Here is a 127,427-nt window from a genome sequence, read left to right on the forward strand (position 1 = left end):
CTGTCTGCCAGGGGATAACAAGAGGACTGTCTACCAGGGAATAGCTGCCGGGGGACTGTCTACTGGGGCGCTGTCTGCCGGGGGCTGTCTACCAGGGGCTGTCTACCAGGGAATAGCTACCAGGGACTGTCTACCAGGGAATAGCTACCAGGGACTGTCTACCAGGGAATAGCTATCAGGGACTGTCTACCAGGGAATAGCTACCAGGGACTGTCTGCCAGGGAATAGCTACCAGGGACTGTCTACCAGGGAATAGCTATCAGGGACTGTCTGCCAGGGAATAGCTACCAGGACTGTCTACCAGGGAATAGCTATCAGGGACTGTCTACCAGGGAATAGCTATCAGGGACTGTCTACCAGGGAATAGCTATCAGGGACTGTCTACCAGGGAATAGCTATCAGGGACTGTCTACCAGGGAATAGCTATCAGGGACTGTCTACCAGGGAATAGCTATCAGGGACTGTCTACCAGGGAATAGCTATCAGGGACTGTCTACCAGGGAATAGCTATCAGGGACTGTCTACCAGGGAATAGCTATCAGGGACTGTCTACCAGGGAATAGCTATCAGGGACTGTCTACCAGGGAATAGCTACCAGGACTGTCTACCAGGGAATAGCTACCAGGGGCTGTCTACCAGGGAATAGCTACCGGGGGACTGTCTGCCAGGGGATAACAAGAGGACTGTCTGCCAGGGACTGTCTACCGGGGACTGTCTACCAGGGGATAACAAGAGGACTGTCTACCAGGGAATAGCTGCCGGGGGACTGTCTACTGGGGCGCTGTCTGCCGGGGGCTGTCTGCCAGGGGATAACAAGAGGACTGTCTACTGGGGCGCTGTCTGCCGGGGGCTGTCTACCAGGGGGCTGTCTACCAGGGAATAGCTACCAGGGGGCTGTCTACCAGGGAATAGCTACCAGGGGCTGTCTACTGGGGCGCTGTCTGCCGGGGGCTGTCTACCAGGGGCTGTCTACCAGGGAATAGCTACCAGGGACTGTCTATCAGGGACTGTCTGCCAGGGAATAGCTACCAGGGACTGTCTACCGGGGGGCTGTCTGCCAGGGACTGTCTACCGGGAGACTGTCTACCAGGGGGCTGTCTGCCAGGGAATATCTACCAGGGACTGTCTACCGGGGGACTGTCTGCCAGGGAATAGCTACCAGGGACTGTCTGCCGGGGGCTGTCTGCCAGGGACTGTCTACCAGGGAATAGCTACCAGGGACTGTCTACCGGGGGACTGTCTACTGGGGCGCTGTCTGCCAGGGAATAGCTACCGGGGGGCTGTCTGCCAGGGACTGTCTACCGGGGGACTGTCTGCCAGGGAATAGCTACCAGGGACTGTCTACTGGGGCGCTGTCGGCCAGGGAATAGCTACCAGGCACTGTCTGCCAGGGAATAGCTACCAGGCACTGTCTACTGGGGCGCTGTCTGCCAGGGAATAGCTACCAGGGACTGTCTACTGGGGCGCTGTCTGCCAGGGAATAGCTACGGGGGGCTGTCTACCGGGGGGCTGTCTACTGGGGCGCTGTCTGCCAGGGAATAGCTACCAGGGACTGTCTACCAGGGGACTGTCTACTGGGGCGCTGTCTGCCAGGGAATAGCTACCGGGGGCTGTCTACCGGGGGGCTGTCTGCCAGGGACTGTCTGCCAGGGAATAGCTACCGGGGGACTGTCTACCGGGGGCTGTCTGCCAGGGAATAGCTACCGGGGGACTGTCTACCGGGGGCTGTCTGCCAGGGAATAGCTACCGGGGGACTGTCTACCGGGGGCTGTCTGCCAGGGAATAGCTACCGGGGGACTGTCTACCGGGGGCTGTCTGCCAGGGAATAGCTACCGGGGGCTGTCTACCGGGGGACTGTCTGCCAGGGAATAACTACCGGGGGCTGTCTACCGGGGGACTGTCTGCCAGGGAATAACTACCGGGGGCTGTCTGCCGGGGGACTGTCTGCCAGGGAATAACTACCGGGGGCTGTCTACCGGGGGACTGTCTGCCAGGGAATAGCTACCGGGGGACTGTCTGCCAGGGAATAGCTACCGGGGGACTGTCTGCCAGGGAATAGCTACCGGGGGACTGTCTACCGGGGGACTGTCTGCCAGGGAATAGCTACCGGGGGACTGTCTACCGGGGGACTGTCTGCCAGGGAATAGCTACCGGGGGACTGTCTACCGGGGGACTGTCTGCCAGGGAATAGCTACCGGGGGACTGTCTACCGGGGGACTGTCTGCCAGGGAATAGCTACCGGGGGACTGTCTACCGGGGGACTGTCTGCCAGGGAATAGCTACCGGGGGACTGTGTGCCAGGGAATAGCTACCGGGGGACTGTCTACCGGGGGGACTGTCTGCCAGGGAATAGCTACCGGGGGACTGTCTACCGGGGCACTGTCTGCCAGGGAATAGCTACCAGGCACTGTCTGCCGGGGGCTGTCTGCCGGGGGCTGTCTGCCGGGGGCTGTCTGCCGGGGGCTGTCTACCGGGGGACTGTCTACCAGGGGGTGTCTACCGGGGCACTGTCTACCAGGGAATAGCTACCAGGGACTGTCTACTGGGGCACACCGATCATGGATCCAGTGTCATTTCACTGGACTTCTCACTGGAACTTGCACTCCTTTTTTTTTTTCCTTCTAGTGGTTTTAGAATAAGTTTTTGGCAGAAACTGCGCCCCCTCTTGTCCATTGGCGGTGCCTGGTATTGCAGATTGGTGGCAAGATTGGGCACAACCCGTAGACACACAGCAGTATGTTATAAGAAAGTGATTCCTTGTACATGATTTCTATCAGCCACCAAGTGGGAATTTAAGAGACCCCCAGAAAGAACCTGACATGCCCATACACCTCCAGTCGCCCCGCATTACATGAACGCGCAGCTCGGACGAGTGCTGGATTTTTCCGATTGGCAGAGGGGAATAAGCTGACGCCGGACACTTCTGGGGAGCATTTTTCTCACCGATGGGACATGCTGAAATACAACATGCCCGATCCTTTCTCCCCATCATTATCATCCACAAGTAGAATGACAGTTATTGTAGGCTTTTCCCAAACTGATGGATCTATATATAATGGGGCAGTCCAGAAGCTGAGAGCGCTGGGTTGTAACGTCGGCCATGTTGGCTGTCACCCAGCTTTCCCAGCACCAGATATAACTTGGAGGTGACAGAAAAACATTTTTACCAGCTATTACTATTCTTACTCCTCTCCCGGTAACATTTCCTAAATACTATTGCACCACATAAAATGAAACTTGTGTTATACTGACCACACCCGAAACTTACTGGTTTCAAATTGCATAGATTTTCCTTGTTTTTTTGAATACCTGATTTTTAGTCATTTTCTTGCACTTCTGTCTATCACTTGTAAAATCTTAAGCAATAGGCAAAAAAAAAGTTAGTAGAAAACTGGATATTCGTGTTCCACTGACATGACTTGGAGAATATATCTGCCTGTATTATACTCACTATTCTGCTGGTGCAGTCACTGTGTACATACATTACATTACTGATCCTGAGTTACACCATGTATTATACCCCAGAGCTGCTCTCACTAATCTGCTGGTGCAGTCACTGTGTACATACATTACATTACTGATCCTGAGTTACATCCTGTATTATACTCCAGAGCTGCACTCACTATTCTGCTGGTGCAGTCACTGTGTACATATATTACATTACTGATCCTGAGTTACATCCTGTATTATACTCCAGAGCTGCACTCCCTATTCTGCTGGTGCAGTCACTGTGTACATACATTACATTACTGATCCTGAGTTACATCCTGTATTATACTCCAGAGCTGCTCTCACTATTCTGCTGGTGCAGTCACTGTGTACATACATTACTGATCCTGAGTTACATCCTGTATTATACTCCAGAGCTGCACTCCCTATTCTGCTGGTGCAGTCACTGTGTACATACATTACATTACTGATCCTGAGTTACATCCTGTATTATACTCCAGAGCTGCACTCACTATTCTGCTGGTGCAGTCTTTATTTTTTATTTATTTATTTATTTTTTTTAATGAAGCTTAAAATAAAGCCTAGTGAAAACACAAAAAACCTGCAGGTCAGTTCTTATAAGCGAATCCTGGAGGAAATGTTTCCAAATTAGACACTATAGAATCAAAAGGCTGCAGAGCACACCTCAGGAAAATAACTCTTAAAAGTTTCTTCAGCAAAGAAATATTATGTTCACCCAGCTGTAGTTTACTGTACATGTATTAACCCAATAAATGAAAAACGTGCAGTCCCCCCCCTTTTTTTTTTTTTTTATAACCAGCAAAGGTAAAGTAGACAGCTGTGAGCAATATTATCAGGCTGGGAAGGTCCATGGTTATTGGGCAATTCCCATCCTAAAAATACCAGCACCAGCCCGCAGCCGCCCCAAAAGTAGTGCATGACACTTCGCCTCAGCTCTTGGAGCAGTGGCAATTTGGGTAATGGTAGTTCGAGTTAATAACAGCTGTGGTTTGTCAAAATTCCCAGCTGCCATCAACCCCTGGGGTTAGTGATAGGGAGGTGTCTATGAGACACCCCCATTACTAACCCAGTAATTAAATGAAAAAAACACATAGGAAAAAATAGCGGTCACGTTCCTGCTATTCGCAGACGCTGGAGGCAACGCGGAACGTAGACTGTATCGGACTTGGGTGGAAACATTTTGGGTAATAATTTGGCGAACAAGGGATTGTCTCCTTTTTTATTTTTTTTTTAGTTTTCCATTTCTTTACTACTTTGCATTCGTTGGATTATGGCAGACCTGCATAGGATTTTTTTTTTTTTTCAATAAATTGGTGATAGAGGGATTTTTCTGTGTATATGTGTTATTACCAGGTTAGTAATGGGGGTGTCTGATGGACACCTCTCAATTAATAACGCAAGGGCTTGATCACAGCTGTCAACAACCCCAACTACCATTACCGCGATCGCCACCGCATCAGGGCAAACAGGAAGAGCTAGGCAAAATGCAGGAATTGGCGCATCGAATGTGACGTGCCAATTCTGGGGTGGCTGGGATGGGTCCAACAACCAGAGATCTTCCCAACCTGATATTAGCCTGTAGCTGTCTGCTTTACCTGTACTGGTTATTAAAAAAAAAAAAAACGGGGGGACTCAATGTCGTTTTTTTAAAATATTTATTAGGTTAAATCGGGCTAAACAAGACACCTGATTTAAACGCCCTCATAGCACATGTACTTTTTTCGCAGTGGCAAAAAAAAAACTACAGTAGGCATGAGATTTCAATTACCGATAATCCCATTCACATATACTGTACGATGCAGTGAAAATACGCTTTGTCCAGAATGCTAGTATTCCTGATCCTGGGCATGCAGCCTTAGATGCCGACCGTAACTTGAAGACACGTCGGGAAACCGGTGGTGTGTGTTTTTTGTTTTTGTTTTTTTTGTTTATTTTTTTTATTGTATTGTCTTTTGCAGTAACTTTTTTGTTTTATACATTTCATATATAACATAATGGTGGTTTCAGGCTAAAGAATGGAAAGGTCATTTCTTTTAGCCTCTTCACGGCTGAAAGAAGTGACAAAAGAGGAATCATGTGTATATCAAAGTCGTTAGGACATTACAGTATATTTGCTCGTTCTTTTTCTGGTGTGTTGTAGGCGGAATCTGTTTGAAAAATACACCGGAAAAAAATAGGTAAAAAACTTAGAATTTTGGGAAGAGTTTCCCAAACCTATTTAGGAGCATTTTGGACTGATTCTGCTCTATAACAAGTAAAAAAGAAAAACTGTCCCAAAAAAACCCCAATGTGAACATAGCTAAAAGCTCTCCAAAAACTTCCCCCTCCACTTCCCCAAATCAAAGGTTCACAAAAGAAAAAAATCCATATGCAACATCTTGGTTGCATCGGGTTTGTATGGGTACGTTGCAGGTATTACCCTAGGGAGCTGTATTTCATTGTGTAACATTATAAACTATTGATGTATAAAATCGGATTTCATGTGGACACACGGGTGAAAATCGTCCTCGTTTTCTGGATGAAAATCTAATGATTTTTTTAATAGGCTCGTCGTGACTCTGGACAAAGGCGATTCCATTTGGAAAAACACCTCGTTTTTAAAATTTTCATAAAAAAAAAAAGCTCAGTGTGAACATAGCCAAAGACATCACACATCATCTGGCAGCCTCCGAGAGGAGAAACTGTCCCCTCAAAATCTGATTTCCCAGATGCCTGTTTGCACTCATTCGGAATCGTTGATGCTGTCTATTAAGCTCCGAGGGTCGCCCCGATCCGGCAGACTATTCTTCTTATATCTGTGGGCTGTAAATACGCAGGTTTGTCCCAGAAATCAGGGTGCGTTCCTGTAAAGGATTTTTATTTATTCATTTTTTTTTTTAGTAGACGCTCCTCTTTGCCCAGTTCCATGGAGCTGCCAAAAAAACAGAACTTTTCTGCAGCCGCCTTAACCCTTTCCATGCAGAATTCTCCCCCGCGGCCTCGCGCTTGGCTACCAGAACGGACAGATTTGCGGAGTCCGCTCCTGACAATACTAATCGGTCTTAACTCGGCATTAATATTAATACCCCTCCAGCCCCCGCTGATGGCTGCTGTCGCCTTATAGAGAACATCTGTGTATGCGATTTCACCCGAAAAGTGGGAAGATTACAGCAGCGGTGTCGTTACAGTGGGATTATTTCATTCTCTGGGTCCCTGATTGGTGGAACCCATAGGGTAGGCTACGACGGGGCGCCGATAACCCTAATCCTACACAATTACAGGAATTAGGGCTCCATGAAATGGTTAAAAAAATGGGGGTTTGGTAGAGGGAGCTGCAATATTTTAACATTTTCATAAACTATTAATGGCGGTGATGCGGTCTGCGATACTTAAGATTTGGCGCCATCTTTCACAGCATTGAAAAGTATCCACCAAGTCTTAGGTTTTACAAGGGACTGCCTGCTGTAGGACTACAACTCCCAGCATTGGCAGCAGCACAAATCTCCTCTTCTTGCGGTTTGCTACAATGTGTCAGTCTGTAGTCTTTCTTAGTTTTGCCCTTATGTAGCAAACATTCAGGATATGACTTGGGCTGTGTGCACACATGTAGTATTTGCAGCAGATTTTTCTGCACCAAAAGCCAGACTACTGGCAAAAAGTGTCTCGGTGCCATGCTCCCATCCCCATAACTATGATCGCGGATGGTAAGGACATGCTGAGAGTTGTAGTTCTACAAGCACTGGAGAGGCACAGTTTTGAGACCACCGGTGTAACGATAAACTACAGACCTCCATGTCCCTCTCCCCCCACAGATGGAGGCATGTAGAGAGCTCAGCAGCTGGGAGCGGCCAGGTCTCTCGGCGCTGGGTGTGCCGTGTATGGAGCCAGCATATGCTCCACATGTGACCAACACATAAATGTTACAAGATGCCGATGTTTACTCGGCGCTGTAAAACTTTCGCAGATGGTTAAAGTTTGGGAGTTCTCATGAAAAACACAGCACCAAATATCATGTAAATTGTAGTATACATAGATCTGCATTGGAGCTGTATACACAAAACAGTATATATATATATATTTTTATTTTTTTTGTAATATTGGAAAGTTGCACACTTTTTTTTTTTTATTATTTCCTTCTGTTTCAGATACTTGATAAATATATTTATTTTCCTTTTTGTCACGTTTTGAGAATTTCATATGCAATGGGGAAAATAGCATTGCAAGTTTGCCCAGAACGAGAGGTGCATTTCTTCGCTGGCGTCCCTAGTATATCTGATCATGGGAAAAACATGGCTGTTTTCTTGCCAAATCAGGGACATGGGTCCACAGGTTGTCAAGTATTGCAGATTTATTTCTTGGAACTGCAATACCATGCACAACCTGCAGTAAAGGGTGGCGCCATTTCTGGAATGTTGAATTTTTAATCCTAAGTAACCGTGTTCATGATATTGGTAAAGTGATGATCCATGTGAGGGTGAATATTCGCCTCCAGAGGAAAGGTAATTTCTCCTCCTTCTAGTAAATGCTGTATCGTACAGTGTTTTATATGTTGCACTTTGATCCGCTCTCTAATAAATGTGGATTATAGCAGTGTCCTTCTGTTCTCTGCATCTACTGGCTAGTGCCTCTAGAAACTACTTATGCCATATTATCTATAGTCTTACCAGTCTACTTTTTAAATCTAGTCTAAAGGGTGACATGCCAGTGTAAGGAGACTTTAAGGCCATGCAATGCTCATCTGTGGGGAAAAATGTGCAACTTGCCTCTTCACAGAGCTCAAATTGACTTTTAGGATAGCTTCTTCCATCCAGGAGGTGTCAGTAGAGTACAAATCCTCTTCCCCTTTATATTACCCTTTAAATGGTGTAACCAGTAGTCTTGCCAAATCCTTTGGGGGCAGCAGCAGAGTCATCAGAATCCTAAAACCTCAGGCAAAAGGGATTTGGCAAATGCCTTTAGGTGATGCCAGTCAGCTTCTTCAGTATAGGTTCTGGTGGGGTATATTGGTTTACTCAAGGGTGTGCAGATAGCACTAATTGAAGAGCACCAGAAATCAATTCAGGGGTATTGAGTGCAGCCTGCAGTCCTTCTGGAAAGGACAGGTGGGTGGAGCTTCTGGAATAGAGCCCTGTCAGTCATTGGCTTCCCTCCAATCAAGGCTCACATGGTTCTTCCCCCTGAAGTGCTGCTGACATGTCCTTTTCAGAAGGACTCAAACCTTTATTCAGGAATTTCTTACAAGTGACAGCCATGTATAAATGGTGATGCAATTAGTCCCCCCAAAGAAAGTGGTGCCCCACAGTCAGTTGATTGCAGGGGAAAGTATGTGTTACACAGCCGTTATTGGGAAAAATGGGACAGTCACTCATTCCAGTACCTCTTCTCTGGGGGTACTGAATGGTCCACCGAACTAACATCAATTTCTTTTGGCTCAGATGGACAACTATGAAATTTTCTTTATCTATCTTCTTGCCAAATTTGGCAGAAAAATCCCAAAAGTAGGAACATTGGGTACAAGAGTGACCTTAGCGTTCATGTCGGATACAAAAACGCTGTTGTGAAACCAGGGCTGTGGAGTCGGTAAGCCAAACCTGCGACTCCGACTCCTCAATTTCCCTTACACCGACTCCAACTCCGACTCCACGACTCCGACTCCGACTCCACGACTCCGACTCCGACTCCCACACATATTGCTTATATTTAAGTGAAAAATTTATTGTAGTACAATGTGAACCTCAGACATTTAATCATTTTTATGATCCAATAATCAAGATATTTAGATAGAACAGAATATATATTGTGTACTACCTGGTTTTCATTCTTTTTGGTACAGATACGATATGGATAGACAGATATGGATAAATGGATAGACCAGATTTCTAATCTGCTTTTGCTATTGAAAACATTATCTATGAGCTCAAAAACCTTTCAGGAGATGCAGTTTTTTAAAAAGATGATCAACTTTTGCAGCTGAAAAACGTATCCTGAAAAAACACAGGAAAAACGCTGTGTGTGAATGTAGCCTTAGATCAGGAATAGAACAGTCATTTATAGGACATTTCATAACTTTCCCAAACTTCTATGAAAAAATATTCAGCACATCCTGCATTGAATTACTGTACCCAATTTATTATATATTTTAGGAGTCGGTCCATTTTATACCGACTCCAACTCCGACTCCGACTCCACCAAAATGAGCACCGACTCCACGACTCCGACTCCTACTCCACAGCCCTGTGTGAAACTACAACCTCCAACATTTAGGGTCAAGACATGCTGTGAGTTGTAGTTCCACAACAGCTGGAGCCCACTGATAAACAATGCCACTGCCTCCCTCGTCACCCAGCTGTGGACCCCAATCTCCTCCTCCTTCTGGAGTCAGGTTATGCTGGGACTTGTAGTTTCACAACAGCTGGAGCCCACTGATAAACAATGCCACTGCCTCCCTCATCACCCAGCTATGGACCCCAATCTCCTCCTCCTTCTAGAGTCAGGTTATGCTGGGACTTGTAGTTTCACAACAGATGGAAATCCACAGACTGTCGATGATAAACAATCAATGCTCTGGGTCACCCACCTTTATCAATATCCAGCTTTTCAGGAGTTTTTGGAAAGCTGAGTGGTGCCTTAAATGGGGGTCCATCACCCAACTTTCCATGAAACAGATTTTTAGCAAGAATGGCTGTGGAATACAGCGACTTATCTTGGCTGCACATGACCGTTCTATCCTTAGCGGCTGCTGGTATTGGAGCGAGACCCTTCGGTGCCCCCCTTTCCCCTTGTCTGCGCCTCTCCATTTATAACACCATGCGATCCCTCTCTCCCTTATATGGAGACTCTCCCTAATCCTCCCTTATTCTGCAGCAAGCCATATAATCTGCAGTGAGATAGCAGCTTCAGACCAGATTAACCCCTGATGTCCCCGAGGAGCGAACCGGGCTGGCAGAGGCGTGGGGGGGATGTAAGACGCCTGGCAGCCTCCATCAGTTTGGCATCATTCTTTCACGCTATATTTATTCTGGGGACCCCATTTAAGAGAAAATTGTGAAGTTTTTCTTAAGCCTTTTTTTTTCCTCCCCCCGCTTTGTCGCATTACTCGCATCTTATGCAACATCCAGGAACAATTTCATTGTGAAATCCATAACATCAGCAGTCATAGAAAATATGAGTCATTAAGGTGATAAAAATGTTCCAATAAGTGTAAGTGACCTCAATTACAGCTTTAACCAATGTTGTCACCAAGCTTTTCCAGGATCCTGAATGGCAATGTAATTGCTGTATGCATGCGCCATATTAACCCTCTAATTCTCCAACCTTCTCTTCTCCACAGTGCGTTTCCTGCAGGACGTGTCCCCCTATATTCGGAAGGCGTCCCTGGTGGGTGATCTTCCCTGGGACAGTGGTGACCTCCGCAGTCCAGCGCACAGCGATGCATCTGGTTCCCCCAAACATGGTCCCAGGGATTGCAAGGTCATTCCCTTAAAAATGTGTTACGCTGCGAGAAATCTGAGCATGTACGATCCCGAGGGACGGTCAGTGACACTGTGTGCGTGGCTCCAATGTTCCTGTTTGTCTCCGTAGGAGGTACATGTAGCGGTGTGCCTCGCGCCTCTGCTCCGTGCCTCTTATGTCTACATCTCTTCCAGGCTGGTAGAGCTGCGCTCGCCGGATGGATGTCACTCTCTGGTGCTCCGCTGCAGGGATTCGGCTTCCGCTCTGTCATGGTCACAGGCCTTGCACAATAACATCACAGCTCTGCTGCCGCAGGTCCTGGCGGAGACCCAGTGCATGCTGGGAGCTGCGACCGATGAACTCAGATATTTAGGCTGGGTGGCTGAGCAGGTGCGTATATGGTCTAATATGTACTCCATACATGATCGCCGAGGAACTGACGGCCGAGACCCCCTCCGATATTGAGAACAGTGTCCACGCTGACCACCACTCCATTCACTTATATGGGAAAGATGGCGACCATCGATCCTGTACACAGTGAGTGGAGCAATAGTTACGCATATATGCTCTGTTTGTTCACACAGCGGACTTTGGGGTCCGTTTTCTCAGGATTGGTGGGGGTCCTAGCAATTATATGTTTATCATATATTCTGTAGCTATATTAATGCAACAACCCCTTTAAAATGATATTGATAAATTTTGCATATTTCTAGTCAGTGTTATATTTCACCATTATGAAGAACTCTGCCTGCTGTCAGTAAATGAGGACGATTTACAGATCTAGCACTTCTCACAACTGAGAAGCCCTCACATATACCCTATATACATTGAGTCCCACAAAGCCCCCAATATACATTGTGAGCCCCACATAGCCTCCTATATACAGTGTGAGCCCCCATATAGCCTCCTATATACAGTCTGAGCCCCTACATAGCTCAATATATTCAGTATGAGGCCCCACATAGTGTTCTATATACATTGTGAGCCCCCACATAGCCTCCAATATACAGTGTGAGCCCCTATGTATAGTATGATCCCTGACATAGCCTCCTATATACATTGCAAGCATGCATTTGCCTCCTATCTACACTGTGAGGGAGCACATTGTCCTAAAATACAGTATGAACTCTGACATGGCCTCTTATATACATGCATATATCCCATACATGGATAAAAAAAAGAACAAAACACATACTCGCCTCGCTCCCGTTCCTCCAGCGCTCTGCTCCTTTGCACTGACTCTTCGCACAGTAGACACAATGTAATGACGTCATCACATCTGCTGCCTCAGTGATCGGTAGAAGGAGCCGGCCGCTCTCCTCCACCAATGTATTCACCGTTGTCTGCATCCTGAGGATGGGGGTAATATCGGGACATGGGCCATTGTAAGCGTGGACATGATGCGGCCCATGGGTCACTGTTTTCAGCCCTTTGGTTGTCTCAGTCCGCGGCCTGCATCAGCCAGAGGACCAGATGTGACCCACCGTCCTCACTTTGTCCAGGTCTGTTCTAAACTGAATGCATTAATGCAAACTCCAGGCTATGATAACTATTGCAGTATTTTCGCTTTTGACTAAAGTGGCTGATAACCGAGGCCTGTGTACTGACCCTCATTATTTTCCACCCCAGATCTCTCAGGACGATGGACGGGCTTTATGGCATGCCATGCTTGCCGTTGTTTCCCAGAAGGATTTTCTTCTCTTTGAGGCAATGCCCAAGACTCGGGAAGAGTGGGCGCACCCCAAGCACAAGCTGCCGCTTATCTCCACAAGGTAATAGTCATGAAAATGTAGCTTTGGAAACCCACGGAATTCATTATCTTAATGCTCTACTTATCTTTTATGTTTGCCCACTGATTGGAGTGTATAAGGACGGGGACTGTCATGTTCTTGGGTGTCCGATGGAATTAACATAAAGGGGTTGTCCACTACCAGAAAATTCCCTAATAATGACCCTAGGCAGGTGAAAAATATAGAAAAAAAAATTTAAACTCTCCTCCCGCACCAGCGCTGCTAGTTCGTCTGCCGGGTCCAATATCCAGCATGTGAGTAATGCAGACTCTCAGCGGGAGGGTGACTTTAACAAAAAAAATTTGTTTTTTTTTTTTCCACTTTTTTTTTTTTTTTCCCCCACTTCCTTTGGCCTAATAATAAGGGTTTCCAGTTGTGGACAACCCCTTTGATATAAAATCTTCTGCTGTCTTTTTTAGAGGTGAAATTTGCTTAGATTTCTGCAGCAAGATCTGCACGATTTTGCTACAGACCTTCCCACAATTTGGAATCTTGATTGTTGCTTTTGGCAATATCTGTAATTTTCCCAGAAATGGCACCACTCTTTGTTTAAATCTGTCACTTTTTTTTTCTTTTGACTCTCAGCTGCCGCCACTGACATCAGGGGCTTATCTACAGCATTCTGTAATGCTGTAGATAAGCCCCCGATGTAACCTGAAAGAGAAGAAAAACACGTTAGATTATACTCACCGGGGTGGGGGGGCAGTCCGGTCCGATGGGTGTCGCGGTCCGGTCCGACACCTCCCACCTTCATACAATGCAGTCCTCTTCTTCCCTTCCTGTAGTGGCTTTCCCTGTTGAGGGCAGAGCAGTGTCCTGCAGTGTGCAGGCGTCGGGAGAGGTCTGGCGCCTGCGCATTGCAGTATTGTGCTCTGCCCTCAACAGGGCAGAGCAGTGCGCCTGCGCCGGAGCCACTACAGGAAGGGAAGAACAGGACGGCATCGCATGAAGATGGGGGAAGCCGGGCCGTGACACCCATTGGACCGGACCTCCCCCTCCGGTGAGTATAATCTAGCGTGTTTTTCTTCTCTTTGAGGTTACATCGGGGGCTTATCTACAGCATTACAGAATGCTGTAGATAAGCCACTGATGTCAGTGGAGGCAGCTGAGAGTCAAAAAAAGGGTGACAGATTCCCTTTAAAGCCTGGTATTACAGCTCAGGCCGGGCAGTAATTCCAAACTCAGCCCGTAGACCAGAATGGTGCTATGGTCACATCTTTCACTACCTAGTATATTGTATCGTTGTGTTATTGTGCCATGTATCGCTTTGTCTTTCTCAGGTTGGTGCACTCGGGACTCGGGCAGAACTCGCCTTCTCTCGGGCCACATCTAACATTCGCCACTCGTACAGGGTATCCTCAGGGAATCGATATGCGCGTTTTCCGCGTGGAGAATCAACGGGATCTTTCCGCCTGGACGAGAGCGCTGGTGCAGGGGTGTCACACGTCGGCTGAACTCACGAGAGAGGTCACAGTTAGTAAGTGTTTTTTTTCGGTTGTACATAACTGTGCTTGCTGTCAATAAATGAGAAAATTCATGTTTACGTGCACATGGTGATTAGGGTCTGAGTTTTCCAGGGTGTTTAATTTATAGAGAATCATCTACAATAGGTGCAATTGTAGCAAACTCTCAGCTGTGAGAAGTATCATCTAATGGGGAGTGTCTTTTCTGTTTCTTGTATATATTCTAGTAGACCCCTTAAATTTAGGCCAGCCTGAATTATAAATGCTCACTGCTAATACATATACCAGTGCACATACTTCTTGACGATCTTTGGGCAAGATTCCTTAGTCCTGCTAAGGATTCAGGAATACTGTCGGAGTTCCCAGCATTCTGTCATCACCCCATATATAACATTGGGAGGATTTGGCTATGAAACCATTTACATGAGAGAAATTGTGGGTCCCCTTGAAGACACATGGTGCGTGGTATTGGCCTTCATATCCTTTTAGCCTCTTGAATTATAGAAAATTTAATTTACAGATGGATAAAACAATCTCCAGTATTCCATGTATTCCTCATGTCCTAATGTATCACCATAACACATTGCTATTCTACCTATCACCAGGCTGCTCTTTACGCGGGGAATCAGTCTCTCTCTCCATCCATTATGACACCGGATTCACATTGTGCCGGGGAGGCCCTTCTGGTCCCGTCATGTACAGATACCCGTTCGAGAAGCTTCGTATGTCAGCTGATGATGGGACCAAAAATCTTTATCTGGACTTTGGTGGACCAGAAGGAGAACTGGTAAGAGATGAGTGTATTAATATAATTAATATTTAGTGTATAACATACTGATGGAGCATCTGTACCTGACACCCATAGACAAATGCATATGTAGCCGTGCTGCTTATGGCGCCTCTGGTCCACAGGCTCTGCCCCCTGATTGCACTGGCTGCTGACCCCCAGACGCTACTCCTGATTGTGCTGGCTGCCAGTCTCTACCCCCTGATTGCACTGGCTGCTGACCCCCAGGCTCTGCCCCTTGACTGTGCTGGCTGCCAGGCTCTGCCCCCTGATTGCGCTGGCTGCTGACCCCCAGGCTCTGCCTCCTGATTGTGCTGGCTGCTGGCCGCCAGGCTCTACCCCCTGATTTCACTGGTTTCTGGCCCCCAGGCTCTACCCCCTAATTGCACTGGCTGCTGTCCCGATTGTGCTGGCTGCTGGCCGCCAGGCTCTACCCCCTGATTTTGCTGGTTGCTGGCCCCCAGGCACTGCCCCCTGATTGCGCTAGCTGCTGGCCCCCAGGCTCTGCCCCCTGTGATGGCCGCTGGTGCCTAGTCTCTGCCCCCCTGATCATTTGGGCAGTTTCGCCCAGGCTGTGCACACTGATCGTGCCAGCCACTGGACCCCAGAATCTGGACACTGATTGTGCTGGCTGCTGACCCCCAGGCTCTGCCCCCTGTGATGGCCGCTGGTGCCTAGTCTATGCCCCCCTGATCATTTGGGCAGTTTCGCCCAGGCTGTGCACACTGATCGTGCCAGCCACTGGACCCCAGAATCTGGACACTGATTGTGCTGGCTGCTGGTTCCCAGGCTCTGCCCCCTGATCGTGACCACTGATACGCCTTCCTCTAGCTATATTGAACTTCAATCATATAGTAGTTATATCACTTCTGTAGTAATAATTTTTTTTCCCCAACTTTTTAGGCTCTGGATTTGCACACGTGTCCGAAACCAGTTGTTTTCCTGTTACACACATTCCTTTCTGCTAAGGTCACCCGGATGGGTCTGCTGGTGTGACCCTAGAGTGCCCTCTGCAATCTCTGCCTTTCAGCGACAATCACAACACGTAATGAAGGACCACGCAGAGCTATCGCTCATACCAAATGTATTATGACCTGGGAGCCATACTGTCTTACGAGAGCGCTGATCCACAGGACCCCCTCCTCCCAAAGATGTGAGCGCACTAGCTACAACCAGAATTTACCGTTATACTGAGACTTTTGCTGTTCGTTTTGTCTGGCGAGGTCCGCCTTACCCTAGAACTACGGTGTTCGTCCCCTTTTTTCACTACAATGACTGAAGTTTTCCTCTGGGAATATGAAGCCATATTGTTTTTATGACCAAAGTGCCTTTTATGTTATTGCTGCCTTAAATTTTTATTACGCACAAATCATATTTATAGAGGATATAGATATATATATACATACGTATAGATCTACACACATTCCTGCACCACTACATAACACATATACAATATCTAGACGCAGGTTCCCCGCGAGCAGCCATGAGACACCATTTTAGGATTCTTTGGCCGCCTCCGGGTCTCTGTTTAGACCAAAGATTATACTGAGCAGGAATATCTGTTATGTATTGTGCAAAAGATGACTTGCTTCAACAAAAAATATACAAAATATACATCATTTTAAAGGATTTATTTTGTCTCTCATTTTTCCATAACTCTTCAACAATTACGCATACAGTGGGTACCGAAAGTATTCAGACCCCTCTAAGTTTTTCACTCTTTCATTGCAGCTATTTGGTAAATTCAAAAAAGTTCATTTTTTTTCTCATTAGTGTACACTCTGCACCCCATCTTGACTGGAAAAAAAAACAAATATAGAAATTTTTGCAAATTTATTAACCCCTTAAGCCCCAAGGGTGGTTTGCACGTTAATGACCAGGCCAATTTTTTCAATTCTGACCACTGTCCCTTTATAAGGTAATAACTCTGAAACGCTTCCATGGATCCCGGTGATTCTGGCATTGTTTTCTCGTGACATATTGTACTTCATGTTAGTGGTAAAATTTCATTCAAATAACTTGCGTTTATTTGTGAAAAAAATGGAAATTTGGCGAAAATTTAGAAAAAAAAAAAAAAATCAAATCTAAAAGTGAATAATTTGCGCTAGCAGGATACCATTCAGAGGTTTCAAAGAAATATCTACAGTAAAGCTGGTTCACAAAGTATATGTGCCGATACCTTTGTTCAGATGAATGAGGAACTGGTCGAAGGATGCTTCCTCAAGCAGGGTCCCGGTGCCAAGATGACGCTGAAAGCAGTAGTGATGCTGATGAAAATGAGCTTGAAAGCGTTAGAGTTCCGTTGGTGAATGCAGGTATTGGACGCTGCTCCGGCCGGTAGCAAGCGTCCTTCTAATGGCGTGACCGCCGCCGACACCCGGCGAGTATAACGGCACGAGTAAAATCAAAAAGCCGGCAAGGTAGCAAAAACGTGCAGGACCTTGCGTGACGTCACGGTCACGTGGAACACCACGTGACTGGCTAGTGAGCACGAAAACGACCAAAAAGCTGTCTTACGCGTTTCGGAATCACCGGATTCCTTCTTCAGAGATGGTCCATGGTGCTCAATTACGTTCATATATACCCGCGGTCTCCAAACTCCATGTTTATTGATTAAAGGCAAACAATTCAATCTCGCTGTTTAGCCCATTAGGAACAAGTGTATTCATTTCAAAAATCAGTCTACTTTCTTCTCTGGACATTTGTTGAATAAAGTTCCCCTTCCGCCAGCTTTTTTTAACCACTTTAATACCCGTAACTTTAACATTTTTAATAGAGCCTCCATGCTGATTAGCAAAATGGTGTGATAGAGGGTGACCCATAAATCTTTTTCTAATATTGCGCAAATGCTCTGCTAACCGGACATGCAATGGGCGTTTTGTGCGTCCTATGTATAGTTTCCCACAGGGGCATGTAATACCATATATAACCCCTGTGGTGTCGCAGGTAATAAAATCTTTAATTTTTACCTCCGCAAATTTGTTAGTAATCCCTCCCTGTTTTTTAGAGGTCAGTTTTTTACAGGGGCCACACTTTCCACACGGAAAAAAACCCCCTGGTAATTTGTCCGGATTTGAATTGATACTACTTAGTGGTTTAGAAATAGAGGGGGCTATAAGATTTCCCAAATTTTGTGCCTTCTTAAAAATAAACCTCGGGTATGTCGGTAAAGATTCCCCTATAACCTTATCATTTCTCAGGATATTCCAATGTCTCCTGACAATTTTTTTAAAAATAATACTATTAGAGTTATATTGTGAAATTATGGGGATGTCTTCCATAAGAGCATTGGCATTTTTTCTCATACGTTGTTCCAATAATTGATCCCTTGGAATTTTTTCCACTAGTTTTTTTGTTTTCACTAAAGATGTTGGATCATAGCCCTTACTGGAAAACTTTTTCATCATTGCTTCTGCCTCTCTATCAAAATCCTCCCTTTTCGAACAGTTGCGATGAGCTCTAATTAATTGGCTTTTTGGAACATTCAATAGCCAGCTAGGTAAATGGCAACTGTCGAGTGAAATAAAATTATTAGAGTCTGTAGGCTTATGGTATAGTCGTGAGCCAATGGCATTGTTTTCTACAAAAATTTCTAAATCTAAAAAGTTAACTTCTTTGGAACTCGTGGTCATAGAAAATTTTAAAAAGTAGGAATTTTTATTTAGTGAATTAAAAAATTGTTCCAATAACAAAGGACCACCAGACCATATAAAAACAATATCATCTATAAATCGATGCCATAGCACGAGGTTCGCTAGTAATCTGCCGTCGGGATATATGGTTTCCTGTTCCCATTTTCCAACGTACAGATTTGCATAACTAGGTGCGAACCTCGTGCCCATAGCTGTACCCCACTGCTGGGAGTAGTAGTCCATCCCATATCGAAAAAAATTGTGAGTTAAAATAAAATTTATACACTCAAGAAGATATTCAATTTGGTCAAGCGGCAGTGAACCATCCTTCCTCAGGAAATGTTCCACTGCTTCGCATCCCTTTTTATGCTGAATAACTGTATACAAGGAAGTAATGTCCAGTGTGCCCAAGATATAATGATCACACCATTGTATCTTCTTTAAAATACCTAAAATATGGGTGCTGTCCCTAAGATACGCCGGGAGATCCGGTATCAATCTTTGTAAATGACAATCAACAAATTTGGATAGATTTGATGTTAAACCCCCAATAGCAGAGATAATCGGTCTCCCGGGTGGTTGGCTCATGTTTTTATGCACCTTAGGTAAATAATAAAAGTACGGCACTCTAGGGTGAGGTGTATTAATAAAATCAATTTCTTTTTTATTTAAAATACCCTTTTCAAAGCCCTTGTTTAGCAATTCCCGCATCTCTACCAAATAATCATTAGAAGGATCATGGGTTAGTAATTTATAAGTTTGTCTGTCGTCCAAAATCCGCAGTGCTTCTTTCTCATGATCCAACGTGTTTAGTATTACTATACCGCCCCCTTTATCTGCTGGTCTGATAGTAATCTCCCTATTCTCCTTAAGTTGCTTAATGGCTATTCTTTCATTATGTGATAAATTGTGTTTAAATTTGTTACATCGCTTGTCAGAAATTTTTCTAATTTCGAGTATAACATTATTTTGAAAAGCTTCAAATGCCTCCGAATACTCCTGTATAGGATTAAAGTTAGATTTTTTCTTTAGACCAGTGTGTATATATAGATCAGGAGTATTCATGGGGTCATCAGTATTGCTACTAATTTTCTTTTTCATATAGTGTTTCTTCAGGGCTAGTTTCCTCATGAACAATTTTACACCCACAAAAGCCTGAAATTTATCAAATTTAACACTGGGAGCGTACTTAAGACCTTTATTTAATAAACGGGTTTCATTGTCTTGTAGGGGATATTGACTTAGATTGAATATTTTTTGTGGTTCAGGGGCTGATATTTGATCTATCTTTGATGGGGATTGTTGTATGTTCTTTTTTTTGGTAGATTCCCCGCCCCTACACCCCCTTTTTCGTTTCTTTTTTGGCCTAACTGAAAAAAAGAAAGATGACTCTGCTTTGTTTTAGGTTGTGATTTTCTCTGTTGTGGTTCCCTCGGACCAACCTTCTCTTTTCTACTATCTACTGTAGGCTTGTCTTTATATTTATCGCTCCCAATAGAAGGAATATTTTCTATGTTTTCTATAACCGTAAATCGGTTATGAGTACTAATGGAGGGTAATGGTGTGGAAATGGCTGGTAGTTCTGCACCCTGTACCTCAGTAATGACCCCACTATTAGCTCTTTCCATGTGTGTAAGATTTTCCATATCAGAGGTCAGATGAATAGAAAATCTTTCACTTGATGTAGGGAGAGAAGTCTCCTCTCCATGTATCTCATCTAGAGTCAACAATGGACCTGAAGATTTAGGAGAGTGTTGTTCTTCATATTGATGTGCAACTTCGCCTCTGGTTATTTGGCTATCCCCATGGTTAGATGTTATAGATATTAAATTTTTATTAGTAGTAAAAACCGAGTCCCTCCCAAACTTTCTACGTTTTTTCTCTACTATTTCCTTTTCTTTATTACGTATCCTCTTTTTAATGTTACCAGAAAGGTATATAATTTCAGGGTGGAGCTCGTAAGGTTTGATCTCTTCAAATAAATTCATAATTTCTCTGCGTATCCTCAATAGTTCACTCCTCCTCTTCTCAATAATGAAGGATACAGTTCTTTTAGAAAATTCCTTAAACATGACATCCCATTCAGCTAATGTTTCTGGGTCCCCAATATCACCCATCAGGGGTTTGTACACCATTAACCCCTTTGGTATACAATCAGAGGCTAAATATCTTTCCAGTGTGGATATCTCCCACAAGTCTCTCATTTCTTTCAATAAGTATTGCTCCAACGTTTTGAGTGATTTAATCGTCTGAGATATTTCCACCTTATTGGGGTTAGCCACAGATGCATGCTGTTCGAAATTGAAAAATCTCTGGATATTATATATCCTTTCTTTCCTATCAGACCATAAAGTGGCCATAGTATGCAGACAACCTACAAATTTAATATAAACAAATAGCTTAATTAATTTAGAATAAGGATGAACAACGCTGCCTCTGTGAGCGGTGGTGAAACCTTTTTTAAAACCATAAAAACATAAGCACAAAGGCGCAAGTTCCTATATGATACCGCCTGCAGCTGCAAATAAGGACAACAACCACCCAATTTGTCCAACAATAAAAGCCCCTGTAAAAAACTGACCTCTAAAAAACAGGGAGGGATTACTAACAAATTTGCGGAGGTAAAAATTAAAGATTTTATTACCTGCGACACCACAGGGGTTATATATGGTATTACATGCCCCTGTGGGAAACTATACATAGGACGCACAAAACGCCCATTGCATGTCCGGTTAGCAGAGCATTTGCGCAATATTAGAAAAAGATTTATGGGTCACCCTCTATCACACCATTTTGCTAATCAGCATGGAGGCTCTATTAAAAATGTTAAAGTTACGGGTATTAAAGTGGTTAAAAAAAGCTGGCGGAAGGGGAACTTTATTCAACAAATGTCCAGAGAAGAAAGTAGACTGATTTTTGAAATGAATACACTTGTTCCTAATGGGCTAAACAGCGAGATTGAATTGTTTGCCTTTAATCAATAAACATGGAGTTTGGAGACCGCGGGTATATATGAACGTAATTGAGCACCATGGACCATCTCTGAAGAAGGAATCCGGTGATTCCGAAACGCGTAAGACAGCTTTTTGGTCGTTTTCGTGCTCACTAGCCAGTCACGTGGTGTTCCACGTGACCGTGACGTCACGCAAGGTCCTGCACGTTTTTGCTACCTTGCCGGCTTTTTGATTTTACTCGTGCCGTTATACTCGCCGGGTGTCGGCGGCGGTCACGCCATTAGAAGGACGCTTGCTACCGGCCGGAGCAGCGTCCAATACCTGCATTCACCAACGGAACTCTAACGCTTTCAAGCTCATTTTCATCAGCATCACTACTGCTTTCAGCGTCATCTTGGCACCGGGACCCTGCTTGAGGAAGCATCCTTCGACCAGTTCCTCATTCATCTGAACAAAGGTATCGGCACATATACTTTGTGAACCAGCTTTACTGTAGATATTTCTTTGAAACCTCTGAATGGTATCCTGCTAGCGCAAATTATTCACTTTTAGATTTGACTTTTATTGTTGGACAAATTGGGTGGTTGTTGTCCTTATTTGCAGCTGCAGGCGGTATCATATAGGAACTTGCGCCTTTGTGCTTATGTTTTTATGGTTTTAAAAAAGGTTTCACCACCGCTCACAGAGGCAGCGTTGTTCATCCTTATTCTAAATTAATTAAGCTATTTGTTTATATTAAATTTGTAGGTTGTCTGCATACTATGGCCACTTTATGGTCTGATAGGAAAGAAAGGATATATAATATCCAGAGATTTTTCAATTTCGAACAGCATGCATCTGTGGCTAACCCCAATAAGGTGGAAATATCTCAGACGATTAAATCACTCAAAACGTTGGAGCAATACTTATTGAAAGAAATGAGAGACTTGTGGGAGATATCCACACTGGAAAGATATTTAGCCTCTGATTGTATACCAAAGGGGTTAATGGTGTACAAACCCCTGATGGGTGATATTGGGGACCCAGAAACATTAGCTGAATGGGATGTCATGTTTAAGGAATTTTCTAAAAGAACTGTATCCTTCATTATTGAGAAGAGGAGGAGTGAACTATTGAGGATACGCAGAGAAATTATGAATTTATTTGAAGAGATCAAACCTTACGAGCTCCACCCTGAAATTATATACCTTTCTGGTAACATTAAAAAGAGGATACGTAATAAAGAAAAGGAAATAGTAGAGAAAAAACGTAGAAAGTTTGGGAGGGACTCGGTTTTTACTACTAATAAAAATTTAATATCTATAACATCTAACCATGGGGATAGCCAAATAACCAGAGGCGAAGTTGCACATCAATATGAAGAACAACACTCTCCTAAATCTTCAGGTCCATTGTTGACTCTAGATGAGATACATGGAGAGGAGACTTCTCTCCCTACATCAAGTGAAAGATTTTCTATTCATCTGACCTCTGATATGGAAAATCTTACACACATGGAAAGAGCTAATAGTGGGGTCATTACTGAGGTACAGGGTGCAGAACTACCAGCCATTTCCACACCATTACCCTCCATTAGTACTCATAACCGATTTACGGTTATAGAAAACATAGAAAATATTCCTTCTATTGGGAGCGATAAATATAAAGACAAGCCTACAGTAGATAGTAGAAAAGAGAAGGTTGGTCCGAGGGAACCACAACAGAGAAAATCACAACCTAAAACAAAGCAGAGTCATCTTTCTTTTTTTCAGTTAGGCCAAAAAAGAAACGAAAAAGGGGGTGTAGGGGCGGGGAATCTACCAAAAAAAAGAACATACAACAATCCCCATCAAAGATAGATCAAATATCAGCCCCTGAACCACAAAAAATATTCAATCTAAGTCAATATCCCCTACAAGACAATGAAACCCGTTTATTAAATAAAGGTCTTAAGTACGCTCCCAGTGTTAAATTTGATAAATTTCAGGCTTTTGTGGGTGTAAAATTGTTCATGAGGAAACTAGCCCTGAAGAAACACTATATGAAAAAGAAAATTAGTAGCAATACTGATGACCCCATGAATACTCCTGATCTATATATACACACTGGTCTAAAGAAAAAATCTAACTTTAATCCTATACAGGAGTATTCGGAGGCATTTGAAGCTTTTCAAAATAATGTTATACTCGAAATTAGAAAAATTTCTGACAAGCGATGTAACAAATTTAAACACAATTTATCACATAATGAAAGAATAGCCATTAAGCAACTTAAGGAGAATAGGGAGATTACTATCAGACCAGCAGATAAAGGGGGCGGTATAGTAATACTAAACACGTTGGATTATGAGAAAGAAGCACTGCGGATTTTGGACGACAGACAAACTTATAAATTACTAACCCATGATCCTTCTAATGATTATTTGGTAGAGATGCGGGAATTGCTAAACAAGGGCTTTGAAAAGGGTATTTTAAATAAAAAAGAAATTGATTTTATTAATACACCTCACCCTAGAGTGCCGTACTTTTATTATTTACCTAAGGTGCATAAAAACATGAGCCAACCACCCGGGAGACCGATTATCTCTGCTATTGGGGGTTTAACATCAAATCTATCCAAATTTGTTGATTGTCATTTACAAAGATTGATACCGGATCTCCCGGCGTATCTCAGGGACAGCACCCATATTTTAGGTATTTTAAAGAAGATACAATGGTGTGATCATTATATCTTGGGCACACTGGACATTACTTCCTTGTATACAGTTATTCAGCATAAAAAGGGATGCGAAGCAGTGGAACATTTCCTGAGGAAGGATGGTTCACTGCCGCTTGACCAAATTGAATATCTTCTTGAGTGTATAAATTTTATTTTAACTCACAATTTTTTTCGATATGGGATGGACTACTACTCCCAGCAGTGGGGTACAGCTATGGGCACGAGGTTCGCACCTAGTTATGCAAATCTGTACGTTGGAAAATGGGAACAGGAAACCATATATCCCGACGGCAGATTACTAGCGAACCTCGTGCTATGGCATCGATTTATAGATGATATTGTTTTTATATGGTCTGGTGGTCCTTTGTTATTGGAACAATTTTTTAATTCACTAAATAAAAATTCCTACTTTTTAAAATTTTCTATGACCACGAGTTCCAAAGAAGTTAACTTTTTAGATTTAGAAATTTTTGTAGAAAACAATGCCATTGGCTCACGACTATACCATAAGCCTACAGACTCTAATAATTTTATTTCACTCGACAGTTGCCATTTACCTAGCTGGCTATTGAATGTTCCAAAAAGCCAATTAATTAGAGCTCATCGCAACTGTTCGAAAAGGGAGGATTTTGATAGAGAGGCAGAAGCAATGATGAAAAAGTTTTCCAGTAAGGGCTATGATCCAACATCTTTAGTGAAAACAAAAAAACTAGTGGAAAAAATTCCAAGGGATCAATTATTGGAACAACGTATGAGAAAAAATGCCAATGCTCTTATGGAAGACATCCCCATAATTTCACAATATAACTCTAATAGTATTATTTTTAAAAAAATTGTCAGGAGACATTGGAATATCCTGAGAAATGATAAGGTTATAGGGGAATCTTTACCGACATACCCGAGGTTTATTTTTAAGAAGGCACAAAATTTGGGAAATCTTATAGCCCCCTCTATTTCTAAACCACTAAGTAGTATCAATTCAAATCCGGACAAATTACCAGGGGGTTTTTTTCCGTGTGGAAAGTGTGGCCCCTGTAAAAAACTGACCTCTAAAAAACAGGGAGGGATTACTAACAAATTTGCGGAGGTAAAAATTAAAGATTTTATTACCTGCGACACCACAGGGGTTATATATGGTATTACATGCCCCTGTGGGAAACTATACATAGGACGCACAAAACGCCCATTGCATGTCCGGTTAGCAGAGCATTTGCGCAATATTAGAAAAAGATTTATGGGTCACCCTCTATCACACCATTTTGCTAATCAGCATGGAGGCTCTATTAAAAATGTTAAAGTTACGGGTATTAAAGTGGTTAAAAAAAGCTGGCGGAAGGGGAACTTTATTCAACAAATGTCCAGAGAAGAAAGTAGACTGATTTTTGAAATGAATACACTTGTTCCTAATGGGCTAAACAGCGAGATTGAATTGTTTGCCTTTAATCAATAAACATGGAGTTTGGAGACCGCGGGTATATATGAACGTAATTGAGCACCATGGACCATCTCTGAAGAAGGAATCCGGTGATTCCGAAACGCGTAAGACAGCTTTTTGGTCGTTTTCGTGCTCACTAGCCAGTCACGTGGTGTTCCACGTGACCGTGACGTCACGCAAGGTCCTGCACGTTTTTGCTACCTTGCCGGCTTTTTGATTTTACTCGTGCCGTTATACTCGCCGGGTGTCGGCGGCGGTCACGCCATTAGAAGGACGCTTGCTACCGGCCGGAGCAGCGTCCAATACCTGCATTCACCAACGGAACTCTAACGCTTTCAAGCTCATTTTCATCAGCATCACTACTGCTTTCAGCGTCATCTTGGCACCGGGACCCTGCTTGAGGAAGCATCCTTCGACCAGTTCCTCATTCATCTGAACAAAGGTATCGGCACATATACTTTGTGAACCAGCTTTACTGTAGATATTTCTTTGAAACCTCTGAATGGTATCCTGCTAGCGCAAATTATTCACTTTTAGATTTGACTTTTATTGTTGGACAAATTGGGTGGTTGTTGTCCTTATTTGCAGCTGCAGGCGGTATCATATAGGAACTTGCGCCTTTGTGCTTATGTTTTTATGAAAATTTAGAAAATTTCGCAATTTTCCAACTTTGAATTTTTATGCCCTTAAATCACAGAGATGGGGCACACAAAAAACTTAATAAGTAACATTTCCCACATGTTTACTTTACATCAGCACAATTTTGGAACCAAAATTTTTTTTTTGTTAGGAAGTTATAAGGGTTAAAAATTGACCAGCGATTTCTCATTTTTGCAACACCATTTTATTTTTACGGACCACATCACATTTGAAGCCACTTTGAGGGGTCTATATGATAGAATATACCCAAAAGTAACACCATTCTAAAAACTGCACCCCTTAAGGTGCTCAAAACCACATTCAATAAGTTTATTAACCCTTTAGGTGCGTCACAGGAATTTTTTGAATATGTAAAAAAAAAAAATGAACATTTAACTTTTTTTCACAAAAAAAATACTTCAGGTTCAATTTTTGTTATTTTACCAAGGGTAACAGGAGAAATTGGACTGCAAAAGTTATTGTGCAATTTGTCCTGAGTACGCTGATACCTGATATGTGGGGGGGAACGACTGTTTCGGCGCATGGCAGAGCTCAGAATGGAAGGAGCGCCGTTTGACTTTTTCAATGCAAAATTGGCTGGAATTCAGATCGGACGCCATGTCACGTTTGGAGAGTCCCTGATGTACCTAAACAGTGGAAACCCCCTACAAGTGACCCCATTTTGGAAACTAGACCCCCCAAGGAACTTATCTAGATATGTGGTGAGAACTTTGAACCCACAAGGGCTTTACAGAAGTTTATAACGTACAGCGGTACAACTAAAAAATCATATTTTTTCCACAAAAATGATCTTTTCACCCCCAATTTTTATTTTTCCAAGGGTAACAGGACCCTAAAAGTTATTGTGCAATTTGTCCTGAGTACGCTGATACCCCATATGTGGGTGTAAATGACTATTTGGGAGCATGGCAGAGCTCGGAAGGGAAGCAGCGCCATTTGACGTTTTTGGCTGGAATTGAGATCGGACACCATGTCGCGTTTGGAAAGCCCCTGATGTACCAAAACAGTGGAAACCCCCCACAAATGACACCATTTTGGAAACTAGACCCCCCCAAGGAACTTATCTAGATGTGTGGTGAGCACTTTGAACCCCCCCAGTGCTTCACAGAAGTTTATAACGCCCAGGCGTGAAAATAAAAAAATCGTATTTTTTCCACAAACATGATCTTTTAGTCACCAATTTTTTCATTTTCCCAAGGGTACCAGGAGAAATTGGACCCCAAAAGTTGTTGTCCAATTTGTCCTGAGTACGCTGATACCTCATATGTGGGAGAAAACTACTGTATGAGCACACCTCGGGGCTCGGAAGGGAGGGTAGTGACGTTTTGGAATGCAGACTTTGATGGATTGGTCTACGGGTGTAATGTTGCATTTGGAGAGCCCCTAATGTAGCTAAACAGTGGAAACCCCCAACAAATGACCCCATTTTGGAAACTAGACCCCCCACGGAACTTATCTAGATGTGTGGTGAGCACTTTGAACCCCCCCAGTGCTTCACAGAAGTTTATAACGCCCAGGCGTGAATAAAAAAATCGTATTTTTTCCACAAACATGATCTTTTAGTCACCAATTTTTTCATTTTCCCAAGGGTACAAGGAGAAATTGGACCCCAAAAGTTGTAGTCCAATTTGTCCTGAGTACGCTGATACCTCATATGTGGGAGAAAACTACTGTATGAGCACACCTCGGGGTTCGGAAGGGAAGTAGTGACGTTTTGGAATGCAGACTTTGATGGATTGGTCTACGGGTGTAATGTTGCATTTGGAGAGCCCCTAATGTAGCTAAACAGTGGAAACCCCCAACAAATGACCCCATTTTGGAAACTAGACCCCCCACGGAACTTATCTAGATGTGTGGTGAGCACTTTGAACCCCCAAGTGCTTCACAGAAGTTTATAACGCTTGGGCGTGAAAATAAAAAAATCATTTTTTTTCCACAAAAATGATATTTTTGCACCCAATTTTTTATTTTCCTAAGGGTAACAGGAGAAATTGGAGCCCAAAAGTTGTTTTGCAATTTGTCCTGAGTATGCTGATACCCTATATGTGGGGGTAAATCACTGTTTGGGCGCATGGCAGAGCTTGGAAGGGAAGGAGCACCATTTGACTTTTTCAACGCAGAATTGGCTGGAATTGAGATCAGACGCCATGTTGTGTTTGGAGAGCCCCTGATGTGCCCAAACAGTGGAAACCCCCCAATTATAACACCAAGCCTAACCTCAACACACCCCTAGCCCTAACCCTTAATGGGAAAATGGAAATAAATACATATTTTTATTTTATTATTTTTCCCTAACTAAAGGGGTGATAACGGGGGTTTGATTTACTATTTATGGCGGTTTTTATATTTGGCAGCTGTCGCACGCTAAAAGACGCTTTTTATTGTAAAAATAGTTTTTGCATCACCACATATTGAGAGCTATAATTTTTCCATATTTTGACCCACCGAGTCATGTGAGGTCTTATTCTTTGCGGGACGAGTTGACGTTTTTATTGGTACCATTTTTGGGCACGTGACATTTTTTGATCGCTTTTTATTCCGATTTTTGGGATGCAGAATGAACAAAAACCAGCGTTTCATGAATTTCTTTTGGGGGGGTGCGTTTACACCGTTCCGTGTGCGGTAAAATTGATTAGGCGGTTTTATTCTTCGGGTCAGTACGGTTACAGCAATACCTCATTTATGTCTTTTATGTTTTGTTGGTTTTTTGCAATGAAAACCATTTTATATAAAAAATTATTTTTGCATTGTTTTATTCTGCGAGCTATAACTTTATTTTTTTGCGGATGATGCTGTATGGCGGCTCGTTTTTTGCGGGACAAGATGACGTTTTCAGCGGTACCATGGATATTTATATGCGTCTTTTTGATCGCGCGTTATTGCACTTTTTGTTCAGTGGTATGATAATAAATCATTATTTTTTGCTTCGTTTTTATTTTTATTTTTTAAGGGGTTCGCTAAAGGGGTTAACTAATGGGACAGTTTTATAGGGCGGGTCGCTACGGACACTGCGATACCAAATATGTGTACTTTCATTGTTTTTTTTTATTTTCAAAAAATGAATTTGTTGGGGAATATTTTTTTTTTTTCTAATTAGCGATTTTTTTAAAATTATTTTTACACTTTTTTTTTTTTCTTTTTTTTTTTTACTTTATTACATAGTCCCAGGTGGGACATCACTATCCTGTGACAGATCAGCAATCTGTCACAGGCAGTTCTGCAGACTTCCTCATGGAAGTCAGCTCCCTACAGGCCCCCGTTGCCATCTTGGATCCGGGGGCCTGTAGGAAAGGAGTCCCCCGCAGCAGCGCTGCACATTGCGCTGCCGTGGGGGGCTCAGGGAAGCACGGAGGGAGCCCCCTCCCTGCTGATGCTTCCCTTTAACCCCCGGTGCACCGCGATCGTGTTTGATCGCGGTGTACAAGGGGTTAACATGTCGGGGGCGGTCCGTGACCGCCCCTGACACATTGTGCCGGGTGTCAGGTGATTATCACAGCTGACACCCAGCCGCAATCAGCGGCGCTTACCACGTGGGCGCACACCTGTCTATATGAGACCCCACAGCTCACAGTGCATGTCAGACCAAATGAGAATCATGAGGTCAAAGGAACTGGCCAAGGAGCTCAGAGACAGAATTGTGGCAAGGCACAGATCAGGTCAAGGTTACAAAATAATTTCTGCAGTACTTGACCCTCCGTCAGGAGCAATATTCGCACTAACTCATAATGGAACAATGTGCCTGTCAAGCGCAGGCTAGAAAAATGCCTAGAATATCTAATTTTCTCAATTTCAGTGATCTAAAAGTGATCAGAGACCTTAATAGGGATGTAATAAAAGAGACTACACATTATCAGGTGCAAAACAAACCCATTTACTCAACATAAAAGTAATAACTTTGATATACACAAATTTCAAAACTCCTGAGAAGTACACTTTCATTTGTAAGAAAATCTGCCTTATTTATATGAAATATCCACAAACCTTTCTCTATCAATTCATAAAACAAGCTAAATAAACAATAGTAATGACTAAAAACATTACATACCATCCTTATAAAGTGTGATGTGTGCGGGACCAATGAGCCTGAGAAGCCAGCACAGCTATATCTTTCTTCCTGAAGCTCTGCAGACCAACTGTGGTATCAGGTTTCACACAGCAGCTAGAGCCAGGAGACTAGAGGGAGGGGGTTTCCTGAAAATCTGGTGAGAAGGGAGAAATGAAAGTAGAAGAGATCCATTGTTCCTGACGGAGGGTTCCTAAGAGCACAGTGGCCTCTATAATCCTTAAATGGAAGAAGTTTGGGACCACCAGATGTCTTCCTAGACCTGGCTGTCCAGCCAAACTGAGCACTTGTGGGAGAAGAGCCTTGGTGAGAGAGGTAAAGAAGATCCCCAAGATCACTGACTGAGCTCCACAGATGCAGTAGGGAGATGGGAGAAAGTTCCACAAAGTCAACTATGACTGCAGCCCTCCACTAGCCGGGCCTTTATGGCAGAGTGACCCGATGGAAGCCTCCCCTCAGTGCCAGACATATGAAAGCCCACATAGAGTTTGCTAAAAAAAAAAAGGACTCCCAGACTATGAGAAATAAGATTCTCTGGTCTGATGAGACGAAAATAGAACTTTTTGGTGATAATTCTAAGCGATATGTGTGGAGAAAACCAGGCACTGCTCATCACCTGCCCAATACAATCCCAACAGTGAAACATGATGGTGGCAGCATCATGCTATGAGGGTGTGTTTTAGCTGCAGGAACAGGACGACTGGTTGCCATGGAAGGAAACACGAATGCGGCCAAGTACAGAGATATCCTGGATGAAAACCTCTCCCAGAGTGCTCTGGATCTCAGACTTGGCCGAAGGTTCACCTTCCAACAAGACAATGACCCTAAGTACACAGCTAAAATAACAAAGGAGTGGCTTCAGAACAACTCTGTGACCATTCTTGACTGGCCCAGCCAGAGCCCTGACCTAAACCCAATTGAGCATCTCTGGAAAGACCTGAAAATGGCTGTCCACCAACGATCACCATCCGACCTGACGGAACTGGAGAGGATCTGCAAGGAAGAATGGCGGAGGATCCCCAAATCCAGGGGTGAAACACTTGTTGCATCATTCCCAAGAAGACCCATGGCTGTACTAGCTTAAAAGAGTACTTCTGCTCAATACTGAGCAAAGGGGCTGAATACTTATGACCATGCAATATTTCAGTTTTTCTTTTTTAATTAACCCCTTACCTACAATGGACGTAATATTCCGTCCATGTGACCCTGGACCTAATTACCATGGACGGAATATTACGTCACAGCGATCAGCGGCGCCCACGTGCTGATTATCACAGCTGACACCCGGCACAATGTGTCAGGGGCGGTGACGGACCGCCCCCGACACGTTAACCCCTTGCATACCGCGATCAAACACGATCGCGGTGTACCGGGGGTTAAAGGGAAGCATCGGCAGGGAGGGGGCTTCCCTGAGCCCCCCACGGCAGCGCAATGTGCAGCGCTGCTGCGGGGGGCTCCTTTCCTGCAGGTCCCCGGATCCAATATGGCGACGGGGACCTCCGGGGGCCTGCAGGAAGCTGGCTTCCTCAGTGCCTGCAAAGCGCAGGCATGAGGAAGCCTGTGCAGTGCCTGTGACAGATCGCTGATCTGTCACAGTGATCTGTGATGTGACAGATCAGCGATCTGTCACAGGACAGATATGTCCCCCCTGGGACATTGTAATAAAGTAAAAAAAAAAAAAGTGTAAAAATAATTTTTAAAAAATCGCTAAATAGATAAAAAAATAAATAAATAAAAATTCCCCAATAAATTCATTTTTTGGAAATAAAAAAAAACAAAACAATAAAAGTACACATATTTGGTATCGCCGCGTCCGTAACGACCCGCCCTATAAAACTGTCCCAATAGTTAACCCCTTAAGCGAACCCCTTAAAAAATAAAAAACGAAGCAAAAAATGATTTATCATACCGCCGAACAAAAAGTGCAATAACGCGCGATCAAAAAGACGCATATAAATATCCATGGTACCACTGAAAACGTCATCTTGTCCCTCAAAAAAAACGAGCCGCTACACAGCATCATCAGCGAAAAAATAAAAAAGTTATATCTCGCAGAATAAAGTGATGCAAAAATAATTATTTTTTATATAAAATTGTTTTCATAGCATAAAACCGCCAAAACATAAAAAAAGACATAAATGAGGTATCGCTGTAACCGTACAGACCCGAAGAATAAAAGCGCCTTATAAATTTTACCGCACCCGGAACGGCGTGAACGCACCACCCAAAAGAAATTCATGAAACGCTGGTTTTTGTAAATTCTGCGTCCCAAAAAACAAAATAAAAAGCGAACAAAAAATGTCACGTGCCCGAAAATGGTACCAATAAAAACGTCAACTCGTCCCGCAAAAAATAAGACCTCACATGACTCGGTAGGTCAAAATATGGAAAAATTATAGCTCTCAATATGTGGTGATGCAAAAACTATTTTTACAATAAAAAGTGTCTTTTAGCGTGTGACAGCCGCCAAACATAAAAACCGCCATAAATAGTAAATCAAACCCCCGTTATCACCCCCTTAGTTAGGGAAAAATTATAAAATTAAAAGAAAATGTATTTATTTCCATTTTCCCATTAGGGCTAGGGTTAGGGCTGAGATTAGGGTTAGGGGTGTGTTGGGGTTAGGGTTGGAGTTAGAATTAGGGGTTTCCACTGTTTGGGCACATCAGGTGCTCTCCAAAAGCAACATGACACCCGCAGACCATTCCATCAAAGTCTGCATTCCAAGACGTCACTACTTCCCTTCCGAGCCCCGACGTGTGCCCATACAGTAGTTTTCTCCCACATATGGGGTGTCAGCGTACTCAGGACAAATTGGACAACAACTTTTGGGGTCCAATTTCTCCTGGTACCCTTGGGAAAATAAAAAATTGGTGACTAAAAGATCATGTTTGTGGAAAAAATACGATTTTTTTATTTTCACGCCCAGGCATTATAAACTTCTGTGAAGCACTGGGGGGTTCAAAGTTCTCACCACACATCTAGATAAGTTCCTTGGGGGGTCTAGTTTCCAAAATGGTGTCATTTGTGGGGGGTTTCCACTGTTTTGGTACATCAGGGGTTTTCCAAACGCGACATGGTGTCCGATCTCAATTCCAGCCAAAAACGTCAAATGGCGCTGCTTCCCTTCCGAGCTCTGCCTTGCGCCCAAATAGTGGTTTACCCCCACATGTGGGGTATTAGCGCACTCAGGACAAATTGCACAATAACTTTTAGGGTCCTGTTACCCTTGGTAAAATGAAAATTGGGGGTGAAAAGATCATTTTTGTGGAAAAAATGATTTTTTTAATTGTACCGCTGTACGTTATAAACTGTGAAGCCCTTGTGGGTTCAAAGTTCTCACCACATATCTAGATAAGTTCCTTGGGGGGTCTAGTTTCCAAAATGGGGTCACTTGTGGGGGGTTTCCACTGTTTAGGTACATCAGGGGCTCTCCAAACGTGACATGGCGTCCGATCTGAATTCCAGCCACTTTTGCATTGAAAAAGTCAAACGGCGCTCCTTCCCTTCTGAGCTCTGCCATGCGCCGAAACAGTCGTTCCCCCCCACAAATCAGGTATCAGCGTACTCCAGACAAATTGCACAATAACTTTTGCAGTACAATTTCTCCTGTTACCCTTGGTAAAATAAAAAAAATGAACCTGAAGTATTTTTTTTGTGAAAAAGTTAAATGTTAATTTTTTTTTTAAATATTCAAAAAATTTCTGTGACGCACCTAATCGGTTAATAAACTTCTTGTATGTGGTTTTGAGCACCTTAAAGGGGTGCAGTTTTTAGAATGGTGTCACTTTTGGGTATTTTCTATCATATAGACCCCGCAAAGTGGCTTCAAATGTGATGTGGTCCGTAAAAATAAAATGGTGTTGCAAAAATGAGAAATCGCTGGTCAATTTTTAACCCTTATAACTTCCTAACAAAAAAAAATTTTGGTTCGAAAATTGTGCTGATGTAAACATGTGGGAAATGTTACTTATCAAGTTTTTTGTGTGCCGTATCTCTGTGATTTAAGGGCATAAAAATTCAAATTTGGAATATTGCGAAATTTTAAAAATTTTCGCCAGATTTCCATTTTTTTCAGAAATAAACGCAAGTTATTTGAATGAAATTTTACCACTAACATGAAGTACAATATGTCACGAGAAAACAGTGTCAGAATCACCGGGATCCATGGAAGCGTTTCAAAGTTATTACCTCATAATGGGACAGTGGTCAGAATTGTAAAAATTGGCCCGGGAGTTAACGTGCAAACCACCCTTGGTGGTGAAGGGGTTAATTTGCAAAAATTTCTAAATTTGTTCTTTTTTCAGTTAAGATGGGGTGCAGAGTGTACACTAGGGTGACCTCAAAAATCGATGTCGGAATTTTGTCCGTCTGGACCCCACAAAACGATTCCCCTTTCCAGATATTGAGAGAGCCAAAATTTGAGCTCGATCAAACGACGTTAACCCGTGCCGCTCGTCGCTCAAAGTTTGAAAAAATCCAAATTGAGGTATTTTAAGATTTAGGTATTTTGCATAGTCTGTTAGACTATAAAGAATATGACAACATTGCAGAAATAGCCCTGACCAAATTTTCGAACCATTTGTGGTATTTGAATGCAGAGTTGGTGGGATTATCGTTTTTTGATCCCACCATTAATTAGAACTAGAGAAGGAAAGCAATACATGTTTTTTCTGGCTATAGAACACTCTTTTTCAACATTGGGTTAAGGATCCCCCAGAAGGAAGCGCCCTGAAATATCTTCACTCGTGCTAGAAGTAGTGAGTGTAGGGGGGCGCGCTATAATTTTTTTTTTTTTCAAGTGGTGGTGGGATTTGTAGAGTCTATAATGAGTCACAATCTCACTTAATGCATATTGAGTGAGGCCGGACACAGTCTGGTCAGATTATAGGAAGGAGACTGCATTTTGCATGCTTGCAGGCAAATGACTGTAGTTCCCGACTCTGACACTAGAGAATCCTCAGAGCGATGTTTGGGTTCACAACTCTGCCTTCACAAAGTATGTTTATTCATGATGCTTCCTCTCCATCAGTTAAGACTCTTTGAGCTGTGTTTCTTCAGCTTGAAATCCATCCAGACACATGACTAGGACATGCTGCAGTTTGAAATATGTGAAAAGGGCCATTTTATATAATATTTCCATACAAACCCTTAAAGATAATGTATACTAGTCACTTTTATTGTTTTGGGATATCCAAACACTGAATCAGCCCTTACACACGAAGAACAAAGCAGTCTGAAGGATGCGATTATCACCTGATCATTAGACGTGCTTGTCTATGACTGATGGATGAGACGGAGAGAGCGGAGAACAGAACTACCAAGTATCAATCACTGAGGCCTCACTCAGGTGTCTGATTTTCAGCATGATTGCTGTCCATGTGTTTCAGGGATAACACTCGTTCCTGTGAGTCTATGCGGCCATTCATATAGCCGTGATTTTTCAGAAACCGAGAGATCTCTGTAAAAAAAAAAATCAGACCGCACTCAATCAGTACTGAATAAAAGAGGTTTTAAAAATGTTGTTTCCATTTCTCATAATGTGCAGATCAGTAACCTGTCTATCCGTCCTGTGGTGTCCAGAATCCCAACAACTTTTTCCTTCTTGGTGACGTGTAGTTAACCTGTAAGACAAGCATTTTTGTGTCTATATGGTAGAGACCTACACAGAATAGCATCACGGGCTGCAGGCTGGCCTCCCGTGCTAGTGTTATGGAAATATATGTCTGTCTAATCAGGACAGGCCACAGTACGCACAGGGGTAAATTCACCCAACCAAAAAATCCACATCACTAGTGTATGGACTCCTAGTGGGCATGTCATATGTGTCACTTAGGGTGTGTGCAGACGCTGCGGATTAATCTGCACGGATTTTGCAAAGACCTGCGGTTTTGCCTGCGGTTTGCTCCTGCGGTTTCACCATCTCCACAATGGTGGATAGGAACCCGCTGCGGATTCCGCAGAAAGAATTGACATGTCACTTCTTTGTGTGGTTTTAAAACCGCAGCAAATCCACACGGATTTTTCCGCAACGTCTACACAGCGTTTTTTTTTTTTACCATTCATTGGAATGGTACTGTACACCGCAGCTAAAACTGCTGCGGGTCCGCAGCGGGCGGAAACGCAGCGGAATCCGCAGCATGTGCACATACCCTTATAGGTGTGTTTCACTTTCTCCCAAAGTGTGCAGAAGGCAGGAGAGCACATGGCTGGGTAACTACAGGGGTACCAGGCTCAGTCACTAATATGTGGCTACAGGGGGTGCCACACATGTTGTAAGAGAGCTTTGAGTGAGGTCCAATTTCCCACACCAGACAGCCCCCCCAGCACTACACACACTGCATGTCCCGCACCAGACACCCCCCCCCCCCAGCACTACACACACTGCATGTCCCACACCAGACACCCCCCCCAGCACTACACACACTGCATGTCCCACACCAGACACCCCCCCCCCAGCACTACACACACTGCATGTCCCACACCAGACACCCCCCCCAGCACTACACACACTGCATGTCCCACACCAGACACCCCCCCCAGCACTACACACACTGCATGTCCCACACCAGACACCCCCCCCAGCACTACACACACTGCATGTCCCACACCAGACACCCCCCCAGCACTACACACACTGCATGTCCCACACCAGACACCCCCCCCAGCACTACACACACTGCATGTCCCGCACCAGACACCCCCCCCAGCACTACACACACTGCATGTCCCGCAGCAGACACCCCCCCAGCACTACACACACTGCATGTCCCACACCAGACACCCCCCCCAGCACTACACACACTGCATGTCCCACACCAGACACCCCCCCAGCACTACACACACTGCATGTCCTGCAGCAGACACCCCCCCCAGCACTACACACACTGCATGTCCTGCAGCAGACACCCCCCCAGCACTACACACACTGCATGTCCTGCAGCAGACACCCCCCCCAGCACTACACACACTGCATGTCCTGCAGCAGACACCCCCCCCCAGCACTACACACACTGCATGTCCCGCACCAGACACCCCCCCCAGCACTACACACACTGCATGTCCCGCAGCAGACACCCCCCCCCAGCACTACACACACTGCACGTCCTGCAGCAGACACCCCCCCCCAGCACTACACACACTGCATGTCCCACACCAGACACCCCCCCCAGCACTACACACACTGCATGTCCTGCAGCAGACACCCCCCCCCAGCACTACACACACTGCATGTCCCACACCAGACACCCCCCCCAGCACTACACACACTGCATGTCCCACACCAGACACCCCCCCCAGCACTACACACACTGCATGTCCCACACCAGACACCCCCCCCAGCACTACACACACTGCATGTCCTGCAGCAGACACCCCCCCCAGCACTACACACACTGCATGTCCCACACCAGACACCCCCCCCAGCACTACACACACTGCATGTCCCACACCAGACACCCCCCCCAGCACTACACACACTGCATGTCCCACACCAGACACCCCCCCCCAGCACTACACACACTGCATGTCCTGCAGCAGACACCCCCCCCCAGCACTACACACACTGCATGTCCCACACCAGACACCCCCCCCAGCACTACACACACTGCATGTCCCACACCAGACACCCCCCCCAGCACTACACACACTGCATGTCCCACACCAGACACCCCCCCCAGCACTACACACACTGCATGTCCCACACCAGACACCCCCCCAGCACTACACACACTGCATGTCCCACACCAGACACCCCCCCAGCACTACACACACTGCATGTCCCGCACCAGACACCCCCCCCAGCACTACACACACTGCATGTCCTGCAGCAGACACCCCCCCAGCACTACACACACTGCATGTCCCGCACCAGACACCCCCCCCAGCACTACACACACTGCATGTCCTGCAGCAGACAGCCCCCCCAGCACTACACACACTGCATGTCCTGCAGCAGACAGCCCCCTACCATTACACAGTCAAAATGTAAACACAGAACTCCCCTCAGCATTGGGGATCCAACAACAGGCATGCTTCTGGCAATGTGCACCCTAGTGTCCCACCATTGCTTCCTCCACAGCATCATGCACCCCACCATTCCCCCCACACGGTTGCACCCTCTGAGCACAGCACCCTTCGCCCCTCTTCCCCGCTGCTTCTCAGGGATGCAGATGAACGAGCGCTAAACCCTGGGAGCTGCGCTGCAGTCTGGAAGAAACCAGAACACGCCCACAGCATGTGCCGGAAGTGACGTCATGCCTAAGGAGCATTCTTAGCGTCCACTGAAACGCATCACGTGATCTCAGCTACTTCCTGTTTCGATTAGACGTCTCTTCCGGTTCCGGTGAACTGACAGGCCCCGGAATCCAGAGGAAACCCCCCGAAGACACCGGGACCGGGAGATGAGATGACAACGTCAACTCTGCAGGTAATGCAAGATGTCGGGGCTGCTGGGTGTTACCTACAAGGGGTGGTGGGGGTGCACTCCGGGAGGGGCGGCTGGACCCGTAAAACCCCGGGCAGTTGAGTCGCCCCCTGCTGTTCTCTTCTTATCACCCCCATTTAGTTGTCTTGGATTAGTCCGTTCCCGGGAAAGCTGAGTGACAGTTTTCCTGAACCCCCCCCCCGGTACATCCCATGCAGGGCTGACAGGGCAGGGAAAGTGCTGGGGCCACAGGGACTGTCACCCAGCATTCCCTGACTCCTGATGGGCAGGTAAGTGATTCACTAGGACATTCCCATCGCATTGTGCGTGAATGGAGGCAGGGAAAGTTTGATAATCCCTCCGATGGAGGCTAGATTGGTTGCCACCCAGCTTTCCCAGCCTCCTGATGGGCATATCATTCAATCGGTCACTAAGACATCCCTGTGAGCTCATTAGGTTGGTGGATTTACCATTGGAAAAGCCCAGTCATTCAGGAGTCTGGGAAAGCTGCTCCTCTGAAAGCTCTGATGGCTTTATCGTTGTCACTCAGCTTTTCCACATTTCAGATAGGCAAATCTTTTAATAATCCTCAAGGACATTCCTGATGCTCTATAAGTGAACCAGTTTACCTTTTATCAGATCAAGAAGACCTGTAGTGTATGTAACACCTTTCTGAAAACTAGATTGGTGGCTGTATAGTTGTCACCCAGCTCTGCCAGACTCCTGAAAGGCAAATCTACCTAATAATTACTGATACATCTCATGCTGGTGCGATAGTACTGTAATGTAAGCCAAAAGTTTAATTTCCTATCAGGATTGTGCAAAAGCTTGGTGATTTGGGTATGGGAGCTGTCGTGGAGGTTGGAGAGGTTTTCTCCCAGCTTCCCCAGACACCAGATGGGCTTTTGAGTCTGATCACTCACTGTGACAACTGCTGCATTGTAGAAATGTTCACTTTCAGCATTGTGTAAAAGTTTGGTGATCCCTCTAATAATGGTGACCTTGTTGCTGACACCTGGCCTTCCCGGGAATAGATAAAAGATTATATTAACCTCAACAAAAGATTTTCTTATTTATTTATGTCAATATTAACCCTTCAGCCTCCATCTGTTGGTTATGCTTTGCTGATTATGATCAAAGTGCTCGAGCAGAGGTTGGCGACATTGGGGTGCAACCTCCACTATTGTGGAGATCAGTCACCCAGACCTGCCAGTCCTGATCTGGAGGACAGTGACCAGACTTCTGGGCTGGAGAGAAGGATCAGGGCTACACATGACTTGTTTACATCATTCCTATACAAGTAGTCGGGAGCAGAGGCAGGTGCAGCTTTTCCCACTCAATTCCAAGGCTTGAGATACAAGTAATGAAATCCCTTCTTTGCGTCATCTTCTAGGATCACACAAGTCTTGGTTTAATTGTAGCTGCTGCTGGGTCTGGGCAGGATCAGTCTCCTTCCTCTTCTGGCAGTTGTCATTATGGCTGTTTTTTTCTATTCACCTCTGTGGAGTGATAGGTCGGGAGAGCCACGGCCAGTCCGCGCATTGTGGTTTGGGATTAGACTGAGTGTCACAGATGTCTAAAAGAGCCCTAAAGGCCCTGTAACCTCCACCAGGACGGGTCATCTATGGGGAACTTGCCATTAGTTTTTAATGCCACCAGACTCACGGGCAGTATGAAATCTTAACAGGATACCTTACTTATTTCACTCTGAAATACTGACGCGTTTCGGATCTGTTCCATTATGCAAAAGGAAAGTGATCTGTCACTCAAGCTGGGCATGGAGAAGCTGCAGTCTTATGTGTTTCCATGGTAACAGGCTATCTATAAACCATATGTAGTCTGATCCTGCACCCTCTACTTGCACCATAAGTCTGGGTAACAGAAGAATTACTGATAAGTAGCTGACAGATGGATGGCACTGCAGGATCAGTGCTGGCAGCTATGACCGGGCGCAGGACTTGGCGAGTTTCAGAAAGGCCTGCTTTTGGCAGTAGAACAGAGGGATTGTTTTTCTCCTTAATGTCAGTGCCAGTGATTGCAAGGACAGAGACTGCACAGTGTGAGAAATTGTAAAAGCGCTATAACCAGGGATGGTAACCCAGATGTTATGAGACTACTACTCCCAGCATGCTCTGACAGTCTCAGATTGCTGACCCCCAGCACTGAGATCAGGTGACACTGATCCTTATCGCTTCCATATTTCCTGCTGTTCCTGTTGTGTCTGACCTCATAGTGATTGGGCTGCACCCAAACGTCTTGTTAAAGGTACATGTCATGTGATTGCTAAATATATCTGCGGTGACTCAGGTAGTGCTGGTGAGTACAGGCGTCACATGCTTCACTACAGCTGCGGGGAGATACATGACAGGTCCGAGCTTTCCTTGTTTTATTTCCTCATCATATACCGTAACTCATAAAAGCGCAGATCAGGGAGCCATGTAACATGCTATGTACCGCGCTGTGCCATCATTGGCCTTGTGCAGGGGCAGAGCAGGTACTACGGTTTTATGCTGATGTAGGAGGCTGCTGCCATAGACCTGTAAAATAAATATATAATCTACGTATTGCCTCCATATTACAGATATGTGTTTCTGTTGCCTCCGTTACTCCCCTGTGCAGGCAGCAAATGCCAAATCTGTCTCCCTTTGTCATACACTGGGCCGGGATGCATCAGTTTTTCTTTTGCTCTGCTGAATAGTGTAGTCTTCTGCATTCCTGTGTGAACTTCTTCGGCTATGTTCACACTGAATTTGACTAAAAGTGTTCTTGCAGCAGAAATTGAGCTGAGCTCTTGGCACTCCCCCTCGGAGCCGCCGCGCTCTGCCCCCCCTCGGTGCCGCCACACTCTGCCCCCTCCTTCCAGCCTCCGCCTGCTGCTTTCTGTTCATTGCCCACCATCTTCTTCCCCCTACTCCCTTCTTGCCATCATCTGCTCCATGGTTTTGGTTGTTTTTTCTTTGCTCCTTATCTGTTTGCTTGTTGCTTCTTTTCTGCTCCCTGCTGTCCTCCCTATCTTATTCCTTTTTGGTCCTTCTCCTCCTTCCCGCTGACTTATTCCTTCTGGTTTCTGCTCTTTGCCTCCTCTTCTCCCAGTCTCGTTTCTTCACTCTTACATCTTTACCTTTATTCCTCTGTCTCTTGCCTCTTGTTTCAGGTGTAATTTTACATTGAGCCTCCTACCCAGTGATTACTACAATTGTTTGTTTTTATGTTGAATTTATATTGATCGGAACATTTATTCTTCCTTCCAGAAAGCCATTGATTTGGTGACCAAAGCCACAGAGGAGGACAAGAACAAGAACTATGACGAGGCCCTGAGGCTTTACCAGCATGCGGTGGAGTATTTCCTGCACGCCATCAAGTGTAAGTTATGGGCTACGAGGTGGAGGTGCTGCAAGTCAGCAGGGATGGAAGTACTGTCCACACGGTGAGATACCTACCATGGATGCGTCACCAGTATGGTTACAGGCTTGATATAGAAAATGCTCATCATGGTGCCACACTGTGCAGGAAGATTTCGGAGGGGTGGTCAGATCACATTTTTGGGGCCCTGAACACCATTTTTTTTATTGTCTACAGATGAAGCTCACAGTGACAAGGCCAAGGAGAGCATCCGAGCCAAGTGCATGCAGTACCTGGACAGAGCCGAGAAGCTTAAGGATTATCTAAAAACGAAGGACAAGCAAGCCAAAAAGCCTGTGAAAGAATCCCAGAATGAGAAAGGGTGAGGTGTCTGTGTTTCTTGTGGGGGGGTCCCATTTTATAGCAGATCAGTGACAGGATTTTGTTTGTTTTTTTTTACCCTTTAAAGTGAGGCTCCATTTCTGAAAGAGATATGTCTGTAGTTCCAGGTTACTTACTTGGACTACATGTCCCAGCATACACTGCTTGCTCTGCTCAGTACTCAGCTGTGTTGTGAGCTAGTGTGCTTTTGCAATAAAAGTAATATTGCTTCACTAGCCTAAGAAAAAGACCATTCTTACTACGAGCTCACTGTGCAAATAGAAAAGTTAGGGGGCTTTATTGCAACCCCCTAGGGCTGCTATGTGTGCACTGTGGTTAGGCACAAGCTCCACTACACACACCTACAGCATCTCAGTAGAAGTGTGGGGTAGGACCCCGACCCCTGTTTACAGCGGAGACACTAGGGAAACTCAGCAAGCTCCCTTGGTCCATCAGTACGAGTCATGTGCCATAGAGGAGGGTATGGCTACCCCTGCTGCGAACCAGTGCTATGGAGTTGGAGGTTTGACTTACTGACTCCTCAGCCTTGCAGTAAACAGAATTGTTGCAAGATGCTTGTTAGGTTCGAGGAGTCCATCTGCAGCCCCCATAATAGTAAGTTGACCACCAATGCATTGGAAGATTGTATACCATATACCCAACCTCACCGCAAATCACCATTATTCTTTCCTGTTTTCACAGAAGTGACAGTGACAGCGAAGGGGAAAATCCAGAAAAAAAGAAACTACAGGAACAACTAATGGGTATATGTCCTGAGGGGTAAAGAAGATTGTCCGGGAATTAGAAGAAAAGTGGATGGTGGGAAAGGGGTATGATGGAGATCAGTGGTGTCGCAATGAGGAGGAGTGGTATGGTAACGTAAGGGTGGCTAAGGGTTAACATGACACCTTTCGTGTAGGAGGAGTGGAATTTTTATGGTTCATCCTGACAGAGATGGTATAAGCCCTGACTTAGGTCACATTGTTAGACTTGTTAAATAGGCGAGCAAAGGTAAATCTAGCCTTCGATCCTCTCCCTTCTATTGCAGCCGCTCAGTGTATCGCCACTTTTCTGCACCTTGTGGCTTATTTCTATGTTTATCTTATGATCCCATCCCCAATATCTGCAGGTGCCATCGTAATGGAGAAGCCAAATGTGCGGTGGAACGACGTTGCCGGGTTGGAAGGAGCGAAGGAAGCTTTAAAAGAGGCTGTGATTTTACCCATTAAATTTCCCCATCTCTTCACAGGTTAGTCTTTCAAAAATGGATGTGCTGCTGTGTATATTTAACTTTTTTTTTTTTCATCCATTCTGGTCATTGTTCGCAGACAACGTGCAATAATACTTAGTTACAAAAAAAACTCATCCGCTGTCTCTCCCATGGCTGTAGTTCTATATTTGGAGGGTTTTTTTCACACTGTTTTTTTTTTTTCCTTGTATTTTAAGTTGCCATGAAGTATGGAAGCATTATACTCAGCCTTTGGCGCATCTGGTTGATTTTTATTGATAGCAAATACTCAAACATCTAAAAAACAACAAATGGGTAGAAAATGGATGGTAAAAAGTCCATGAAATGTATTTGAACAGTAGATCAGAACATTTGTTGACACTGAAACGCGTTGTATGGACTATTTACCTCTTGATTTCTGCCAGTTTATTCTTTTACTACATCCCACTAGATCCTCTTTGTATTCCATCGGGATATGCCAACCAGAAGCGCCAAAGGCTCAGTACTTCATGTCAAGTTTTTTTTGTGGATGTCCAGATATCAAATATCAAATACGTTCTTGTGTGCAGTGCCATGTGAGATAATCCGTGCTTCAGCTCCCCTTATCACTTAACAAACTTTTAGATCGGTGTGCGTCCCATCTTTGGGTGTTTGTATCCCCTGTGGAACTGCAGGTCGTACATGTCATATATCTGTGATAGTCAGCAGCTAACATAGGCTTGAATGGCAGTGCACATGTACGACCATTCAAAGTTTTCTGCTCCTCCTGACACAAGTTCCCCCTCCTGGCGATTGGTAAGGGTCATAGCAGCTGGACCCACAGCGATCTAACAGTTCGCTTATTTAGTGGAATACCACCTTAACACAAGTATATATGTACTATAGTCTTGGGCAGAAGCTTAAAGAGACTTTTCATTTTTAGAAAAGTGGACCCCAGACGTTGCCAATTATGTAGTAAGAAAACCAGATAGTGCTCACTCATCCAGGGTCCAGCATCAGCACTCCTATGTTGCACTGCTCTAAAAGTTTTGGCTACAGACATGACGTCATATATCCCCCCGCCACTCATCACCATAGTACTGCATTTTTTGGACTAGAAGACAAAATTTTTGCCAAGATAAACTCTATTTTAGAAGTGTGTGCATCTTATAGTCTGGAGGCAGCTTCCTGTGATGGAGGAGCACACTGACACCGTGTCCTTCCCGATCACAGAGAGAACTGCTCTCTCCTCCAGCCGTTCACTGATCTATGAGATTTGTGCAGAGCAGGAGAGGAAGACACCAGGAATGAACAGAGGCTTCAGGAGCTGAGCAGCTGAACCACCTTCTGCACCAGTAATTCTAGGATCTTTTAAGTCACATGACTGATCATTTGACTTTGAAAGGTGCTTGAGTTAATCAAATGGTCGTCTTCTGCTGCAGCCTCCGTACATGTCCTGATCAGGAAATGCAGGATGTGGGAATCTATAGCGTGTACGTCTATATGGGCATGTAGCCTGGCTGTGTTGTGTGCATGTATGTATGTATGTAAGTAAGCAGGCTCCTTGCATCTTCCCGTCCAACCACTTGCACCAGCGACCCATTTCCGTCACATCTCCTCCAGTCCCTTTCCCCTGCTGTCACCCCTCACCTAACTAAAATATTTAACCTCTCTCTCTCCTGGTATCTTTCCCTCCTCATTTAAGCATGCCAACTTGCATCCACTACTTAAAAAACCATCCCTCGACCAAAACTGTGCCGCTATCTATAGACCTGTCTCTAATCTTCCCTTCATCTCCAAACTCCTGGAACGCCTGGTCCACTCCTGTCTGATCCGCTATCTCTTTGATAACTCTCTTCTCGACTCTCTCCAATCCAGTTTCCGCTCTTTACACTCTACTGAAACTGCCCTCACTAAAGTCTCCAATGATCTACTAACAGCTAAATCAAATGGTCGTTACTCCATGCTAATTCTCTTGGATCTCTCTGCAGCATTCTACACTGTGGATCATCAACTCCTCCTCACTATGCTCCGTTCCATTGGCCTCAAGGACACCGTTCTCTCCTGGTTCTCCTATCTCTCTGACCGCTCCTTTACTGTATCTTTTGCTGGTTCCTCCTCCTCTCACCTTCCCCTTACTGTTGGGGTTCCTCAAGGATCGGTTCTAGGCCCCCTCCTCTTCTCCTTGTACACTGCCCCTATTGGTCAAACAATCAGTAGATTTGGTTTCCAGTACCATCTCTATGCTGATGACACCCAATTATACTCTTCTTCTGACATCACGCCAGCCTTTCTAGAAAACATCGGCGATTGTCTAAACGCTGTGTCTAACATCATGTCCTCACTATATCTGAATCTGTCAAAGACTGAACTCCTGGTGTTTCCTCCCGCTACTAATGTACCTATACCCAACATTGCCATTTCTGTGTGTGGTTCCACTATTACTCCCCAGAAACAGGCCCGCTGTCTTGGGGTCATACTTGACTACGAGCTTTCCTTTGCCCCCCACATTCGATCACTGGCTCGCTCTTGTCATCTGCACCTCAAAAACATTTCTAGAATTCGACCTTTTCTTACTTTTGACTCTGCAAAAACTCTTACTGTTTCTCTTATTCATTCTCGTCTCGAATATTGTAACTCTCTTCTAATCTGTCTCCCTCTTACCAAACTCTCCCCTCTCCAATCTGTCTTGAATGCTGCAGGCAGGATCATATTCCTCGCCAATCGTTAAACCGATGCCACTACCTTGTGCCAGTCATTACACTGGCTACCCATCCACTCCAGTACAAACTTATTACCCTCACCCACAAAGCTCTCCATGGCTCAGCACCACCCTACATCTCCTCCCTTGTTTCAGTATACCACCCTACCCGCGCCCTCCGTTCTGCTGATGACCAGAGGTTAGCATCCTCAATAATCAGAATCTCCCACTCCCGTCTCCAAGACTTTACACGTGCTGCGCCAATTCTTTGGAATGCACTTCCCAGGTCAATACGACTAGTCCCCAATCCCCACAATTTTAAGCATGCCCTGAAAATGCATTTATTCAGACTGGCCTATCGCCTCAACACATTAACCTAATCTATCCCTGTGTGGTACAGCCAAAAGTTTTACCATAACCAGGTTCCCTGCATCATGTTCCCACATGCTTTATGCATCCATTAGCCCTCTGTGTCTGTACTGTTACACACTTAACATTATGGCTGGTCCAAACAATCAGGGCAATTGTTACCACCCACCTTTCGTGTCTACCTCTTTCCTCATAGACTGTAAGCTTGCGAGCAGGGCCCTCATTCCTCTTGGTAATTGTTATAATCTATGTGATTATTGTTAAGCTGTAATGTCTATTGCCTGTACAAATCCCCTCTGAAATGTAAAGTGCTGCGGAATATGTCGGCGCTATAGAAATAAAATTTATTATTTGTGTGTGTGTGTGTGTATGTGTGTGTATATATATATATATATATATATATATATATATATATATATATATATTTTACACCGTATTTTTCGCTTTATAAGACGCTCCGGATTGTAAGACGCACTACAAATTTTGAGGAGAAAAATAGGAAAAAAAAAATTTTTTTAATAAAATGGTGGTGCTTCTTATAATCCAGGCAGCTTATTGCTTACCGCTCTGTCCCCGGGTTGCTGTCGCCCACTCTGTCCCCGGGGTGCTGCCGCCACCGTGCTGGGTCCCCCGGTGCCTGCCGCCGGGCTCTGTCCTGTGCTGCGTGGGGGGCTCTGCCGTTCCATCCATGCCTGTGCGGTGGCTTGCTTCCTGGAAAATGGTCACCGCGCAAGTGCAGATGGAGATCTTGAGAGATGAGATTTCAGCGCTGAAATCTCATCTCCCGAGATTTCAATGCCGAGCTCTCTATCTGCGCTTGCGCGGCGGCCATTTTCCAGGAAGCAAGCCATCGCACAGGCATGGATGGAACGGCAGAGCCCCCCACGCAGCACAGGACAGAGCCCGGCGGCGGCAGGCATCGGGGGACACAGCACGGCAGCGGCAGCACCCGGAGGACCCAGCGCTGTGGCGGCAAGTAACGGACACCTGCAGCGGCAGCGCAATAAAAGGTATGTTTGCATTGTAAGACGCACCCCTATTTTCCCCCCAAATTTGGGGGAAAAAAAGTGCGTCTTGAAAAGCGAAAAATAGTGTGTGTGTGTGTGTGTGTGTGTGTGTGTGTGTGTGTATATATATATAATATTATGCCTATGTTAGCACTACCTCTCCACTTTACACTAGGGAAGTTTTGATTAATACAAAAAAATGTTTTTCCTAATTTCTGCTTCTAAAACTTGGGTGTTTCTTTATAGTCCGAAAAATATGGTATATTGCACAAGCCGCTGAGTTCAGTGACTGCCTGCAGCAGTGATGTGAGCTGCAAATGTGACCTCACCACTGCAGCCAAAACACTGAGCCCTCAGCAGATGTGGAGAGTTGGTGCTGGACCCAGGGAGGGTGAGTACTCTCTGATGGACCCAGGGAGGGCGAGTACTCTCTGCCTTAGTATTTTAAAATCGTTCTGCCAGTGATCATGGTGCATCCCACTCTACCTTCCTACATGATATGACCTCTGTGTTCTCTTCTAGGGAAGCGTACCCCCTGGCGCGGTATCTTGCTCTTTGGACCACCAGGAACAGGCAAATCATACCTGGCCAAAGCTGTAGCAACTGAAGCCAATAACTCCACCTTCTTCTCCGTCTCGTCCTCTGATCTGATGTCCAAGTGGTTGGGAGAGAGCGAGAAGTGAGTGATCCTCTTCACAGGTACATGCAGGTGTTTGAAGCAGACGTCATATTTTGCTTTTGATGTTTTCCAGGTTGGTTAAGAACCTATTTGAGCTAGCGCGGCAGCACAAACCTTCAATTATATTCATTGACGAGGTCGACTCGCTCTGCGGTTCAAGGAATGAGAATGAAAGCGAAGCGGCACGGAGAATCAAGACAGAATTCCTGGTGCAGATGCAAGGTACACATACAAATCACACATAGTATGGATATATTGTGCAGGCCATATTAAATTAGTGGAGCCCTAGCCTTAGGGTATTAGCAAAGTGTTTTTTATCATTCACCATCAGGTATAGGTTCTTCACACAATTATCATGTCTTCTGTAAGGGCTCATTCAAACATCCGTGCAGATCGTTCCGAGCATGGTCTGGCCACAGGTCTCCCGACCCGAGCATGACAGCCTCAAAAGAAATATATGAAGCAGTCATGTTCCGGACAGGAGAGCCACTGGCCAGTCTGTACATTGCGGTCCGAGATCTATGGACGTCTGAATGAGGCCTTAGATGGGCGGCACACACCGCCTTTTCTACATCGCTCGTTCAGGAGGCACTTGGTGCCAGATTAGCTGACTGGGTGGTTTGCTTTTCAGGTGTTGGAAATAACAATGATGGTATCCTGGTTCTGGGAGCCACCAACATACCCTGGGTGCTGGACTCTGCCATCAGGAGGAGGTGAGATTTTTGAATATTGGGGATTTGTAGCCAATTATCTTTTTTCAAACATATTAATGTTCTAGTTGCAAAAAAGTGACATTTTAGCCCCAAATCATTAATACTTAGGTTTTATTGTCCAGTCTAAATGAAGGCAGAGGAGGCATTTCTACAGAAATACCGGGGCTTGTGTAATTTATATAAAATTAATAATTTTTTAGGTGTGTAGACGCTTCATCCACTTTGGCAGAAGTAGCCAAGTACAGTCGTAAAGACTAGAGATTGTTTCCGAACATATTCGCTAATCGCCAAATCCGAATTTCCCATACTGGTACTCTGTGCAGAATTTATGTTTGATGATCGATTCTGAACATTTTCGTTCATTTCTACTCCAATTGACTCCTATGACATTTGGTAAATATTGCAAATACAATATCTACCGGCGATTGTAATCCGAACCAAATATTGAAAAATTTGCCCAACTGTAGCAAAAGTCACTAAAGTTCCGCACAGTTCCAAGTTTGACATTTCAAGATGGAACTATCCGTGTTATTTTCACACTTAGAGGAATTTCATACAAAGGTTTTGAATCATAAGACTGCTGGACATGCACCACATGTACACTTTGTTCCAAATTATTATGCAAAAAATGTTTCCTCATATTTTCTGTAAATTACCTATATGAATTGCAGTCATTGTTATTTTCCAGTCATCTAATATTCTAGTATATTATGCACAGCAGAGTTTTCAACCTTTTTATTTTGAACAAAAAAATGGTCAATTGTGAAATTAAAAGCATTATCAGCTTATTACAAAATGAAATCAACCAGTTTTCAAGTCAAAACTTTATTCTAGGTGATGTTACATTTGCACATAGGACCCCTTGTTGGAAAGAAGCTTCTGAACTCTCTCGTCCATTGAATTTGTCAGTTTTTGGATGGTTTGTGCTTCAATTGTTTTGCATGTGGACAGAATACCCTCCCAGAGCTGTTGCTTAGATGTGAACTGCCTCCCGCCATCATAGACACTCCTTTTGATGATGCTCCAGAGGTTCCCAATGGGGTGGAGGTCAGGGGAAGATGGTGGCCACACCATAAGTTTGTCCTCCCATAGCAGCCAGAGATGCAGATGTGTTATTTGCAGCACGAGACGGTGCATTATCATGCATGAAAATGATCTTGCTGCGGAAAGCACGGTTCTTCCTCTTGAACCATGGCAGGAAGTGCTGTTTTAGAAACTCCACATAGATTATGGAGCTCATCTTTACCCCTTCAGGGATCCTAAAGGGGCCGACAATCTCTCTCCCCATGATTCCAGCCCAAAACATTTCTCCACCTCCTCCTTTTTGGCGCCTTAGCCGTGTTTTCATGGGGTATCCATCAACCAGCCATCCTTCACTCCATCCATCTGGACCATCGAGCGTTGCACGGTACTCATCAGTGAAGAGAACAGTTTGGAAGTCAGTCTTCATGTATCGTTTGGCCCACTGGAGCCGTTTCTGCTTGTGTGCAGTGGATAGAGATGGTCGACAGGATGGCTTACGCACAGCTGCAAACCTCTGAAGGACCCTGCATCTTGTTGTTCGGGGGACGTTGTCTGCTGCTATGACAAGGCATTTTTGCAGCTGCTCTTTTAACCTGACGCAATTGCCTGTTGGAAAGAGTCCTCAATTTTTCCTTATCAGCACGCACATGTGTGCTGGGAATCAGCTACAGACTTCTTGATTGTGCGATGATCAGGATGAAGTGTCTTGGCAATGTTGATTGTAGTCATGCCTTGACCTAAATACTCCACAATTTGTTGCTTCTCAGCAGCCGACACATCCTTTTTCTTTCCCATTTTGGCAAAAAATGTAGGCTGCTTAATAATGTGGAACAGCCTTCTTAAGTAGTCTTGCCTTTATTTGGACACACCTGCCAAACTAATGTGCACAGGTATCTGCAATTGCTTTCAGTGATATAAAGAGCCCTGACACACATAACCATCAATGAGTGTAAATGACAAACAAAAAAATTCTAACCTTATCAGTCCTAAACTCTTTTTGCATAATAATTTGCAACACAGTTTATTAAGATATACAACGGAGAATAGCTCACCCACTGGAGTATCTGCAGGCACAAGAACTCGGAGTGCCATGAGCTGTCATAAGAAGGAAAGGATGAGAAAAATCCAGCTTCTAGGATTATGCGATAAAAGTCAAAACTGTATCATATAAAAACAGTCGCACCTGAACCACTGCAGTGAAGGAGAGTAAACGCGTTTCAGACAGTATCTTTAATCAATGCATAACACGGTGAATATATTTTTTATATAGTTAAGTCTTGGATTTTATCGGATGATCCTGGAAGCTGGATTTTGAAAAAATGTTCGCTCTCCCGAGCCAAGTGTGACAGTTTCATAGAAATATATAAGCCAACACGCTCAGGTTCGGAGAGTCGTGACAAGTCCATTCTCGATTGGTACGGGTGTCTGAGTACTAACACAGGTGTCTTGGATTGCAGGTTTGAGAAGCGGATATACATCCCTCTGCCAGAAGAGGCCGCCCGAGCTCAGATGTTCCGGCTACACTTGGGCAATACGGCTCACAGTCTGAGTGACGCAAACATCCGTGAGCTGGCCAACAAAACGGATGGATACTCAGGGGCAGATATTAGTATCATCGTCAGAGATGCGCTAATGCAGCCCGTGCGCAAGGTGCAATCAGCCACACACTTCAAAAAGGTAAAATTGCGGTGATTGAGGTGTGCCTGCATGCAGCAGAGCTGGTGTGGCGTGTGCTGAGGTTCTTGCATTTGTTTCTAGGTACGAGGTCCGTCTCGCACCAACCCCGGAGTCATCATTGACGACCTCCTAACACCTTGTTCTCCCGGAGACCCAGGAGCTATTGAGATGACCTGGATGGACGTGGCCAGTGATAAACTGCTGGAGCCTGTAGTATGCATGGTAAGTAACAGAAACGGAGCCTAAGCTTTCTATAAGATGTGTAGATCTTCTGCACTTTTTTTTTTTTCCTCCTCTCACAGTCTGATATGCTGAGATCTCAGGCTACCACCCGGCCCACTGTAAATGCGGACGACCTGCTGAAAGTAAAGAAATTTACAGAAGATTTTGGCCAGGAAGGATGAGGTGCACTGGGCACTACAATGGGAGGGGGCATCAGATTTGCTTGATTATCTCTTAAGTGCCCCCCACCAATAACATCACAGAAAAGTGCAGGCTCTGACCACCCTCTCCCATATCCAGGACTCCTACCCTCCCCTAGGGCCCTGCACTGCCTGGGAGGCACCACATACCTTCAACAAGCTTCTGTATCTGGGGTTTACATTCACCAGACCTTCAATGTGATGGCCTTCCCTATACCCTCCATCCTCTTAAACTGAGGGGGGCTCCCTCAATGCCTGACTTACAATTCAACTGACTTCTAATTGACTGTAATGTCCCTTTCCCTTCATCGCCCCATCTTGGGAGCAGTGGCAGGTTGGTGCCAAGCCCAGACCCCCTTACCAAAGTCTGTATGTTTTCCCCACTTCCCTGCCGGTCTCTGATGTGTGCATTACTGGGGATGAGTGTTCAGCTGTGTAAATATATCCTATCTCTCTTCTCTTTGAAATCACATCCTATGTCTGATGCCTATTCTTAAATAAAGCTGCTCGTACACTGCTACCAACAGCAGAGGGGCAATCCCCCAAACTCTACAGGGCCAAAATGTGAACATTTATAGCAGTACTGCTTGTCTATCATAAGGGTATCATCACTGACATAATCCTTGGTTAAATGTTCCCGGAAGAAAGTCAACACCTCTTCTCCCAGGACAGAGTAGTGCAGAGTAGACAGGACTAGTCAGTGCAGGTAAAGGAGACCTGGGAGCTGTGTCATCTTCCAACAGTAAGTGCATAGGTAAATCAAAATTCCAGGCCTGACAATGACTCATGAACCGAACTTAATGGCTCTTGGGGATATGTGATGCTTTAAGGGTAGTCTATCAGCACAAAATGACTGTCCAAACAAAGCACTGTCACTCAGAGCACCTTTGTCGTGGTCAACCAGTTCAGTGCACTTTCCCACCTATCTCCACTCAACTCTGGCTTCTGTTAAGCCAGAGCTGTCGATCAAAGAAGGCAGAGATAGGTAGGAAGATGCACTGAGCTGCTTGGCCATGACAGGTGCATCGAGCACCTGGGCTTGTTTTGTGCTTATAGACTCTCTTAAGGGCTCGTTCACACCACCGTATTTTCCATCCAAGTGCAATCTGACAAAACATCAGATCACACTAGGACCAATGTTATTCTATGGGGCCGTGAACACGTCCACTTCTTTTCCGTAGACTGAGCTGGTATGGAGAAAAAAAAAAAACTGCAGCATATCTGAGTTTGATTCGATATTTCAAGTCATTGGGTGTGTCGTAATCTGCTGGTAGCATTCGGATTCCATCTGAGTGCACTCCGATTTCCACGTTGCTGACACAATGAAGAAATGTTACATTCCATCTCATCTGAGAGAATCAGATCACACTCAGTTTCATCAGAGTGGCATTTGCATGATGGAATGTGCGTTCGTGCGCGACCCCCTCCCTCCCATAATTGGTCCGGTGATTGTGGATGCTAAATTACACATCTGTGAATCAGTCCTAAGGTCTCATTCAAATCTGAGTACATATAGTGATGCATGGGTTGGCTGCCAGTCCCCTGACTTGAATTTGACAGCCTAAGAGGTTACTATATACCTGCATCCAAACCGTGCATAATGGTCCACATTTACACCTTGCATTAAGGATGGGCGTCTGAATGAAGTTTTTGGCTAAGTTCACAAATGCAATAGCACCATTACCTGATGGACCCACTACCATAGTGATTGCAGTATGTTGTGATGGCAAATATATATATATATATTTTTTTTTTTAAATACATGCCATATCCAAACTCACTCAGTGCTCTTCTAGCGTGAATGAGACATCCCGGATTTGCATTTTTCACTACACCCCTATACGAGTTTTGTTATCTGTTTGAAGAAACCCGCTATGATGCAAAATAAAGCAAAACAAAAAAAGTTGCACCCTTCCGGGTCACAGCTTTGATGCGCCGTTTTCTTTTGGTGTAGAAACTGTATTGGGGCTCTCAGGTGGTGATTGACAGTTTATTTACTGGAAAAACAAAAAACTACGTCAGTCATTTACTTCCATCCAGTTAACGTTCACGAAGGTCCGAGGATCCATTTTATCAACGTAGAGAACTCCGTCCAAATGGTCCATCTCGTGCTGGATGACGCGGGCTGCCCAGCCTTGTGCTTTCCAGCTGGTGGCTTCTCCTTTCTCATTCAGACCTGCAGCGAACAGGTAGAGACAGAAATACAAGCTCCGTATCAGATAAAGCTCTGCAATGTCTCACTGTGCGTAGATACAGCCAAAATGTATTTACAACGTTGTGCCCATTAATAGCTAACACTACATGCACCACTAATGAATAACCCATTCGTTCCATGGAAGAGTAGACACTCTGAAATATAGAAGTGGTTGTCCACAATTAGTTACTTTTTTTTTATTTAACTTAAATGCATGTATTTGGAGCTATAAAAAAAAAAAAAAAAAATTTTGCAATTGGATTTCAGTATAAATTTTGCAGCATTTTGCTTTTACAGGCTCTTTGTTTCTCTGTACTTTCAACTTTGATGTGGTCTGTGGTCATAAATCAGCTGAGTGTGGCTCAGAAAAAGAAAAGCGTTAACAACTCTCCCATCAGATAGTCAGAACGAGCTCACTGATGGATTCTCAGTTGGTTGCCTCTGCCGCCAGTAATTGGTAGCGCGATACAGAGACTATAGAAAGCAAACGGTGCAAAATTTTGAATTCCTAACATAATTTTTAGCCTCAAATATATGCATTTAAGTAATATGAAATACCCATCTGTACAGAGGCTGTAAAACGCAGGCTGTGACATTTGGGCAATGGAATATACTAGGGTTCTCACTAGAAATGTCAGTCTACAAATGGAGTTGGAATTTCCACCTGCTGTTAGTGAAGAGAGAATAGAGTTGAGCGAATTTGCTCGGGTCCCTGCTTATTCGGCAAGCTATAGCGCTTACTGAATAAAGTGCAGAGGGAACTCTGCTTCCTGGATTGCGCCGGGTGATTAGCTGCATGTGTGGCGGCTGTGTGACAGGCACGACACATGCATGGAAAGCTTGTTTGTTGGGCTCTCCATGCATGTGTTGTGCCTGTCACACAGCTGATTAGCATGCAGAATCCAGGAAGCCCGGTTCCCTCTGCAGCTTAGGCTAGTTTCACACGAGGGTATCTTCACGCCCCACCCCCTCCGGTCATCTCCTCCCTACTATCGCACAGCGCTGCATGCGATCTGCGCACCCTATCTTTAGCATAGTGTGCGCAGACCGTGCACTTGTAGGATTTTTGCGTGCGCTGAGCACTTTTGAAGGTTGCGCCGAACGTGCCATGTTGCATTTTGGTGCGCTCGGCGCACCTTCAAAAGTGCGCAGTGCACGCAAAAATCCTACTAGTGCACGGTCTGCGCACCCTATGCTAAAGATAGGGTGCGCAGATCGCATGCAGCACTGTGCGATAGGGAGGAGATGACCGGAGGGGGCGGGGCCTAGCGGCGCCGTGCGCTGCGTGAAGATACTCTAGTGTGAAACTAGCCTAATTGAGTAAGGGCTATAGCTTGCCGCATAAGCAGGGTCCTGAGCAAATTCGCTCATCTCTAACAGACATGAGTTGTTTTTTTTTTTTTCTGCAAACGTCCTGTTCATATTAAGTTTTCATTTTGCCAGGAAAGCAGATATGTTCACAGGGCTCCATTATTCAGCCGGAAGCTAAAATAAAGTCTGGGGTCCCAAACCCATACCAATTTATATGAACCCAGAACTCAAACTTTGTGAGGAAGGGTGTTCCATACTGTTCTGCGCCTATGCAGGCCAGAGCTTAGTTTTATACAGATTTTGGAGCATAACCAGTGGTACTTCCCCCACCTACGGATCACACTTTCCTTGCTCTCTTCCCAGTAATTATTAAACACTTCAGTATTACAGATAATCGTCACCTGATATCTCCACGGAGTGATACCGGGGCACAACAGCTGAAAACCCGTGAATGCTGCTGCAGCCCTCCGGGAAGCTCAGCTTTCGAGAGTCAAGAATTCGCATAGTGGGGTTAATAAAGATCTTGAGCGTGAAAGGCTCCATCTCACGCTGCGTCCGCACATCGGGAGGCACCAGCTGGCACATCTCTTCTCGGAGTTCCAGAGTCATAATGCGTAGAGGGAGCCCCAACTGAGGGGCACTTATACCCACACAACCACAGGACTTCAGGACCTGCACCATTCGGCTCAGGATGGCCTGAGTATCTGGGTGCGAGATGTGGTCTGGGGGAACAGTCTGTGTCTGGACCCTCAAAATTGGATCTCCTGTCTGAGCTACTCGCTTGTAAGGTGGGGAGGGGGCTCCCAGGATGGACCTCTTCAGGTACTTCCAATAGCTGCGCTTCTTCACTCCAGCCCAGGAGGCACAGAGACGGGAAGACTGGATGCTGCCAAAACTAGGAGTGTAGTGGGACAGGAGGAGACTAAAGACTCGGTGACTTCTTGAAAACCACATAGTCGGTTCATCTAAAAGAAAGCAATGCATGAATAAGCTCAGCTCTGCCCCGCAGAGCGCTATACAATGAGCTCCCATCTGCAAAGCAGCCATCAACCAATCCCTGCAAAGCATTAGAACCCAAAATCATTGCTAAAGCATGAAAGCCTTAATACATTAACTTTAGTCCTAGAGTCGTCGTCTTCTGCTACGCTCCTAACATTTCTAAGTCAGTTTTCCTAGAGTTAGGGATAGCACATAGAGAATTCAGGAAACGCATTGGTGCATGGATTGTAAGGGGCATTATATTGTTTGTCATCTAGTTTTTCCAAATTCATGTACCATGCAGTAGATTTGACTATTCCAGCTTTAGGCTGGGGCTCCAGTCACAGAACATGGCCGTTCACTGCAGGATGTCGCCTCTTATGTCATAATGGGGTCATGTTGCTACTCTGGGTGTAACACCGGTCGCACTGCCAAAAATCTCTACATGCCACTGCTACCGGGTGAAGCACATGAATGGGGCCACAACTGTGACAAGTTCCTTGTCGTGGTACCATATTGGTAATGAGATGTCAGTCATCTGCAAAGCATTGCGATCTTTGGTCAGACTTCCGTGTAACCCAGTAGGTGCTTGCCCCATGATGGGAATTATAGATCTGATGTGCCAAACATGAGAGATCACAGTAGAAGTTATATGGATATCAGGCTGGAAATGCACTTACTCTCTCGCCTCCAGTGCACGTCCGCCCTGATTTGGATGTGATGTTATTAGATCAATACAAAAAATGGTAACACTTTTTTTTATTGGGGAGTGATCACCTGTACAGGCAGATCACTAATTGCAGGGTAAATGTATATGCTCTATAGGCCTGGCTTATTTCTAAGCAGTAGCCATCTGTTTCTGACGCCCCACAGTGCCCTTGAACATGGTGACCCCATACAACACACGGATCTTTGCACCCGAGGGTCAGACATGAGCTAGAGCCGCCTCATACACAAGCTGCCACTACTGGCGCACAACACTCCTCCCAGCACTGACCCGGACACCTTGCCTCACCTGTGCAGGGACCACACTGCTCTGCGGCGCACGAATTCTACGTCATCACGCCGCGAAGCATGCCGGGAGATGTAGTCATCCGCCGCCTACAGGGTTCATGATCGCGTTTCCGGAATGATACGACCACTCCCGAGACCTCAGCGTACGTGTTCGCTTCCGTATCCAGCGCGCACATAGCGAGCCTCCTAATAATTGCGCGTTTCCCTCTTAGCAACCAATCAGCTTCCATTTTTGCAGTGCAGGTTGTGAAATGAGAGAAAGGATTTGATTGGCTGTTACCGCTTTTCTTGCGTACGAGGACGCCATCTTTGTTTTGGGTCAGGCCTATACAGAGAAGGCTTATAGGTGCTGCTCTGGTTTTCTAGCGCAGTTGTAGTAATGCTTGTGATATGTAACAAACGGGAAGGGCATAGGTGTGACCCCCAAAACAGGTCAAGGCTGCAAGTCGCGGACCTTCTGGTCAGAGGCGTATCTAGGCTTTCTGGCACCCGGGGCAAGAATTTGGTTCGGCGCCCCCCCCCCCCCAAAAAAAAAAAAAAAAAGTACATATGTGACTTGCACACTTAGCCATGTACCCACGAGCTGCTCTCCCTAATGCTCTCAATGTTCAGTAAAAAACTGAAAGCAGGAAGAGAAGCTCGTTGTCACAGGACCATAACTATGAAAATCGCATATGAGTGAAATGTCCGTGTGATGACTACTGCAACCTGCAGAGCTGAATCCTGACATTGCAGCTTCTGAATTCTCACAATGAATGCACTGCACACATTTAGGATTCTCCCTTGCCGATGTACAGTCATGTCAGCACAAGTATGTGATTTGTATACTTCTGGCCACATTCCGACTAGACGTGCCCGGCCTCGCTCCGTTCATTTTCATTGAGTGAGGCCACACATGTCTAGTTGGCATGTGACCGCATGTATGTAAATTACCGGCACAAGAGAATCCTGACAGCGTTCAGTGAGCACTGTGAGAATTCAGAAATCTGCAGTCACATAGAATGACTGTAGACTCCGCACAAACCTGGACAACCCCTGTAATGTTCCTAACAAATAAAAACATGAGAATTAGTCAGTATCACTAATAATATTTACATCCAGGTACCTTATAGATGACGTCTCTGCAGTCGTTCTCCTTTTCTTCTTCTTGTCCAGACCCCATGATGAGTTTTCTCACCCACATTTCGTCTCTGCAGACTTCCATCTTCTCCAATCTTCTGCAGCAAATCTTCACACGATGCCCTTAAAGATAGAAGTGTCATTATAATGTTCCTAAATAAAAATGTCTGCAATATACTGTCGCCTCACACTATTCCCCTCCCTCCTCATACTGTCTCCTCTATCATCCTCCTGTTCACCATACTGTCTCCTCACATACCCCCTCACTCTCTATACTGTCTGCTCACACATACCCCCGACTCCTCATACTGTGTCTGCACACATCCCATCACCCTCACTCCCCATACTGTGCCCACATAAATTCATCCGTTCGCACCCCTTACTGTCTGCACCCATCCCCCATACTGCTTCCTCATATATGCCCTCATACATACTCTTCATTTTGTGTCCTCAAATCTCCCCACACACGTTAAATACCATCCCCACTCCAAACTCACCACACACATTAAGTACCCCCCATCCCCACTCCAAATCCCCCCACACATTAAGTATCCCCCATCCCCACTCAATAATCCCTTGTCCCTACTCCCAAATCCCCCCACACATTAAGTATCCCCCATCCCCACTCCCAAATCCCCCCACACATTATGTACCCCCACCCCCCCTAATTAACCCCATCTCCACTCATTAAACCCCATACATTAACCCCCCTACACATTAACCCCCCCACTTATTAACTCCCATCCCCACATTAACCCCCATAGCCACTCATTAACCCCCACACTCATTAACGCCCCACTCATTAACCCCCATACTTTAACCCCCACACTCATTAACCCCATCCCCACATTAACCCCCACACTTTAACCCCCATCTCTACATTAACCCCCATCTCCACTCATTAACCCCCCACTCATTAACCCCCATCTTCACTCATTAACCCCCCCCACTCATTAACCCCCATCCCCACATTAACCCCCTCACTTTAACCCCCATCCCCACATTAACCCCCATCTCCACTCAATAACCCCCCACTCATTAACCCCCATCCCCACATTAAACCCCATCTCCACTCATTAACCCCCCACTCATTAACCCCCCCGACTCATTAACCCCCATCACCACTCATTAACCCCCCACTCATTAACCCCCATCTTCACTCATTAACCCCCCACTCATCAACCCCCATCCCCACATTAACCCCCCACTCATCAACCCCCATCCCCACATTAACCCCCTCACTTTAACCCCCATCCCCACATTAACCCCCATCTCCACTCAATAACCCCCAACTCAACCCCCATCCCCACATTAACCCCCTCACTTTAACCCCCATCCCCACATTAAACCCCATGTCCACTCATTAACCCCCCACACTTTAACCCCCACTCATTAACCCCCCCGACTCATTAACCCCCTCACTTTAACCCCCACTCATTAACCCCCCGACTCATTAACCCCCATCCCCACTCAATAACCCCCCCACTCATTAACACCCCCCCCATCTCCCATCTTCGGTGGTTCTTCAGCTCCACAGAGGAGCACACTTACCACCAGCGTTTGCTCTGGGCGCCGGGGAGTGACGTCAGCAGCGTGATTACATGACATGATCACGCTGCTGACGTCGCTCTGACCCGGCGGTCAGAGCTAATTGTACAGGCGTCTGTATAGACGCCAGTACAATTGCTGCCTGGGAGCCGGCACGGCCTCCTTCTCTGCGCTGGCTGTCAGCTTGACAGCCGTCACAGAGAACAGCCGGCTCACAGGATGGTGGGCGGCAGAGCGCAGCCGCCGGGGGGGAGACACTGCGGACCGCTGCATTAGGCGGCTCGACTGCGCCCCCCTGCTGGCTGCGCCCGGGGCAACTGCCCCGGCTGCCCCCCCCTGGATACGCCACTGCTTCTGGTAAGGTGAGGCAACAAGACAAGGTATGCACTCGGCCCAATGTTACACTATGGGGCAGCCTCAGAGCTGACATTATTTTCTCATGCTCATTTGCATCTGAGAATCGGATTGCACATCTCCATACACGTCTATGGGTGCGTGTGAAACATCGCACCGCACTCGGATGTCATCAGAGTGCAGTGCGATTCCCACAGACGCCAGCAACGGAGAAATTACTTTCTCCATCTCCTCCACACCCATGCTGGGATTCTCTCATGTGAGCGGATCGGAGCACTGACACTCTCAGCAGAGCAGGAGCCGAGGGGCATTAACATATCGCATCTGATGCCATGCGCTACTGTGACTCGGACCTAATAGATGCGAGCAGGGCTGCCACTAGGAATTTCGGGGCCCCATACTGGCAAAATTTTAGGGGCCCCCTTGAGACTCCGCCCAGGCTCCACCCCAGCCCCTCCTCCACCCCTCAAACTGTCCACCGTCCCACCGCTCTCTCTTGGAAAAACTGCACGTCTCATCAATCACACATTAACAGTTCCCATTACCAGATCACACATCTAGCCAGCAGCTCTTGTTTTGGCCAGAAGATTTTTTCAATCTGCCACCACGACAAGGTACACTCTTTTGGCCGGGCCCTACTCTACTCTAACCTATTAAACATTTGCTAAAATATCCAATACAATTTAGGGATTTTTTTTATTTATTTTTCAATTTTTAAAATGACCAATCATATCACATCCAAAGGGACAAATACCACTGCACCATGACCAGACCACATATTACCACCACATAGTGACCTATAATACCACATACAAGGAACAAATACAGCCACACCATCACCAGACCACATATTACTACCATAGTGACCGAATAATATCACATATAAGGAACAAATACCACTGCACCATGACCAGACCACATATTACCACCACATAGTGACCTATAATACCACATACATGGAACAAATACAGCCACACCATGACCAGACCACATATTACCACCACATATACAGAATAATAGCACATACAAGGGACAAATAATAATAATAATTTTTATATAGCGCCAACATATTCCGCAGCACTTTACAATTAAGCGGGGACATGTACAGACAATAAATTCAATACAAGTTAAGACAATTCAAACAATGACATTAGGAGTGAGGTCCCTGCTCGCAAGCTTACAATCTACAAGGAAATGAGGGGACACAGTAGGTGAGAATACCACCGCACCATGATCAGACCACATATTACCACCACATATTGACCTATAATACCACATACAAGGAACAAATACAGCCAGACCACATATTACTACCATAGTGACCGAATAATATCACATACAAGGAACAAATACCACTGCACCATGACCAGACCACATATTACCACCACATAGTGACCTGTTATGAACTCATTTTCGGCTTCACCAGTTGAGTTCCCCTCCCGGTCTCAATATGGTGGTGACAGGAGGTAGTGAGGTTGGTTTAAGTGGTAGTTATCTGCCACCTGATGAGGAAGATAACAATTGGATCTCTGGAGTATCAGACTGGATATAAGACAGCCGACGCCCTATCCTAGTGCTGGTGATTCAGTCTGCTTCTCAGGTCCTGGACTTCAGCTCTCTTCCAGTCTTCTCAAGTTAAGTTTGTTTTTTGCTATTGTTCACACTTGCGCTTGTTGGTCAGTTCAGTTTCTTGTGTGGTCAGCCTGCCCCTGCTGGGGCTATGCTGAATTTCCACTCCTATGTATCAGTATTTGCCAAGCTGCTTTTTGTCCCTTATTGGATTGGCCTCTTTTTGCTCTGCCTCAGAATATTTCAGAGTGCTGATATAGGTGTAGAAGTCTAGTGACTTCAGGGTTAATTTTGTTATCAGAAGTGTTGGACAATATTTTTGTAGGGTTTTTTTGCAGATTGCAGACAGTGTCTTTCCTTTCCTGTCCTGTTTAGTTAGCCGGGCCCCATCATTTGCTCAGCCTATTTTCCTGCCTTTGTTTGTAATTTCATCTTATTTCACTGTCAATACATGAAGGGAGCTGTCTTTCCTTTGGGGTCTGCTCTTGGGCAGTTAGTTTTCCTCTTTCCTGCTTTAGGCTTATGTAGCTCTCCGGTTGTGACGAGGTGTCTAGGAACATCGTAGGAACGCTCCACGACTACTGCTAGTTGTGCGGTTAAGTTCAGGGATCTGCAATCTGCATAGTTACCAACTTCTCTGGTTTTCTGAGACTTAGCTTGTTGTTTTTTCCTCCTCGGTGACCCATTCATAACAGTGAACTATAATACCACATACATGGAACAAATACAGCCACACCATGACCAGACCAAATATTACCACCACAGAGACAGAATAATAGCACATACAAGGGATAAATGCCACCACACCATGTCCCAACCGCCTATTACCACCACATGGTGACCAATAATACCACATACAAGTAACAAATACCACCACACCATGACCAGACCACATATTACCACCAGTGACAGAATAATAGCACATACAAGGAACAAATACCACGGCACCATGCCCAGACCACACATTACCACCACATGGTGACAGAATACTACAATACTGATCATTAATAAAAAAAAATACTATCACCATAAATGCTATTATACACAGGAGAGCTGTACTTAGCATGTAGTGTGTGTACAGGTAATACAGTGATCACCGGTGACATGCACAGGACCTCTGTATATAGTGCCAGTGTACAGGTAATAGTGATCACTGGTGACATTGTACAAAGGCACTCTGTATATAGTGTACAGGTAATACAGTGACCACTGGTGACATTATACACAGGAGCTATGTATATAGTGTCAGTGTACAGATGGCACAGTGATCACTGGTGACATTTTACAAAGGCACTCTGTATATAGTGTATAGTGTCAGTGTACAGGTAACACACTGACTCACCATTGACGTCTCTAGGTGAAATCCTTCATCTTTGTTTTTCATCTTTCATCCAGCACACACCGCCATCACGTCATCCAGCCAGGGCTCGTCTCTGCAGGAAATAACGCAGTTATCTAGAGCTCTGCTTGCAGAACACATTACTTATTTTTTTCCCAACTTCTACACTACACCAGATGAAGAAAAAAAGGTGAGTGTCGCTCTGCACAGTAACAGAACCGCCCCCCATTTAAAACAGTATCCTCAAAAAAATAAAATACATCACTGCAGTAATATCCCTTAATTAGCCCCTATGGTAATAATATCCCCCATCCTGACCCCCGTGTGTCTCATTCCTGGCTTCAGCCATATTTTCTCTCATCCTGCCCTCATGAGTATCCATTCTGCCCCCATATGATCTCCCGATCCTGCCCCGTCTACATCGTATCCATCATGCCCCATGATCCTGCACCATGTGTCTCCCATCCTGCCCCGTGTCTCACATTCTTCCCCGTCCTGTGTCTTACTGTCACATTCTGCCCCGTGCCTCACATTCTGCCTCCTCCTGTGTCTGTCACATTCTGCCCCCTCCCGTGTCTCACTGTCACATTCTGCCCCGTGTCTCACATTCTGCCCCCTCCTGTGTCATTGTCGCATTCTGCCCCCTCCTGTCTCACTGTCACATTCTGCCCCCTCCTGTGTCTTACTGTCACATTCTGCCCCCACCTGTGTCTCACTTGTCGCATTCTCCCCCCTCCTGTGTCACATTCTGCCCCCTCCTGTGTCTTACTGTCACATTCTGCCCCCTCCTGTGTCTCACTTGTCGCATTCTGCCCCCTCCTGTGTCTTACTGTCACATTCTGCCCCCTCCTGTGTCTCACTGTCACATTCTGCCCCATGTCCATTCTGCCCCCGTGTCTCACATTCTGCCCCCTCCTGTGTAATTACTGTCACATTCTGCCGCCTCCTGTGTCTCACTGTCGCATTCTGCCCCCTACTGTGTCTGTCGCATTCTGCCCCCTCCTGTGTCTTACTATCACATTCTGCCCCCTCCTGTGTCTTACTGTCACATTCTGCCCCCTCCTGTGTCTTACTGTCACATTCTTCCCCATGTCCATTCTGCCCCCGTGTCTCACATTCTGCCCCCTCCTGTGTCTCACTGTCGCATTCTGCACCCTCCTGTGTCTCACTGTCACATTCTGCCCCCTCCTGTGTCTCAATGTCACATTCTGCCCCCATGACTCGCATTCTGCCCCCTCCTGTGTCTCACTGTCACATTCTGCCCCCTGCTGTGTCTTACTGTCACATTCTGCCATTGTCTTGCATTATGCCCCATGTCTGCATTCTGCCCCCATCATGTCTTGCATTCTGCCCCCATCATGTCTTGCATTCTGCCCCCATTTTTCCATATTTGCCCCTGTGTGTCTCCAATCCTGCCCCCGAGTCTCCATTCTGCCAGGGAAACATTTTTTGCCCCTTTCAATAATAAAATAAAATAAAAACTTTTTTCTTACCTGGCCACGCTCCTGTGCTGAAGATGGAGCTGCAGCTGTGTGAGCTGAAAGGACCTGTGGTGACGTCATCACCGTGTGATCAGGGGGCGGGCTGATCAATGGTGAAGGCCTGTGGTAATGATGACGTCACCACAGGTCCTTCAGCTCTTCTGTAGCTCTGATGTCGGCCGCTGTGGCGGCTCAGCTGATGTGTGCTCTGCAGGCTCGGCGCAGCGCACACTTGGGGACCACCTGGCGCCCCATGACACGCAGCACTTGGGGCCCGATGACTGGAAGCACAGAAGCGGGGCCCCTTCTGTACTGCTGTTCACGGGGCCCCATACAGCAGTAAGGGCTGTCATGCCCTGATGGCGGCCCTGGATGCGAGTTCTGTAGAACCAGAGGGATTCGTTTTGTGGAGTTTGCTGTGCAGAAAAAGCTTTGATTGTAGAGTTTCTGCTCCAAAAACTCTGTTAAAAAAATAATGAATGTGAACTTAAAAACTGGTCATATCACGTGGCTGAACCCGTCCTCAATGCATTTTTTTAGGCTGCTTTCTTTTTAATAGGACTTAATGCACAAAGAGCTCATGCTGGGATCAGGTGTTATATGAGCATGCTTGTGTGCTGAGTGACTTCAGTGTGATCGGAAATGCCTGCATGTGTTGCGGCTGTCGGAACAACCACAAGACATGAAGCTGCTGGGGCTCGAACGTATTTTTTGAGCACGCTGAAGACACAGGACACGAGCATGCCCAGATAACACCTTATCCCAGCACGCTCGCTCATCACCAGTGCAGACACTTTTGTAATAAATCTGCCATGTATATATACCCTTATAGCTCCATGTTGTATGCAGCCATAAAAGTGCTGCTGATAGTTGCCTTTATTTTGCCGCTGATACTTTTTTTACTAGATCTAAAACTTTAGAGACAAATTCTATCTGGATTGTGCGCTTGCTTTCCAAGGTTGTTTTTTTTCTTGCTGCTTTGCAGAGAGTCTAAAGTTAACTTACTAGTGCACAATTACACAAAGGTCGATGCCATAATTGATCGCAGCGGCTGAAATGCATCGAGTATGTGGCACATATTCCCGAAATCCATTTTTCCAGAAGGCAAAAAAAACAGTTTTTCAAGCTGAAACAATTTTTTTTTCTTTTATCCTGAAGATATTTTTGTTATCCTTTTCATTAACTTATTCTCAGGCAGTTTGATAACATTTTTGCACGTTTTTCGGGTGCTTATTTAGCAATGATTACAATGCGACCCTTTTTTGGGGGAATCACAAAACATTCCAAAGAGGCCTTTCCCGGCATTTTATTTTAGGATTCCCGTTGACTTCTATTATATACTATGGAACGTCTTCAGAGCAGAAAACGCCTGAAGAACGGACCGGTCCCTTCTTTTAACCACTTGGCTTCTTTGGAAACCTAAAGCAATTATTTTTATTTTTTTTTAGATTGAAATGAATAAGAAGATTTCTTTGGAGTGTTTCCTTGGAGATTGTTCAGAGCGACCCACTTTGAACCTTCTTGGAATTTTTTTTTTTTGTGTGAATGCACACTTAGCGATGTACCAGCGATATGACGCGGTCAGGATCGCTGGTACATCGCTAAGTGGTCACTAGTGAGCTGCCACACAGGCAGATCTCACTAGCGACATCGCTGGGGACGGGGATCGCTACTTACCTGTCACACCAGGCGATCCTGCGTCCTCCCGCCCGGCTCCACGTGTCGCTCGTCCTCACAGCAGGAAGCGCCGCAGGAAGCTGACGATGAGAAACAGTCCTGGACGTTCTCGCGCGATCAGCGATAATCAGCGGGGGAGCGGGTCGGAGGTAAGTATCAGACACAGAGATATCGCTAGCAATATCGCTATAACGTCACAAGTTATAGCGATATTGCTAGCGATATCTCTTAGTGTGACAGGCCCTTTAGACTACTAGATTTAAAAAAAAAAAAAAAAAGCATCATATGAACACAGCCTAAAAGGGTTCTCCAGGCTCACTGAACGAGAAATGCCATAGAGTAATAAAAGTAGCATTAACTACCTATTACATGGAGTCTATCAGCCCAAACTGCCTTCTAAAACTACATATCCTTGCAGGGTCTAAGCCCATATATAAAACATGTTGATTCACATGACCGCTGCAGTCAATCACTGGTCACAACAGTTACACCACAGTGAATACAACTTGAGGCCATATAATCCAAGGAAAATTGGCGCCATCAAACACATCCAACCACACAAAAAAGGCAGAAATAATAAAAGTACTTTTTTTTAATAAATACATATCCCCTATGGAGGGGGATAACTTACAGTCATGGTACAACCCCTTTAAAAGGAAAAAAAATATACTCCTGGCAATCAGTTGACTGCACTCATTTCTGAAAAGCAACTGAGTGCACCTCATCTCTGACAGATCGCCAGGGCTCGGGCAAGTACCCAAAAGTGCAAGTACTCAATAATTAAGAATTAAAAGACAGATTTTACAGAATTTGGATGTACATGCCAGAGTCGTTGTGGCTACAGGTGAAGGCTGAAGTCTGTGCGAGCCTCACATAACATTAAGTAATTGATTGACAGCAGACAGATCCCTCTCCCCAATGTAGGGTTCATTCACAATAATTGCAGTCACGGAGCATCTCCTGCCGGAGGCTCAGACACTGCGGACATGGTCTGTGGATCCTCCTTTATATTCATTTTCGCATTCTCTATGGATAGTTGAGATTTTTGCGGCTCGGCTTCAAGTTTGGGAAGGATTTCCGGCTCCTTCTGAGGTAAAATACCCTCCAAGGCTTCATGCAGTAGAATCACATTGATAGAACCCAGACTGCCGTAACGGGAGAGGTGAGTGGGGGCGACGCCTGAGCGGGTAAAAAAAAAAAAAAAAAATCACAACTAAAATAATCACACTACAATGACTATATAACTATGTAAATATATTACAGATGGCTCAGTTACATCCTGTATTATACTCCAGAGCTGTAGTCACTTCTGTTGGTGCAGTCACTGTGTACACACATTACATTACTGATCCTGAGTTACATCCTGTATTATACTCCAGAGCTGCACTCACTATTCTGCTGGTGCAGTCACTGTGTACATACATTACATTACTGATCCTGAGTTACATCCTGTATTATACTCCAGAGCTGCACTCACTATTCTGTTGATGCAGTCACTGTGTACATACATTACTGATCCTGAGTTACATCCTGTATTATACTCCAGAGCTGTAGTCACTATTCTGTTGATGCAGTCACTGTGTACATACATTACTGATCCTGAGTTACATCCTGTATTATACTCCAGAGCTGTAGTCACTATTCTGTTGATGCAGTCACTGTGTACATACATTACTGATCCTGAGTTACATCCTGTATTATACTCCAGAGCTGTAGTCACTATTCTGTTGATGCAGTCACTGTGTACATACATTACTGATCCTGAGTTACATCCTGTATTATACTCCAGAGCTGTAGTCACTATTCTGCTGGTGCAGTCACTGTGTACATACATTACTGATCCTGAGTTACATCCTGTATTATACTCCAGAGCTGCACTCACTATTCTGCTGGTGCAGTAACTGAGTAAATACTTTACTCATCGTGCACTGAATCTGATACGAGTCAAAATCTTGCTGGGTTCTATTGGAAACAGTCAGCAAGCTTGTTGATAATATTTCTCAGCTACTTGCTATTCCGCATTCTGGCAGAATTCATTTTCTTATACTCAATTAGATGACAATAATTCTTCTCACTACATCCATCTCTGTGTTCACACTGAATAAGCAGTTAGTGCAGCCAGAGATCAGCTCATCTCCCTACAGAATTATGAATACTGCTCTGCAGGTAAATAGGACAGGTCCCAAGTTGTACTGTACGATCAACACCTATTTTATAACAATTTTTTTTTTTACCAAGTATCTGTGCTCTTTGTGCTGGAGGAAAGAGGACCTGTAAGCAGCGGTTCAGATATGGGGTCAGGTCCTCCAAGAAGACGGTGCAGAATTGGATAAAGAGTTCACGTTCCTGGGGGCTGAACGCAGCTTCCTCGGCTCGGTGAAACGTCAGGATAGAGTTAACGACCTATGAAGGAGACAGAGGGAAAAAAAAACAACATGAAAGGTCCTGCATAACTACAACCACCAGTATGCACCAACTGGTGAAAAATAGTAGTTCTGTAAAAGCTGGAGATTGACAGGTTCTCTTGACAGCACGTTCTCCTAGTGACTCACTGCCGTAATCTCTGTCTTTAGATGGCTGTTGACAGATCCAACCAGTTTCACAAGATCAGTAAACAGTCAGTATGTTTGAGAAAATCCATACACTCAGGAGCAAACAATCAAAATTACTGTATGTACCTTTTCCAACGCGTCCTGCAGTGTGTTGGTCACGTCTTCAGTTAGGGCCACAGGACAGCAAAGTCGCAGGTCATTAAAGGCCACCAGGATGTTGTTAAGAAAGCAGGCTAAGGGTGGGAAGTCCAAGAGAACCATAGGAGGCTGCAGGGTCCCCGGCTGGGCAGGCGGTGTTGGCACCGGTGGGATGCTTGATCCGAGAACTGTCGTGGTGGAGATTAGCGTATACATGTTCATCTCCTCCTGGAACTTCTCCACTGCCTCCTTTGCTGCCCGTGCAAAGTTCTCGGCAGCCACCCTCTGAAATATGGGTGCTAACTGCCCACGGAAATCAGCGCCCACGCGGCTGAACGAGAGTCCAAAATACATGCACTGCCCTAAGAGAGAGTCCAGGCGACTGCCCACCCCTCTCTGAAGATCACGTTCTAGCACCTGCAGGAACTCGCTCACTTTCTGCAACACCCATCCATGGAATATGGCGCCTTCGCTGATGGGCAAGGAGCCTGCAGGAGTGGGAGGGAGGAGAAGGGGGTCTTCATCGGAGAAGATGGCCCGGTACTGGGTGATTACATCAAACAGGTGTACGCGGCAGCTCTCAATGGTCTTGGTGAGATGGAAATAAGGGTCGTCTTGAGGGATGGAGCTCTGCATGGAGCGGAGCCAGGCGTCCCGGGCCTGCAGGAACTTTATCCGCAACTCTGCTTCAGTGAAGACGTCCATCCTGCGCAGGAAGCTGATCACCCGCAGGCAGGCGGGCAGCTGGATGTTACTGCGCAGCTGCTGCAGGAGCTGGGTCAGCATCAACTGGGCAGACTGACGGACCTCGTTCACTATGCCCTACAGAGAAGGAGCACACACAGCGTAAGAGGCAGAAAGTTATGTTCTGGTCACAAGATGTCTGCTTGCTGTCAGTGAACAGATAGGATAAACATGAGGTCAGCGCTCACACCTGTATGACAGGGATCGACGAGAACTTCTTCTCCAGCCGCTTCACGTAGGCCGCCAGCTCCAGCGCCTCCTCGTAGTACCCGTTCCGGACACACGTGTCCATCAGCTGCGGGATCTCCAGGATTTCTAGGATCTCAGTGTGTCGGTTCAGAGTCAGCGTGTTCATCCGCCGGCTGGAGCTGATCTCCTCCGCCTGCTTCACAAACCCCCTGCAGAGAAGAGCCAGATCATGTAAGGTGCAAAGGAGGAGAAGAGAGAGAGTGCAGGGAAGATGGGAGTACTAGTGATATACACAACAGCAGGGGATGGGAGTAGTAGTAACAAGGGTAAGACCCAGACGGGATGACAGCAGAGGAATGGGAGTAGTAGTACAAGAAGTGACCGCAGCAGGAAGGGCATAGTAATGCCATAAGAGACAGGGTGACGGTACCACTAGTAACAAATGGGAGCAGCGGGGACCCAAGCGACAATAGGATGACGTGAGTAATAGTGACAGCAGGATGATTGCAGTAGTGGTGAGATGAGTGTCATGACAAACGGGACGGGGAGTAGTGACGGCAGGATGACGGGAGTAGCGACGGCAGGGTGACGGGAGCAGCGCTCGCCGGGTGACGGGCGTAGCGACGGCAGGGTGACGGAAGCAGCGCTCGCCGGGTGACGGGCGTAGTGACGGCAGGGTGACGGGAGCAGCGCTCGCCGGGTGACGGGCGTAGTGACGGCAGGGTGACGGGAGCAGCGCTCGCCGGGTGACGGGCGTAGTGACGGCAGGGTGACAGGAGCAGCGCTCGCCGGGTGACGGGCGTAGTGACGGCTGGGTGCTGGGAGCAGCGCTCGCCGGGTGACGGGTGTAGTAACGGCTGGGTGCTGGGAGCAGCGCTCGCCGGGTGACGGGATAGAGCTCGCCGGGAGCAGCGCTCGCTGGGAGCAGTAGTCGCTGGGTGATGGGCGTAGTGACAGCAGGGTGCTGGGAGTAGCGACGACTGGGTGACGGGTGCAGCGCTCGCCGGGAGTAGTAGTCACCGGGTGACGGGAGCAGTGGTCGCCGGGTGACGGGAGCAGCGCTCGCCGGGAGTAGTAGTCGCTGGGTGACGGGCGTAGTGACGGCATGGTGACGGGTGCAGCGGTCGCTGGGTGCTGGGAGTAGCAGCCGCCGGGTGACGGGAGCAGTGCTCGCCGGGTGCTGGGAGTAGTAGTCGCCGGGTGACGGGAGCAGTGCTCGCTGGGTGCTGGGAGTAGTAGTTGCCGGGTGACGGGAGCAGCGCTCGCCGGGAGTAGTAGTCGCTGGGTGACGGGAGCAGTGCTCGCTGGGTGCTGGGAGTAGTAGTCGCCGGGTGACGGGAGCAGTGCTCGCTGGGTGCTGGGAGTAGTAGTCGCTGGGTGACGGGAGCAGCGCTCGCCGGGAGTAGTAGTCGCTGGGTGACGGGAGCAGTGCTCGCTGGGTGCTGGGAGTAGTAGTCGCTGGGTGACGGGAGCAGCGCTCGCCGGGTGCTGGGAGTAGTAGTCGCTGGGTGACGGGAGCAGCGCTCGCCGGGTGCTGGGAGTAGTAGTCGCTGGGTGACGGGAACAGTAGTCGCTGGGTGATGGGAGCAGTAGTCGCCGGGTGCTGGGAGTAGTGGCCGCCGGGTGACGGGAACAGTAGTCGCCGGGTGACGGGAGCAGTGCTCGCCGGGAGTAGTAGTCGCTGGGTGACGGGCGTAGTGACGGCAGGGTGCTGGGAGTAGTGGCCGCCGGGTGACGGGAGCAGCGGTCGCCGGGTGACGGGAGCAGCGGTCGCCGGGTGACGGGAGCAGCGGTCGCCGGGTGACGGGAGCAGCGGTCGCCGGGTGACGGGAGCAGCGGTCGCCGGGTGACGGGAGCAGCGGTCGCCGGGTGACGGGAGCAGCGGTCGCCGGGTGACGGGAGCAGCGGTCGCCGGGTGACGGGAGCAGCGGTCGCCGGGTGACGGGAGCAGCGGTCGCCGGGAGTAGTAGTCGCTGGGTGACGGGCGTAGTGACGGCAGGGTGCTGGGAGTAGTGGCCGCCGGGTGACGGGAGCAGTAGTCGCCGGGTGACGGGAGCAGTAGTCGCCGGGTGACGGGAGCAGTAGTCGCCGGGTGACGGGAGCAGTAGTCGCCGGGTGACGGGAGCAGTAGTCGCCGGGTGACGGGAGCAGTAGTCGCCGGGTGACGGGAGCAATAGGTGACGGGAGCAGTAGTCGCCGGGTGACGGGAGCAGTGACGGCAGGGTGCTGGGAGTAGTAGTCGCCGGGTGACGGGAGCAGCGCTCGCCGGGAGTAGTAGTCGCTGGGTGACAGGCGTAGTGACGGCATGGTGACGGGTGCAGCGGTCGCTGGGTGCTGGGAGTAGCGGCCGCCGGGTGACGGGAGCAGTCGTCGCCGGGTGACGGGAGCAGTCGTCGCCGGGTGACGGGAGCAGTCGTCGCCGGGAGTAGTAGTCGCTGGGTGACGGGAGCAGTGCTCGCTGGGTGCTGGGATTAGTAGTCGCTGGGTGACGGGAGCAGTGCTCGCCGGGTGCTGGGAGTAGTGGCCGCCGGGTGACGGGAGCAGTGCTCGCCGGGTGCTGGGAGTAGTAGTCGCCGGGTGACGGGAGCAGCAGTCGCCGGGTGACGGGAGCAGTGACGGCAGGGTGCTGGGAGTAGCGGCCGCCGGGTGACGGGAGCAGCGGCCGCCGGGTGACGGGAGCAGCGGCCGCCGGGTGACGGGAGCAGCGGCCGCCGGGTGACGGGAGCAGCGGCCGCCGGGTGACGGGAGCAGCGGCCGCCGGGTGACGGGAGCAGCGGCCGCCGGGTGACGGGAGCAGCGGCCGCCGGGTGACGGGAGCAGCGGTCGCCGGGTGACGGGAGCAGCGGTCGCCGGGTGACGGGAGCAGCGGTCGCCGGGTGACGGGAGCAGCGGTCGCCGGGAGCAGCGGTCGCCGGGTGACGGGAGCAGCGGTCGCCGGGTGACGGGAGCAGTGACGGCAGGGTGCTGGGAGTAGTAGTCGCCGGGAGACGGGAGCAGCGCTCGCTGGGAGTAGTAGTCGCTGGGTGACGGGCGTAGTGACGGCATGGTGACGGGTGCAGCGGTCGCTGGGTGCTGGGAGTAGCGGCCGCCGGGTGACGGGAGTAGTAGTCGCCGGGTGACGGGAGCAGTGCTCGCTGGGTGCTGGGAGTAGTAGTCGCCGGGTGACGGGAGCAGTAGTCGCCGGGTGACGGGAGCAGCGCTCGCCGGGAGTAGTAGTCGCTGGGTGACGGGAGCAGCGCTCGCTGGGTGCTGGGAGTAGTAGTCGCCGGGTGACGGGAGCAGCGCTCGCTGGGTGCTGGGAGTAGTAGTCGCCGGGTGACGGGAGCAGCGCTCGCTGGGTGCTGGGAGTAGTAGTCGCCGGGTGACGGGAGCAGCGCTCGCCGGGAGTAGTAGTCGCTGGGTGACGGGAGCAGCGCTCGCTGGGTGCTGGGAGTAGTAGTCGCTGGGTGACGGGAGCAGCGCTCGCCGGGTGCTGGGAGTAGTAGTCGCTGGGTGACGGGAGCAGCGCTCGCCGGGTGCTGGGAGTAGTAGTCGCTGGGTGACGGGAGCAGCGCTCGCCGGGTGCTGGGAGTAGTAGTCGCTGGGTGACGGGAGCAGCGCTCGCCGGGTGCTGGGAGTAGTGGCCGCCAGGTGACGGGAGCAGTGCTCGCCGGGTGTTGGGAGTAGTAGTCGCCGGGTGACGGGAGCAGCAGTCGCCGGGTGACGGGAACAGCGCTCGCCGGGAGTAGTAGTCGCTGGGTGACGGGCGTAGTGACGGCAGGGTGCTGGGAGCAGCGGCCGCCGGGTGACGGGAGCAGCGGGTGACGGGAGCAGCGGGTGACGGGAGCAGCGGGTGACGGGAGCAGTGGTCGCCGGGTGACGGGAGCAGTGGTCGCCGGGTGACGGGAGCAGTGGTCGCCGGGTGACGGGAGCAGTGGTCGCCGGGTGACGGGAGCAGTGACGGCAGGGTGCTGGGAGTAGTAGTCGCCGGGTGACGGGAGCAGCGCTCGCCGGGAGTAGTAGTCGCTGGGTGACGGGCGTAGTGACGGCATGGTGACGGGTGCAGCAGTCGCTGGGTGCTGGGAGTAGCGGCCGCCGGGTGACGGGAGTAGTAGTCGCCGGGTGACGGGAGCAGTGCTCGCTGGGTGATGGGAGTAGTAGTCGCCGGGTGACGGGAGCAGTGCTCGCCGGGTGACGGGAGCAGTAGTCGCCGGGTGACGGGAGCAGTGGTCGCCGGGTGACGGGAGCAGTGGTCGCCGGGTGACGGGAGCAGTGGTCGCCGGGTGACGGGAGCAGTGGTCGCCGGGTGACGGGAGCAGTGGTCGCCGGGTGACGGGAGCAGTGGTCGCCGGGTGACGGGAGCAGTAGTCGCCGGGTGACGGGAGCAGCAGTCGCTGGGTGACGGGAGCAGCAGTCGCTGGGTGCTGGGAGTAGTAGTCGCTGGGTGACGGGAGCAGCGCTCGCCGGGAGTAGTAGTCGCTGGGTGACGGGAGCAGTGCTCGCTGGGTGCTGGGAGTAGTAGTCGCTGGGTGACGGGAGCAGCGCTCGCCGGGTGCTGGGAGTAGTAGTCGCTGGGTGACGGGAGCAGCGCTCGCCGGGTGCTGGGAGTAGTAGTCGCTGGGTGACGGGAGCAGCGCTCGCCGGGTGCTGGGAGTAGTAGTCGCTGGGTGACGGGAGCAGCGCTCGCTGGGTGCTGGGAGTAGTAGTCGCCGGGTGACGGGAGCAGCGCTCGCCGGGAGTAGTAGTCGCTGGGTGACGGGAGCAGTGCTCGCTGGGTGCTGGGAGTAGTAGTCGCTGGGTGACGGGAGCAGCGCTCGCCGGGTGCTGGGAGTAGTAGTCGCTGGGTGACGGGAGCAGCGCTCGCCGGGTGCTGGGAGTAGTAGTCGCTGGGTGACGGGAGCAGTGGTCGCCGGGTGACGGGAGCAGTGACGGCAGGGTGCTGGGAGTAGTAGTCGCCGGGTGACGGGAGCAGTGACGGCAGGGTGCTGGGAGTAGTAGTCGCCGGGTGACGGGAGCAGCGCTCGCCGGGAGTAGTAGTCGCTGGGTGACGGGAGCAGTGCTCGCTGGGTGCTGGGAGTAGTAGTCGCCGGGTGACGGGAGCAGTGCTCGCTGGGTGACGGGAGCATTAGTCGCTGGGTGACAGGAGCAGCGCTCGCTGGGTGCTGGGAGTAGTAGTCGCTGGGTGACGGGAGCAGCGCTCGCCGGGTGCTGGGAGTAGTAGTCGCTGGGTGACGGGAGCAGCGCTCGCCGGGTGACGGGAGTAGTAGTCGCCGGGTGACGGGAGTAGTAGTCGCCGGGTGACGGGAGTAGTAGTCGCCGGGTGACGGGAGTAGTAGTCGCCGGGTGACGGGAGTAGTGGCCGCCGGGTGACGGGAACAGTAGTCGCCGGGTGACGGGAGTAGCGGCCGCCGGGAGTAGCGGCCGCCGGGTGACGGGAGTAGCGGCCGCCGGGTGACGGGAGTAGCGGCCGCCGGGTGACGGGAACAGCGGCCGCCGGGTGACGGGAACAGCGGCCGCCGGGTGACGGGAACAGCGGCCGCCGGGTGACGGGAACAGCGGCCGCCGGGTGACGGTGACGGGAGTAGCGGTCGCCGGGTGACGGGAGTAGCGGTCGCCGGGTGACGGGAGTAGCGGCCGCCGGGTGACGGGAGTAGCGGCCGCCGGGTGACGGGAGTAGCGGCCGCCGGGTGACGGGAGTAGCGGCCGCCGGGTGACGGGAGTAGCAGTCGCCGGGTGACGGGAGTAGCAGTCGCCGGGTGACGGGAGTAGTAGTCGCCGGATGACGGGAGTAGTAGTCGCCGGGTGACGGGAGTAGTAGTCGCCGGGTGACGGGAGCAGTAGTCGCCGGGTGACGGGAGTAGTAGTCGCTGGGTGACCTGCAGCTTTCCTGGAGGCCGGGCAGTTTGCTCAGCAGCCGGGACACGTTGTCCTCCACTTGACTGAAGTCCCGGTAGATGAGCTCGGTGCACTCCGCTGTGCGGATGAACGTCTTGTAGTGAGTGAACGCCAGGTCCCGGGTCTGCTGCAGGATCTGCGCCCGCTCCTCCGCCAGCCTCTCCGGCTCCCTCCGCAGCTTCTCCACCCCGAAGGAGCTGAGCTCCAGCAGATAAGCGGCGAAATCCGGGCTGTCCCTCCAGCTCTCCGGAAAGCTGTTCCTGAACACCGAGGCCAGGAGGCTCTCATCTTCCTCCACGTCCACCGCCGCCATCCTGCTGGAGGGAGACACTGCTTCAACAAAACTTTATCAAATGTGACGTCTACCTTTGTCGCTGGCAAGAAGAAAAACGCACTGATTGGTTGGTTGCACCGTGACGGTAAAAAAAAAAAAATTGTCGCCATGTTGGTGGAGGCATTGAAACTCGTCAACAATCTTTATTGAAAATGAACAGTCCTTTCCCAGAGTTCATTGCGAGGCTTCTCTTAGTATCCGCCTGGGTCACACGTGGGAAAGATGCGGCCGCTGACTGACGAGGAGACCAAGACCATGTTCGAGAAGCTCTCCAAATAGTGAGTGCCGGGGCCACTCCGCGGGACGGGGGTTTCCACTCTCTTCATACACCTCTGCTTGCTGGCAGTGAACACAGACGGTTTGTGTGTTTTTTACGTTCGGTGACAGCAAGCAGAGACTTGGAAAATGAGGAGCAGCAATGGCGGACAGCTGACAGGATCATTATTGTGTACAAAGTGATGATGTGGCGTAACTTTACCATTGGAGGGGTCTGACCGCCGAGATCACCGCGGATCCTGACAACTAACGTGGCTCCGCTGCCGTGTCTGAATGGAGCTGAGGCGCGGTGGGCTCGACCTTCTCGCATTTAGAATTTTTCTATTTAGAGCATTTAGAACATTTCTATTTTATTTTTTTAGAGCAAAAAATTGCAAAATTTACATCCAAAAAAAAAGTTTGTCTTACATAAAAAAGTCTCCGGGGAAGGAGGGACCGCAGTGCTACATCTGCACAAACATTTACTTCTTCTCTTTTCTGTATTATTATTTTAAAAGTTGTGATTGATGGGAACAAATATCTAGAAAACAACAACCATGACCCCAATGACAATTGTGAACCCCCCCATAAAAATAGACTTAAGGCACAATTTTAAAGGGATTTGGTGCAGATTAAAAACTAAAGAAAGAAGAGTGTAAATATCATAATGGATCAGGGCTAACGTTTAAGGGACTGGAGGAGAAAGTGGAGCTCTGAGCTGTTTCCAGCCATCCCGTACATAGTCAATGAATGGCGCAGAGGTCGAGCCTGTGCACCTCTACTTAATTCAAGGCGGGGACCTCTTATGATCAGCAGGATATCCCTTGCCCTTTGGATTATTTATTTCTACAGTAACATTGATTCCATGGTGCTGTACATGAGAAGGGGAGTTACATACAAATTACAGATATCACTTACAGTAAGCAAACTAACAATCACAGACTGATACAGAGGGGAGAGGACCCTGCCCTTGCGGGTTAACATTCTACAGGATGGTATTGAAGGAGATAGTAGGTTGGGGGGTTGCGGGAGCTCTGGTGTTGGTGAGGTGGTAGCTCCTGTCGTGGTGAGAGGGCAGCGGGGTCATTGCAGGCTGTAAGCTTTCCTGAACAGGTGGGTTTTCAGGTTCCGTCTGAAGGATCCGAGTGTGGTTGATAGTCGGATGTGTTGGGGCAAAGTATTCCAGAGGATGGGGGATATTCGGGAGAAGACTTGGAGGCGGTTAGGTGAGGAGAGAATAAGTGTGGAGAAGAGAAGGAGGTCATGGGAGGACTGGAGATTACATGAGGGAAGATATCGGGAGATTAGCTCAGAGATATATGGAGGAGACAGGTTATAGATGGCCTTGTAGGTCAGTATTAGTAATTTGAACTGGATATGCTGAGGGAATGGGAGCTAGTGACGAGATTTGCAGAGGGGAGAAGCGGAGGAGTAGTGAGAGAAATGAATTAGTCGGGCAGCAGAGTTAAGGATGGACTGGAGAGGTGCGAGGGTGTTAGCAGGGAGTCCACAGAAAAGGATGTTGCAGTAGTCGAGGCGGGAGATGATGAGGGCATACACAATTTTAGCAGATTGAGGGTCTAGTAAAGGATGGATTCTGGAAATATTTTTGAGCTGGAGGCGACAGGAGGTGGAAAGAGCTTAGATGTGTTGTTTGAAGGACAGAACAGAGTCAAGGGTTACTCCTATGCAGCCGATTTCCGGTACGGAGGAAAGCGTGATGTCGTTAATTGTGATAGAATGGTCAGGTAAGGAAGATCTGTGAGATGGAGGAAAGATAATGAGTTCAAATTTGTCCACATTGAGCTTGAGGAAGCAAGAGGAGAAGGAGGATATGGCTGATAGACAGTCTTGGATTCTGGACAGCAGAGAGGTGATGTCTGGGCCAGAGAGGAAGATCTCAGTGTCATCAGCATACAGATAGTCCTGGAAGCCATGGCACTTTGTGTTGCCCCGGACCAAGTGTATAGATTGAGAAGAGTAGGGGTCCTAAAACAGAGCCTTGGGGGACTCCAACAGAGAGAGGGTGGGATGAGGAGGTGGTGTGGGAGACGCTGAATGTGCGGTTGGAAAGGTATGAGGAGATCCAGGATAGGGCGAGGTCTTTGATGCCAAACGAGAGGATCTGTAGTATGAGGCAGTAGTCAACTGTGTCGAAGGCAGAGGACGGGTCTAGAAGGAGGAGTATAGAGTATCATCTGTTGGCTTTGGTTGTAAGTAGGTCGTTAGTAATTTTGGTCAGGGCAGCCTCAGTGGAGTGATTGGGGCGGAAACCAGATTGTAGATTGTCATGGCAAGTTAGATGAGAAGTGGGAGGAAAGTTCAGCGTGGACGTGCTGCTCCAGGAGTTAGGAAGCGAATGGGAGCAGCAATATTGGACGATAGCTGGACATAGCGGTTGGGATGAGGGTTGGCTTTTTAAGGATAGGCGTGATTGTGGCTTGTTTGAAAGCAGCAGGGGAAGGTACCAGAAGTTAGTGATAGGTTGAGGAAATGGGTTAGGGATGGGATAAGAGTGGTGGTGAGGTTGGGGAGGAGATGGGATGGGGTCAAGTGGAGAGGTGTGATTTGGAGAGGAGACATTTAAGCACCCTTTCAGTGTTGTTGGATAGGGAGGTTATGGGGTTTGGGCATTGGTCTGGTATACGAAGGGGTTGTAGTTGTACAATGAAGACTTGCCTTGTTTGGTCAGTCTTACTTTTGAAGTGTGTGGCAAAGTCCTCAGCAGAGATGAGGGAAGTTGGAGGGGGCAGTGGTGGTCGGAGGAGGGAGTTAAGTGTTGAATACCTGTTTGGGGTTGTAAGATAGGGAAGATACGAGGGTTGTGAAGTAGGCCTGTTTAGCAGAGGTGTGAGCTGATTTGAAAGCGAGTGTTGCGTTTAAGGTGGGTGACAGAAAAAGACTGAACGTCAGCAGGGTTGTAGCCCCATTGTTTTGGGGATTGGTGGAGACCCCCCAAAGGTCATAAAGTGATGGCATATCATAATGGTGGAAATTCCCCTTGGTGTAAAACCCTTTGATTGTAAAGGTACTGTCACACTTAGCGATGTACTAGCGATCCCGACCAGCGATATGACGCGGTCAGGATCGCTGGTACATCACTAAGTGGTCACTAGTGAGCTGCCACACAGGCAGATCTCACCAGCGACACAGCAGCGGTCGTTACTTACCTGTCAGACGAGGCGATCCTGACGTCCTCCTGCCTGCGTCCACGCTCGTCTCCACAGCAGGAAGCTGACGACGAGAAGCGGCCCAGGACGTTCTCGCGCGATCAGCGATAACCAGCGGGGGAGCGGTCGGAGGTAAGTATCAGACACCGCAATATCGCTAGCAATATCGCTATAACGTCACAAAGACCAGTGACGTTATAGCGATATTGCTAGCGATATCGCTTAGTGTTGACAGGCCCTTAATGCTCTTTCCTCTATGACCGGTCAGATATGTTATCATTGAGATGATAGTGGTTGTAGTAGTGCTGATCTTGATGTCTTTGTAAATGGAATCATCCTCTTACTTGATCCTTAGCATTGGAGAAAATATAAAGCTTCTCGTGGACCGACCTGATGGGACGTACTGCTTCCGGCTACACAATGACCGTGTGTATTATGTAAGGTGAGGTAACGGGGGGTCAAAACAAACTTGGACTTTCAGGGGTTATCCTAGGCCTGAGCTGATTGCCACTGATCTAATGACTGTTATGAGGGGGAGGTCTTGTCACGTTAGAGGGTTAACTAGCACACTGAGATGTTTATCTGCAGCCATTACTATAAGAGGGGCTGTGAATATAAAACGGGACAACTTGTAAAGTCTCCTTTAATTTTTTTTTAATAAGTGCAATTTTTTTTCTCAGCGAGAGAATGCTGAAACTGGCCACAAATGTCGCCCGAGATAAACTTGTGTCTCTTGGAACCTGTTTTGGAAAGTTCACCAAGACTCAGAAGTTTCGTCTTCACATTACGGCTCTGGATTACCTGGCGCCGTATGCAAAGGTGATTACGAAATCTCTAATGATTCGCTGAAACAAAAAGTGACGTACTCTCATCATCCTGCACTGCTGCATGTACCTGACACCTGTCTCTTTACCTCGTAGTACAAGGTGTGGGTGAAGCCTGGATCCGAACAGTCTTTTTTATATGGCAACCACATTCTTAAATCCGGACTGGGGAGAATAACGGAGAACACCACACAGTACCAGGGAGTGATCGTCTACTCCATGGCCGACGTTCCCTTGGTGAGTATTGCTGCTTCCACGTCATACTAAAAGGTGTTCACATCTAATATTGTGATTATCAGATCCCTTGGGCCAAATTCAGACATCTGTATATCGGGGTCCATGAAAGAAGGAAAGGCCTTGGGGTCTCCTGACCCAAACTTTACAGTTTCAGATATGCCTATGAGCCTGTCAAGTTCAAGTCAGTCTGTATACTGTGGTCTATACCTGGAACGTATATCTGATTGCAGCCTTAGAATATACATTCATGTTATAATCATTGCAGGTTCTGACATTATGAACCCCCTCAGTTCTCAGAATGAAGGGCCCCGCAACACTGATGTATGATGTGTGAAGTAACTATGCTATCCTTTCCTTGTCAGGATTGGTGGGGTCCCAACACTAGGAAAAAAAAATCCGTTTTGTTAATTTAATCCCAGCTTTCTCTTATATCAGACCTGCTCGTTCCCTTGCAGGGTTTTGGTGTAGCTGCAAAGTCCACACAAGAATGTAGGAAACTGGACCCCATGCAGATTGTCGTTTTCCACCAAGCCGACGTTGGAGAATACATCAGACATGAGGACACTTTGACCTAAATCACGGAAAAGGAGAAAGACTTTACATGCCCCCTATAAACTACCGTCATGATGACCGGACTGGGGAGAACGTTATGTACAGGACTGAGGAAGACCCCTCCTTTGTGTACCCAGACCTAAAACCTTTAATCACCATCATATTAAACAGACTATCATTCGATCAGGTGAAATTATGTTGACTTTTGCTTTTTTATTGGAGTGAAAAATGAAACAAGACACCAAGAGGATTTTCCACTGTCCCTTTATTATGAGCGCATTGTTTATAGCCTTTACAGGAAATATCCATTGTTCCACCATTTATATAATATTCTACCTAAGGGTTAATTCACACTACCGTAAAATGACCATATTTTTCTCATCCGTATAATAGCCAATCAACGGCTCTCCTGATCCAGACGAACTGCCTCATAGGCGTATATAATGTTGTTAGCTTGGGTCAGAAATTGCTGCTAAATTACCGTAGGCCTAAAAAGTTGTGACTTGATTGTTAGCCTGTTTATACTTATGAGCTTCATTCACAATTCTGCTGGTTGGTTGCGAAAACAGTCGTCAGGCTGTTGACAGACGCTCCCATAATGTGGTGGGATGGTTTATCCTACATGTGATTACTGATCCAAAGACAACACTTCCTAGAATGCAAGTTCCGTGCATGCACCGAGCAAGCAGGGAGTGCTGGAGGATTTCTGCTCTGAAGCCAACACAATTATGAATGCATAAAGTGTAGATTTTGTAAGGGGGCACCCTGAAAATATTTGTTTTTTTTTTTTGTTTTTTTTTTTTTTTATCTCGCTTATATAAAGGTGTGGGAAGGACAAATTTAGCCACGTATAAAACTTATATAATGGTTACAAAATGGTAATAAGACTGGCGTTACTGAATCTCACTCCCTCCATCGATATGTGAAGTTTCCTTCCTGAGACGCTTCGGTCCTTGGACGGCACATCCTCAGCAACGCGGTTTCTGGGTTTCGGTCATTGGTTTGGAGTTGAAAAGACGTTTCAGGAAGTAGAGCTGCAGGACCCCCGAGACCACAATAAGGACACTGGTACCCGCGGACCACCAGTTCACATAGTGATAGTTGGACATCAGCCTGTAGTAATCGGATCCTTTCCTCATGCGAGCAAAAGTATAATATCTCCACATATGAAGAACGCGACCTTGTACCAGCTGGGCGCTTTGCTGGAAGGGGGGGAAAAATGAAAGTATATTTTAGTTTTGTGCCAAAGCCAGAAGTGGATCAAGCGAGACTAAGAAGTGTCTGTCCTTTTTTTTTAAGCTTCCTATTGAATACACTTCTGAATTTGGCTCCAAATACTGGATTGTTCAAACCGAAGGGTCATCAGAGATGCCCCCCCACCCGCAGCATGAGATTATGCAACATCATTATAGACGTGCTGATGGCCTCTGTGTTCTACTTGTGTATATACTGATAATTTGCAGGTAAATCGCAGCAGCTAGAGGGAGAAAATGACCTTCTATCCTCCCTGCAATTGCTCGCTTGCGCTCATCAGTCCGGTGCAGGGCACATAGAATGACAGCTTGCTCTGCAAGAAGCATGGTCAGTGTCACAGATGGGTTATGATCCATGTTGCTCTGTGACTATATTCAGCCTCGATCGCAGAACTCACCTCAATAGTAATCAGGGTGTCATTTAACTTCTGCTTGTCGTCCTGCGAGTGCTCAGGTCCTTGTCCATCATAGAACACCCCAAAGTTCAGGTACACCTGCACCGAGCTGAAGCTATTCTTCCAGTTATTTATACAGAGCTGATAGAACCCTGAGGAAAGGAAACGGACAGATGTAATAAGGCCCAGACTCCTGGAGTTCAGCATCCATGTGGGAATCTGGAAAAACTCTTATCGTAACTAATATATATTGGGAAAGTTATGTAAGTTTGCAAGGAACTTTATTAGGGAGATTGGTCTTCATTGCATAGAAGCGGCTTCCACTCCCTGTTTTTCTCCACATTATTTGCTGCATTCGACTGACCGGACAGGGAGAAAGCAGAGGTTTGGAAGCCCCCTACATTATTTTTTTTTTAACAGGAATGAAATCAAATTCCCTAATCAAGTGATTTGCAAAGTTTCAAAACTTTAAAAAAGTTTATTTAATAATTTTCTCCACCTTATTACCTGTTTCCTTGGTCTGGAAGTTGATTTGACCACGGACTTCCTTGGAGGACTCAATGAGAAAACCCTGAGGATCGTGGGCCGAGGCGGACACGTGACTGTCCCGCATGATGCCTGAAGTCCATTGAACCTGGAGACAAAAAAGAAAAACTAATCAGAAACAAATGGAACAACCTTTGCAATGAATGGAAACCCCACGCAGGGACTTCGCCTTATGTAGTAGTAAGTTTTCTATAGGCTTTGAAATGCCAGACTGTACTCTTGTGAACAGTAGGGAGTGCTGCTCTGGAGCACAAGTTAGTGCTTTAATTAAACAAAAAAAAAATTACTGCTCCGCTTAACATTTAGGACTCATCTGGCTGTTTGCTCTGGGTAACGGAAGGGGTCACCTTGGTGGAAGTGATAAGACGCCGCTGAGAACATTTCGGCTGGCAGCAGATGTTAAGGTTTTCGTCGTTGCATCAGCACGAGGGAATAATGTAAAGTAAAAAGTGTTGGGGGCACTATATACAAAAAGCATGGATTGGGGCACTACAAGTCCCAGCAGGACGTGGTCGGCTTCAGCTGGAGGTTAGAAATTTGTCTGATTATTACGGGATACAGAATAGGCTGTTGTATATGGGTTAGGGGGGATTAATGGGTCCAGGATACCCTACCCGGACCCCCACTTACCTCATATCCAAAGTAGAAGTAGCCGCTCTGATGCGCAAAGTGCCAGAAGCATTCAGTACCGGCCGGACCCACCACGACGGCAAAGTCATAGCGGTCCGCCCCACGGAACAAGGGCTCGGAGCCGGGTGAGCTCAACGGTTCGGACTTCTGCTGCAAACACGGGCATAGGAGGGACAGGAGGAGAACGGTGAGGGCGAGCATGATGTGAGCGGCAGAGGCAGCATCTGAGCGCTGGGGATTAGATACAGCTCAGCAATCATTAACCTGTCCTGCCCACAGCCCGGCTACGATAAGGTACGGAGGCCGACAGCCCGAGAGACATCAGCTCGTACCACGGAGGGTCCAAGCAAAAAACCTGCATCAGTCTTATAAAGGAAAAGCAAAAGAGCACAAATGAGCGACTCCTGAAAAATAAATTCTGGAACTTTATTCATCAACACAAAACTAGAAAATATTTTACACACAACTAGAAAAGATAAAACTTCTGACAACAGGGGTGATCCGGTGACATATTAACGATCGGTGGACATCTGACACCCACCACACTCAACGATCGGTGTGTAATGGCCGCTGCCAGGTGCTGCAGAGCACCTCCTTTCTGCAGCACCTGCGGCCTACCAGGGCTTGTAACAGATGAATGTTGGAGAAGTCGGATCCTTATCGATCTACTATTTATGACCTATGCATAGATCATCAGTATGGGTGTAATCAGACCACTTAAAATGTTAGGGATGTTTTCAATCCTGTCTTACGTAAATGCATGTATTTAGGCGAACATAAAATTGTACAGTTTGTCTTCTATGACCTGTGTTTCACTGTTTATTGCTCACTGACGGATGAGTTAACTAAGAAACTGTTAGTGAGCTCTTCTGGATGGGAGAGTTTAACTCCTTAATGTTCCTCCTGTCAGCTGATTTATGACCATAAAAATCAGATCAACTGTCTTGGGGTCATAAATCAGCTGAAAAGGAGGAAGAGGAGTCTAGGTACACACTTTATCTGTGCACATGGCCCACAGTATACGTCAGGAGCTTTTCCCATTTACCAGCCGTTATTTTGGCCTCTGGTAGATAAGCGCTTGTACACCGTGCATAGAGAAGTGCACAATACTGTGCCATCCTATACAGAGCACCACTGCAAAAAAGGCGTAAAACATGCAGTATACTTTGTTTTAGAGCGTCCCAATGATGGACAGATGTTTACACATCCATCCAAGACTGTCGGGCACAGCTCCTGACATGCGCCGATGAAACGTGTAGCTATCTTAAATCAAAGAGCTCCCTGATGGATTCTCAGTTCACTCATTCTACAGTAAACCAATTGCAAAAAAAATTTCAGCCAAAAATACATGTATTTAATGTGTTAAAATGTCATTCCACCAGGAGGAGCAGAATGAGGCTTTACAGCTTTATTAGAGAGGGGAGCGGGGTATAACAAAACGTGGTATGGACAGAGCAACGCGGCCAACGGTGACCCCTCAGACGGTCAGGGTAGAGAGAAGCATGGGTCCAGGGACTTGTAAGGCTCCTCTATCATCATGGCACGTGACGTGGACGGCGGCTCCGGATGATACAGACGTGTGTCCTGCACACAGTGACCAGTCTCCCAGAGACGATATATGGTGGATATTTAAAGGGGACCGCCTTCACAGCAGAGACAGCTTCTTCATCGTCCTCCACCGGTCCTTTATCATGCACGGCGTGCGGTCCTTGAACGGATACTTTTTCAGGATTTGCACCCACTTGCCTTCGCCAAATTTTTTGACGCCCGACCGGATCCATTCAGACTCTTCTACTGACCATTTCTGAACAAAAAAAGAAAAAAAGTCAGCGCATGCTGGGAGTTGTAGTTCTGCAGGAGGCCGACCCCTATAGTATCCAGCTCGCACCACTAGCTGACCCTGGGCAATACCAAGCTGTAATGTGGGAGTGGTCACATGACCGCCCGATCAATGACGATCCGGACCTCGCACACTGCGTGTTCCGGGACTCTCAGAGAGGGACGATGGGTGAGAGAGGCATTCTGTTCTTTCAGTTGATTGTCTTTTTGGATACTCACTGTTGATGCCAGGCAGCTATTTAGTGGGAATTCTCTTCCCTTTGTTCGCACTAGATGATTGACTTTCTTAGGTTACATTGAGACATTTGCACTTCAGGCTGCAGTGATTTTGTTTCTCCCACCTCTGTATGTATCTACGGCCCGCTCTACATGGTTCCTTCACCTGAATCTTGTATTGCATGTTTTCATGAAACTTTCTGTGATGTCTTTTATATCTGAATAAAATGTTGATTTTTTTTTTATTTTATCTACATTTTTTCTTGTTTTCTTGGGTCTACACTCTGGTATTTTGTTTACTACTAGTCAGTGAGTGTTCCAAATTGGAATTTTCCTTGGTCCCTTTATGACTTTATTAGAGGACCGATTACGAGACAGTGATGATGTACTCTGTTCTAAATATATTTTTATATATATATATATATATATGATTCGCCAATCTGCAGTTACATGGGGCCACTGCACAACTTTTGCTCCCTTTAACCCCTTCACCTCCGGGACCATTTTTAGTTTTTTCTCCCCTTCTTCCAAGAGCCATAACATTTATATTTTTCCATCCTCATAGCCGTACGAGGGCTTGTTTTTTGTAGAACAAGTTGTACTCTTGAATGACACCAATCATTTTCTCATTTTTGCACTGCAAAGCTGGAAAAAAATTTCCAACTGCGTTGAAATTGCAAAAAAAAAAAAAAATTTAAACTTTTTTCCCACTTTTTACTGTAATTAACAAACCCTTTAAGGGACGTGAAGCTGCGATCATCTGATCGCAGGCAGAAATCACAATCTATGAACGTCTGCTACAGGCTGGCTTTCACAGGAGGCTTGTAATGACAAGTATGGGGGCATCGGCAGACCTGCGTCATGTCAGTAAGGAGTTAAAAGAAGTCGCTTTATGAGGCCGTTAGATCACGAATCCCTTTAAGTGTTCCATATGCAATCTCCTATCATAAGTGCACACATCATATTTTACATCCAGCGGCATATCCTAGACACAAGGGAGACCCCCGCGGCAGCCATCTTACCTTCTTTTTAGCAGTGCCGACTCGAGAGTCTGAAGATCCTGAAAAAAAAAAAGAAAAGTTTCTCACTGGTGAAGGAGGAAAAATTTCCTGTAAAGTTTACTGGAGCCGCTGCTTACTTAAAGGGGTTGTCCACACGATATAAAGTTTACTAAGCAAAGATCGTTTGTGCTATATACAGCATTGCAGCCCGGCCGGACCCATTGCTGCACCACCTATAACCAGTGCTGTGCTGGTCAGGCATTGGGGCATCATACATTACCTGGGGGGGCGTTTAACCTCACCATGTCCCAAATCTCCTGCCGGACCCTCTAGCAGTAGAAGCCCTCCTTTATCACACATTTCACCAGGTAGGGAATTTGGTTGGGGGGGGGTGGCAGAGTTTTCCTGTGACTGAGGAGTCGGCGGCACTTACTGCTCCTGTGAAACAGCTCCTCCTCGTCGCTCCAGGTGTCCAGCTCTTCCCCAGGATTCGGCCTGTCCGAGGCCGGATTATCAGTTCTGCGGGGGAGGGACCAAACACAACACATCACTGGAGATCCGGCCTCTAATGCTGCACTCACATATCTGCCGAATCTAAAGGGGATTGTACATTCGGTGGGAGTCCGGGCACAATGGGGCACTGTCATCCCCTTCACAATGCACACGTATGACCGCCGCTCCATGTAGTGAAAACGAATAAAAAAAATGTTTTTAATTATTTAATTCACAACTTTGTTTAAAGGAACAAGACGGCGGCAGCAGCAGCGGCGCGGGCATACAGTAGCGGCTCCATACACGCGGGGGTCCCGACCTACTGTGCATAGTCATCAATGTGTGGGAAGGGCTCATGCGGTTATGGGGTCCGATCGCTGGGAATTTTGATTCTGGCTACAGAATGGAGCGTCAGGTCTGATCAATCTGTTTTCTAGGGGGCTGCAGGAAAAAGCCCTATGGGGGACGGCTGGCGCAGGTCGGTGTTATTTGTACACATTTTTTGCTTTGCAACCAGCGATTTAATGTTCCCTTTGAGCATCTGAAAAATGATAACATTACATTTTTGGGTTATAGGTCATCATGTGATTTTACAGGTTTCTTTTAGCCTCCATTCAGACTGGTCAGGTTCTCTGTAAATCGACCTGGTGGGTAATAAGACACATGACAAGCTTACAAGATTTTTGTTTTCTTCCTTGGGACGGGTGAACCGATCAGTGTCCGGACAGGCTCATTGCTGCGCTTCGGCTCCTCCTTGCTGACGGTCTCCACTTTATCTTCCTGCTCTTCGCTCTGGTTTTCCTGCTGACTGTCCTGTTCCATTACCAACTGCTGGAGAGACACCGAACATGTCCGCTGTGCCATCTCCTGTATGATGGCCGCCTCCTCTCTGGGGGAGCAAGCACGGGGGCTCTTACTGGTTTGCCTTTCAGCAGAGACCCTGTGTAGACAGGCGTCCTCCCTACAGAAGTCTGTCTCACAGAGGAGTCTGAATGTTACATCGGGATTGTCATCTTGACAGAGTAATAAGAACTGAGACCTTATGGCAGACAGGCTGCACGAGGGGCCGCAGTCCACGTCTGACCTGGAGGGACGAGAAGGACATACAGCTCATCAATCCCAAGGCAAACCTGGCTGCTTTCATCTGTCTATGCTGCAATACCACGCACCACCTGTACACGAGGGTGGCGCCATCTAGTATAGAAAGCAGCCATGTTTCTCAACCCCTTTAACTATATACAGAAGAGCTTATCCATGACAAATGGCTGACTGTGTACATTACGGGCCCCCGAAATACTCCAGGGTTCTTCCGTCACTGTACGTACCCCGCTTCCTTTTCTCGGCTCGTGCCTTCATTGCTCTGTGATGCTGCAGTCAGACCATCGGCTGTGGGGGTCTTGTCCTTGGGAGACGTAATTCTGGGGCTTGGCTCACGTTGCGGCTCTGGGTTTGGAGCTTCCTCTGACTTTTCGTTCAGTTCTGCAGAATCTTTTTGTGCAAGCTTAAAAAAGAAAAAAAAAAGAAGCAAAGTGTGAACGCGGCTTTAAGCCAGCGCTTCCTCCCGGACCACCCATTCATGGATCATCAAGTGACGGACCGCCGACACTTACGGTCAGTAGGAAGGAGGGAATTCTCTGCATTTTGCTCTCGCACATGTCGTAAATCTTTTCTTTCATTGTAGACAAGGAAAAGTTGGCGATGAGCGGATGCTTCACGTTCTTCTCCTGGATGATGCGCAGCAGATCGCCCCACAGCTGCTGAGAGAAGACAGAGACGATCCGAAAAACTGCGCAACAGAGATGTCGAAAAGTGGCTAATCCCGGGCGTCCATTTATAAAGATGGCTCCTGACAGATCCCCTCCCCGGGTGACGTGTACGCCGGGCGGCCGATACTCACTTGGGTATTGTTGCTGCTTGGGAGGAACTTCTTCAGGATTTTCTTGGCTTTGCCAAACTGCTGCTTCTGTATACAGATGACCACGGCCTGGAAAAGACAGGACGACGCAGCAACACGTAAGTATTATTATTATTATTATTATTATTATTTATTATTATTCCATGGCGCTTTACATGTGAGGAGGGGTGTACATAATACATACAAGTATCCGATGTAATGCAGGACGGGCGGCCATACTCTGCGGGGGCCGAGTCCGCAGCTGCGTCTTTAGGGGACACTTACTTTCCTGCTCCTAAAACCGAGCAGAGGACGGTGCTGGAAGAGGTAGAAGACAGAAGCGGTTTATAAATGCTTCCGGCTTCTGAGGGCTCGCGTACGCGACCGATCTTCTCAGACAGCACTGGTGCCTATGATATTCTACGGGGCTGTGCGCATGTCCGATTGTTTTCCTCAGACCGAGGGATCGGCAGAAAAAAAGTGGGAGACGTCTGATTTTGATCTGAGTGTCAATAATGCAAGTCTATGGGTCAGTGAAAAAAAAACCACGGGACAGGGCGCTGCAGGACAGGGCGATGCGGGACAGGGCGATGCGGGACAGGGCGCTGCAGGACAGGGCGCTGCGGGACAGGGCGCTGCAGGACAGGGCGCTGCGGGACAGACAAAGGGGTTGTCCACAGAAAACAAGTTAACTCACTATAAGACAATTTGTTTTGCACCCCCAAAAAAGAAATCCCCCTTACCGCCTCTTTCAGCATTTGCTGGTTGGTATCGATGAGATCAGCAGGGAACGACTCCTTCATTGTGTCCATCACTTCGACAGCCGATTCCAGCGGAGTCCGGTTGTCTTCATCAAACGTAGAGTCTGAGGATACAGAAATAATGGCTGATTTATAGGAGGACGGCGAGCGATTCTCACCAGGGCGCACCGGGTCTGCGCCAAATCAAGGCAGTTACCGCCTGCGCGGTTTCCCGGGGCGGAGCGGGGGCCTCCTTCATACACCCACCTTACTTACCGAGATCGTCCCCTTCTTCCACACAGGCGAAGAGCCGCATGATGCGCAGAAGTTTGGAGTTCTCCTTCGCACATTTGAAAGGTCGCTGGATTAAAACTGTAATAAAAAAAAATTAGAGGAGACAAATGAGACAGAAGCGCGGCCGGCGACATTTCTGGGATTCGCTATTTTAAAGCTGAATGATTGTTAGCCCCAACTACATGGATTTAAGTGAGAAAAACAAAAAACGGTCCCAAAAGGAACAACCCCTTTAAAGGGAATCTGTCACCAGAAGTTGGCGGCCTGTGTAAATGGCCTGTGTTTCTTCTTTTTTTCTCCACTCTATCCGTGGCCCCAGTCCGCGATCTTTTCCAGAATTCTAGTAGTTCTACTCCATAGTTTGCGCATGCGCACAGCTATCTTGCCAAGCGCAGTATGCTTTGCCCAACTGCGGGCAAAGCCGAAAATCATTACTGCACATGGTCCACTATGTCACGGAACATACTGTACCGGCGCATGCGCAGTAATGATTTTTTGCTTTGCCCGCAGTTGGGCAAAGCATACTGCGCGTGCACAAGGCAAGATAGCTTTGCGCACGTGCGAACTATGGAGTACAACTACTAGAATTCCGGAAAAGATCGCGGACGGGGGCCACGGATGGAGTGGAGAAAAAAAGAAGAAACACCGCCCATCGGACCGGACACAGGCCATTTACATAGGCCGCCAACTTCCGGTGACAGATTCCCTTTAATTATGGGTTTGGAAAAAAGTCAGCAAGGCATTATGGGACATGTAGTTCAGAGCACATAAATCCGTCACTGTGATATATTCTCTGCACTCTACAGCCGACGCCCGAGCCTAACCGCAGCGATCGGAGCACTTTAACCCCTTAGATGCCACAGTCAAATGACACCGCAGCATTTAAGGGGATGGAAATGGAGGAAAGTGTCCCTTCCGATATGATTGCAGGGGTGCCAATGGCGATATCATCACTGCCAGTGGTCTAATGAAGACCACCTGAGTCTGCCACGTTCGTACACCTAAGACTGGTCATTTTACAATACAGTGCAATATTACAGATAACAAAAAATAATATTTTTCAAATATTTAAAAAAAAAAAAATTCCTTTAACACCCCCTCATGATCTGCTCCCAGGACGTAAAAATAATTAATAAAAAACAACAGTAAAAGTAAAAAAGTCCAGTAATAATGCGCCACCTGCTGGCAACTTCCAGCAAAAACAACATTGGTAAAACTGCTGTAAGGCTGTGTGCACACGATGCAGATTTGCAGCGGATTTTACCGCTCAGAAACATTGCATTTCTGCATTGTGATGTACAGTAGCCTTAAAATCAATGTTAAAAAAAAACGATGTGCAATCATTTGACCTGCGGATTTCTTCCATTCTGCGCGGAAAAATCCGCAGGGCAAAAAGTACGTCTGTACTCAGCCTAATAGTGCGCCACCTGCTGGCAACTAGCAGTATGTAAATAACATAACCTGTAACAGTGCGCCACCTGCTGGCGCCTTCCAGTAAATAACATATTGGTAGAACAATACGGTAATGCGCCACCTGCTGGCAACTTGCAGTAAGTAGATAACATCCTGAAATAGTGCGCCACCTGCTGGCGCCTTCCTGTACATGAATAATATATCCGGTAATAGTGCGCCACTTGCTGGCGCCTTCCTGTACATGAATAATATATCCGGTAATAGTGCGCCACCTGCTGGCGCCTTCCTGTACATGAATAATATATCCGGTAATAGTGCGCCACCTGCTGGCGCCTTCCTGTACATAAATTACATATCCTGTAACAGTGCACCACCTGCTGGCACCTTCCTGTACATAAATAATATATCCGGTAATAGTGCGCCACCTGCTGGCACCTTCCTGTACATGAATAATATATCCGGTAATAGTGCACCACCTGCTGGCACCTTCCTGTACATGAATAATATATCCTGTAACAGTGCGCCACCTGCTGGCACCTTCCTGTACATGAATAATAAATCCTGTAACAGTGCGCCACCTGCTGGCACCTTCCTGTACATGAATAATATATCCTGTAACAGTGCGCCACCTGCTGGCACCTTCCTGTACATGAATAATATATCCTGTAACAGTGCGCCACCTGCTGGCGCCTTCCTGTACATGAATAATATATCCGGTAATAGTGCGCCACCTGCTGGCACCTTCCTGTACATGAATAATATATCCTGTAATAGTGCGCCACCTGCTGGCGCCTTCTGTACATAAATAATATATCCGGTAATAGTGCGCCACCTGCTGGCGCCTTCCTATACATAAATACCATATCCTGTAACAGTGTGCCACCTGCTGACGCTTTCCTGTACATAAATAATATATCCTGTAACAGTGCGCCACCTGCTGGCGCCTTCCTGTACATAAATAATATATCCGATAATAGTGCGCCACCTGCTGGCACCTTCCTGTACATAAATAATATATCCTGTAACAGTGCGCCACCTGCTGGCGCCTTCCAGTACATAAATAATATATCCGGTAATAGTGCGCCACCTGCTGGCGCCTTCCTGTACATAAATAATATATCCTGTAACAGTGCGCCACCTGCTGGCACCTTCCTGTACATGAATAATATATCCGGTAATAGTGCGCCACCTGCTGGCGCCTTCCTGTACATGAATAATATATCCGGTAATAGTGCGCCACCTGCTGGCACCTTCCTGTACATGAATAATATATCCTGTAACAGTGCGCCACCTGCTTGCACCTTCCTGTACATGAATAATATATCCTGTAACAGTGCGCCACCTGCTGGCGCCTTCCTGTACATGAATAATATATCCGGTAATAGTGCGCCACCTGCTGGCACCTTCCTGTACATGAATAATATATCCGGTAATAGTGCGCCACCTGCTGGCACCTTCCTGTACATGAATAATATATCCGGTAATAGTGCGCCACCTGCTGGCGCCTTCCTGTACATGAATAATATATCCGGTAATAGTGCGCCACCTGCTGGCGCCTTCCTGTACATGAATAATATATCCGGTAATAGTGCGCCACCTGCTGGCACCTTCCTGTACATGAATAATATATCCGGTAATAGTGCGCCACCTGCTGGCACCTTCCTGTACATGAATAATATATCCGGTAATAGTGCGCCACCTGCTGGCACCTTCCTGTACATAAATAATATATCCTGTAACAGTGCGCCACCTGCTGGCACCTTCCTGTACATGAATAATATATCCTGTAACAGTGCGCCACCTGCTGGCGCCTTCCTGTACATGAATAATATATCCGGTAACAGTGCGCCACCTGCTGGCGCCTTCCTGTACATGAATAATATATCCGGTAACAGTGTGCCACCTGCTGGCGCCTTCCTGTACATGAATAATATATCCGGTAACAGTGTGCCACCTGCTGGCGCCTTCCTGTACATAAATAATATATCCGGTAACAGTGTGCCACCTGCTGGCGCCTTCCTGTACATGAATAATATATCCGGTAACAGTGCGCCACCTGCTGGCGCCTTCCTGTACATGAATAATATATCCGGTAACAGTGCGCCACCTGCTGGCGCCTTCCTGTACATAAATAATATATCCGGTAATAGTGCGCCACCTGCTGGCGCCTTCCTGTACATAAATAATATATCCGGTAATAGTGCGCCACCTGCTGGCGCCTTCCTGTACATAAATAATATATCCGGTAACAGTGCGCCACCTGCTGGCGCCTTCCTGTACATGAATAATATATCCGGTAACAGTGCGCCACCTGCTGGCGCCTTCCTGTACATGAATAATATATCCGGTAACAGTGCGCCACCTGCTGGCGCCTTCCTGTACATGAATAATATATCCGGTAATAGTGCGCCACCTGCTGGCACCTTCCTGTACATAAATAATATATCCGGTAATAGTGCGCCACCTGCTGGCGCCTTCCTGTACATGAATAATATATCCGGTAATAGTGCGCCACCTGCTGGCGCCTTCCTGTACATGAATAATATATCCTGTAACAGTGCGCCACCTGCTGGCACCTTCCTGTACATGAATAATATATCCTGTAACAGTGCGCCACCTGCTGGCACCTTCCTGTACATGAATAATATATCCTGTAACAGTGCGCCACCTGCTGGCACCTTCCTGTACATGAATAATATATCCTGTAACAGTGCGCCACCTGCTGGCGCCTTCCTGTACATGAATAATATATCCGGTAATAGTGCGCCACCTGCTGGCACCTTCCTGTACATGAATAATATATCCTGTAATAGTGCGCCACCTGCTGGCGCCTTCCTGTACATAAATAATATATCCGGTAATAGTGCGCCACCTGCTGGCGCCTTCCTATACATAAATACCATATCCTGTAACAGTGTGCCACCTGCTGACGCTTTCCTGTACATAAATAATATATCCTGTAACAGTGCGCCACCTGCTGGCACCTTCCTGTACATAAATAATATATCCGATAATAGTGCGCCACCTGCTGGCACCTTCCTGTACATGAATAATATATCCTGTAACAGTGCGCCACCTGCTGGCGCCTTCCTGTACATAAATAATATATCCGGTAATAGTGCGCCACCTGCTGGCGCCTTCCTGTACATAAATAATATATCCTGTAACAGTGCGCCACCTGCTGGCACCTTCCTGTACATGAATAATATATCCGGTAATAGTGCGCCACCTGCTGGCACCTTCCTGTACATGAATAATATATCCTGTAACAGTGCGCCACCTGCTGGCACCTTCCTGTACATGAATAATATATCCGGTAACAGTGCGCCACCTGCTGGCGCCTTCCTGTACATGAATAATATATCCGGTAATAGTGCGCCACCTGCTGGCACCTTCCTGTACATGAATAATATATCCTGTAATAGTGCGCCACCTGCTGGCGCCTTCCTGTACATAAATAATGTATCCGGTAATAGTGCGCCACCTGCTGGCGCCTTCCTATACATAAATACCATATCCTGTAACAGTGTGCCACCTGCTGACGCTTTCCTGTACATAAATAATATATCCTGTAACAGTGCGCCACCTGCTGGCACCTTCCTGTACATAAATAATATATCCGATAATAGTGCGCCACCTGCTGGCACCTTCCTGTACATGAATAATATATCCTGTAACAGTGCGCCACCTGCTGGCGCCTTCCTGTACATAAATAATATATCCGGTAATAGTGCGCCACCTGCTGGCGCCTTCCTGTACATAAATAATATATCCTGTAACAGTGCGCCACCTGCTGGCACCTTCCTGTACATGAATAATATATCCGGTAATAGTGCGCCACCTGCTGGCACCTTCCTGTACATGAATAATATATCCTGTAACAGTGCGCCACCTGCTGGCACCTTCCTGTACATGAATAATATATCCGGTAATAGTGCGCCACCTGCTGGCGCCTTCCTGTACATGAATAATATATCCGGTAATAGTGCGCCACCTGCTGGCACCTTCCTGTACATGAATAATATATCCTGTAACAGTGCGCCACCTGCTTGCACCTTCCTGTACATGAATAATATATCCTGTAACAGTGCGCCACCTGCTGGCACCTTCCTGTACATGAATAATATATCCGGTAATAGTGCGCCACCTGCTGGCACCTTCCTGTACATGAATAATATATCCGGTAATAGTGCGCCACCTGCTGGCGCCTTCCTGTACATAATATATCCGGTAATAGTGCGCCACCTGCTGGCACCTTCCTGTACATGAATAATATATCCGGTAATAGTGCGCCACCTGCTGGCACCTTCCTGTACATGAATAATATATCCGGTAATAGTGCGCCACCTGCTGGCACCTTCCTGTACATGAATAATATATCCGGTAATAGTGCGCCACCTGCTGGCACCTTCCTGTACATAAATAATATATCCTGTAACAGTGCGCCACCTGCTGGCGCCTTCCTGTACATGAATAATATATCCGGTAACAGTGCGCCACCTGCTGGCGCCTTCCTGTACATGAATAATATATCCGGTAACAGTGCGCCACCTGCTGGCGCCTTCCTGTACATGAATAATATATCCGGTAACAGTGCGCCACCTGCTGGCGCCTTCCTGTACATGAATAATATATCCGGTAACAGTGTGCCACCTGCTGGCGCCTTCCTGTACATAAATAATATATCCGGTAACAGTGCGCCACCTGCTGGCGCCTTCCTGTACATGAATAATATATCCGGTAACAGTGCGCCACCTGCTGGCGCCTTCCTGTACATGAATAATATATCCGGTAACAGTGCGCCACCTGCTGGCGCCTTCCTGTACATAAATAATATATCCGGTAATAGTGCGCCACCTGCTGGCGCCTTCCTGTACATAAATAATATATCCGGTAATAGTGCGCCACCTGCTGGCGCCTTCCTGTACATAAATAATATATCCGTTAACAGTGCGCCACCTGCTGGCGCCTTCCTGTACATGAATAATATATCCGGTAACAGTGCGCCACCTGCTGGCGCCTTCCTGTACATGAATAATATATCCGGTAACAGTGCGCCACCTGCTGGCGCCTTCCTGTACATGAATAATATATCCGGTAACAGTGCGCCACCTGCTGGCGCCTTACTGTACATAAATAATATATACGGTAACAGTGCGCCACCTGCTGGCGCCTTACTGTACATAAATAATATATCCGGTAACAGTGCGCCACCTGCTGGCGCCTTCCTGTACATGAATAATATATCCGGTAATAGTGCGCCACCTGCTGGCGCCTTCCTGTACATGAATAATATATCCGGTAATAGTGCGCCACCTGCTGGCGCTTTCCTGTACATGAATAATATATCCGGTAATAGTGCGCCACCTGCTGGCACCTTCCTGTACATGAATAATATATCCGGTAATAGTGCGCCACCTGCTGGCGCCTTCCTGTACATAAATAATATATCCGGTAATAGTGCGCCACCTGCTGGCGCCTTCCTGTACATAAATAATATATCCGGTAACAGTGCGCCACCTGCTGGCGCCTTCCTGTACATGAATAATATATCCGGTAACAGTGCGCCACCTGCTGGCGCCTTACTGTACATAAATAATATATCCGGTAACAGTGCGCCACCTGCTGGCGCCTTACTGTACATAAATAATATATCCGGTAACAGTGCGCCACCTGCTGGCGCCTTCCTGTACATGAATAATATATCCGGTAATAGTGCGCCACCTGCTGGCGCCTTCCTGTACATAAATAATATATCCGGTAATAGTGCGCCACCTGCTGGCGCCTTCATGTACATGAATAATATATCCTGTAACAGTGCGCCACCTGCTGGCACCTTCCTGTACATGAATAATATATCCTGTAACAGTGCGCCACCTGCTGGCGCCTTCCTGTACATGAATAATATATCCGGTAATAGTGCGCCACCTGCTGGCGCCTTCCTGTACATAAATAATATATCCGGTAATAGTGCGCCACCTGCTGGCGCCTTCCTGTACATGAATAATATATCCGGTAACAGTGCGCCACCTGCTGGCGCCTTCCTGTACATAAATAATATATCCGGTAACAGTGCGCCACCTGCTGGCGCCTTCCTGTACATAAATAATATATCCGGTAATAGTGCGCCACCTGCTGGCGCCTTCCTGTACATGAATAATATATCCTGTAACAGTGCGCCACCTGCTGGCGCCTTCCTGTACATGAATAATATAGCCGGTAACAGTGCGCCACCTGCTGGCGCCTTCCAGTGCAGCACTTGCCCGCTCCTTACTGGACACGATGTCCCGGATCTCCGCGAAGTCTTCCTTGCGGCAGTTCTTGAAGGCGTCCACGTACAGATGGAAAAAGTAATCCAACACCCAGTGGTTGATCAGAGGCTCCAGTCTCAGCAGGCTGCAGCCCTCGGCGCTGAACTCCATCCTGCACCCTATTACAACAAAAATAATAAGTCTGCCGCGAAATGGCCCCACTTCCGGTGATGCTGTCATGTGACCTGGATGTTGACGTCGGCCATGATGGGAAGGGCGGAAGTATATAGTTGTGATTTTTGTATTATTATTATTATTATTGCCTTTTTTACCTATAAACACTTTTCTCCTAATGAGATGCGTGCAGCATATATGTTACAGATACAGTTTGACACAGTTTTGCGTGCCCACATCAAACATGGCTGCCGGAGCCATTTTTCTCTCTGTAGATTCTAATTGGTTGATGGCCGGATTGAACCGGCGGGGCTAGTGATTGGATGATTGGTTTGCATGCATCCCACCTTTTTTGAAGGTGATTGGTTGTCGCCTTGGAGACCTCACCTGTGTCCGTGAGCCGAGGGTCTGAGGCGGCACTGCTGTTACGGAAGCCGGGAGTAGGCATATCAACGAGTTACGTAACGCGTTTTGCACACCGGCAATGGCGAACGGTGAAGGCGGCTCCAGCGAGGAGCCTGAGGTGACTTACTACAGCCTGGAAGATGTGAGGAAGAGAAACAGCGCCGAAGAGCTGTGGCTGGTGATCCACGGCCGGGTGTACGATATCACCCGCTTTGTGGAAGAGGTGGGTACCGCACAGCGACCGTCACTGAGGCTGAGGGCACCTGAGCGGCCTCTACAGATGGGAAGGACGCGACTGTGATGTGTGCGACAATATCTGCACCAGAGGAGTGCGGCCATATAGCGCTGGAAGCAGCAAATAGTATGGGGCGTCCCCGGTGTATGGCCGGTCTCTGGTATAGCGGGGCGTCCCCGGTGTATGGCCGGTCTCTGGTATAGCGGGGCGTCCCCGGTGTATGGCCGGTCTCTGGTATAGCGGGGCGTCCCCGGTGTATGGCCGGTCTCTGGTATAGCGGGGCGTCCCCGGTGTATGGCCGGTCTCTGGTATAGCGGGGCGTCCCCGGTGTATGGCCGGTCTCTGGTATAGCGGGGCGTCCCCGGTGTATGGCCGGTCTCTGGTATAGCGGGGCGTCCCCGGTGTATGGCCGGTCTCTGGTATAGCGGGGCGTCCCCGGTGTGTATGGCCGGTCTCTGGTATAGCGGGGCGTCCCCGGTGTGTATGGCCGGTCTCTGGTATAGCGGGGCGTCCCCGGTGTGTATGGCCGGTCTCTGGTATAGCGGGGCGTCCCCGGTGTGTATGGCCGGTCTCTGGTATAGCGGGGCGTCCCCGGTGTGTATGGCCGGTCTCTGGTATAGCGGGGCGTCCCCGGTGTGTATGGCCGGTCTCTGGTATAGCGGGGCGTCCCCGGTGTGTATGGCCGGTCTCTGGTATAGCGGGGCGTCCCCGGTGTGTATGGCCGGTCTCTGGTATAGCGGGGCGTCCCCGGTGTGTATGGCCGGTCTCTGGTATAGCGGGGCGTCCCCGGTGTGTATGGCCGGTCTCTGGTATAGCGGGGCGTCCCCGGTGTGTATGGCCGGTCTCTGGTATAGCGGGGCGTCCCCGGTGTGTATGGCCGGTCTCTGGTATAGCGGGGCGTCCCCGGTGTGTATGGCCGGTCTCTGGTATAGCGGGGCGTCCCCGGTGTGTATGGCCGGTCTCTGGTATAGCGGGGCGTCCCCGGTGTGTATGGCCGGTCTCTGGTATAGCGGGGCGTCCCCGGTGTGTATGGCCGGTCTCTGGTATAGCGGGGCGTCCCCGGTGTGTATGGCCGGTCTCTGGTATAGCGGGGCGTCCCCGGTGTGTATGGCCGGTCTCTGGTATAGCGGGGCGTCCCCGGTGTGTATGGCCGGTCTCTGGTATAGCGGGGCGTCCCCGGTGTGTATGGCCGGTCTCTGGTATAGCGGGGCGTCCCCGGTGTGTATGGCCGGTCTCTGGTATAGCGGGGCGTCCCCGGTGTGTATGGCCGGTCTCTGGTATAGCGGGGCGTCCCCGGTGTGTATGGCCGGTCTCTGGTATAGCGGGGCGTCCCCGGTGTGTATGGCCGGTCTCTGGTATAGCGGGGCGTCCCCGGTGTGTATGGCCGGTCTCTGGTATAGCGGGGCGTCCCCGGTGTGTATGGCCGGTCTCTGGTATAGCGGGGCGTCCCCGGTGTGTATGGCCGGTCTCTGGTATAGCGGGGCGTCCCCGGTGTGTATGGCCGGTCTCTGGTATAGCGGGGCGTCCCCGGTGTGTATGGCCGGTCTCTGGTATAGCGGGGCGTCCCCGGTGTGTATGGCCGGTCTCTGGTATAGCGGGGCGTCCCCGGTGTGTATGGCCGGTCTCTGGTATAGCGGGGCGTCCCCGGTGTGTATGGCCGGTCTCTGGTATAGCGGGGCGTCCCCGGTGTGTATGGCCGGTCTCTGGTATAGCGGGGCGTCCCCGGTGTGTATGGCCGGTCTCTGGTATAGCGGGGCGTCCCCGGTGTGTATGGCCGGTCTCTGGTATAGCGGGGCGTCCCCGGTGTGTATGGCCGGTCTCTGGTATAGCGGGGCGTCCCCGGTGTGTATGGCCGGTCTCTGGTATAGCGGGGCGTCCCCGGTGTGTATGGCCGGTCTCTGGTATAGCGGGGCGTCCCCGGTGTGTATGGCCGGTCTCTGGTATAGCGGGGCGTCCCCGGTGTGTATGGCCGGTCTCTGGTATAGCGGGGCGTCCCCGGTGTGTATGGCCGGTCTCTGGTATAGCGGGGCGTCCCCGGTGTGTATGGCCGGTCTCTGGTATAGCGGGGCGTCCCCGGTGTGTATGGCCGGTCTCTGGTATAGCGGGGCGTCCCCGGTGTGTATGGCCGGTCTCTGGTATAGCGGGGCGTCCCCGGTGTGTATGGCCGGTCTCTGGTATAGCGGGGCGTCCCCGGTGTGTATGGCTGGTCTCCGGTATAATGAAGCGTCCCCCGATATATGGGGCGTCTTCTGTATATGGCCGGTCTCTGGTATAATGAAGCATCCCCCCGGTATATGGTCTGTCTCCTGTATAATGGGGCGTCTCTGGTATATGGCTGGTATATGGCTGGTCTCTGGTATAATGGGGTGTCTCCTGTATAATGGGGCGTCCCCGGTATATGGCCGGTCTCTGGTATAATGGGGTGTCTCCTGTATAATGGGGTGTCCCCGATATATGGCCGGTCTCTGGAATAATGGGGTGTCCCTGGTATATGGCCGGTCTCTGCTATAACGGGGCGTCCCCGGTTTATGGCCCGTCTCTGCGCTGCTCCACATGTGCATTGGTCAGTGTCTGACAACGGTTACCCAAGTAAGGACAGTCAGTGCCAGAATCACGGATATTCAAGGCTCATAGTGTCTGATCACAAGAGTTACCGCAGAGGAAATTCTGAATAATGTTCCACTTTTATGATAGAAAGGGGTCCGATCCCACCGAGTGTCTCCGCTGTGTAGTCACAGACCGCTCAGAGTGCCTACACTGACCACGTCCATCACCAGAAAGGGGCCCATTAGCATCAGACCTGTACCCTCTGAGAAATCGTTTGGATAGCCGTGTGCGTCACGTATCTAAGGAAGAAACTGCAGCAGGGCGCACTATGGGAAGACGGCTATCCGGCGGAGTGATGGGCAACGTTCTGTCCTGGCGTCATGTGACACGTACCACCCACCTAACATTGTACAGACCCAGGACCACATCCAAGAAATTCCCAAATGACAGAGCATCTTTCTTCAGGGTAATGGGTGTCCAGAAAAGGAGGAGCAGGAGAATGAATGAATGTGCTGACTTGTCTCCCAATTCTGTCATGTGTTGGACATGGTGGAAAACGATTCCAAGCCATGGAGACCGCACCGAGCCACCGTCAGGATTTGTCATTACTGTCTGGATGCCAGATAGCACAGGACACCTTCAGAGGTGGAATACATGACACGATGGGGCAGGACAAGACGACCTACACCATATGAGACGGGTGGGATTATTGTTACGGCTGATCACTGGAGGAAGCTGCCTTCATACTTATCTCCATTGTAGCCTCCTATGCAGGGACAATGTTGCATTAGATGGCCGCACATTTTCCAGTTTGAAAGAATGGCAATGTACAGCAGCAATTTAGGTATCGGCTGTGGTGGGGGGAACACTGTGGGAAAAGAAGTTTATTTGTGTGAATAGTCCTGAAAACAAAAGTCCAATTCTTAAGAAACATCAGAAGACGCTTAAAGGGAAAGCACATGATTAGCTGCATGTACAATGTATTATTTCCGCAGTCGATTGATTACTGTGGACCACAGCTCGTTATTTGCGTTCTGTTTTTCACACTTTAACCAGGGGTACAACCTCTGGGACCCCACCACTTCTGACAATGGAGCACAGTGTCCTCCACATCAGGTGGCCAAATGCACCCTGTGCAGAGGAAGAAACTGTTAAATGGTAGCTGCACGGCAACACCTTAATTCTCAGCATCAGTGGAGGGGTGGGAGTCCCAGTGATCAAGAAGTGATGGAATACCCCATTGAGTCCTGTAGGTTGGGGGCACCAGACATGGTTGTCAGCCTCTCGCCTTCCCTGATTCTGTAGAAATGGCATGTACTTGGCTGTCCCCCAATGTTCCTGGTGTTGAGTCCTCACTTATTAGCTGAACCTTGGTCCTATGCTCATTAGCTATCTTAAAGTGCATCAGTATTGAGTAATAAGAATGGTGCTGAGCTCCTGCTTTGACTTTAATATTAAATGACTCGACAATAAAACTCAGGCAGAATACAAGTCTATGAGATTTATATAAGGAACTTAACAAAGGTGTGATCATGTTTTTCACCATACACCTATTGGAAGAAGACTTTGGCTGCACACTGTGTCTGGGATCCAACTGAAAAGAACACATGGGAGGAGCACTGAGCTATGGCGGCTTGGTTTGGAAGGACTGAAGGGTCTGTCACCAGGAAGGTACATGGTTTGGCTTGGAAGGTATGAAGGATCTGTCACCAGGAAGGTACATGGTTTGGAAGATCTGTAGGATCTGACACCAGGAAGGTACATGGTTTGGAAGATCTGTAGGATCTGACACCAGCAAGGTACATGGTTTGGAAGGTCTGACACCAGCAAGGTACATGGTTTGGAAGGTCTGAAGGCTCTGTCACCTGGAAGGTCTGAAGGGTCTGTCACCAGGAAGGTACATGGTTTGGAAGATCTGAAGGGTCTGACACCAGCAAGGTACATGGTTTGGAAGGTCTGAAGGGTCTGTCACCAGGAAGGTACATGGTTTGGAAGATCTGAAGGGTCTGACACCAGCAAGGTACATGGTTTGGAAGGTCTGAAGGGTCTGTCACCAGGAAGGTACATGGTTTGTTTTGGAAGGTCTGAAGGGTCTTGTCACCAGGAAGAAACATGATTTGTTTTGGAAGGTCTGAAGGGTCTTGTCACCAGGAAGAAACATGATTTGGTTTGGAAGGTCTGAAGGGTCTGTCACCAGCAAGGTACCTGGTTTGTTTTGGAAGGTCTGAAGGGTCTTGTCACCAGGAAGAAACATGGTTTGTTTTGGAAGGTCTGAAGGGTCTTGTCACCAGGAAGAAACATGATTTGGTTTGGAAGGTCTGAAGGATCTGTCACCAGGAAGGTACATGGTTTGGTTTGGAAGGTCTGTAGGATCTGTCACCAGGAAGGTACATGGTTTGGAAGGTCTGAAGGGTCTGACACCAGCAAGGTACATGGTTTGGAAGGTCTGAAGGGTCTGACACCAGCAAGGTACATGGTTTGGAATGTCTGAAGGGTCTGTCACCAGGAAGGTACATGGTTTGGAAGGTCTGAAGGATCTGTCACCAGGAAGGTACATGGTTTGTTTTTGAAAGTCTGAAGGGTCTTGTCACCAGGAATAAACATGATTTGTTTTGGAAGGTCTGAAGGGTCTTGTCACCAGGAAGAAACATGATTTTGTTTGGAAGGTCTGAAGGATCTGTCACCAGGAAGGTACATGGTTTGGAAGGTCTGTAGGATCTGTCACCAGCAAGGTACATGGTTTGGAAGGTTTGAAGGGTCTGTCATCAGGAAGAAACATTGTTTGGTTTTGAAGATGTGGAGAATCTGTAACCAGGAAGGTACATGGTTTGGAAGGTCTGTAGGATCTGTCACCAGCAAGGTACCGTGTTTGGTTTGGAAGGTCACAGAAAACCAGAGAGGTTGGTAACTAAGCAGATGCAGACCCCTGATCCCATCCACACAACTAGCAGTAGCCGTGGAGCGTACCTACGATTATCCTAGATGCCTCGGCACAGCCGGAGAGCTAACTAAGCCTAAAGCAAGAAAGGGGAAATCTAAACTGCCCCGGAGCAGACCCCCAAAGGAATAGATAGCCCCCAAACATATACTGTCAGTGAGACAAGATGAAAACACAAACGCAGGCAGAAAAATAGACTGAGCAAATGATGGGGCCAAAACTGACTAGACAGGACAGGAAAGGAAAGACACTGTCTGCAATCACGCAAAAAAAGTCCAACACGTCTGATGCACAAAAAACACTGAAGTCGCACGACTTGGCCCCCACTATATCAGCACTCTGGTATGTTCTGAAAGCAAAGCAAAAAGAGACCAATATAACAGGGGACAAAACAAACTGGCACATGCAGTAACATGGACGGTGATTCAGCACAGCCCCAGCCAGAGCTGGCTGACCCGCACAAAGCAGAGATAGACAAAACCAGATCAAATGCAAACAGAATAACAAATGAACCACTTGGGCCTGTTTCACACATTCGTCTTTCAGATCAGTTGTTAACCGCCAAAATGGCGGACAACGGATCCGTCGGCAGGCTGACAGGAACGTATGGCACCGAACCGTTGTTTAGAAGGATCCGGCGAAGGCTGAATTTTACACGTGCCCGGAAAGAGAGAGAGAGAGAGAGACTCCAGCCGCCAGAAGTGGATTTAGGGTTAAACTTCCGTCAAATGCAATTCTTCTGGGCATGCGCAGTGTACAAATGCTGATCTGACCACCAAAAAAAGTTTCATTGTCCATCCTGTCCTGTCAGCGGACGCCAAAATTTTGGCTGATCTGTAAAAAACGAATCCAACGGATGACCATCCGTCAAGATCCGCTGATAATGCAAGTCAATGGGGGAAAAAAAGGATCCGCCAAAAAAAATGGCGGATCCGTGTTTTTTTTTTTTTTTTTTGCAAAACGGCGGATTTTGACTGATGGAGACAAACGGATGTGTGAAAGAGGCCTTAGCTGAACCATGCAGGGAAAGAGCAGGAGACATCAGACCTCAGAAGGCACAGGAAGAAAATCACCAGCAGGGATAGAGGGAGTCAGCTGTCTTAAATCCCAATCAGAAACACCAGATCTCCAATCGTCTTCCTCATTATAAGGTGGCAAGCCTCTTTCAATCAGATCAGCTCCACTACCTCCAGTAACCACCAGAGGGAGTCCAGAAACAGAACTCACAACTCCTCTGTCAATCTGACCAGCTCCACTACCTCCAGTAAACCACCACAGGGAGTCCAGAAACAGAACTCACAACCCCTCTGTCAATCTGACCAGCTCCACTACCTCCAGTAAACCACCACAGGGAGTCCAGAAACAGAACTCACAACCCCTCTGTCAATCTGACCAGCTCCACTACCTTCAGTAATCACCAGAGGGAAGCCAGAGAGAGAATTCACAACATACATGGCTTGGTTTGGAAGATCTGTAGGATCTGTCACCAGCAAGGTACATGGATTGGAAGGTCTGCAGGATCTTTCACCAGGAAGGTACATGGTTTGTTTTGGAAGGTCTGAAGGATCTGTCACCAGGAAGGTGCATGGCTGTGGGGGCATCTGTTGGACTTGTCGTGAAAATTCATCCACACAGCAGCCCAACACACTGACTAGTGGTGGTTGACGTGTACTGCAGTTTATTCAAATGAATAGGATTGAGACACAACCACAACTGAATGTACAGAGTTGTGCCTGGCAATCAAAGGTGACAGCCCCTTCAATCACCTGATTGCCGCGGTTGTTGAGGTAGGACCCCCACTGATGTCATTGATGATTTTTATGAAGGGACGGAGTTCCTTTTAATATTGTCCTATTGAAGCGATCACAACTTCTCCTCTGCTGAGCAATAATGAAAACTTGCATTTTTGGAGATAATAGTGCCGTATGTGAGCCCCAGTATCACGGTGTACAGGTGGTCCCACATGCTCCATTTTTGTAGTTCGGGGTATATAGATTAATCAGAACACATGGTGGCTACTTGGCTCTGGGTGACTCCTGGCGGGACGTGCCCTCGTGTTTTCTGAGTACAAAGTACTATTGCACCTTTTTGGCTGCTTCTTCCCATATGACTGGAGGTAAAACGATTTCCTGTGCCCGGGGGTTTGTATATGATCATATTTGGGCTTCTCTCTCATGGGTGAAGCTTACTTCATATTTATTTCCTCTGGCTAGAATTCTCCATGCTTTACAGTGCAGCTCCTGTTTCCATCAGAGCTAAGATAGTGGGCACATTTGGGTCAGATGTCATGTCACCAGTCTCCGATCTGCTGATTGACAGGTAAGGCTGACAGAAGGACATTTTGCTGCGGCATTTTTGGAAGTGCCGTTGTTACTGTAGCTCTGAACTTTCCTCCCAACTTTTGCTGATATAAAAGGGATGGCTACAGTTATGCGGACTAATTATATAGCTGTCAGCACCTGCCATCCCTAAATTATTTTTTTTTTTGGTCCCTTCATCTGTTCAGGCCATATTCACATGGAGCTAAATCCTGGACCCACTGCAGATCTGATCCCCAGAGCTAGCCGAATTGTAGGTCTGGGATGATCAGATCAGAAATGTGCCCGTGTTACGACACTTTGGCCACAACTGCAGATTTTCTGTTACCAAATAGTAACTGGAAGGATCAAAGGTTGCAGCTCTCATGTATTGTCACTATTGTGTGCTGCTGCCAGTTTTCAACCTCGTGGCTCATGACTAAAGCTGTGTGCCTGATGAGCGGACTGTGGCAGCTGTGCTCACCGGTGTCCTGACTTCTTGATTAAATGATCAGATATTTCGTTCTTTATTGTTTTTATGGAGGGTGTAAGTTTCACACCAACCAAAATTTCCTTAACCCTGCTGTTCTGTACTCATGTACTATACACTTGTATTGCTCCCGGGTCACTATGACCCGGTTTATTAAAGGTCAACTACGTATTTTGCACGCTAGATGCTTTCTAGGTTGTCGTAAAGAAGCACTCCTATCAGTCTGTATCCTCTTAATATATTGCAGCCATCATATTATATAGCTCTGTGTACTTACAATTGCTCAATTTGCCTTTCTGCCCAGCTAATTCTTCTTTTCTCTGATCTATGTAGAAACTGGATGTGTCTTGTCCCTGCAGAAATCAATCCCCCTCTTCAACTCCTGACCCAATTCTCCCCTCCTCCCCCTGCCTAGGACTTTTTCAGCTACTTATGAGTCATGCAGGGAAAATTGACCTCCTGTTTCTACATAGAACATAGGATTCAGTTTGTCAGTTTTTAATCATGTATTGCCATAGATCTAATAGAAAAGAGAACAATTAGCTGGGTAGAAAGTCAAAATGAGCAATTGTAAGTTCTCAGTGCTGTATAATATGATGGTTGCAATATATTATGTGGATACAAATGTTCATGGGAGGAGGAGTGATTCTTAATATTAGTTATTCAAGCCACAATTTTCTAATTTTTCTTCCCCTGCTCTGCTTCCTTTGCCCTTTTTTTTTTTTTTTGTTTTTTTTTGTTTTCCCTCTTCTTCCTTGTTTTCCTTCCCTTCTTGGCCACATCTAAGCCCCTTTTTTCTACCCCACTTGGGTCTCTAATGGGCCCAATCCACTGCTCCCCGGTTGGCCTACCTGCCCCTCGCAGCCTCTCCTGCCCTTATGACTTCTCCTGCCCTGCCTCCATCGTACAGCTCTTGGAAGAACCTAAGATTCTACTTTATGGTGTTCACACACCTCCTAATATAATGGGCAAGGAGCGGGTGCCTGGCCGTGCCAATGTCCTCCCCAGTCGGTGTGTTGTTGAGGACACGTCACATACCATTCTCAACAGTCACCACATGAGGGCGCCGTGAGCCTGTCAGCTCTTTGACAACCATGTTCCGCACTTAGCACGCGGCTTACCCATGGAATAATAAACTGCCCTAAGGGAGGGTGGACTGCTGCTTTCGACAGGGTGAAAAGTTTGCCATGCCCCGTACCTTGCGTTCACACAGCAGTAAATTATGTGCGTGCGCAACAGACCTCCTGTGACATTAATTAAAGAGATGACACTACAGAGCCGAGCCCCACGCGTCCTGAGTTGCGTTATTCTGCTCAGACCTTCTCATGATGAGCCTATTATTGGGGTGTGGTGTTATTGTGTGCGCAGATTGTTGTTTATGCGGCCGTGCTTCTGTTATGTGTTGATAATGGCCTCGGGGTCCGTTCATGATGGTCACTATTTCTGAATGGGACGCCGCTATGAAATCTGTCCGAAACTGAAATTTAATTAAAACCTTTAATACTGAAGGATTTGTCCAGGACTTGACAACAAGCGAGTTCAGCTTTTATTTTACAACTTGACGTGCTTTTGCCGTTCATTTTATCGCCTTCCCCCTTGCCTCAATTCCAGCTCCTATGGCCGTGCTGATCCTTGACGTGTTCTGCAGTTGTGGTGCGTTGTACATGCGCCGGTGACCGCTGCAGCCAAACACGGCGGAGGAGACGCAGCTCTTCACCAGGTCTCTGGATCGGTGGTGGAGGTGATGGTCTCATAGGTTGGACCCCCATCAGACTTTAAAACTAGCAGTGTTTCAGCCTGTCGGAGAGAGAGTGCGGCTGTAGGTGTCCGAATTTTGTAAATGGAGAGAAAAAGGGTCTTCACAGCTTTCCAACCTCTGTCATTTGCAATGGATGGCGCCTGTATTATGCTGATGAAAGTTGCTGCCAAAAATATGGTTTCCATACCGCTTGTCTCGCCAATTGTCACCATCGCTTCTGCTATGAAAGCGAGCCATTCAGGTTGTAGAGGACGTTAATTGCGGGGTGGGGAGGTCAGATCACGTCAGATTTACTCGCCCTGGGCTTGGTCATGTGATCTCCCATCCAGAACGGTTTCCAACTTTCACTGTAATTTTTCTTGCAACATTTCTTCCCTCCTTCAGGCATCGATACTCATCCCTATACTCGTGACCTATACCATAGATCTTGCATATACCATGGCAATTTAGTGTCCCTACGAGAAAACATCAGATGGTAGAGCGGGGCGCTTTTATTCTTTTTGCAACAGTACCTTCCCAAAGTACAGCTTTGCTTTCTCCTTGCAAGCATCAACAATACCAGACATGTGAAACCATAAGGGTGTGTGCACACGCTGTTGATCTGCTGCGGATCCGCAGACAGTGGACAGTACCATGTAAGTCTATGGGATTTACAATCCGCAGTGCACATGCTGCAGTTTTTTCACTGCGGAAAAGCTGCGGTTTTGAATCCGCAGAAAGAATTGACATGTCACTTCTTTCTGCGGATTCAGCTGCGGTTTGCCATCTTCTCCATTGTCCAGGTGTCAATCCGCAGGTAAAACCGCTGGCCAATCCGCAGGTAAAACCGCTGGCCAATCCGCAGGTCAATTTACCTGCGGTTTTACCTGCGGATCCACACGGGAAAATCCGCTGGTGAATCCGCAGCGTGTGCACATAGCCTAAAACATTTTTTTGGAAAAAAGGGCAATTTGATCGAATTATTTTGTTGAAACAGTTATTTTATGTCTGAAAAATAATTACTATTCTGAACAAAAAAACATTATGGTTTAAACTTAGAAAAATCACAAACAATAAATGGGTTTCAATCCTTCAGTGAATAAACAGCAATAGTACATGAAAATGTGTTTTGAATTAGTACATAGGAATGGCTTTCATGCTTAATGGGTGGGGTGTCCATTAGTTGTGGGGGGTCAGACTTTCACAAAAGGGCGATCTCTTGGGATGGCTTTCCCTGGCATTATCAGATGGGTCGCTACGAGCAGAATTGGGGATGTGAGGGGGGCAGGCAGTCATTGTTTTTAGTGTTTACAGCATAGCATCACCATTGTATGTCTGACACAATCTGCTGAGAAATACTTCACATTTCCTTTTTTTTATTTTGTTTAATTGTGGGTGATAATGGAAGTGGCGATTGAATTATTTCATATGCAGGTGATTCACACCATTGTGTTCAGATGGTATAAGTTCACACTGCAGGTGATTACAGGAAATAACGTATTATCTGTGCTTCATTTACACTAATGATGTGATCAGCTCCGGGAAAAAAATCTGCCCCATTCCGTTCTTATAGCTGCGGTGTAGTAAATGATCTCCCTCTGTACCCAGTGTTATAACCAAAGTTACATCCTGTATTATACCCCAGAGCTGCACTCACTATTCTGCTGGTGGAGTCACTGTGTACATACATTACATTACTGATCCTGAGTTACCTCCTGTATTATACTCCAGAGCTGCACTCACTATTCTGCTGGTGCAGTCACTGTGTACATACATTACATTACTGATCCTGAGTTACATCCTGTATTATACTCCAGAGCTGCACTCACTATTCTGCTGGTGCAGTCACTGTGTACATACATTACATTACTGATCCTGAGCTACATCCTGTATTATACTCCAGAGCTGCACTCACTATTCTGCTGGTGCAGTCACTGTGTACAAACATTACTGATCCTGAGTTACATCCTGTATTATACCCCAGAGCTGCACTCACTATTCTGCTGGTGCAGTCACTGTGTACAAACATTACTGATCCTGAGTTATACCCTGTATTATACTCCAGAGCTGCACTCACTATTCTGCTGGTGCAGTCACTGTGTACAAACATTACTGATCCTGAGTTATACCCTGTATTATACCCCAGAGCTGCACTCACTATTCTGCTGGTGCAGTCACTGTGTACAAACATTACTGATCCTGAGTTATACCCTGTATTATACTCCAGAGCTGCACTCACTATTCTGCTGGTGCAGTCACTGTGTACATACATTACATTACTGATCCTGAGTTACCTCCTGTATTATACCCCAGAGCTGCACTCACTATTCTGCTGGTGCAGTCACTGTGTACATACATTACATTACTGATCCTGAGTTACATCCTGTATTATACCCCAGAGCTGCACTCACTACTCTGCTGGTGCAGTCACTGTGTGCATACATTACAGATCCTGAGTTGCCTCCTGTATTATACTCCAGACCTGCACTCAGTATTACGGTACATTGGGCAGTAGGCTCATCCATATTGTGTCCTTATGCCGTACATTGGCGCAGCTTGTGACCATTATGATCGAATTGAACAGAATCTGACAAGACGCCTCAGTAAGGTCCACACTTACAGTATCTTTGGGAAAGTTCTGGGGACTGGTAGAACCTGATGCTGGAGCCTCCGGGAACGTGTAAGGAATGCTTTCTGCTCCTGGCACTGGGAGATGTGTATCCTGTGCGGTGGTGAAATATCTCGTCAATGAAAGGATTATTATGGATGGGTTTATATTCTGTAAACGTGATTATTAATTACCCCTGTGATTATTAGGTCTACAACCTATAATTAAATAACCGTAGAGAAGCCATAGTAACAAAGTTATCAAAGATTAGAAAAACAGCGGCGCCCCCCCTCGTACATGGACGGTTACTGGTATTGTAGCTCCAACCTGATTGGGTCAGATCTGCGATACCAGACAGTCCAGTTATGGCCCCAGCTTAATGGAAATGGTGGGGTCTGAGAGGAGTGATCCTAAATTCTGGTTTGTCGCTCCGCCCTGTGTACCAGGCTTCTTGGAGAGACCTCATTCTTCTGCTTGTGTTCGCAGCATCCAGGAGGAGAGGAAGTCCTGTTCGAACAGGCCGGCGCCGATGCCACGGAGAGCTTTGAAGATGTCGGCCATTCTGTTGATGCACGGGAGATGCTGAAGCAGTATTACGTGGGAGATCTGCATCCGGTAAGATTGTTATGGTGTATAGTGTGTGTTTATTTTTTTACCAGGTCACGAACGCCATTTATGGATTGGGCACTTCCAAGCTATAAAAAATGATCACTCGGATGATCGACCAAAAAAAAAAAAGCAGCACGATCACATCGTGAGAACATATCCTGATAGTACAAGACCAAGAAGAAGTCCCTAAAGACACTTTGGAAAAACCGCTCCTGTCCCTTACTGCCCCCGGTGGTCACGTCACATCAATGCCAGTTGTACACCCAAGTGCGGATCGCAATGTACTGATTGGTGATCGCCACAGCCTCCTATTCTGCCTACGGGGCTGTTGTGTTCGGGACCATATTTGTGATACCAGCCTAAGGCTATGTCCACACTGTGCGTTTGCAAAATGCAGCATGTCCCTTTCTTTTATCGTTTTTGCAGCGTTTTTCATCCATTGAAAGCAATGTGTAGTCAAAAATGCTGCAAAAAAAAAAGCAGCTATCAGGGTTTACAGTGTTTTTGGTGCTAAAGCTTATGAACTTGCATTAAATTATTTTTTATGCACTAAACTTTATCAGCATGCTCAAGAAACAAATGTACCCTGACAAACATGCAGCAATGAAAACGCAGCAAAAATTTTGCAAACAAAGCACAGCATGTGAACATAGCCTTACAGCTGGCAATAAAGGTGTAGCGGGTGCGTATTTGGCATCTATGTATGGGCGTTTGTGAAAGGTTTGTTTTTCTCGCGATGATCTCATGGCTAATTGCTGCAATATCAGTAGGATATCACATCATTTTAAGTGTTGGGGTTCTGACTTCTGGGATTAATGAGCATTACCGGGTCCGCACCCCTACGTCAGCACTGCGACATTTTCGCTCTTTCCATTCCACGGTCACCGATATGCTGAGAGGTTGGAGAAGGACCGCTCACTTGAATTGGAGTTCGGACCCTTTCCTTTTTAGGATTCTGGGTGTCCTCAAGGTCAGACCCTCACCAATCATAAAGTGATGGCAGTCTTTCTAGTCTATACCCTGATGTACCGTCTTTATTGTACTGAGTGAGACGATGGCTTCAGCATTGTGCATCATGTACTGTGCTATGTCACACAATTCATTTTATTTATTTTTTTTTTCCCCTGAACAGGATGACTGCAAAAACAGTAAAAAGGTAAGAGCATTTTTTTTTTTTTCCTTAATCCGGATCTGGCCTGCACGGACGCTGTTATACATTGATTTAATTTAAATATATATATATATATATATATATATATATATATATATATATATATATAATTTTTTTTTTTTGTTCCACTGGGCCACTAAAGCTGCTTTGGGACTGGCCTGGTTCTGATAGCTTCTTGTATGGTTTTTTTTTTTTTTTTTTTTTTTTTTTTTTTTTTCCTTTTAGGCTACGTTCAAACGTAGCGGAACTCTTGTGGAAATTACTCCGAGAACTCCGAATTCCATTCCGCGGGAAAATCGCATTTTAAATTCCCACAATTTTCCCGCAGAAAAACTAGCATTTTGCAAGCGTAATTAGCTTGCAAAATTGCTAGCGTTTTCCAAGCGATCTGGAGCATCGCTTGGAGAACTGATTGACAGGTTGGTCACACTCGTCAAACATAGTGTTTGATGAGTGTGACCAACTTTTTACTATTGAGGCTGCCTATGCGGCATCAATATTAAAAGATAGGATGTAAAAAATAATTAAAAAAAAAATATATATATATTGTTACCTTCCGGCGTCCCGCGCAGCCTTCACGCCTCTCTCTACGCTCCCAGTCCCAGTAATCCTTTACGAGAATTACCGCGAAGACGTCCGTTCTCGCGGTCATTCGCGATGACCACGAGACTTCGCATTGTCGCGAGAACGGACGTCATCGCTCGCAAAGGATTACTGGGACCAGGAGCGTGGAGAGAGGCGGGAAGGCTGCGCGGGACACCGGAAAGTGAGAATATCGATATTTTTTTATTCTATTTCTTACAGGGATATGGTACCCAAAGCCCGGAGGACAGTCTACTCTCCTCCGGACCATGGGTACCATCCGCAAATGTTCTGCTTACTTTTCGCATGGTGGGCACAGCCACATGCGGAAAGTAAGCAGAACAATGCAATCCTATGGGTGCGGGATCGCCGCGATTCCGCAAAATTAATGAGCGATACCGCAGCATTAGCACAGCATTACGGAATCCCATAGGAATCCATGGGATGCTTATTTTTCGCGTTTTTGCGGCAAAATCGTGCGGTAAAAAACGCCACGTGTGAACATAGCCTTAATAAGGTGATTTACAAATTTTCTCTTTAGACAACATAAATTTGGACTGGACTGTCTTACAATGCACCAAATTTGTCACACTGGTTGATCCTGGATGAAACATTTGGTGCATTTTTGGAACGTCTAAGTCAGCCTCTTTGGCGCACTGTGCCAGATTTCAGGATACTTCATCTCCACAAGTCCCCCAGGCTCCTTACTGAGCAGTTTAAAAAAAATTGTGGGAAAAAAAAAAAAAAAAAGTTTCTAAAACACAATAAAAGCGACTCCTTTCAAGTAATAAATCTCCTCTACTGTGTTTTATTAACTGCAACTTTTTTCTGTTGCATTTACCATTTTTCAGTCATGTTCTTGAACGATTCCTTTTTAGAATCACACGATTGGCGATGTGGAACAACAAAAATGCCACCAAAAAAAATCAAGATTTTCATTTTTTCATAAGTGTCTAGGAAAAATGTACTTTTTTTTAAATATATTTTCTCACTGCCCGGCTAGCAGCATCAGTGGCCTCAGCTACTTTTTTTTTCTTGCTACAAAAACTTGCTGCAAATCAGTGTTTTTTTTGTTTTGTTTTTTTTTTCTCTGTCCCCAGAAAATCTGTGTCTTCACTTGGCAGCAGTCCTTGAAAATCCGCGTTGCCTGTATACGCTCCACATCGCTGGCAGCCTGCCATGCCCAGATTAAATATAATTTCCGATTTTTCTAATGACAACTTCTTGTAATTATTGTTTGTTTTCTTTAATGGTGTCTTGTGCCTCTTCCTCCTTCCCCCGCACCTTGTATTTCCTCCCTGGCTGTGCACTTGCTTGGGGCTGCACCAGCGATAATTAGCACAATGGAGCTCACTATTCCACATCGCGAAATACTCCGGTGTATAATTTAATCTTCGAATGCGCACGTGACGCTTCCATTTCATCACTTTAACCGCAATTAGTTAGACGATAACAAAAAAGAAGATGGTGGGGCGTCTCGCTAACCTACAGAGAGACTGTAGCAGAGGCAACAAAGTAATAAATGAACTAAGGATCAGACTACACAAGGATTGTTTGTAGTCTGTAACCATGGAGACACATAAGAGTGCAAAAGAGCTGTAGCACGAAGCTAATGTTAAAGCAATTTTGCACACAAAAAATAAAGTATTTTTTTTACTTTTGGTATCTGATTGTAAAATTGTACTTTAGATTAAGGGCTACAAAGCGGCTTTGGCATGATGAGTATGATACAAAAGTGTCAGAAACCAGAGCGTTGCGGTGGAGTCGCTGACGGGTCAAGGTGGCCTGGTCTGGTGAATCATGATCCCCCGAAGGACTGAAGACTTAAGGAATCACTCTCAGAAGTGGAGTCCATGCATCGAGTGGTCATTGCTGGCACATTGGAGATCGACCCAATATATGGCTCTAATATTGTGGCTGATCAGTGTAACCCGACTGCCCAATTCCCAGCAAATCTTCCCTTCCCATGGTAAATTCTCACCGGATAATGGTTTTCTTTTTTTTTCTTCCAGGATGTCTTAATATCAACATCATCCAATTCATCCAGGTAATGGCTTCCTTTATATAACTTTATTTTATTTTTTTTTACACCTAAAGGTGAATGTTGCATTATAAAGGACTCTGAATTACTATAATGTGTGGCTCGCTGAAGAGACGGAAGGATGTCATTCTGATCTCTGCCCTCACTTTCACTCCCTTGCAGTAACCCCAATAAATGACACATGCTCTGTATGCTTATTAGCCATTTAGGAGTCCACTGCAAGAATTTAGGAGTCCGGGGAGGGGTGCATTGCTGGCCTACTGCACGGAAATGATAGTGAGTCCAGAGATAAAATTGACATCCTTGTCTCTTCCGCTGTCAGCACAAAACAATAGTTTACGGCAGTTTTTCATGACAATGTATTAATATAACAACCCCTTTTTAAGTATAGCTAATTTACATCCACTTATGAAAATATTGTCCTGAAGCTGAGACTTTAGGTGTGCCTCTCCGTTCACACGAGGGACAGATGTGGGACCTCTGTTTTTGGGATTGAAGGTGGACCCCTACTGTTCAAACATTGGTCACCTATCCTGTGGTTGTTGGTGGGATAACCCCTTTAAGGGGCTATTCACACTTTTTAAGAAATGTATATTGTCTGATAGTGATTGTAAAAACAAGCACTTTTGCAATTCACTGCTTATTAAAATTTGCAGCTATTCCGAAAATATTAACACTTTTCTTTTGTTTACGGCTCATTGCCTAGGAGACCGACCGACCACCACTGCTATCTAGTTTGTAAGCTGTGCGTTGAAGCTGGCCAGGATTAGGAGAGATCAGTACACCACAGTGATGCTGGTTAGCTTCAATGCGGCACTTACATGCTCTTTTCTGTGGTGCTTGGAAGCGCTGCACATGTTCTGCAATCTCTAGCAGCAGTGGTCAGTTTCCATGGATACGAGCTGTAAACAAGTGTTAATATGTGAAGAACAGCTTAAAATTTTATTAGGCAGGAAATGAAAAAATTTAATTTTCTATCGCTTTCCGACAACACCCATCTGCAAGCATGGGATTAACCTCTTCAGGTGCTTCGAATATGCGTAACTTCTGTTCTCCACACAGTTCATGGAGCAATTGGCTGATCCCTGCCGTGGCTGTGTTGCTTCTGGGCTTGATGTATCGTTTTTACTCGGTGGACAGCCGCTCGTCGTGAGCGTTGCGATAACCTGAACCTACCATAAGCTGCCGGTGTCTTCACGTACAAGAAAATGAGCAGGATCCGAAGCACGTCCCACAGCTCTGCCAGATCCATAAAGTCAAAACTTGAGCGGAACCTCCTCATGTTATGTCAGTGACCTTTTCGCCCATACCGTGTGCCTGTGTCGTGATTTTAGGCCTCTCTAAACTCTGGATATTCTTACACGACCTTTTTTTATCATGGAGCATGCCTCGCACCCAGTTTCCTGTCAAGCTTAATTCTACAAATTTGAACGTTTGTATCTATATGAAAAGTTTGGTAACTTTGCCTAAAGTTTTATTCTTTTGTGCTGACTTCAGAATTCTGCTGGCTGCCTTTGGAAACAGACTACGCAGTCCGCCCTGTTGTCAGACATGTGACTTATCAGCTCCTCGGACTTCTGAGGTCCGATACTGGAATCCGGCAGAATTCTGAATGAAAAAGCACAGTAATACAAAGTTCTCCAACTTGTTCTTTGCCGCTTGTTTGGAAGTGGAACTCCTCTTCAATTCTCTACACTTTCGGGTATCGGTGGTCTTCTGGGTTGCTGGGATGGTGCTTCGTATGCGTGTCGGGGACCAAATAATTCTGTGTTTCAGACCCAATAATTGCTGTGTGTGACTGAGTCTCTGCTTTTTCATTAATGAAAACGGTTGTTATCAATGTCATTTGTACACTAAAAGCCATAACTAAAAATCTTCAGACATCACTGATTTTAGTAAACTCCTTCTCCTGGGGCTCATTTGTGGGTCACTTGTTGCAAAATACATTTTTTTTTGTTGTTGTCACTGAGTTTTTCTGCACTAAAATCCACTTGAAAAGCCTCTCCAAAGTGTGAAATTGCATTGCCGTTCATGTAGCTGTGTTTGTATTCCCGCAAGGTTTCTAAGCCAGAGAATCCACAACAGGTAACCGAATTTCCGTCGCAGGTTACAGTGCAAATTCACGTCAGATTGTTTGTTTTTTTTACTCTGTGTGAAAGGTTCTCTTGCAAACTTGCTGGCGCTCAATTAAACGGAGTTTGCCAACTTTTTATGTATAATACATCACATATTAGATCTTCCATCTCACTGCCAGTGAGGTAAGTATTGCTTCTTTTATTTTTTTTTATTTTGTAACCTATTCTTGGTCTCTTTAGAACAAAAAAAGTCAAAATAATCACCAGATTTCTCAATACAAACTGTACACATTAAATAGGTCTTACCCCTGATGAGGCTGTTATTTTTACTCTTAAAATCTGTTTACAAATGGCTGCTTAATCCCTTTTTTTTTTCTTTTTTTTTTTTTTTTTTACCTTTTGACTATATTGAGCTTGTAATCTGAAATCTGACCTCGTGTATGTTAGTCTCGCACCTATATTTGTGATCAAATCAAGAGACATCTAGGATATATGCTCTGCTCTCCCATATTGACATACTAGATCCTATAGGTTTGGAGCATTGCTTCCTTTGGTGGACAGTCTGGTATGACATGCTGGGACTTGTGGTTGCACGCTGCTTGTTTCTTCAGGTCTTCTCCATGTTGCTAGGTCAGCTTGTATCTGTATGTTGCCCCCCAAGTCTTCCTCCTACTCATTCATAAAAGGTTTGTTTAGCATTTTCGTGCGTTTTTCTCCCCCTCCCGTTACGTTCTCTCGTGAGACAGAGCTCCTTGTGTGTGGCCAAGTCTCACACAGTAAATGTTTGTTTGGTCGGTGGCCGCTCACACAATGAGGCTCTGTAAAGTGTGTAAGATTGTCAGTACAATTGTCTCCGTGCCATCCGGGTGACAATGATGGGGCATGTGCTGAGCGCCATGCCTACATAGAAAGTATTCATCACACTCGCCGTACTGCATTCTCCTTCCTCTTCCAGTGGCTGCCTCCCAATGCTGGTGGACCACGTCCATCTACTTACACAATGGAGATCTATACGCTTAGTTCTTTGGCGTTATTCTCTTTTGGGACTGGTATTGTTTGGCAGTATCACACAAACTTTTCTGCCATATTGGCTGTCAGATTATGAGAAAGATACGGTCTATGAATGAAAGCCGGTAGTTGCCAAAATGCGCTGAAAACTCACAGCCAATATGGCAGCGGATCTTCCTGACACCTAAACAATGCTAATCACACAGAAATAGGCAACAGGCCAAAATCTTCATGTTGCTCCCAGTCAGTGGTCACGAAGAGGTGGACTGCACGACACCATCCAATCACTGGCTGCAGCGGTCAAGGGTCCTGACATCGCTGCGGCAGACCGTCGGGGACATCGAAGATTCTGTGCTGAAGTGACAAGGTGTAAGTAATAATCTTGATATTTTTAACAATAGTACATATTTGGACTATTAAAGCATAAAAATGGCGCACCCCTTCCCAAAATAGTTATCCACTGGCAGGAGGACAGCAGATTTTCAGATCAATGGGGGTCCATCTGATGGACCAATGCACAGATATTGTAGTCGTATAGCCGCTTTAAATCTTCAATCACGATCTTAACTGTGACAATGTCCTTTACCTAAAATGTTTTGGGTGTCGTCATGTGATAGATTTCACACCTGCACACACACACACTAAATTCACAACCCCATACAGGGCCTGGTCTGCGGCTATTCGAGGTACTCCACTGCTCCTGTTAGTTCGCCCGATTCTGTGGATGTGATATGGCCACACAGCTCTGAAACATTAGAGGAACACAAGGAATTAAGGATATATTAAATAAAAGGTGCACTAAATTCCCTGCGGAATTCACGCTCATCAAGGATATAATCCTTTCCTGAGTTGCAGGATATACAGTCTGTATCCTGGACTTATTAACCTTCTGTATACTTCCACCCACCAATCAAGATAAAAAAAAATCTCTAGTTCATTTAGGGTAAGTAACTCCTGTGTGGAATGAATATCTGTCCAGGTAACCAGTCGTCCGTAGTACCTGCCTGCCGCTGTACTATCCTCTTCATTCATTCATTTTTATTTTTTTTTGCAAAATGTTTGGCGATTATAGGAATACAAAAATTTACAAAGGTTTCTTAATTAAAATTATCAACTTGGGTCTAAGGGGTAATGTCTCTCCTTGTGGAGTCCTCTTCCTCTCTGACCATTAGAATGGTCAACGTAGTAATAATTGTAGAACTTCTGTACCTCTTTCTTACACTCCATTATTTGGCTACAGATAGACGTCCCTCCCCAACCATTGCATCCTACTGGATGCCTATCAGTCTTTGGCCAAATTCTTAACACTGGTGTTGTGGTTTCCAGAAGAGAATTTTAACGCGCTGGCATGGCTTCATAGCTGAGAACGGTGCAGAACTTCTAAACTGAATTTTTTTTTTTTTTAACACTAAGAGACCTATTTTTTGTTATTAAAGGAGCATTCGTGAAATTAAAAATGATCACCTATCCCTTAGGTACAGATCAGTTCAACCATTGGAACCTCCAAGAATAGGGCTATGAAAAGATATGTGAGAACTGAACGGTAGACACGCCGGTGCTCCATTCATTCTCTTTGGCACTGCTACACAACATCAAAGAAAATAGAGGGGTGGCACATTACCGGGAACTTCATAGCCCCTTCCTTGGGATCCACAAGTCATTTCCTATCCTTTGGATAGACGATAACTTTTATTGTTGGGAATAACCCTTTTAACACGTTTTAGAAAAAGTATACCTACAGTAGATGAGCCCTTTTAGGATTCCATCTACCGTGTCTTATGGAGGTCCCATGCGGTGACACAGTGAGTAAAGTCCTACAGGTGTCCAAAAATGAGACTTGCATCCTCAGATTGCGGAGCATACACAAGTGGTGATGAGGACAAGTGACACGTTGGACAGAGCAGCTCTTCTGCGCTTACTGATGGCTATGATGGAATATTTCCTGCTGTTTTCTCTATTCATCCCTGGGCTGATGTAAGACTTTAGGACACAAACCTTCCAGCCGCACCAGCGGAGCTGTTTTCCTTGGAGATGATCCTCTTCCGTTTTGTGGTGGGTTCTGTGTGTAGTTAACACAGAGATCATCGGTTTGTTTAATGACACAGTTCTTGCTTCTTTCTATTGCTGGTATTGAGCTGTAGAAATTTGCACTCCTCAGACCTGGTTACAGTTGATCCTTCTTATAGAGACGCCTTCTGCCCTTTCTTATTATTGTATGGTCAGTTTAGCGTTATATTGGCCACACTACTATTATGCCTCGTTCTCGCAGCTTCCTGTAAGCTCCTTTTGTTGTGGTGTCTTGTGTTACTTGTGTCTGAGGTTGGAGCTCAGGCAGTATTCGTGTTTTCCAAAAGACATCTAATCCAAGTGCCCCCTACTAATGTCAGTCATTCGTTGATATTTTCTTTTCCTTCTGAATCCACTATCGCTAAGAAAAAGAAAACTGCAAGTATCCCTAAAGACAGATTCATGCCACTGTGTTTCACGGTCTGAGTACAAATCGTGATGAATGGACTGAGCGCTGGTCTCCTATCCTGAACTCAACAACCTATGCAGGTGTTCAGGTCAGGGGACATGGATTTTGGAAACCAGTCTTGCAGTCGTGGCCCATACCTGGCAGCGTATGGAGAAGTAAGGAAGCGCCACAGCAAAACACTGGATTCTTCCTACATTGTGGTTTTGGGATTGCAAAGGTTTTGCGCACCCTTGACTCAGTTTCCTTAACTGTTAAGCCAATTCCCCAACTTTACTAATGCAGATACTTTGGAGAGGGAATTTTGTTTGGGCTCTTGATCCAGTGAAAAAGAGGATGGGACCAAGGTCTCCCGTTTATAAGAGCCTGCTTGATCTGCCTTTATGATATATACACCCCTGCTTGTGCCCCCTGGGTCCTACTAATCTTAGGTTGATAACCCTACAGTTAAATTTGTTCTCGTAAAGGGGTTGTGCAGTGACTCTCATAGAGAGTCACTGGTAATTTGACAACCCTGCCGGTAACACGCACCCGTCCCGATAATTGGAGTAGGACACGTGAACGATACCTACAGGGTGTCATAGGTCGCCTCATCTACAGTGGGGAAATTTGCAAGGGATCTCACCTAGGACATGTGCCCATCTGCAGTATTAAGGAGGACTGGGAGGAGAAAGATCACTAAGATTTAGGGCTAGGACAGCAAAGGGTAAAAGGAAGCCTGGCAGGTTGGTTCAACAGGACTTAAAGTGAATCTGTCACCTGATTTCACAATAATAACTGTGTAAATGGATCTCAGACCTCATGAGGCTGATGTACCTACTTTAAAATCCATCTGAGCATGAAGTATAATTATGATATTAAAATAAGTATTTTTTCTCTATCCCCCGTGAAAGCACTGCGGAGAGAGGGGATCTGCCCTTCAGGGACAGGGAACCTACAGATAAAAGGGCGGTACCTCTCCCTCGCATCAGTTGGTTTCCTGTCCCTGATGGGGAACCTTCAGTGTGTGGTACCTGCATGAAGATGCTGTCTGAAGATTACGGAATCCAGGGTCGACCAGTCCCAAGTTCTGGCAGCGGGGAGACCCCTGTCATGGCTGGTATGGTGCTTGAGGCTGCCACCGCTGGGACCGAGGTGTCTTGCGTGTGAGCGGCCACAGGAAGGTGACCGGAAGTGACTACGCTCCCTACAGCATGCAGTCCTGCAAAATCATGGAGGACATTGATCAGCAGCACCAGCAACTACAGCAGCAGCTACCAGAGCCGAATGAGAGACGTCCTTCTACAGACAAGCGGAGATCCAGCAGTCACTCCACACAACGCAGCAGGGGCGTAAAGGAGAAGTCACCATCCTTGAAAGAGCCCTTACCAGATCCTATCCGTCCTCCAGAACCGGTACCTGAGGCTGCGTCAGAGGGGTGAGTGATCTTCGTGAAAGTTCACTATGTACAGTAATTGGGGTCCCCCCCTTTCCTCTTTTGTAGGGAAGGAAGAAATTTGGAAAAAACAAACCTAGGTGTTGCCCCATGTGCAACAGAGCATTGCCGGTGTCCTGGGGCAAGAAGCTTTGTAGTTTTTGTATAGGACAATGTTGTGAATTCTCTCTCTGGCTTCCCTCTGGTGATTACTGAAGGTAGTGGAGCTGGTCAGATTGACAGAGGGGTTGTGAGTTCTCTTTCTGGGCTCCCTGTTGTGGTTACTGGAGGTAGTGGAGCTGATCTGATTGACAGAGGCTTGCCACCTGATAATGAGGAAGACGCTTCGAGAGCTGGGGTTTCTGATTGGGATTTAAGACAGCTGACTCCCTCTATCCCTGCTGGTGATTTTCTTCCTGTGCCTTCTGAGGTCTGATGTCTCCTGCTCTTTCCCTGCATGATTAAGCTAAGTGGTTAATGTGCTATTCTGTTTGCATTTGATCTGGTTTTGTCTATCTCTGCTTTGTGCGGGTCAGCCAGCTCCGGCTGGGGCTGTGCTGAATCACCGCTCATATGTTGCTGCTTGTGCCAGTTTGTTTTGTCCCCTGTTATATTGGTCTCTTTTTGCTTTGCTTTCAGAATATACCAGAGTGCTGATATAGTGGGGGCGAAGTCGTGCGACTTCAGTGTTTTTTGTGCATCAGATGTGTTCGACTTTTTGCAGAGTTTTTTGCGTGATTGCAGACAGTGTCTTAACTTTCCTGTCTAGTCAGTGTGGGCCCCATCATTTGCTCAGTCTATTTTTCTGCCTGCGTTTGTGTTTTCATCTTGTCTCACCGACAATATATGTTTGGTGGCTATCTATTCCTTTGGGGTCTGCTCCGGGGCAGTTTAGATTTCCTCTTTCTTCCTTTAGGCTTAGTTAGCTCTCTGGCTGTGCCGAGGCGTCTAGGATCATCGTAGGTATGCTCCACGGCTACTGCTAGTTGTGTGGATAGGATCAGGGGTCTGCAATCCGCTTAGTTACCAACCTCTCTGGTTTTCTGTGGCTTAGAATGGGCCTGCTATCCTCCTCGGTGACCCATTCATAAGAGGACAAGTAATCTTTGAGGAAACCCCAGACTATGCCTCCGAGCTGAGATCAGCTATCAGATCAGAGGTTGAAAGTGCCTTTAAGTCCCTTAAACAGGGAGATAAGGTCAAAAGAAAGGAAGCTGCCGTATACTCCCAGTCGGATTCCCCTAGCTCCGGGGAAATAGCCTCAGATGTACCAGACCCCTCCTCATCCTCAAACGAAGAATCTGGGGGACGTCCCTGCTTCCCCCTAGATGAAGTTGCTACCCTGGTAATAGCAGTAAGATCAACCATGGGGGTAATAGACACTTGCCCTGACTATATGGTTCAGGACATAATGTTTGAGAGGATAGGCCAGATGAGGCGTAAAGTTTTCCCCAAGAACGAAAACATCCAGGGCCTAATTAAGAAAGAGTGGGAGAAGCCTGACAGGAAAAATTCCTCAGTGCCTTCCCTTAAGAGAAAGTACCCCTTTGACGAGGAGGCATGCACATCATGAGATAAGGCCCCAAAGCTTGATGTCGCAGTAGCCAAAGCCTCTAAAAGATTTGCCCTCCCCTTCGAGGATATGGGGACATTAAAAGACCACTTGGATAAGAAAGCTGACACTTTCCTCAAAGGGGGAAACCTAGGCCCACCATAGCAGCAACATGAACCTCCAGGTTCCTTATGGTATGGGTAGATCAGTTGGAGAAGCAGCTGCGGGATTGGGTGGCCAGGAATAAAATACTGGAGTCTATTCCCTTGATAAGAGGTGCAGCTGCTTTCTTGGCAGATTCATCAGCCGATTCGGTCAGGATAACATCTAAGTCTGCGGCTCTCTCAAACGCAGCCCTTAGGACGCTATGGCTTAAGTGCTGTCCGGGAGACTTGCAGGCAAAACTTAAGCTGTGCTCAATCCCATGTGAGGGTCTATTTTTGTTTGGGGAAACACTGGACGATATCCTTCAGAAAGCAGGGGATAAGAAGGGGTTCCCTAATCTGAGCCCCCCTGTTGCTTAAACGGTCCTTTCGGACAAAAAAAAGTTCTTCCGCAGAAGGCCCCCGAGGGAGCAGAATAGATAGGACGAAGGGAAAAGGAAGGACTGGGGGTTCCTCTTACGGAATTCTTCCCGAGATAAAAAGGCCTCAAAGTGACAGCTTTTCCAGGGTGGCGGTAAGATTATCCCAATTCCTTCTGGCCTGGGAAAAAAATCTCAAACAGCGCCTGGATACTGAACCTGGTCAGGGCGGGTCTTTGAATAGACTTCCGCTCCCTCCCTCACCAGAGCTTTGCAGTAACTCTCCTGAAATCTTCTCCACAAGAACAAGAACGCGAGGCCAGGGACCTAGTGAGAAAATCTGTCCTTCAAGAAGTCCCACCTCAGGAAAGGGATTCTACTCCACGCTGTTTTTAGTGACCAAGCTAGACACGGGTCCTATCGGACAATTATAAACCTGCGGAAATTGAATGGCTATGTGAAAATGCAGAAATTCAAAATGGAATCAATAAAATCGACCATCAAAGTACTGTTTCCGAACTGTTTTTATGACTGTCCTGGATCTCAGCGATGCCTACTATTCTGTCCCCCAGTCACAAAGAATCCCAGAGGTTCCTCAGGTTAGCGGTTTACATGGGGGGGGGGGGGGGGGGGAAATAAAGGAATTTCAATACAGATCCCTTCCGACTATCAGTAGCCACCTTGGTATTTACCAAATTAGTGGCAGAAATGATGGGTCACCTGAGAGAACAGGACATTTTGATATTCCCCCACTTGGATGATTTTTTCATAGCGAGCAACTCGGTTCAACACTGCAGAGAGCAGATGGACAGAGTAATGAGTACCCTAACAGACCTGGGCTGGCTTATAAACCTAAAAAATCAATGCTAGAGCCAAACATGGTACAGGAATTCCTGGGGTTAACGTTGGACTCCCGGAAGCAGGAATACTGTCTCCCAACAAAGAAAATGGGGAAGATTATAGATCTGGTGGCAAGAGCCTCTCAGAACCCCTCTATGACCTTGAGGAAGGCCATGTCACTACTAGGTTCCTTTTTCGCCTGTTAACCGGCAGTTCAGTGGGCACAGTTACAAACCAGGGATCTACAGTGGGACATTCTAAAGAACCAGGCAACATGACCCTAGCCTGAGCCACTATTCATTCCCTAGACTGGTGGAAACGCACCAACAACTTGTCCAAAAGAATTCCATGGGTAACAGAAGTATCCCAGGTAGTTATCACCAACGCAATCCCCACGGGATGGGGGGGCTCATCTGGGCGACAGGGTCACTTGGGGAGTGTGGAGAGGCCCGGAGCTCGAGGCCTCTTCGAACCAGAAAGTGCGCGACCTACTGCCCAAAGTTCTATCAGATTTCCTACACATTCTATGGGGTCATCACGTTTGGCTGTTGTCGGACAATCAGGTGGTAGTGATCTATCTAAACCACCATGGGGGGACCAGATCCTGGGCCCTTATGAACACCACTTCCCAGATCTTCAGTTTAGCAGAGAACAATCTTCTGTCCCTTTCCGCATTTCACATTCAAGGGGTATAAAACCAGAAAGTACATTTTCTGATCCTTTATCAATTGAGACAGGGCGAATGGTTCACAACCCAATCTGTTTAAAAGCAGATTGTGAAAATGTGGGGGGCCCTGGTCATAGACCTGTTTTGCCAATGTCATCAGCAAAAAGGTGGAAACATTTTGTTCCCTAGATCCCAGGTCCAATCCCCAATACCTGGACACCTTCATGATTCCGTGGACTCAGTCTGGCATACTCCTTTCCCCCAACTTATCCTCATCCCGGTGGTCCTATGGAA

At 47.1% G+C, this 127,427-nt stretch overlaps 7 protein-coding genes and 1 long non-coding RNA gene across 16 annotated transcripts in view; 4 read left to right on the plus strand and 4 right to left on the minus strand.

Annotated features, from left to right (window-relative positions):
• The window catches only part of SNTB2 (syntrophin beta 2), a 17,737-nt gene extending 1,166 nt beyond the window's left edge, over positions 1-16,571 (plus strand). Inside the window, exons 2-7 of the mRNA XM_073584135.1 lie at positions 10,781-10,982; positions 11,097-11,292; positions 12,532-12,674; positions 13,973-14,169; positions 14,761-14,942; positions 15,846-16,571. Coding sequence (XP_073440236.1) covers positions 10,781-10,982; positions 11,097-11,292; positions 12,532-12,674; positions 13,973-14,169; positions 14,761-14,942; positions 15,846-15,938 — 1,013 coding nt within the window. The 3' untranslated portion in view covers positions 15,939-16,571. The remainder of the gene's footprint in view (positions 1-10,780; positions 10,983-11,096; positions 11,293-12,531; positions 12,675-13,972; positions 14,170-14,760; positions 14,943-15,845) is intronic.
• Positions 16,572-34,861: 18,290 nt separating this feature from the next.
• Positions 34,862-38,582, minus strand: LOC141097190 (uncharacterized). Of its 2 annotated transcripts, none has more exons than XR_012233869.1 (3): positions 38,447-38,582; positions 35,941-36,007; positions 34,862-35,844 (listed from the first exon to the last, which is right to left on the minus strand). It is a non-coding gene; the product is annotated as an uncharacterized lncRNA (long non-coding RNA). The 2 variants fall into 2 exon arrangements; XR_012233870.1 differs by lacking the exon at positions 38,447-38,582 and adding an exon at positions 36,536-36,717.
• A 71-nt stretch (positions 38,583-38,653) lies between these two features.
• On the plus strand, positions 38,654-52,881 carry VPS4A (vacuolar protein sorting 4 homolog A). Its single transcript, XM_073584236.1, has 11 exons — positions 38,654-38,811; positions 42,060-42,171; positions 42,388-42,532; positions 43,234-43,295; positions 43,661-43,780; positions 48,338-48,494; positions 48,568-48,716; positions 49,126-49,207; positions 51,688-51,907; positions 51,989-52,129; positions 52,210-52,881. The coding sequence occupies exons 1-11, from the start codon at positions 38,791-38,793 to the stop codon at positions 52,309-52,311; spliced, it is 1,311 nt and encodes a 436-aa protein (XP_073440337.1). The 5' UTR covers positions 38,654-38,790; the 3' UTR covers positions 52,312-52,881.
• Positions 52,882-54,305: 1,424 nt separating this feature from the next.
• On the minus strand, positions 54,306-76,815 carry COG8 (component of oligomeric golgi complex 8). 4 transcript variants are annotated; one of them, XM_073584173.1, is made up of 5 exons: positions 76,392-76,815; positions 70,538-70,745; positions 69,592-70,425; positions 69,148-69,316; positions 54,306-54,505 (listed from the first exon to the last, which is right to left on the minus strand). In XM_073584173.1, the coding sequence occupies exons 1-5, from the start codon at positions 76,721-76,723 to the stop codon at positions 54,348-54,350; spliced, it is 1,701 nt and encodes a 566-aa protein (XP_073440274.1). In that variant the 5' UTR covers positions 76,724-76,815; the 3' UTR covers positions 54,306-54,347. The 4 variants fall into 4 exon arrangements, with proteins under 4 accessions (XP_073440274.1, XP_073440256.1, XP_073440265.1 ...); XM_073584146.1 differs by lacking the exon at positions 54,306-54,505 and adding an exon at positions 67,488-68,092 and having other exon boundaries at positions 76,392-76,811; XM_073584155.1 differs by lacking the exons at positions 69,148-69,316; positions 69,592-70,425; positions 70,538-70,745; positions 76,392-76,815 and adding exons at positions 56,236-56,799; positions 57,828-58,016.
• A 2-nt stretch (positions 76,816-76,817) lies between these two features.
• NIP7 (nucleolar pre-rRNA processing protein NIP7) lies at positions 76,818-81,978 on the plus strand. The gene is made up of 5 exons (XM_073584248.1): positions 76,818-77,022; positions 80,525-80,611; positions 80,850-80,988; positions 81,090-81,230; positions 81,686-81,978. Exons 1-5 carry the CDS (start codon positions 76,967-76,969, stop codon positions 81,803-81,805), a joined length of 543 nt encoding a protein of 180 aa, XP_073440349.1. The 5' UTR covers positions 76,818-76,966; the 3' UTR covers positions 81,806-81,978.
• A 52-nt stretch (positions 81,979-82,030) lies between these two features.
• TMED6 (transmembrane p24 trafficking protein 6) lies at positions 82,031-84,870 on the minus strand. The gene is made up of 4 exons (XM_073584274.1): positions 84,607-84,870; positions 83,938-84,064; positions 83,434-83,582; positions 82,031-82,984 (listed from the first exon to the last, which is right to left on the minus strand). The coding sequence occupies exons 1-4, from the start codon at positions 84,805-84,807 to the stop codon at positions 82,751-82,753; spliced, it is 711 nt and encodes a 236-aa protein (XP_073440375.1). The 5' UTR covers positions 84,808-84,870; the 3' UTR covers positions 82,031-82,750.
• Positions 84,871-85,018: 148 nt separating this feature from the next.
• TERF2 (telomeric repeat binding factor 2) lies at positions 85,019-98,989 on the minus strand. 5 transcript variants are annotated; one of them, XM_073584202.1, is made up of 10 exons: positions 98,770-98,989; positions 91,065-91,160; positions 90,792-90,913; positions 90,052-90,138; positions 89,765-89,911; positions 89,480-89,655; positions 88,831-89,043; positions 88,096-88,181; positions 87,684-87,721; positions 85,019-86,410 (listed from the first exon to the last, which is right to left on the minus strand). In XM_073584202.1, the coding sequence occupies exons 1-10, from the start codon at positions 98,984-98,986 to the stop codon at positions 86,252-86,254; spliced, it is 1,341 nt and encodes a 446-aa protein (XP_073440303.1). In that variant the 5' UTR covers positions 98,987-98,989; the 3' UTR covers positions 85,019-86,251. The 5 variants fall into 5 exon arrangements, with proteins under 5 accessions (XP_073440303.1, XP_073440285.1, XP_073440295.1 ...); XM_073584184.1 differs by having other exon boundaries at positions 88,831-89,238; positions 98,770-98,988; XM_073584194.1 differs by having other exon boundaries at positions 88,831-89,238; positions 89,765-89,908; positions 98,770-98,987.
• Positions 98,990-99,272: 283 nt separating this feature from the next.
• CYB5B (cytochrome b5 type B) lies at positions 99,273-118,467 on the plus strand. The gene is made up of 5 exons (XM_073584260.1): positions 99,273-99,548; positions 112,665-112,793; positions 113,920-113,943; positions 116,553-116,587; positions 117,644-118,467. The coding sequence occupies exons 1-5, from the start codon at positions 99,405-99,407 to the stop codon at positions 117,732-117,734; spliced, it is 423 nt and encodes a 140-aa protein (XP_073440361.1). The 5' UTR covers positions 99,273-99,404; the 3' UTR covers positions 117,735-118,467.
• The last annotated feature ends 8,960 nt before the right edge of the window (positions 118,468-127,427 follow it).

This window comes from Dendrobates tinctorius, unplaced genomic scaffold, assembly GCF_039654945.1.
Source record: "Dendrobates tinctorius isolate UK_male_01 unplaced genomic scaffold, ASM3965494v1 ptg000009l, whole genome shotgun sequence".
NCBI classification, from domain to species: domain Eukaryota; kingdom Metazoa; phylum Chordata; class Amphibia; order Anura; family Dendrobatidae; genus Dendrobates; species Dendrobates tinctorius.

What these genes read in the sequence shown, in the direction of transcription:
- NIP7 (XM_073584248.1), top strand. Translation starts at nt 76,967, where the DNA reads ATGCGGCCGCTGACTGACGAGGAGACCAAGACCATGTTCGAGAAGCTC. An exon ending in GACCGTGTGTATTATGTAAG is followed by an intron (nt 80,612 to 80,849) that starts GTGAGGTAACGG and finishes TTTTTTTCTCAG; the next exon opens with CGAGAGAATGCTGAAACTGG. An exon ending in ACCTGGCGCCGTATGCAAAG is followed by an intron (nt 80,989 to 81,089) that starts GTGATTACGAAA and finishes TTTACCTCGTAG; the next exon opens with TACAAGGTGTGGGTGAAGCC.
- COG8 (XM_073584146.1), bottom strand. Translation starts at nt 76,723, where the DNA reads ATGGCGGCGGTGGACGTGGAGGAAGATGAGAGCCTCCTGGCCTCGGTG. An exon ending in TGCAGGACGCGTTGGAAAAG is followed by an intron (nt 69,317 to 69,591) that starts GTACATACAGTA and finishes TCTCCTTCATAG; the next exon opens with GTCGTTAACTCTATCCTGAC. An exon ending in ACAAAGAGCACAGATACTTG is followed by an intron (nt 68,093 to 69,147) that starts GTAAAAAAAAAA and finishes TTACCCGCTCAG; the next exon opens with GCGTCGCCCCCACTCACCTC.
- CYB5B (XM_073584260.1), top strand. Translation starts at nt 99,405, where the DNA reads ATGGCGAACGGTGAAGGCGGCTCCAGCGAGGAGCCTGAGGTGACTTAC. An exon ending in ACTGCAAAAACAGTAAAAAG is followed by an intron (nt 113,944 to 116,552) that starts GTAAGAGCATTT and finishes TTTTTCTTCCAG; the next exon opens with GATGTCTTAATATCAACATC. An exon ending in ACATCATCCAATTCATCCAG is followed by an intron (nt 116,588 to 117,643) that starts GTAATGGCTTCC and finishes TTCTCCACACAG; the next exon opens with TTCATGGAGCAATTGGCTGA.
- TMED6 (XM_073584274.1), bottom strand. Translation starts at nt 84,807, where the DNA reads ATGCTCGCCCTCACCGTTCTCCTCCTGTCCCTCCTATGCCCGTGTTTG. An exon ending in ACTTCTACTTTGGATATGAG is followed by an intron (nt 84,065 to 84,606) that starts GTAAGTGGGGGT and finishes TTTTGTCTCCAG; the next exon opens with GTTCAATGGACTTCAGGCAT. An exon ending in ACACCCTGATTACTATTGAG is followed by an intron (nt 82,985 to 83,433) that starts GTGAGTTCTGCG and finishes CCCCCCTTCCAG; the next exon opens with CAAAGCGCCCAGCTGGTACA.
- VPS4A (XM_073584236.1), top strand. Translation starts at nt 38,791, where the DNA reads ATGACAACGTCAACTCTGCAG. An exon ending in ATTTCCCCATCTCTTCACAG is followed by an intron (nt 43,781 to 48,337) that starts GTTAGTCTTTCA and finishes GTTCTCTTCTAG; the next exon opens with GGAAGCGTACCCCCTGGCGC. An exon ending in ATTCCTGGTGCAGATGCAAG is followed by an intron (nt 48,717 to 49,125) that starts GTACACATACAA and finishes TTTGCTTTTCAG; the next exon opens with GTGTTGGAAATAACAATGAT.
- TERF2 (XM_073584184.1), bottom strand. Translation starts at nt 98,986, where the DNA reads ATGACAGCATCACCGGAAGTGGGGCCATTTCGCGGCAGACTTATTATT. An exon ending in AGCAAATGCTGAAAGAGGCG is followed by an intron (nt 90,139 to 90,791) that starts GTAAGGGGGATT and finishes TGTCTTTTCCAG; the next exon opens with GCCGTGGTCATCTGTATACA. An exon ending in GGAGCTGTTTCACAGGAGCA is followed by an intron (nt 87,722 to 88,095) that starts GTAAGTGCCGCC and finishes TTTTTTTTTCAG; the next exon opens with GATCTTCAGACTCTCGAGTC.